This window comes from Limanda limanda, chromosome 9 (assembly GCF_963576545.1).
Source record: "Limanda limanda chromosome 9, fLimLim1.1, whole genome shotgun sequence".
Lineage (NCBI taxonomy): Eukaryota > Metazoa > Chordata > Actinopteri > Pleuronectiformes > Pleuronectidae > Limanda > Limanda limanda.
The window spans coordinates 14,573,450-14,716,767 of NC_083644.1; the positions used below are offsets into that span (position 1 = coordinate 14,573,450).

General features: G+C 42.0%; 8 protein-coding genes across 10 annotated transcripts in view; 4 read left to right on the forward strand and 4 right to left on the reverse strand.

The window, feature by feature from the left end:
• Positions 1-5,972: 5,972 nt before the first annotated feature.
• alkal1 (ALK and LTK ligand 1) lies at positions 5,973-13,937 on the reverse strand. The gene is made up of 5 exons (XM_061077470.1): positions 13,667-13,937; positions 10,836-10,889; positions 9,928-10,011; positions 7,927-8,000; positions 5,973-6,017 (listed from the first exon to the last, which is right to left on the reverse strand). Exons 1-4 carry the CDS (start codon positions 13,935-13,937, stop codon positions 7,936-7,938), a joined length of 474 nt encoding a protein of 157 aa, XP_060933453.1. The 3' UTR covers positions 5,973-6,017; positions 7,927-7,935.
• Positions 13,938-16,355: 2,418 nt separating this feature from the next.
• On the forward strand, positions 16,356-22,981 carry LOC133010947 (dynein regulatory complex protein 11-like). The gene is made up of 19 exons (XM_061078619.1): positions 16,356-16,366; positions 17,400-17,727; positions 17,870-17,989; positions 18,154-18,336; positions 18,438-18,509; positions 18,969-19,174; positions 19,300-19,384; positions 19,470-19,577; positions 19,730-19,805; positions 19,988-20,094; positions 20,251-20,337; positions 20,418-20,467; positions 20,588-20,670; positions 21,331-21,438; positions 21,518-21,717; positions 22,091-22,177; positions 22,264-22,441; positions 22,532-22,770; positions 22,874-22,981. Exons 1-19 carry the CDS (start codon positions 16,356-16,358, stop codon positions 22,979-22,981), a joined length of 2,436 nt encoding a protein of 811 aa, XP_060934602.1.
• Positions 22,982-25,289: 2,308 nt separating this feature from the next.
• On the forward strand, positions 25,290-31,297 carry LOC133010948 (dynein regulatory complex protein 11-like). Its single transcript, XM_061078620.1, has 19 exons — positions 25,290-25,300; positions 26,367-26,694; positions 26,825-26,944; positions 27,111-27,293; positions 27,393-27,464; positions 27,623-27,828; positions 27,951-28,035; positions 28,134-28,229; positions 28,348-28,423; positions 28,611-28,717; positions 28,880-28,966; positions 29,047-29,108; positions 29,239-29,321; positions 29,728-29,835; positions 29,922-30,121; positions 30,402-30,488; positions 30,579-30,756; positions 30,840-31,078; positions 31,181-31,297. The coding sequence occupies exons 1-19, from the start codon at positions 25,290-25,292 to the stop codon at positions 31,295-31,297; spliced, it is 2,445 nt and encodes an 814-aa protein (XP_060934603.1).
• Positions 31,298-34,554: 3,257 nt separating this feature from the next.
• Positions 34,555-75,042, forward strand: obscna (obscurin, cytoskeletal calmodulin and titin-interacting RhoGEF a). Its single transcript, XM_061078882.1, is given in 83 exon segments — positions 34,555-34,594; positions 34,776-35,042; positions 35,616-35,777; positions 35,954-36,058; positions 36,167-36,433; positions 36,703-36,972; positions 37,169-37,435; positions 37,534-37,797; positions 37,891-38,157; positions 38,350-38,619; positions 38,739-39,005; positions 39,155-39,421; positions 39,843-40,115; positions 40,206-40,469; positions 40,574-40,840; positions 41,339-41,605; positions 41,698-41,967; positions 42,063-42,329; positions 42,423-42,698; positions 43,109-43,375; positions 43,468-43,494; positions 44,146-44,412; positions 45,081-45,347; positions 45,429-45,695; positions 45,837-46,103; positions 46,201-46,467; positions 46,748-47,014; positions 47,274-47,543; positions 47,720-47,998; positions 48,126-48,383; positions 48,523-48,789; positions 49,061-49,327; positions 49,512-49,778; positions 50,025-50,291; positions 50,541-50,927; positions 50,930-51,283; positions 51,528-51,794; positions 52,036-52,302; positions 52,542-52,835; positions 52,866-53,153; positions 53,412-53,678; positions 53,874-54,140; positions 54,353-54,619; positions 54,804-56,927; positions 57,036-57,108; positions 57,195-57,289; positions 57,380-57,492; positions 57,615-57,815; positions 57,968-58,050; positions 58,283-58,456; positions 58,567-58,726; positions 58,860-58,961; positions 59,153-59,317; positions 59,428-59,586; positions 59,738-59,915; positions 60,518-60,631; positions 60,712-60,879; positions 61,204-61,306; positions 61,403-61,532; positions 61,777-61,882; positions 63,565-63,676; positions 64,011-64,111; positions 64,198-64,310; positions 64,526-64,694; positions 64,898-64,985; positions 65,603-65,803; positions 65,910-65,970; positions 66,056-66,133; positions 66,218-66,390; positions 66,536-66,562; positions 66,690-66,842; positions 67,197-67,242; positions 67,337-67,414; positions 68,434-70,147; positions 70,353-70,475; positions 70,587-70,709; positions 70,879-71,046; positions 71,208-71,301; positions 71,818-72,057; positions 72,650-72,870; positions 73,218-73,314; positions 73,509-73,646; positions 74,862-75,042. Coding segments are annotated over 83 exon segments (19,773 nt in total).
• A 1,089-nt stretch (positions 75,043-76,131) lies between these two features.
• Positions 76,132-79,725, reverse strand: guk1b (guanylate kinase 1b). Its single transcript, XM_061078734.1, has 7 exons — positions 79,614-79,725; positions 79,396-79,437; positions 77,579-77,675; positions 76,930-77,068; positions 76,710-76,794; positions 76,300-76,385; positions 76,132-76,161 (listed from the first exon to the last, which is right to left on the reverse strand). Exons 1-7 carry the CDS (start codon positions 79,723-79,725, stop codon positions 76,132-76,134), a joined length of 591 nt encoding a protein of 196 aa, XP_060934717.1.
• A 2,761-nt stretch (positions 79,726-82,486) lies between these two features.
• Positions 82,487-112,949, reverse strand: rnf220b (ring finger protein 220b). The gene is made up of 15 exons (XM_061078746.1): positions 112,358-112,949; positions 91,082-91,208; positions 90,148-90,190; positions 89,955-90,047; positions 89,430-89,472; positions 89,056-89,145; positions 86,794-86,837; positions 86,377-86,464; positions 85,929-86,025; positions 85,573-85,632; positions 85,388-85,440; positions 85,146-85,230; positions 83,832-83,940; positions 82,654-82,728; positions 82,487-82,558 (listed from the first exon to the last, which is right to left on the reverse strand). Exons 1-15 carry the CDS (start codon positions 112,947-112,949, stop codon positions 82,487-82,489), a joined length of 1,671 nt encoding a protein of 556 aa, XP_060934729.1.
• Positions 112,950-133,703: 20,754 nt separating this feature from the next.
• dmap1 (DNA methyltransferase 1 associated protein 1) lies at positions 133,704-138,462 on the reverse strand. Its single transcript, XM_061077497.1, has 10 exons — positions 138,054-138,462; positions 137,618-137,709; positions 137,066-137,261; positions 136,779-136,937; positions 136,526-136,693; positions 136,061-136,246; positions 135,740-135,811; positions 135,055-135,127; positions 134,475-134,824; positions 133,704-133,891 (listed from the first exon to the last, which is right to left on the reverse strand). Exons 1-10 carry the CDS (start codon positions 138,147-138,149, stop codon positions 133,832-133,834), a joined length of 1,452 nt encoding a protein of 483 aa, XP_060933480.1. The 5' UTR covers positions 138,150-138,462; the 3' UTR covers positions 133,704-133,831.
• A 1,033-nt stretch (positions 138,463-139,495) lies between these two features.
• hnrnpm (heterogeneous nuclear ribonucleoprotein M) overlaps positions 139,496-143,318 on the forward strand; it is a 7,772-nt gene continuing 3,949 nt past the window's right edge. For 2 of the 3 annotated variants that reach the window (XM_061077498.1, XM_061077499.1), the window contains exons 1-2: positions 140,628-140,739; positions 143,260-143,318. The exon at positions 143,260-143,318 is cut by the window's right edge and continues 35 nt beyond it. In XM_061077498.1, the coding sequence (XP_060933481.1) occupies positions 140,705-140,739; positions 143,260-143,318 (94 nt within the window). In that variant the 5' untranslated portion in view covers positions 140,628-140,704. Of the gene's footprint in view, positions 139,749-140,557; positions 140,740-142,325; positions 142,379-143,111; positions 143,120-143,259 lie in introns of those variants that run through there. The other variant, XM_061077500.1, reaches the window with a different exon arrangement.

Sequence of the window (143,318 nt, forward strand, 5' to 3'; positions counted from 1 at the left end):
TCATAGCAAATAAAATAGCAATACAATTGTTGATAAAAAGTGTAATGATGTGATCAAAATCAATGCAACAGAGATTAAAGGTTTAGGAGAAATGAAAAGAACAGATTAGAATGCAGTAATATATTATATTTAATCCAACTATTTAACTATTTTTACACCATGTCTTAACGTATTTCACCTGCTGATTATAACCTAGTCTGGTTTTGACTTTTGGCACACCATCAAGTATTACATTCTTGAGATTAGGTGATCTGTTATGTTTTCCTTCAGATTTGGTGTAATACGATTACCTACTGACTGACTGGTGTACGTGCCCTGCTTCAGAAAGCAGTTACACAAACTCTGAGACATATTTGGACCAATAAACTCTGAGTGTGTTCACTCCGTGTCAAGAACGAGCCTGGTGAACAAAAAAAGTCCAACATACATGGAGCTCGAAAACTATGATTCACCATGACACCTGGTAGATAAAGATCTGAGATTTCATTGTTATCCAGTGGAGCTGGAAATATTAATGCACATTTATATTTATAAAAAAAACACTACCAGCAGTAAATGTAAAGTAAATGATTATAAATACGTATTAATCAGTTTCGTTAACTTCAATTTACTTCATAATTAATGTTATAGACCTATTACTGTTTTTTAATTTGTAATTAATAATCTGAATGTTATGCCTTGATGATTTTTCGCTTTTGTCTCATCTCATCTGGAACAGATAATAAAATAACTCAGTACCTCTTGATTTGTTGTTATGTCTCTTTCATCTCTCCATCACGGTGGCTTTAAAGACACTGCTACAACAGGTGCATTTGTATTTAATCCTTGAAGTATTTTTACTTGTAAACACAATTAAACAATTTACAAGGATAAATATTGATTAGAATGATTTTCGTATGCTAAATTGTGCCAATTAAGTACACATATAATCATTTTATTTTTTGTTATGACATCTATATTCTGTTATTGGAAAAAAAAATGAAGAAAATAGAGAAAAATCAGATCAATTTGTTTTAGCTTGAAAATTTGCCAGTTCATTAGATACTAAAAAGCAGTTAAATACAACAGTCCCACAAGAAGGGTTTAATGTTCACACTGAATAATGAACACATAAACCCATTGTACAGAGTTACAAAATATGATCATAAAATAACTACTGCAACATGCAGTATAGTTGAAAAATGTATTGTTAAGTTAACATTTATATAATACTATCTTTCAAAATGAAGAAAACCAGGTAGGAGCTAATTGTGAATTAGCTCATTGTGACATTTGAAGGTTAATAAAACAACAACTAAAGAGAATTAGCTGAAAGATGCCTTGCAGTGAATCAGTGGCTTCAGTATCAGCCGTGGCAAACGTCAGAGCGCACACAGTGAGGGGCACAGAGAGTGGGTGGCAGGCAGACCTGTGCCAATACCTCCAGCACATGGGATCAAAGACACTGCAGCTGGCGCTCAGACAAAGCTGCAGTGACTCAATTCCCGTCAAACTGCCGCGTGCAACGTGGCCCAGAGTTCATCTTCTAGCAGGGAAGTGACGAGTGGCCGACGCGGATCCAAACCGACCGCACACAATGAGATGACAGGAGCTTCTGTCTTCAGTAAATCTGTCAAAGTCACTCACATCTGATCTCACTGTACCGGTGGGATGTCATTAATCTTTCTTGTATTTCTCTGAAACGTATGTTATTGGTGACTCATGTAGGGATTTATGCACTCTACGAAATGCATAGGAAGAACCATGAATTAATCATGAGACACGGAATGAATCAATGAGCCCTCTACAGCAATTTTACAGCCATCAAGTCTACTGCGATCACTATAAATAAGGTGGAGAAAGAGAGAGGCCTTTGGGTCTAGGAAATTGGATTAAAGTGTTTACTTTTGCCATAAAAATTCAGATGGCGGGAGTTTGATATACGTCATAAGGACCCATGTTACGGTTTTAGGTTATATGCTAGTTATAATCTGCCTCCAACAGTTGGTGCAGGAGATATTTTAGTAAATCCTGAGGGGAAAACCAAATATAAAATGTGTGTATGATTTCAATGCTAATTAAAGACAAGAAACAGTCCGTTGACTTGGTGAGCTGGTAGGATTTTCTCTCGAGGTCCAAAGTCTGCAGACACACTTACTTTCTTGATTTAGCGTTTATTTATACTGTATTAATTAGTTTTATTTTTCTATTCATTGTTACGGCTTTGTCCCTAATGTGGTCCCTGTCTTTTTAGGCAACAGCTTTGTGTGGTTAACATTTCTTGGGTTTTACTTCTTCTTTACAACATTGTTAAGAAAAGTGCTAATTAAATACAGTTCCATCCATCCATCCATCCATCACACTGATCTTTTGAGGGTCGCAAGGGGAGCTGGAGTCAATCTGGAGAGGAGGGGGACACCCTGGACAGCTCGCCAGCGCATTGCAGGGCTGACGTAGAGAGACAAACAACCATTGACAGTTACATTCAGAGCGAGAAAGTCCACATAGACACAGAGAACCTTCTAACTGTGAGGCTGTCCCTAAATAAAGTTCATTATTAGTACAATTACTAAAGCCTGCAACTTTCAGTCCAAATCATAACTCCCTCTCACAGAATAAAACATCTGTGATTCTGTCTCTCACTCCGTCTGTTCCACAGAACAGTGTCTGTCTTGTAGTTAAAGCATTAAGGTGTTTCTTCTCTCTGCTGCTGAGCTTTAGTGAGGCGCAGCCCGGCTTTGGTCTGTATTTACTATTTATTGCAGCAGCATCTCTCAGAGGTACCAGAGGTGGGATTTAGTGCTTGTGTATAATTGTGTTAGAGCCCTCCCACATGCTGTCCCCCGTGCATCTTCTGTCTCCTCTCCTGATCTGTGCTGTTTGTCTCCAGATAAGTGATATCCACCTCAGATTAGGATCTGGTGTCCCTGCCCTGCCCAGCCGGAGGGAAAGGGATCCCCGGTGCATCCCCATGAGAAGCAGACCATATTTTTAGCAGCCTAATCTTTTTACAGCGCGGTCAGAAAATATCAAGCCCCTCCGTTAATTGTCAGAGTCATCACGATATTTTCCTCCTCAACTCTGTCGTCGAAACTTACATTTAGAAAATCTTAGTTTGGTTTCTGCAGGTTTGATCGTGTCAGAAATTTGATGGAGCTTAAATCTCTAAGATGGGCTGGAGGTTGTGATTTATGGCAGAGAAGGAATTACACAGTTTATGACCCTTGACAGCGACACTGTCTCATATCAAGTCCGGAACACTACATGGACAACGCAGTGATAAGATCCGTACGTCAAGAAAACACATTCTTTCAATCTAATTTCAGCTCTCGATCTCTTGTATTGACGTCTTCTCTTGATCGTTTTTTTTCTAATGATCTGACAACAAACACAACTTGACTGATTAATGAAGGATTCTAATGAAACAAATTTCTCCCGCTGAATCTGTAGAGACGTGCTGGCGTGAGAACTGAGCTGTTGTAATCTTTGGCTTAGTGTATGTTTTCTTCAGAACTTAGAACCCCTATGTGTGTGTGTATTTATTTCACTATGCAAATAAAGACAGCAGACAATCACTGTAACTATTCCCCTGGCACATATTTCAGAACAAGATAATACAACATGACAAGGTCCGGTTGGATCCTGTTTGTTTTGTCAGGACTTTGCAGCACTGTCACTGTGAGGGTATATGTAAATTAAACTCTTTGCAGAAATAGACATTGATGAAGTTAACTGGCAGATCTGACGCCTTGCTGAAAGTCACAGTGAGGACACGATACCCCCTGTTTGTTTCAATACTTTTCATATCCTACGTTTACAAACCCTAATCAAAGGGATTTTAGAATCCAAACTTGTGTATTTTCTTAGTAAACTAGAATTTATCTCCACTAAGTCCAAACAGTCCCCTTATGAAACCACACTTAAATTATTGTTTGGATCATAAACATGCGTCCCCCAAAACATGTCCGATTTTCTTTTTCATCGAGATCCATGAATTATTCTCTGCATGTGAAATAAAGGGAAATGTTGAAAAATGCTCTATCTTGCAATGTGAAAAAAAAGTTTATAAAATTAAATCAATGATTCACCCCACAATAAAAATTACCGCACATAAATTTCAATGGGCTCTTCCCTGACTCATATGACATTCTTCCACCAAGTTTAGCTTTAATCCAATCAGTTGTGTTTGTGTAATGATGCAAACAGAACAAGTTCCTTGATGGAGGCTATACCAGACAGCAACTGTTACTGGTCCCTTCTATAAATTTAATAGACAAATCAGCAGCTTTTAAAAACAAATTTATCATTAAAAGGTTATTCAATTTAAAAAGCTGCAATGTAAAAGCCTCCGAATGAAGTTAAAATGTATTGTTTCCCTGAAAGTTTAATTCAATCATCTAGAATTTATTTAACTTTCAGATTATTACAATGTGAGTCTGTGAAAACTGTTGGGCAAACCCATCTATATCACTGAGGGTAGGTTGAATAACATCTCAAGAAAGTGAAAAAACTAAAACAAAACTGGATCCACTCATTGATCTTGACATGTCCTGTAATTTGATGGTTTCTTCCCTGACCCATACTGCATCCGTCCACCAACTTCTGTGTGATCTGCCCAGTAGTTTTTGTAATCCTGCTAACTAACAGAAAAAACAAATAGAAGCATAACCAAAACATAACCGACTTAGCAGAGGTAAACAAGCAAGAAACAATCCTCTGGGCGAGCACAAACTCAAGTCAGGTTGGGTATTATAACATGTGGTCGCAGGCTCCAGATCTGTGATACCAGGCACACTCTGTTTATTTTATTTGGATGATCTTGAAGAAATTTGTTTATAAGTTCTGCTTCCTCATCTGTACAAGAAACTTCTTCCAACACAAAAATATTGCTTTCAAGCAGTTAATAAAAGGAGGATTATCTGTATACATTACAACTAGACTATTTAGACAATCTCCACAGAAGACTTCAAACATTAGAAATGCTTTGCACATGTGCTTACTTAAGGAGCCCACTAAGTGTTTACTGCTCTTATCCAAAGAATATTTGATTCTGCTGAGCTGCAATTGCTCAAGATCCCTTCAATTCCAAGAGTCCAAGATATTTTTCGGATACGTCTGAGTGGGGGATTGCCAGAGACAAATAATAAACCTGCCAGTAATGCTGCAATGAACTCCAGTTTGAGGTGAGGAAATCAGTTCATGGTAACACTTGGGGAGGGCGTCAGTAGGGTGCTGGAAATATAAAAACAGACGACTAAAAACAGATTGAAAAAATAGATCACTCTGTGGTAAGTTTGTGATGAAACCCAGTTTTGTTTGGTGTTTTTCACAAATGCCAGTGACACTGAGTAGAGGACTTTGTGCGTTTTTCCCCCCCAACGCTGTGGAGATTGGGATAAAGGGGGTGTGTGAAAACCGTTTATTTCAATAGCTCTCTGGGATTTGCAGTCGCAGCCATCACACCGTCTGTCTGCACAGGGCCAATCCAACTCTAAATCCTCTTGACATTTTATCCCCTTCTCCCGCTGTCTCCAATAATACCAAAATATGCTGTGCTTCAATATTCTTTATTGTTCAATACTGCAGTGCATTATCACCACTGATGTCATTCCATATGTTCTCATTGTCAGCGATTACTCAAGTGCCAAATAAAATGTAATGAAGACAATGATGGAGCATGATCACTTTGAGAACATAATAATGGCCTCAGAGGAAAAAGAAATAACTTTTATAAACAAAATAATCTGATTTTGAATGGTTGTGAAAATATTATATACATAACCTTTCAATAAATAGATGTATTTAATATTAAATTAATGTTTCCTTACAAATACTAATGTATATGGTACATACAGATACATAAAAAAAGAGCACACCCATTCAAAAACAACCGAGGTCCATCAGCATTTTTAGTAATGACAACGAGGGAAAAAAACAAAAATAAAAACACTATAAACACAACAATGTTCATGTGACTGCTGTGGATTTGAAGGCACTTCCTTGGCAAAACGTTGATCCTTCTTCCTTTATTTTCCAACCTGAAATGAAATAATAAAAAACTAAATTTGAGTTAAACAAGTGCAGTTTTTGTGTGATTTAAAGTTCTATTTTGTGACACAATTTCTTCCCCTGCAGTATTGGTCACATCATTTAACATCTTAACCCTTCATCACTCCTAAAGTCATGTTGCCAGCTTCTAAAGGCGACCATTACGTGCCTGCCATTACCAGCATTCCACGACATGTCATGTCTGAGGATAATGAATCACTTAATATCTCGTCAAAAGCCTGTCAATTGTGATATACATTTGTTAGATTTCTCAGAACGGTGCGGACAGGATCTTATTATCTGATTCACTTCAGAAACTGAATACCTGGGGATGTGTCAGCCTCCTCAATTTTCTAATCACCAGAAGTCCTATACCACAAAAATACCTCAAACGAACTAAAATGGCCACTTGTGTCAACGAGCTCTTTTGCAGCAGTCACTTACCAACCAGACCTAATTGCGCTCGCTGGGAGTACGTGCTCTTACCCATTTTGGATTAAGGGCTAGACGGCAGTGAACGCATCAGACCTGCTGTCACTGACGATCACCTTAACAAAGGGATGACTATGACTACGTCCAAAATTACTCCACTGACGACAGTCTGAGTTTCTCCTTTGTCTTCAGAATGTCTTTGTTTGGGTTTGGGGTGTTTAAGGGTAGCGTATGGATAAGACTTTACTTACTACGGCCACGAATGGTGCATTACTTATTATCAAATGCGTCCTTTTATATAATGTTTGTAAAAAGCTGTCAGTCATGAGGCAGAAATGATCAAAATACTTCTCATGCCAGTTGACAAAATGATGTAATGGCAAGATAATATTCCTTATGTACTTCAGGGGTAAATGGAAAACTCATTTCCAGTTTAGAAACATCATGTTATGTGTTTACAGTACTCAGGGGGAAATCTGATATTTCCAGAATACATCTTTGTCTTTTTCCTAATTAACTAACTCAAAATCTACTAATTTATTTTCTTCTATCTGGCCCTAATACGCTGTTGTTTTTAAAGAAACTATTTTTTACTTTTTTATATTTTGAAGAAAAGCTTTTGAAAACTTCATCAAAATATTTATCTTTTATATGTAAAATGTATTACCTGTAAAATTAATCGATAGATTCACTCTTCACCTTTGTAATTTGTAGTTGTACCATATATAGTTACCATGGTTGCATAAGCTAATATGGAAAGAGAAGAGTTCAACATCTGTGGACATTATGCAAATTATTTGTCCATAGGCTCTTTGAATAAATAAAGGTTGGAGTGAGGGTACAGATAAAATAGTTTTGAGCCGAACATGTTGTATAAACAATAAACAAATACATAAACAGTGGAGAGAGACATACTAGTAACTTAAATGTTCTTTTCTTCCAAGGAACAGGAATTATTGACCACACCACATGTTCATTCCCAACATTTGTCCGTCTCTTGGTTCTGTCTCTCTCTCTCTCTCTCTCCTACATGTTATGAAACTGATTTGCTTACAACTTCAGCCAAACAGCACTAACCACAAAAAAAGGTTAAATTAAGATTAAACACTTAGGAGGCTCTTTGTGACGGTTTAGTTTTTCAGTATGTCCACCACTTAGAAATACTACATTGTGACAGCGTACACATGCCAGGCAGATGTACTACAGCAACGTTTCTGATTATATGAGTATAAGTTTCCTTCCATTGCACATCAGACAAACATTAAAATAAATCTGCCCATGAAGAGCAACAAAAGAAATTCCTCCATGTCCCACTGAGAATAAAATGTATCAAGTGCATACATACAAAATAAAGATCTCAATTACCCTTTTTACTTTGACATGTGAAAGGGTGCTGTCAGGGACAATAAAAGTGCATGTGCTGCAGCCCAAAACTCTGCCCAAGAAAATAAAAACACTGTTACTTACATGCAATATTTACGATTGCATGCAGAGCGGACTCATTGCTAATCGAGTTAGCAATCTTGCGCATCTTTTGTAATCTGGAAAACAAAAAGACAGTGGGGGAGAAAGGTCATTAACATGTTAATATCATAACACCTTGGAAATCAAAGCACGGATATACTGTATGTCTCTTTTTCAGAACTAGATTCTTATAAGCTGGTAGAGAAACAAACTTTCAGAGTTTAAAATTCTTGATTATATGAGACCATGTCCAGCGTCCTTATTTCTTGATAACATTGTTTCTCTAGATATTTCTCTATACATCCGCTTGAATGTAGATCATTGATGCTACTCTGACTCTGTCTTTTTTAACATGTATCAAGAGAGATAGTTAACAGTGAATGTTTATAATGGCTGTGTAGCCTAAACCTATTATGGAACACCAACTATTGATGTGACATGAACGTCACACCAGAGTTTATATTATGTATTTTGGACTCTTTTTTTCTATCTATATTTATGACGATGTCTGCTATGATATGCATATTCTGTAGTGCTGATATATTACATGATTTATTCAAAATGCATTGTAGGTATTTAAGATGGGATTCTTAAATTCTTTAACAGGAGCTTTAGATGTGCAGATTTTCTCCTTTTCAAGCATTTTGTTGTGATTTGTCGATTCAACATCCATCAAAAGATGTTTACTGGAAATGTGCGTCCTTCCCATTTTAGTGTTTTAAATTCTGCCAGGCCTGGTACTTTGGATGTGTAAAAATAATGCAAATGCACTATAGTGTTTTCAGATTACTCATGTAAATTATATGCTGGACCCATGAAAACTATACAGTGTGTACTAAGTAATTTACAGTGTCAGTCAAAGTGATGGTGGACAAAAGGTCCACACTAGTCTAAGTGGCAGTGTTGACATCAGCGTTGCTGCGATATGCTAATTCCTGACAGGGCATTTAAAGTTGAAAAGTCCATTTAACACACTCAGCATGTGAAGTAAACCATCCGTCATGTTTTCTAATATCATCAGCAGTGACATTAGCTTGAGAGATGAGCCATAAACGTTGCATTTAACAACCATCTACGTCATCCCAGTTAAACAGTCAAATGAATCCTGTCTGTGAACCAGTTGTGGTTCTCCATCGGCTCTCCCTGTCTGGCTCAAACTAAACTACCTACTGAATATTACAACCAGAATGCTGTAAGTCTGTGCTTACTTGACAGAGGCATCAGGGGGAGCCCAACAGAGAGACCCCTGTCACTGATTCCCCCTCCACAGTAAAGGCAAGTCTAACTAAACACACCCGTCTGTAACAAACCCACATAGTCTGCAATCATTCTCCAAATTCTGCTGGATGTCATTCTCCTACTGTAAACATTCCACGGAGAAGGACTTATCCTTTAGCTTGCAAACAGAGGTTACAGCTCCGGGTGTTTCTTTGTTAATGGTTCCCAACATGGGGTACGTGACCCTCAAATGGGTTACAGGAAAATACTGATAGATTGAATACTGAGAAGAGCAAATTAACATATCAACTTTTTAAAATTTAGAAATAAATGTTTTTCCTTGCAAATCACAGAAATACAACCTGCGTCAAGGCCAAATGCTCAGAAAGGGACAAAATGCAAATAGCTTTTCTTAAAACGTTGATATGACCAATCATTTAGGAATAACTGTTCTTTATATAAACTTGTCCTGAATCCATATCCATTTAGAGCGAGCCAATTATGATGATATTGTCCCTGCTGATACGGTCTATCTGACTATATATGATAGATGTGCACCAATAAAAGTTAAAGTTTGGGAAAATCCTTAGTTCTTATTTATCAAGAGTTTAGCATTCAAAAAGTTTAGCACTGAGTCTGTTCTGATCATATGTAAGTGAACAACTAACAACAACTTAAACTGATACAATTATCACTAAATTGTGATTTTAGGGCCTTTAAAGCATCATATTTATGCAGTCAAGTAATTGAGCACATTATGAGAAGAGTGTTAAAAGGCATACGTACATGCTGGTCGCGAGCAGTCCCTTGTGTTGTGATAAAGTCTATGAAAGTGTGTTCTGCACTCCGACGAGAACTTGACTGGTCCTGCTTAATAGAAAAGGTCTCATCAGCCAAAGTGAAAAAAAGACTTGTGATGAACAAGTGAGTGATCATGTCCTCTTTATCCGGTTTGCTGGTATAAACACACCATTAGAACACCACAAGCCCACAGTGAGTTTATAAGAAATGCCCCTGATAAAAAAACTGAATCAAATCAAATCACAGAGTGGGGGGTGAACAGTGCAGGGTTAAAGAGTCAGGGTTCAACTGAAGAATTAAGTATTCAGTCATAATCACCACTAAGAGTTTCTGAACAAACGTTTAAGCTTCCAGATTTTCACACCAATAATGAAGTCTACTCATAGGTCCCGAGACAAATAATCTGCTTAACCTTTCACTGCCTGCAGCTTAATTCTGTCGGCTTCCAGTGGAGGACAGTTACTATTTTATACTTCCACCCAACTACATCTTAGAGCAGAATAATGATACATTATGCTCCACTACATTTATTTGGCAGCATTGGTGACTAGTTTTAAGATGAATGTTTTACCCAATAGAAATGTAAAAGACTTCTTTCTACTGAATATAAGAAAACTGTATAAAACTGGAGGTCTCCAACATTTTTGTCTGACGTCTGACAAACAGCAGTGTGAATGAGGCATGCTGAAGGGTGGCTCACAGAAATGAAAATGATTCTCTTGAATGGGAAACACTTAAAGAAACAACAGCCAAAAGATACATGAGAAAAGTGTTAACTATGCTCTTACAGACGTTTGCCAGTTAAAACAGTTTTGCAATGTTTGCAGCAGGACAGCAGCAGATCCCAAAGCTAAAACGGTGCACAGATGATGTTGGATGGTAAATGTTCTTACCTGTGAAATGCTGAATGAATTTGCCCTTCATGTTTGCATCTCGAGGAACTATTTCTGGAAGAGAGAAACACTGTTAGCTTGTCGGTCGACAACAAGACATTTCACAACAGATGAGCACGTGCCCATGATTGGGACAAGTGAAATGACGGTTAATATCAAAGTCAACCTGTGCTGCATCTGTCATTATAACCACTTTAATGTCAAATATATGGCTCAGCTCAACAAAAGGCTACATGATTATTTTCCATGGTTCATTGTCCTGATCAAAATAATTTCACTGCACTGACTGTAAATAAAATGTCTGAATACAGCACTGTAAATCAACATTATTACCCCAGTTAAATAGGTTATGTTTTCATTATGGTTTGATGGTTTGTTTGCAGGATTACGCAAAAACTACTAAACCGATTTCCATGAAATGTTTCAGAGGGCTGCTGCATGACACAAGGCTGAATTAATGTTTTTACTCTCACTTATTTTAACACACGGGTAACAATTTAATTGATTTCTCAGGGAGTAATTCATGGATTTGGATGAAAAGAAAGCTGATGTATATGAGTGGGTAAAATTTGGTGCAGATCCAATTTAAAATCAGAATCTAGTGAATGTAAACGTAGTTTTCTTAGGGGACTGTCGGGGCTTGGCATAGGTTTGCACTCTAATCTATGCCATTCTTGTTACATTTGAATTTGTTGCATTGGTGATGCTGCATATTTGGTATTTCTATAATGCACCTACACCCTGACATTATTCTCTGTGGAGATCTGGTGTCAGGGCTTCAGGCGAACCCCCTCTTGTGTCCACACAGGAAGCACAAGCGGCTGTCTGATAACCCACTGGCCATGCTAACAGGCTGAAGAGATTATTGTATGGACATTTAATGCTCATCAGAGTAAGTCCATGCAAGTAGTTACTGGGCTAACACTATATTAGCCACCAGCCCCAGGGCGTGTAATGCTGTAACTGCAATGAGAGATGAGAATGTTGTCAATTTGAGAGCCAACAAAGGGAGTCATTTCTAATCCCTTTAAAGTCAAACCTTTCCATGCTTTTTATGAATAAACAGATAAATACACTTATACAGTAGATTTGACAACTCTTAAAATTATTATCGATGTGTAACAGCCAAGTTTGCCATCAAGCCAAAATCAAATTTAGATAGAAAGAAAGAAAGTGGCAGCCAGGATTACACAAAATCACCTACATGAGGACATTGTACTGTATTTCCTGGATAATAATAAATGCAGGTCAACAATATTACAATATAAAAGTCTGAAGCTTACTTATTGTGCTATACATATGACAAGAGAAAGCATAAAAGACAAAACTAGTTATAAAGTGAAGGTTCCCTCTTGTTACGTGTGCCTTGTCGTGGGCATATTGAGTCGACACACATCAAAGAGGGAAATAGGGAAGACTATAGGGTGAACGTACTGTGGGCTCACAGCTGTTTCTCCTTCCTCCTCATTGTGTTCAAAGCATCTATCCTTGCGTGACCATGGATCTTTTGGTTGTGTCACATGCACCAGTTGCTAATATGCTGCTTTTAATAACCTCAAAAGATAAATTCCATCCAGCCAGTGGTCTGAGAAAAGTACTTTTCCAATTGCGTAAGCTGGAGCCGAGACTTTGAGCTCCACGATGCCTGTGCAGAAACCCCACAACATGATCTGATTGATGGTGATGGTCGAGAAAATTCTAAAAACAGCAGTAAACAACACATTATCCTTCACTTGGCACTTAATAAACACCTACTGCACATACAGATCCTGGACGACACGCTGGGTTTGCTTTGTCTTTTTTACAGTTTGACTCGGGCAAACCGTCTGTCTTGGATCACAGATAATTAAAGGGAGATGTACTTTTATGGCCTAATTCCTGTCTGGAAATAATGTTTTATTTGATCCAGTAAGGCAGAGCAACAACTGGCACGTTCTCACTTAGTTTAGGAGAAATGATTAGCGGAAGATTGAAAATAAATTGGAGATTCACTTTTATGGAAAATAATATTGAATGTCATTTTGTTTTAGGCAAGAAGCTCAAATCATCAGCATATTAGACTCTCCTTGACATATAAATGAAACACAGTTTAATGGTCTCCTCATATAGTCTTAGCATTCCATGTGTGTTCAAAAGCAGTAACAGGGAATGATGTAAGTGACATCGATGTGACACAGCACAAGCTCAGTCTCTAATGCCTTGCAGAGATGCCTGTGATTAGAAATGCTCTTTGGGATGTCAAAGTGTGTGTGTGTGTGTGTGTGTGTGTGTGTGTGTGTGTGTTTGTGTGTGTGTGTGTTTGTGTGTGTGTGTGTAGGGGAGAGGGGGGGGGAATTCATATTTGAGATTCCACAATGAATCACACTGAATGAATCATTCACTGGGGTTCGGTGTGACGGTGCTCCTCCCACATGAATTCACAGGACCTATCCACTTCTCCGTCCATCAGTCAATCACAGTCTGAGCGAGGGAGCGATTTGTTCAAACGCGTGGTGAAATAACAGATGCACCAAGTATGATAAATGTGATACAACGTCACAACACAGATGAGGCACACCTGCGTCACATGTGTTTAAGAGAAGCCGAAAAGACTTGACTGCTGTACCCTGTCTTTTGAGTTTACTCTAGCCTAAATCCAATTCATGAACAACAAAACCTGACTTTCTTTTCCCCCATTTCTCAAATGAACCCCATGTTCCATTCAGCCAAACTAAGTAAGGCTCCTATATGAGATGTACTGCACAGACCAGACCAATGACAGCTGTCTCCCACAGTAAAATGGGGATTATGCTTTCATCATCAGGACCTAAAATTAAATCTTATCAGCTTACCTATGAGTCTACTGTTATCCAGCCTTGGAACATAGAAAGGCTTTTCACGGGGGGAGAACTTCATGTCTTGGGCTGAGGTGAGGAGTCCACTGCTGCAGCGCCGGGAGATGGGTTTGTCCCGCTGCTGGCTGTCTCTGATAACCTGCAAGATTAGATCCAACAGGGTCCTTCTCTCTTTCTGCTTGACCTCCTTGCTGTCCATGCACTGGCCCGAGGTGATGAGCAGAAAGAAGATAGTCAACAGTATGTGCCATTTCCTCTCCACCTGCATGACTTCACTGTCTGAAAACATATGAGGAATAAGTTTTGTGACACAGGAGTTGCATGGTTTCAAAACAGTCAAACAATCACCCATGTTTGTTTGGTTCTATCAAAAAAAGATGTGCACTTTACGTCAAAAAGGGTACAAAATAAATGTCCTTTAAAGGGGGATATAAATGGTCTGGAGGAATCCACTTTACGCACGAGTTGCATTTCTTCCACCTGAGGATACAAGGGGAAAACAAATGTAGTTAATCCAACTGCAGACTTACTAGTTCAGGCGTTAAAGATGCGTATGTCCTGGAGAGTGGACACGGTTGTCTTCCGCAAATTCTTCCAGGCGTTGTCTGTATAGTTCCCGAGAGGAAGAGAGAGAGAGAGAGAGAGAGAGATAGAGAGAGAGAGAGAGCACCCAACAGATTGCGCCTCACCACCGTCTTTCTCGAAATAATGCGTCCCTATTTATACGAGGAGCCACCTTCTTGAAGGTAATACAATCGATTTCGAGTGGGTGGCAAAGCAATGTTGACATCTTAGGAGCAATTTCCTCCAGTGGCGTTTGCTCAGTTCAGCGTGCGCCCCTCCTTTACGCACCGAAACACCACTTAGTTGAAGTTTTAAAGCGGCTTTTAAACTCCAGGTAAAAAAGGTCCTTTTCCTGACAAAGTGGTGGGTTGTCGTTTAAGAAAGAGCCGAGCTGTAATCCACACTGGAAAAATAGAAAATAAAACGACACAGACCGGGGGGCGGCAGCGCGCAAGGCAGTGGGTTTTTCCAAATGGAGCAACTTGTTGGACGTCGGATGCGGAGAAGAGAAGAATCTGTGGGCCTGTTAGCTTCTAGCTGACCTGACAGCGTGTCGGTGTTTTTGTGCAGCGATGGTCCAAGTCTTGTGACCGCCTAAGCGTGGCAGGGAATGCGCCTCCAGAAGCAGACACCCGGCTGATTTCCAGCCCTCAGCATAAACCTTTAGGATCACTGTGGCAGAGCTTTTCAGAATTATCACACCCTGCGTTAAATATAAAAATGCACTTGAAAAGGAGTCCAGGAAGTTAGTAGATTAGTGGCCTCAAGCTTTCTGCTTGAGGCCATTCAATAGTGGGACCATTGTGATGTATGTGAGTGGTATTATAAGGACTCTCCAGGTTGGTTGATTACTTTCATCGGGTAATTTACAATGGGAACACAGGCTTGCATGCATTTTCCATTACATATAATTGAGTTTTAGTGTGGTTCTTGCAGCAGAACGCCACATTTGCACAAACACAAATCCCATTACATTACACAGTGTGATAGAAAACAGTGTCTTCACTGACAGGATCATCACCTGGTGTCTCAGTAGATGTGAAAGTGATGGGGTTCCCCTGGAGATAATGGTTCTTTGCTCATGTATGATGTCTTATTTTGTGAAGATTCTTATTCAGTCTTATAATATAGTTGATGTTTTTTCTCCTTATTTAGAATATATATTTTTTAATAAGTTAATAAGATAAAAAGGAAAAAAGTTGGTGTGGGTCAATGAAGATGTAGGTCAAATAATAATAAATAAATGATTATCACTGATTTCTTTAAAAACAGTAGGTTGGGAAAACCTGAAAGTTTATTTATTTTCATTATGATAACATATATTTGTTGTGTAGTGTAGTAATCAAACTGTCCCTGTTGCACTGTGAGTTTTAAATCCACTGATTAAACGGTATATAGCTAATTTCAGTTAACCCTTTGATACATAACATGGGTAAAAAGTGACCCTGTTTTTATTTTCTATATCTTTCCAGTGAATGAATTTCATCATTCAGTAGTTCAGGTATTCCCCAATTAACTTCTTTTTGATGATCACAAATCCTTATTTTCCTTTTTCCTCGTTTGTTTTATAAACAAACGTAAAGTTTGAATTTCTACATCACTTTAACACACATGGGTCAAACATGACCAAAACAGTATGTTCTCACTATTGAACAACTGCCATACATTCACACAGCTGCTTTTGAACATCTGATGCATGTTAGTTTTGTTTACATACCATTACTAGTGAGAAATACAATATGTACAATACTAACTTGCTGTTAGCTAGCTAGCTTCTTTTCTGGCTAGCCAACCATAGCTAGATCAACAAAATAAAGTTTGAAATATAACAGTATATAGACTGATCGATATGCATTTGAAAATATGCTTTTGATTTTCTTTATCCAGAGTGTAAGTATGGCTGGTCCCAGTCATTTCAGACTTTCAGACAGGCTCCTTTGATAATATTTTGATGTCTTTGATGACAAAGAAGAATCCTCTTCAGGTAAGTTTTGACCCATGTTGCTCATTAGAAGGGGTTTGTATTGCTTGTGTATCAAAGGGTTAATATTGAACTGTTTGTAACTCTGTTAATTTAATTGATAAGGGACTCTGGGAACATTTCTCACACTGGAGGAGAGACATGTCACAAAGGTAAAACTTTCAAACGGCCGTAGTTACCATATTTACCGTTGTTACCATACGTTTAAGGCGAGTATAAATGTAACTTTAGCTGGTCAGCTAGCTAGCTGGGTTCATGCAAACAACAACAGTGAAGCTGTTGCACTATTAGGGTTTAACGAAAAGCATCATCCAACAACACGACAGAGAGCAACAACAATGAATAAAATATTTGAAAGTTTGTTTTTCTATACCTCACCCAGGGTGTAGCAGCGAATAACAATATTGAAATTAAAATATATCACTGCAACTGGTTCTGAATCAATCCTGCCCATCCTGGCACAATGCTTGTGAGTGACTGCTGTTTATGGTGCTGTGGTCACATGGTCCGTTGTTTGTGAAAACAAGAGTAAAGTAAAATATCTTTGTCACCTCTCAAGGTTTTCTTTTAAAGAGTTTTCAATATGAACAAGCTTTCTGTCTTACATTGAAAAAGCTGCCAATTTTGACTTTAATATATTTCATTTTGTGTTAAGTGCCTACAGTTAATGTATGTAGTGATTTTAGGCAAAACATATCTAATTGAATTGAGTTAAGTCATTTGGGAGAAAACCTAAAGATGTGATTATGTGAAAACATTTATTACAAAGTTTGTGTGAGGCTTAAGCAGCTGGAGGTAAACAAATTGATATTTTGCCAATTAAAAGTCTTTTACATTTCTCAATTATTTTCTTCTTTTAATACAGTCTCTCCGATGCAGCTGAGCAAGGAAACAATGTGGAAACACAAAGAGATCACTTAGAGAATAACTTTGGAAGATATCAACTTAATTTCATCAAAGCAGACTGCTGAAGCTTTATATAAACATTTTGAGCAAATTGTTGCACTAAAAAATTTGATTTTGTCCCCAAACAGCAGGAGGAATAAGAACAACTAGCAAAATGCTTTACAGTGTTTATTTCGGCACCCAACTGTCATTTTAAGACTGACCGGAAACAGTGTCAACCTATTCTTCATGACCCCTTTCTAAAACAATTTAACAAAAAAACTGCTTCCATTTCTTTAGGGCATACAATGAATTGTGGGCCGTTCTCCAGATACAGTTGGGTCGTCTGCTGGCGGAGGAGCTGCCTGCTGAGCCCCTTCGTCCAGAAAAGGACAGCGTGGCGTTCTTCCAGCGTGTGGCCCTGTTTTATGTGCGCTACCTCCAAATCTTCCGAAAGCTGGAGGAGATCTATCACCAGGTCGTCCACCCTCAGAAGAGACGATTAATTCGGGCAATTCTTGATGGTGTGATAGGGAGGCTGTTGGAGCTGAAGAATGAAATGGTGGAAAAAGAGTTTTCAGAGTACCACTACGTGGACGACATCCTTCAGGACTTAAACCTCATTCCGGTGAGTTTCATTTTTAACAAAATGTTAAACTGAATTGGAATTCTGAGATGTCAACAGTTACACTGACATACACATCAAACATCAGCTTTTTCATCAATGTCTCTTCATAACTCAACTGCTACTTTCTTTGTTGTCACTTTAGAAAGACCTTGAAATCCCAATTCCTCGCTATTTCATCACTGAATGCAGCAAAGAATTACAAGAACGAAAGACAATGGTGACAGATATCCTTAAACTGGTGGAAGTTACCGAAAGCCTAGAAGTGAGATGAAAAGCAGCCACATTTGAGATAATACCTCATTCACGTGAATGAGGTATTATCTCTGATAAAAATTTGAAAAAAAGATACTTCTCATTTGCTGTTTGTGATATTTAAGTAAATATTTGTTAAAGTACATTGGTCTCGTTGTTTTATTGTCCCTGTAGCCTCTAATGGTCAAGGACATGAGTCCAGAGGAGGCCATTAAGATCATTCAAGTTGCGGAGAGGGCACGCCAAGGACGCCTGAGGGCAAAATTGAATGAAGAGAGCAGAAATATGAACAGGATGTACAGGACCAAGGAGCCTGGAGCAGCTGAAATTGAGGCAGCTGCAGTCTGCATTCAGAAGGTCCTCAGTTACTAATGTAGTACTACATGACTCTCTATTTACCCCGTCTCTGCCCTGTGTCATTGTACATAGTAAAAGAGTTTGTTGAATCTGATTTGTAGGTGTGGAGAGGTTACGTACAGAGGAAGAGGACAAAGATTGATCGGGAGGAAGAAATGATTTTTCTTGGAATGGTGAGTAATGTGCCATCCATTTCCCTAAACTGTACTTCAAATACTCCTTAAACTAGGTTAGATAATCCTGGAAAAGCTAGCAAGAGCAGCCTCGGCCGGCTCGCGATCTACAGCGATGGTTATGGGGCCTGTTTTCGAATCTGAAAACTCGCCTAGGGCTCCAACATTGCCAGGGTTGGCCCTGAGTAAAAGCATGGGCAGGGTGTGACAGTACAATCATACATTATTTCTTAAGGTCCATATTAAAATATTCTCTGATGATTATATTTATTGATGTCTATCATAACTTGTAGAGGATTACGATTTTTCGCAAACAACTTACCAACCCTACTTTAACTAAAATGTTGGCCCCTTTTCATCTCACTTCTTTCTGTATCCTCTTCCATAGGTATAACTAAAGATCTATCTATCAATCATAGGTTTTCAACACATACAGTATTTTTGTCACTCCTATCTTAGGCCATGGATCCAAAATATAAGGTGCCAAGTGCTGCAGAAATCGGTGCCAGAGCTACAGAACTTTTCAATTGCACTAGACAGCGGGAGCATGAAGAAGAGTACCAAAAGGCAGTAGTAGTCATTACAAAACAACTACTAGATGTGGAGGGTCATGACATGAGCAACACCATGAAAGACCAAATCCGACAGTGGTTCATTGAATGCCGGTAAATTGACACAGAAGGTGTTGGGGGGTGACTTTTTACTCTCATGGTGTAATATTTCAATATATAATGACATAAAGTAGATGTGTTCTCACGTTTTCCCCTTTGTGTGTGTGTTTTTCAACCAGCGATGCTACCGGCGCATTTCCAGACTTCCCCGATGAAGAGGAAGGAGGCTCAGCTCTCATTTTTGCAGAGAAGAATCCTCAGCAGGTAAAAAATACCATCAGTTTTTATTGCAGTTTCTCTGTAGTTTGCAGAAGGAGAAATGCAGTTCCATGCATATTTATTTTTTCAGTTAAAGGAAGAACTTGCTGCACTGGAAGAGGAGGATTCCAAGAAACAACCCAAAAAGAAAGAAGAAAAGAAGAAACCTGGGAAGGACAAGGGGAAAAAAAACACAGACGTACAGTTATATTAAATAAATGTCTTTTGCAAAATATTACATTGAGTAAATTCTCGTGTTATCAAACTTTTTAAATGGGTGAAGATGTAGAATAAATAGGATTTATTTTATTTAACTCAACATTTGTTGGCTGTTCCACTCCTTAACCACAGGACGAGGAGGAAGGGTTGAAGATGCTACCTTCAGCTTTTCTGTCAGACTTGCAAGTGGGAAACAAAACCTTTGAAGGTATGTTTAAGTTAAAGAAGGTGAAGATATCCTGTGGTCAACAGCAGTTTGAAAGTATTTTATTCATATGGCAACATGCAAGAGAGGAATTAGAATGCAACACACTTACAAGTTATTTTTAAATTTTCTAGCCATTTGAACTCTTTCAGTGTGTAATTACTTTTTATTCTTTTCATCCTCAGATTTTTGGAAAAACCGCAACGAGACCAAAAACTTTGTTCAGCGGCACGAGGTGGAGTTGATCAAGGAAGAGATGAGGAAAGTCGTTGAGGCACAGATTCGATCACAGGTGATGCTGAAAACAGAACTGAAAGCACAAAGCCTAAACTGAAATGCTGCAGACTTATAAATTGTTTGTCAAATTCAGTGCCACAGTCACTAATGTTTAAACCTCATAATAGCCCCACCTTTTGTTGCACTCAGTGGATTGCTCTGCTTTTATTAGGTGGATGTGCAGATGAGAGAGGAACTGGCTGAATGGAAACTGGCTGTGGATAAAGACAAGGGGGGCAAGGCCAAACCAAAGGCTAAGGTACTGAAGTGAAACCCTGTGTTCACAATTTACATTGATTTCCTCAAGCTGTCTCCTTACAATATCATTTTACTTGACAGAAGAAAGGAGGTAAGGGTGGAAAGAAGGAGAAAGATCTGACCCCTGATAGGTGAGTTTACACAGAATGGCGTTTATGATTTTCGATGGAGAAAAGAGTTTTACTAAGTCGATAAATTAGTCTACTCAAATACTGGAGAAAACAACTGCATTTCTTATCCACTTTTTCTAGGACTCTTGAATCTCTGTGTCAGGAGCTTGTGGAACAGGGCTTGTTGAAAAAGCCAAATAATGTGGCGCTGAAGGATTATATAGGTAAGATTTTATACTTTATTTATGTGTTATCTCAGATTTATTTTTATCTTCTCATATTCACAATTGCATGTGAGCTTTTAACAACTGATGTGTTAACTCTCACAGTTCGGGAATTTCTATGTCAGTATCTAGAAATTGTGTAGTGGCGTGCTGCCCTCTTCTGGTTAGTGATTGCTAAAACACCATGATCACAGTGAGCTATTTCAAACTAGAGGGGCACTCAGAGAGAGAATTCCTCCACCAATGCTCAACGGTCCCCTAATGAAACCACATTTAAATTCACTAGGTCTGAATTTGATTTGTTACTGAAACAAATTGCACACACTTGTTAATGTTAATCTCCAAACATCTCCATTTTTTTTCATAAAGATTCAAGATGCAAAACACCTTATCTTGCAATGCTAAAGATAAAATCCAGATCTGACTAAAATTGAATGGGCTCTTTCTTGACTGATATCACGTCCTTTCCCAAAGGTTTGTGGATATCTATACTGTAGATTTTGCGCAAACCTGCTGTCGAAAAACATAACCTCGTTGGTGGAGGTAATGACCACAATAATGTGTAGAGTCAGAAATTGGATTTTGATGCTTCTCTTGCAATTTTCCAAGTGATGCAGATTCACAACTTCTAGTGCAATAGTTGTTCCCTTCTTTTCTCAGGTGACTACAGCTACATTGGGTCAGAAATGAGGAAACTTGGCGTTGAGCCCACACCGTCACTGTCGGATGTACGACAAGTCATAACTTTATATGGAATTTTACCATTAGGTATGAAAGTCTTTCACGTTATATTTAAAATGAATAAAAACGAACAATTGTTTGGAAATAAGATGTGTGTTGTTGGCAGGCTCTCAGGTGGTTCATGAAAAGGCTCCTCTGATAAAGGCCATACTACTAACAGGGCCAACAGGTGTAGGTAAGAAGATGCTGGTCCACGCCATCTGCCGCGAGACAGGGGCCAACCTCTTCGATCTGTCACCTCTGAACACGGCAGGAAAGTACCCAGAAAAGAGTGGCCTCGCCATGATGCTTCACATGGTCTTCAAGGTAAGACGACGCCTTGAAGTCCAAAGAACCCAGTTTCATTTCCATTTTAGAAAGTTGATAATGCTACTCTGAAGTTCTTTGAATAAAGCAAATTAAAATGTACTAAATAAAGTAACTAAACTTTAGCCAACCTATATGCGTAATGCATATATAATGACTAAATAAGCCAAGTGCCCCTTTAAAGTAAACCATTTACTATGATATGTAATATACAGGGCAGTATATTTTCATATAAAAGGTTTAATATATCACAGTGATCAGAGTATGAATTAAAAAATCTATATACGTGTCTCACAGGTATTTATATTCTCAAGTTATGCTCACATTCAGACAGAAAGGCACAATTTTGCTCTTTAAATTCATATTTACTCAGGTTGCAAGACTGCTGCCACCTTCTGTAATATGGATCGGAGATGCAGAGAAAATGTTCTACAAGAAAGTCCCCAAGCAGGAAAAAGAGGTACTACTACTCAGGATAAACACTGTGTGGCGTCATTATGTTGTGTCATCATATTTCAATTATATTTGTTTTATGTGTGTTAACAGCTAGAGCCCAAGCGGTTGAAGAAGGATTTACCCAAGTGCCTTAAGTTAATCAAAGCGGAAGATCGGGTTCTGATAGTTGGAACAACTCGAGACCCTCTAACTGCTGACATTAAGTCACTGTGTAAAACGTATGTCAAAATCCTCCACATCCCAAAACCTGACTACGGCTCCAGATTCAGTGAGAAAAGACCCCAAACAAAACTCTTCATTATGGTTCTCTTTACTCAGTTGCTGTGAAAGTGACGTTTCTGACTCTGTTTGCTTTCAGTCCTGTGGAAACAACTGATCACAAAGCAGGGAGGTGAGGTGACCAAGGCATTGGACCTCAGCTCTCTTTCGCACATTTCGGATGGCTTCACTCCAGGTCACATGGTGCAAGTGGTCCAGAGTGTTGTCACCAAGCGTCGCGTCCTGCAACAGGCAACAAAACCCCTAACCGCTTCAGAGTTTGTTCCCCCTTTGGCCAAGCTCGACCCTGTGTTAAAGGGAGAGGAAGAGGCCCTTAAAGTAAAGTGGATATGCCATTTAAAATGTTATTACATAACTTTTTTTATTGCTGTGTTTAATTGTCAGTTTACTTTAATGTCAACATGCTTGTTTATCCTCCCAGATTTGGTATACAAAGACCCCTCTGGGAAAGAAGAAGATTAAAGCTGCAGCTGAAAAGGAAGAAGAAGAAAACAAAAAGAAAGAGGCAAAGAAGAAAAAAAAGAAATAAGTCTGTTTTCACAGTCATGTGCTTTTTTCGTCTCTCTCTCTCTCTCTCTCTCTCTCTCTCTCTCTCTCTCTCTCTCTCTCTCGCTCACAACTTAAAATGCTTTCAAATATGTTGGATTTTTTCATGAAGATCTATAAATGATTCCCTGGAAAACTATGAAAATGTTTAACACGCTATGTCGCAATGTTAAAGAAAGAGAACAAAAATAATGGAGCTGCCCCCTGATCCAAATCTACACCTAAATTTAATAAGTTCTTCCATGATCCTTCCATCAAGTTTTGTGGAAATCTGTCCACGAGTGAACAGCACCAAATCCACCTGGAGGTGGATCAAATGGCCTGCACTATGGAAACAGTTTGATGATGATGTTGACCAAATTCTGGAGCCAACGGTGAAGGGAGAGGCTTAGCATTTCGGAGAGGAGGAAAAGAAAGGCTCCGCAAAACCTTACACAAGGAACAATAGAGCTGCGAGGATCCACAACATCAGGCGGGAGATATAAGCACTGAAGACCCAGTTCAAGGAAGCAGGAGAGAAAAAATCTACCTCAATGTTATAGTCACAGGCGCTTATATACAAACAACTAAACTACATATGTACAAAGGCTGCCTATCAGCAGCGCATCGTGGTGGTGCACACAGAGCACGGGAGTTCAACACACCGTCACAACACAGATGATGCACACCTGCGGCACATGTGTTTAGGTGAAGCACTTTAAATTGAGCTGGACTGTTTGAGGACAGAGAAGACTTGACTGCTGCACCCTGTCTTTTGAGTTTACACTTGCCTAAATCCAATTTATGAACAACAAAGCCTGACTTTATTTTCCCCCATTTCTTAAATGTTCCATTCAGCTAAACTAAATAAGGCTCCAATAAAAAATGTAAAGCACAGACCAGACCAATGACAGCTGTCTCCCACAGTAAAATGGGGATTATGCTTTCATCATCAGGACCTAAAATTAAATCTTATCAGCTTACCTATGAGTCTACTGTTATCCAGCCTTGGAACATAGAAAGGCTTTTCACGGGGGGAGAGCTTCATGTCTTGGGCTGAGGTGAGGAGTCCACTGCTGCAGCGCCGGGAGATGGGTTTGTCCCGCTGCTGGCTGTCTCTGATAACCTGCAAGATTAGATCCAACAGGGTCCTTCTCTCTTTCTGCTTGACCTCCTTGCTGTCCATGCACTGGCCCGAGGTGATGAGCAGAAAGAAGATAGTCAACAGTATGTGCCATTTCCTCTCCACCTGCATGACTTCACTGTCTGAAAACATATGAGGAATAAGTTTTGTGACACAGGAGTTGCATGGTTTCAAAACAGTCAAACAATCACCCATGTTTGTTTTATTCTATCAAAAAAAGATTTGCACTTTACGTCAATAGTGAAGTATATGAGTGGTATTATAAGGACTCTCCAGGCTGGTTGATATGTTCATCGTGTCATTTACAATAGGAACACAGGCTTGCATGCAGCTTCCATTAAATATAATTGAGTTGTAGTGTGGTTCTTGCAGCAGAACGCCACATTTGCACAACCACGAATCCCATTATATTACACAGTGTGATAGAAAACAGTGTCTTCATTGACAGGATCAGCATCTGGTGTCTCAGTAGATGTGAAAGTGATGGGGTTCCCCTGGAGATAAATCATGGTTCTTTGCTCATTTCTGATTTGTTATTTAGTGAAGATTCTTATTCAATCTTATAATATAGTTTATTATATTTTCAACATATTTAGAATATAATCTTTTTCAGTATTACTCAATTAATCATACATATATATTTTCTTGATTTTATTATTTCTTCTTTTTTATCAGCTCTCTTGTGGTGTGCTGTGCACTGGTTTGCACCTGACCTAATATGTTTAATGTCCAATTAAATAAGATAAAGAGAAAACATGTTCACGTGGATTACGTAAGATGTAGGTCAAATAATAATAAATAAAGGATTCTCGTTTATCACTGATTTCTTTTTCAACAGTAGGTTGGAAAAACCTGACCGTTAGTTATGATTATTATCATATCTTTGTTGTGTAGTGTAGTAATCCAGCTGTAAATGTTGCACTGTGAGTTTCAATTCAACAGATTAAAAGGTAAATTATGCAACTACATGAGCAACTTCCGGAAACACGGTTACCATGGAGACGGTTCCAGCGCCGTGTCAACTTAGAGAAGCTGACATCGCGTTGAGCTAACTTTAGCTACGTTCAGCTAAGTTTAGCTAACTTCAGTTCATGTTGAACTGTTTCTAACTGTGTTAATTTATTTGATAGGAGAAACTGGGATCGTTTCTCACTCTGGAGACGGAGACATGTCGCAAAGGTAAAACCTCCAACCAGCCGTGGTTGCCATAGTTATCGTTGTTACTGTACGTTTAACGCTGGCTTGTCAAATGTAACTTAAGCTGGTTAGCTAATGGGCTAATTTGTTAAATATAATACTCAGTCTTTTCTAAACACTACTGTCGTGACACTTGAATGCACTATTAGGGTTTAACGGAAGTCATCATCCAGCAACAACAGTGAATGTAATATTTGAAAGTGTGTTGTTCCATACCTCACCAAGGGAAGCAGCATATAACAATATTCTATTGGAATATACCACTCACTGCTGTTCATGGTACTGTTGTCACGTGGTCCGTAGTTTGTGAAAACACGGACACGCCAACTGCACTTTGAGAATTGATGCGTGTCTATTCGTGGTCTTACGGTACAGGTATGTTGCTGTTGACGTACAGATAGTCGGGGTCAACATGAATAAGAGTCAAGTGAAATATCTGTGTCACCTCTCAAGGATTTATTTATAATAGTATTTTATATGAGCAAGTTATGATTGCCATAATGAAAAAGTAACCCTGTCTTTCATTTTCTCTAAAGATCTATAGTAAAGAGCCTTTAGTCACAATATATATTGTGACTTTGCGCGATAAATGTAAAACTGTATTGAATGAAGTATTGGGGACTAGTTTTTGTGAGACTTAAGCTGCTGGAGCAAGACAGATGGATTTTTCCCAAATTCTGTATTTCAAAGTCTTTTACCTTTCTCAATTATTTTTATCTTTTTAATACAGTCTCTCCCATTGCAGCTCAGCAAGAAAATAATGTGGAAACACAAAGAGATCATTTTACACTTGAGAGAATAACTTTGGAAGATATCCACCGGATTTGATCAAAGCAGACTGCTGAAGCCTTATGTACAAATACTTTTAAAACACAATTTTGCACATGAAAATTGGATTTTGTCGCGCAACAGCAGGAGGAATATGTACAACAAGCAAAACATTTTACAGTGTTTATTTCGAACTGTCATTTTAAGACTGACCGGAAACAGTGTTCTTTATGACCCCTTTTTTAAAAAAGTGTACAAAATGACTGTTCCATTTCTTTAGGTCATACAATAAATTGTGGGCCGATGTCCAGTTAGAGTTGAGTCGTCTGCTGGCGGAGGAGCTGCCTGCTGAGCCCCTTCGTCCAGAAAAGGACAGGGTGGTGTTCTTCCAGCGTGTGGCCCTCTTTTATGTGCGCTACCTCCAAATCTTCAGAAAGCTGGAGGAGATCTATGACCAGGTCATCCACCCTCAGAAGAGAAGATTAATTCGGACAGTTCTTGATGGTGTGATAGGGAGGCTGTTGGAGCTGAAGAATGAAATGGTGGAGAAAGAGTTTTCAGAGTACCACTACATGGATGACATCCTTCATGACTTAAAGCTCAGTCCTGTGAGTTTCATTTTTCTAAACTGGATTTCTGAGATCTCAACAGTTACACTGACATATACACAACAAACATCAGCTTTTTCATCAATGTCTCTTAATAACTAAACTGCTACTTTCTTTGTTGTCACTTTAGGCAGACCTTGAAATCCCAATTCCTCGCTATTTCATCACTGAATGCAGCAAAGAATTACAAGAACGAAAGACAATGGTGACAGATATCCTTAAACTGGTGGAGGTAACCGAAAGCCTAGAAGTGAGTTGAAAAGCAGCCACATTTGAGAAAATACCTCATTCACATACTACCTTGTGTAGGTGAATTATAGAAATTTGATAAAAAGATATTTCTCATTCCCTGTTTGTGATAAAGAAGTAAATATTTGTTCAAGTACATTGGTCTCGTTGTTTTATTGTCCCTGTAGCCTCTAAAGGTCAAGGAAATTAGTCCAGAGAAGGCCATTAAGATCATTCAAGTTGCGGAGAGGGCACGCCAAGGACGCCTGAGGGCAAAGTTGAATGAAGAGAGCAGAAATATGAACAGGATGTACAGGACCAAGGAGCCTGGAGCAGCTGAAATTGAGGCAGCTGCAGTCTGCATTCAGAAGGTCCTCAGTTACAAATGTAGTACTACATGACTCTCTATTTACCCCATCTCTGTCCTGTCATTTTACATAATAAAAGAGTTTGTTGAATCTGATTTGTAGGTGTGGAGAGGTTACGTACAGAGGAAGTGGACAAAGATTGCTCGGGAGGAAGAAATGATTTTTCTGGGAATGGTGAGTAATGTGCCATCCATTTCCCTAAACTGTCCTTCAAATACTCCTTAAGCTAGGGAAGATAATCCTGGAAAAACTAGAGAAAGCAAGCTACACCTTGAAAATAATGCAATCAAAGGTTTTCAAAACATACAGTTTTTTTATCACTCCTATCTTAGGCCATGAATCCAAAATATAAGGTGCCACGCCCTGCAGAGATCGCTGCCAAAGCTACAGAAGCTTGCAATAGGATTAAACAGCAAGAGCATGAAGAAGACTACCAAAAGTCAATAGTAGTCATTACAAAACAACTACTAGATGTGGAGGGTCATGACATGAGCAACACCATGAAAGAACAAATCCGACAGTGGTTCATTGAATGCCGGTAAGGTGACACAGAGGGTGTTGGTGGGTGACTTTTTACTCTCATGGTGTAATATTTCAATATATAATGACATAAAGTAGATGTGTTCTCACTTTTTCCCCCTTTGTGTTTTTTTCAACCAGCGATGCTACCGGCTCATTTCCAGACTACCCTGATGCAGAGGATGGAGGCTCAGCTCTCCTTTTTGCAGAGAAGAATCCTCAGCAGGTAAAAAAAACAATAAGTGTAAAGTATGTTTCATTGCACATATTTTCTGTAGTTTTCAGAAGGAGAAATGCAGTTCCATGTATATTTATTTTTCTCAGTTAATGGAAGAAATTGCTGCAAAGGAAGAGGACGATTCAAACAACAGACCAAAAGGAAAGGAAGAAAAGAAGAAAAAGGGGAAAATCGACATAGAAGTACAGTTTTATTAAATACATGTCAATTACATAGAATAGAATACATGGGATTGAATTGATTTAACTCAACCTTTGTTGCATTTTCCACTCCTTTGCCAATATAACGTTTTAACCACAGGAAGAGGAGGAAGGGTTGAAGATGCTACCTTCAGCTTTTCTGTCAGACCTGCAAGTGGGAAACAAAACCTTTGAAGGTATGTTTAAGTTAAATAAGGTGAAGATATCCTGTGGTCAACAGCAGTTTGAGAGTATGTTGTTCAGATGGCAAAATGCAAGAGAGGAATTAGAATGCATTTTACATTTTCTAGCCATTTGACATCTTTCAGTGTATAATTACATTCTTATTCATGGTAAAGTCTGAAGTAAATGTTTCATCCTCAGATTTTTGGCAAAACCGCAACGAGTCCAAAAACTTTGTTCAGCGGCACGAGGTGGAGTTGATAAAGGAAGAAAAGAGGAAAGTCATTGAGGCAGATATTCAACTACAGGTGATGCTGAAAACGGAACTGAAAGCACAATGCCCAAACTGAAATGCTGCAGACTGAAAAAAATGCACTGTTTGTCAAATTCAGTGCCATAGTCACTAATGTTTAACCGTCATAATAGCCCCACCTTTTGTTGCACTCAGTGGATTGCTCTGCTTTTATTAGGTGGATGTGCAGATGAGACAGGAGCTGGCTGAATGGAAACTGTCTGTGGATAAAGACAAGGGTGGTAAGACCAAGGGAAACGCCAAGGTACTGAAGGGAAACTCTGTGTTCACAGTTTACATTGATTTCCTCAAGATGTTTCCTTACAATATGTTTTTACTTGATAGAAAAAGAAAGGATCTAAGAGTGGGAAGAAGAAGAAAAAGGAGAAAGATCTGACCGCTGATAGGTGAGTTTACACAGAGCCTAACAGAATGGGGTTTATGATTTTCAGTGGAGAAAAGAGTTTTACTAAGTCGATGAATTAGTCAATTCAAATACTGGAGAAAACAACTGCATTACTTATCCACTTCCTCTAGGACTCTTGAGTCTCTGTGTCAGGAGCTTGTGGAACAGGGCCTGTTGAAAAAGCCAAAAAACGTGGCGCTGCAGGATTATATAGGTAAGATTTGATACATTATTTGTGTAGAGTGATGTGTTATCTTAGATACATTTTTATCTTGTCATGATCACAATTGCATGTGAGCTTTTAACAACTGATGCGTTAACGCTCACAGAAATGTGTGTGTCAGTATCTTTACAGTCTATGGTCAGTATCTGGAAATTGTGTAGTGGCGTGCTGCCCTCTTCTGGTTAGTCCTTGCTAAAACAGCATGATCACAGTAAGCTATTTCAAACTAATAGGGTACTCAGAGAGAGAATTCCTCCACCAATGCCCAACAGTCCCCTAATGAAACCACATTTAAATTCACCATATCTCAATTTGGATCTGAAAAAAATTAGCTTACACCCGTAAATGTCAATCCCCTAAACATGTCTGTTTTTTTTGTGTTCCCTGTTTTTCTCAGGTGACTACAGCTATCTTGGGACAACACTGAGGCAATATGACATTGAGCCCATGCCGTCACTGTCGGATGTACGACAAGTCTTAACTTTATATGGAATTTTACCGTTAGGTATGAAAGTCTTTAACTTTACATCTAAAATGAATATAATCGAAAAATTGTTTGTGGTTTGGACATAAGATGTGTGTTGTTTGCAGGCTCTCAGGTGGTTCATGAAAAGGCTCCTCTGATAAAGGCCATACTACTAACAGGGCCAACAGGTGTAGGTAAGAAGATGCTGGTCCACGCCATCTGCCAGGAGACAGAGGCCAACCTCTTCGATCTGTCAACGCTGAACACGGCAGGAAAGTACCCAGGCAAGAACGGCCTTGCCATGATGCTTCACATGGTCTTCAAGGTAAGAGGACGCCTTGAAGTCCAAAGAACCCAGTTTCATTTCCATTTTAGAAAGTTGATAATGCTACTCTGAAGTTCTTTGAATAAAGCAAATTAAAATGTACTCAGTAAAGTAACAAACTTTAGCCAACCTATATGTGTAATGCCAAATCCATACATTATGACTGAATAAGTCAAGGGCCCCAAATCACAGTGATCACAGTGTACATTTAAAAATCTATGTAAGTTTCTAACAGTTTCTTTATATTTATAGAAAGGTCAAATGTTTTGTATTTCCTCAGGTTGCAAGACTGCTGCAACCTTCTGTAATATGGATCGGAGATGCAGAGAAAATGTTTTACAAGAAAGTCCCCAAGGAAGAAAAAGAGGTACTACTACTCAGGATGAACACTGGGTGGTGTCATTATGTTGTGTAATCATACTAACTTACCTTATATTTGTTTTATGTGTGTGAACAGCTAGAGCCCAAGCGTTTGAAGAAAGATTTGTCCAAGTCCCTTAAGTTGATCAAGGGGGAAGATCGTGTTCTGATAGTCGGAACAACTCGAGACCCTCTAAGTGCTGACATTAAGTCACTGTGTAAAATGTACAGCAAAATCCTCCTCATCCCAAGACCTGACTACGGCTCTAGATATAGTAAGATGTTTTGAAACTCTTCATTATGGTTCTCTTTACTCTGTTGCTGTGAAAATGACCTTTCTGACTCTGTTTGCTTTCAGTCCTGTGGAAACAACTGATCACAAAGCAGGGAGGTGAGGTGACCCAGGCATTGGACCTCAGCTCTCTTTCGAAGATTTCTGATGGCTACACTCCAGGTCACATGGTACGGGTGGTCCAACGTGTTGTGACCAAGCATCGCATCCTTCATCAGGCAAAAAGACCCCTGACCGCTTCAGAGTTTGTTCCCCCTTTGGCCAAGCTCGACCCTGTGTTTCAGGAAGAGGAAGAGGCCCTTAAAGTAAAGAGGATATGCCGTATTCAATTTATTCCATTACTCTTTTTATTGCTGTGTTTAATTGTCAGATTATTTTTATGTCAACATGCTTGTTTATCCTCCCAGAACTGGTATGCAAAGACCCCTCTGGGAAAGAAGAGGATTAAAGCTGCCACTGGAAAGGAAGAAGAAGAAGCTCCGGTCAAAAACAAAGATGCAAAGAAGAAGAAAGGAAAGAAATAAATTGTAAATTTGTTATCATGTTTATGTGATTTTTGTCTGCCATTCTATTTGACTCCTTATCACTAATTAAAATGCTTTCAAATATTTAGGATTTTTTTCATGAAGATCTATAAATTATTCTCTGGAAAACTGTGAAAATTTGTAATAACAAACACAGGGGGGAAAACCTAACTTTTTTGGCAGAGGTATAAATCTGCCCCTATGTTATAGTTGCATGCGCTCATATACAACCAACTAAAATACATACACTTGATGAATATGATCTAAAAGAGAATCAGTGGCCTAGTGGACGGACTCGTATTGCTATAGTTATCAGAGCTTGGGCCATGCTGTAATTAGACGTGCCATGATTGGCCGTTTGATTTCAGTCAAGGGCATCTGTTTTAGTGTATGGTTACAGCTGCCTGGCTCTGACACTTCGTTAAGAGTACTACATTTGGGATGTTGTTGACAGAAATAACACACTATCACAATGGCCTCACACACAACACCTGTATGGAGTGCTTTTTTTGGCATCACAGTCTGGGCTTATTAGTAGAGGACAACCGTAGGTGCATGTTTGACTGTATGTGTTGTAAACATTCCTACATTATTTCATTATGCCTGCTGTCAGATGTTGAGAGTCTGGACCAGAGGAAATGTGACACACAGGACAGGGGGGGGGGCGGGTTTTCCAAACACAGATCCAGAGGCTTAGGTGGACTGTTCAGCTGTTTTGTCGAGTTCTAAATTCACTCAACACATCCTCGCATTGCCTTGGTTCCTTTAACGTATCTCTATTTTTAGGTCATGTGCACCATCAGTAGGATGCTGCACACGTGAAGGCCCACATTTCAAGATGGCAGGCTGAGCTTAGAGTCATCTTCAATCTCCCAGGACATGATTTAAAAACTTTTCCTTAAGCAACACAACACCCCTGTTAAAAACACCACACAGTTTAATCAAATAAAATACCGAATGAATATACAAACAAAAAGTGTGTCCAAACTAGTTGTTTCTTCTATTCCACTCAAATGTCAAAGAAAATGTATATTGTAATGAACAGGCTGCAGGAAAACAACAGGAAAAATCTAAACTGTTTTTCTTCTGTGGGTCACCAAACCCCTCTCGGTGATGACAAGTTGTTTTGTGTGCCGCAGCAGGACTGCACAGAGATAATCCTGTCGGTAGAGTTTCACTGGTCTTAAGGAGTGCACTGTGGCACATGCAGCTGTCTGTCAAAATGAGGGGAGCACAATGCTGGGCAGTGCTGGCTTTGTTCTGCTTGGATGGCTGGGTGAGGGAACCCCACAAACTCAAACCACCCTATAAATTACCAATGTCGTAATTGTAACTGAAGAAGGAAGAGGTAGAGCTGGGTTGATTGGCATAAACCAGCTCCGCAGGTAAATCAGACTTTTGGATTTGCAGTGGAGAGCTGCTGATGTGTTTTTCAGTCTGATATCATTTGAAAACTCTTTTTATGAAGATCTTCATCTACTTTGTTTCTTATTCCATTTTATAGGTATTTGTCTCTTTAATTTGTATGACCTTTCAACTTAAGCAGTGCTTAGTAGATCCACAGACTTTGATCACTTTAACCTGAGGATTAGGACACTAATGAATAGGCTTCTCAGAAGTCTGTGTGATTAAACTGCATCAGTGGTATACTGTGTAGACTTCTCTACTCATGTCTATGGAAAAAAACACATTTTAGATCTTGAGCAACCGAGTATAATCGCCCTGCAGTTATATAATTGGTACAATTTGATGTCTGAAAGACAGATTTGAGATATTATTCTCAAGAGGCCAAAAACATGTTTTGTGAGCCCACCATGACCTGGACCTTTGACCTTTGACCACAAAATCTAATCAGCTCATCATGATGAGCCCAGATGAACATTTGTACCAAATCTGAGGAAATTCCCTCAAGGCGTTTTTGAGATGTTGCATTCACAAGACTAAAAACACACAAGAAAACCATCAAACACACCAAGCCCATTGTCTACATTTGATTGTTTTTGGTGCTTTCATTGATGCTGATCATGAGTCGCTTCACGCCATTACAGCCAAAGCTATCTTTGCCCTCATACTGACAGAAGGCTATTTTGGAGGTTAGTATGTGGGAAGAGATATGTCAGCTGTTCAGCACTACGCTCCATCACAGCAAAAAAAAACAAAAAAAAGAGGAGAGAGAGAGAGAGAGAGAGAGAGAGAGAGAGAGAGAGAGAGAGAGAGAGAGAGAGAGAGAGAGAGAGAGAGAGAGAGAGAGAGAGAGAGAGAGAGAGAGCTGCAGGCAGTCTGCTCTGGGGACTGAGATGCAGTTCACAGACATAGGTATGTTCTCCCTTGGATAAACGATTGTTGTTAATCTTATTATCTTAAAGGCTTTGTGAGAAAAAGTCAAGACCGGGACAGATCTGTTGCCATGGATGTTTTATCCAGCTGTTTTTTTAGGTGAAGGTGTCATCACTGTTGGAACAAGAGGACATGCAAGGATACTTTCTCTCTAGAAAACATTTGTTTGGATGAAGGTGGGTATATTACCTTAAAGCATCTGGTTTGTTCTTATGTTTTAGTTTTTGATGTTATTGTTTTGCTTTGTTTGCATATTTAATAGAACCAAAGTTATGGTATGATTGGAAGTTTTAATTTAGTTTAGTCATTGTTTGGAATATAGATTTCATTAGACGTCATAACGTGATCGCCCAAAAGAAGCAATTAAGATAATTGTTTGCAAATCGAGTGTCACTCTGTGACGCACTAGTAAATGTGATTTTCAGCTGATGGTTAATTTCCAAGAAGGACCCTACACATCCGCCTCTGAAACGTGTTTCATGATCTCAAATATCATATCTATCAGAGCTTGCAGCCTGATGAAGGTGGCATCACAGCTGAGTCTATATTGGTGGTGCTGAGCTCAGTCAAGTGAAGGGACAGAAATTACTCTGCTCGTTATGACAGTGAAGGACTGGTATGCCATCACAGGGCTCAACCATCCAACAGTGTTGCCATGCGTATCCATTTTGAAATGCTAGCGTTAGCGCTTTAGATGTGAAAGTTATGTCATTAGTTATGTTATTGTGTATCTGCAGAGTTTACCCAATGAAGCTGAGTGTCCAAAAGTGTGAATGAGGTGTGAGGAAGACGGTAGCTTCATGGCAGAGAGACATTACCTGATGTGTATTTTTTAAATCATATAGTTTGTGATTTGCCTTGTGTGATTGCTGTGGTAAAAAAATAAAGATTTCATTATCACACAGAGAAGCACAGGAGACATGGGAGACAACATACCAGGAGGAATAGTCGCAGCTGCAAGTAAGTTCACTTCTCATGCTCATTTTTATGTTCTTGCAATGTGAGCCTTTACATCTCTAATGTTGTGTGTTTGTGTGTGTGCTTGTGTGTGTGTTTGTTTGTGTTTGTGTGTGTGTGTGTGTGTGTGTGTGTGTGTGTGTGTGTGTGTGTGTGTGTGTGTGTGTTTGTGTGTGTGTGTTAGAGAACCGGCTGCAGGTGGTGAAGGGTTTGGAGGATGTGGAGGTGTCTGAGTGTGAGAGCTGCTCCTTTGAGGTGACCCTCAACCTGGCCTACATCGAGGGCGTGTGGAGCAGGGATGGGATGCAACTCAAGTCCAAGCCCAACTGTCGCATCAGCAGGCACGGGAAGAAACATTCCCTCATACTGAACAGGGCGGCTCTGGGAGATGCAGGCCTGTTCTTTTTCCAGGCTAATGGCATTCAGACCTCAGGCCAACTCAGTGTCAGAGGTGAGATAACTCAACTCTGTCATCTGAGAGGGTCAAGTACAGGTCAACGCAAAGATGTGCACATGTCTATGACCCAATTGAAATGATGGGAAAGCCTTATTGTATGTCTGATCAGGCAAAGCAGGCAATGGTCTAATACACTTAAAGGGAAAACATAGATTACGTTATCTGATTACTTTGGTGATACTCAGACCTTCTAGCTTCCTCAAGCGCCACCAGCAGGTTGACTTGTTTTAACACTTTGAATAGTATTGGACATTAGAGTCTCATCATCATGAACAAACAAAAGTCATTATTGTCACGTCTAGAAAGACATAAGTGAAACTAATAAAGGCAGGTTAAGTAATCAGAAAAGGTGGAAAAGTAGACGGGAAGTAAGACACACACAAAAAAAGTTTCAAAGTAAAACAGGATATAAATAACCCTAAGTGTAAACAAAGGTATACCACATATCCAAATTCAATCCGTGAATATTTCTGGTATCAAAGAGAGATCTAACAAGCAGATGCACAAAGTCCTGTCTGAGTTGCTTTTAACAGCCTTTTTAGTTATGATTTGGATTTCTTTTGGCAGCTAGGGACATCAACATAGTGAAGGAGCTGGAAGATGTTGACACAACTGAGCGTCAACCCGTGAACTTCATGTGTGAGGTCAATCAGGTGGATGTGGATGGTCGTTGGCACCGAAATGACAGCAGGATCCGATCTGGGCACAACATCAAGATCAGACACCAGGGCAAGTGACCAAGCATTTCACCGCTATAGTGATTCAATGCTCCTAAATACTCCACAGTGCCAAGAAGTTGAGTTTGATTTGCAACTTCTAGGGCCGATCCTAGGTGTAAATATATACATAAAAAATAAATAAAAACTTGGGTAGATAAATAACATTTTGCTTATATCTGTGTGCAGATAAAACTCACACCCTGATCTTTGAGTCAGTCAGGCCAGAGCACGCTGGAGAGATCAGATTCACTGCTGAGCGTGTGTCATCCTATGCAACTCTCACAGTTAGAGGTAAGCTACTGGACTTTTATGTCACCACATAACATGAAATTACAGAGGAAATAGTGTCCAACACGTTTTAGTCACTTTGGGTTTACCGCCTTTTCTTCGCTTCCTCAGAGCTCCCGGTCCAAATAGTGCGCCCTCTGAGGGTGAAGATTGCCATGTATCGCCACCGGGGTCTGCTGGAGTGTCAGGTGTCACGACCCAATGCTCAGGTCAGGTGGTATAAGAACAGGAAGGAGCTCCTGTCCAGTAAGAAGTACCAACTGATCAGCCAAGATGTCTACAGGCAACTGACCATCGACGACATCTGCTCCTCGGATGAGGACACTTACACCTGTGATGCAGGAGATGATACGACCTCGTGTCAGCTTCTGGTGGAGGGTGAGATGCTTGTTGTCACCGTAACCATAGCAGTCACAGCTTTAACTTTATGGCCGGGTTTATGTTTTGCAATCTTGTTGCAACACTTTCACAATGCTTACTGTGTTATAAGTGATACCTATCAGAAAAAAGAAAAACACTTAAAAATAACATGTTTTCATGCGAATGTGTTTCTTATGTGATCTAATATTTTTCTAATTCAGTGTTATTTTTGTAATGTAAGAAATTGCATCAGTAGTGTGTAATGTGTATCATGGCTGTGCATGCAGAGCAGGCTATCCGCATAGTGCGGGGGTTGAGCTCAGTGGAGGTGATTGAGCCGATGCCAGCACTGTTCCAGGCGGAGACCAGCCTGAAGTCGGGGAGGCCTCCACGATGGACCCTGAACGGTGAGGTACTGGAGTCGTGTGCAGCGGTGAACATCGACAGGGACGGCAAACTCCACAGTCTCTGCCTCACCTCCACGGACAGCTCCATGTCTGGTCCCGTGGTCTTTGTAGCAGGCAAGAGTCGCTCCAATGCTCAGCTCACTGTGACGGGTGAGTATCTCAGACTCTCTGAGCATAAAGCTCGAGGGAAACAGTTTATAGGTTGTCATAGAATATTGAATCATTCAATAAATAAGTTAAAAAGTATCTACTCAGTGCTTTAGACCTCCAAGGGACCTTATCACTACCACCTCTTCAGTGTGAGTGAATGGACGTTAAAATGTCTCTTTTCATTTTTCCCTTGTAGAGCGACCTCTTCAGGTTCTTCACCACTTGGACGATGCAAAGGTGAAGGAGAACAGCTCTGTGACTCTGAGCTGTCAGTTCGCTCCTTCTCCCAGGGTGGTGCGGTGGTTTAAAGGTCGCACTGCTCTGAAGACCACAAACAAGTACAGCATGAAGAGAGACGGGAAACGAGCAGAGCTGACCATCCATGGCTTGACTGGAATGGATGGAGGGCAGTATCGCTGCATGGCTGGAGGTTCACAGAGCACAGCACATGTTGCAGTAGAAGGTGTGATGGATGGATGGAGAGAATGGAATATTTTCAGATTGTGATTCTACTGCAACTGTATGTTGTTCTTCATATAATTCGTCGTCTTTGTGATGTAGTGCGAACGCTCAAGTTGGTCAAACACCTTGAGCCAATGGAAATTGAGGAGGAGGGTTTTGCCACTTTCTCATGTGAGCTCAACTACGTGGTCGCCAACGTGGAGTGGCTCGTCAACAATGTCCGGGTCTACTCCAGTGCCATCAACAGGATCCAGCACATGGGCACAATGCATAGCCTCACAATGAAGAAGCTGCAGCCTCAGCAGAGCAGGGTCACCTTCAAAACAGGCCTTCTTTCTATGACTACAATCTTAAAGGTCAAAGGTCAGCTAAGTAAATGATCAGATGTTTTTTATTGTTGATTTCTTAGAAATATAGGAGCCCCATTCACAATGTAATGGTACCCTTTGGCTCCAGCACGTCCAGCAGTGTTCCTGAGGTCTCTGGAGGATGCAGTAGGAGAAGAGCTGGGGGAGGTCTGTCTGCAGTGTGAGATTTCCAAAGAGACAGTGACCCCTGTTTGGAGAAAGGATGGTATGGTACTGACGGCTGATGATAAACATGAACTAGTCCAGCTCGGGAGGTCCATGGTACTGATCATCCATTCACTCAGCAAAGATGATGCTGGACACTATACTTGTGACCTGGGGACCAGCCAGACCAAGGCTAAAGTGACAGTTCATGGTGAGAACCAGGGAAAGGGTTGTTTGAAATTTTCGGAAGCGCTCTTTAACTTAAGAATCAAGTACTCACATTGAGTAGTCTGTTAATTGGTAACCTCAGGTGAAATTGTATAATACTAAGATGTCGATATTGTTGATTTTCAATGGTGTCAAGTGTTTCTCTTTGTAACTGTGTGATAACATGTATTTACAGACTTGCACATCACCATTGTTCATCGTATGAAGACAACCTCTGTCCTGGAGGGTGAAAGCTGCACTTTTGAGTGTCTCCTTTCTCACAATCTCGACGATGAAGCTTCCTGGACAATCAATGGCCAGGTGGTGGTCACCAACAGCCGTATCCAGGTTATCAACAAAGACCACAAGTATGAGATGACCATAAGAGATGCCATGCTCACTGATGCCGGAGACGTGGTCTTTACGATTAAAGACCTCAGCTGTAGAACCATGCTTTTTGTTAAAGGTGAATACCTGGCTGTTTTAGATCAAATCATTAACAGTTTTATATGTTTGTATATGTGAGTATACCTGTCTCTTGTCAGAGAATCCTGCTTGTAAGTGTTTGTATTTACCCTCCTTCAGAAAAGCCAGTGCACATCTTCAGGGAGCTGCTGAATGTGAAGGCGGTGCCAGGCGAGGACGCAGAGCTCAGCTGTGAAATCACCAAACCAGAGGTCCCCATCCGTTGGCTGAAAAATGGTCATCTGATCAGACAGAGCATGAAGTTCGAGATGACTGTGGAGAAGAACTTGGCGCGGCTGGTGATCAGGAACACCACCATCAGAGACTCTGGAGAATACTGCTGTGAGGCTGAGGGCGTTGCCTCCCGTGCTAAGCTGGAGGTTAGAGGTAAGTAAGAGTGTTCAAACTGACAGTAGTGTTTGTTATTTTAGTGTTTGGCAAATCAGTGCTACTATCCAATGTCCCATTCTGAAATGTAGGTTGTTGATCCACAGGAAAGGTTGGATTAATTTTATGAACTTCACTGTGCCTCACAGAACTCCAGCACACGTTTGCGAGGGAGTTGAGGGACGCGCGAGCAGAGGAAAAAGCTAAAGTGACCCTTGAGTGTGAGACCAGGCAGCCAGCCAAGTGTGCCACCTGGTTGAAGGGAATGGTGGAGCTGAGGTCTGGAAGGAAGTACGTCCTCAGGCAGAAAGGCGTGCTGCTGTCTCTGACCATCTCCTGTCTGGACAAATCGGACACAGATATTTACACATGTGACGTCGGTACCATGCAGAGCCGGGCACAGCTGACCGTGCAGGGTGAGAACATGGGAACACATGCATCACTGTGGTTTAGAGATGATCTGGAACCTTTGTTTGTTTATCAGTTCACAAAGTAAATACTAAACAATAAAATGAAGGAATACACATATGGAATTCCACAGGCAGTACAGAGCTGAGAATTTAAGAATCAGAAATATGGTAGAATTTGCAGAAATCAAATTAATAACATAACAATAGACAAATTAATTAGCAACTTACTTACTGTATATTAAATTCTTGAATTCCAGGGCCTCTGTTATTCTATTAATATGTAATATGTACAAAACCCAAATATATTCAATATTGTATGTCAGCAGTTTTATCATTATTTAGTATAGATGTTGATTGAAGCCTCTATCACTACAGTCCATGATGTCTATTAGGATGTTGACTCTTCTTTGTCCTCTGTATAACTCAGGCCAAAAGGTTTTGATTCTGGATGAACTAGAGGACGTTGAGTGTCTCGAAGGTGACACAGTCACATTCAGATGTCGAATCTGTCCCAGCGACTACATTGGTGTTAAATGGTACCTGGATGAGACTCTGCTGTACACCAATGAGCTCAATGAGATCCAGATGGTTCCCGGAGGCTACAACACGCTCACATTTAAACAGCTTGCCCGTAAAGACACTGGCACTATTTCCTTCTCGGCAGGGGACAAAAGATCGTACGCCTCGCTGCTTGTAAGAGGTGAGGCTCAGTGTGAATGGAGTTTTAATATGTGCTTTTATGTGACAGTCCATTTGGTCTTGACTTGGTTTCATCTCTTTGTGCTCCCAGAGAGGCGTCCCACCATCATTAAAGCACTGGAGGACTGTGAGGCTATAGAAGGAGGTGGTTTGATTTTGTTCTGCGTGACCTCAAAGCCGTGTCACATCCTGTGGTACAAAGATGGCTGCCTGATGTGGAGCTCCTCCAGATATTCTGCCAGTCGCTCGGGCTGCGAGGCTCGACTGACATTTCGAGAGGTGTGCAACAATGACGCTGGGGTGTACGAGTGCAGTGCAGGATCTGTTACTACTAGAGCTGTTGTAACTGTCAAAGGTATGAACCGAATTGTAAAAGGACTGTAGATACAAGGCTTTCACTATTAAGAGCCAATTCCAATATAATGAGAAATGGCATCACCTGTCTGTTGTCTGTTGTAGCCATTCCTGCAGAGTTCACCAAGATCCTGAAAACTGTGGAGGCCAACGAAGGAGAGACCGTGACCCTGACCTGTGAGTACTCTCTGCCTGGGGTTCAGGTCATCTGGAGGAAAGGCTTTGAGAGCATCAGGCATGGAGACAAGTACGTGATGAAACAGAGAAGGACGATCAACTCTATAACCATCAAAGCCCTGAAGCCCGAAGACTCGGGAGAATATACCTGTCAGTGCCGAGATCACCGCACAACTGCCAGTGTCAAAGTGCACGGTAAGAACCATGAAACCCCAAATCACAATCTTAATTTTAAGTTATTCATTAGAATAGTCTGTTACAATGCTTTGTCTATATTCAGAAAAGAAGGTTAGTAAACTAAATCAGATATTCAACAAATAACACTTTTACATCTGAGCTCAAGTTGTATTCATGAGTGATGACTCAATACATATTGTGTTTAAAGATTGTTGACATATAAGGCAGAGCTTTGATTGATCACAAACAGAAAATAGACACTCAGTAGAGCACATACCTCCACCAAGGCCCAACAGTCCCCTTAAAACCAAGTTGTATCAAATTTCAGACACTCATGTGCCTGATTGTTTTCATCAAGATCCATTAACTATTCATGGGAAAATGGTGACAATGTTGGGAAATGCCCACACCAAAACTCTAACAATGTTATCCAGATTCACACCAAAATATAAATCCCTAATTCATTCCAAATCCTTCCACCGAACCACGTGAGTCACGTCACTTTTTGCTTTCCAGCTATTCCTATTTCATTCATACAACAACTGAGGAACACGCAGGCAGAGGAGGGCAACAATGTGACATTGCGCTGTGAGCTGTCCAAACCTGTGATAACATTTGAATGGAGGAAAGGAGACGAGCTGTTGAGGAACGGGATCAAGTTCCAGATCAAGAGGTGGGAGACCACACTGGAGCTTCTGATCTGGAAGCCTGTGCATGAGGACAGTGGGGTCTACAGCTGTGTGTGTGCTGATCAGATGACATCTGCCACCGTCAAAATCACTGGTATGACGTCATTTTACAATAGGCCGACAAATAACAGTGTATGTTTATAAATAATCATTTATCTAAATCTATTGTTATTAATGATTCCTCAGCTCTCCCAGTCACATTCAAGCAGAAGCTGAGGAATGTGCTGATCGAGGAGGGCAGCACGGCGACGTTCCGCTGTGAGCTGTCCAAGCCTGGTCATACTGTGGAGTGGAGGAAGAGAGGGGAGGATCTCATCAGGAACGGAGAGAAATATCATATACGGCAGAGAGACATGCTGATTGAACTGAGGATCCTCGATGTGACGCCTGACGACAGCAACATCTACACATGCATCTGTGGAAACATAGAGACGACTGCAACTCTGAATGTAAATGGTAGGTGTCTATTAAATCTATTTTAATAAGAAAATAGCATAATTAAATATACACAGATACATTGTAGTTCAATTATTCACCTCCTTTCCATTTAGCTCTTCCAATCACCTTCAAGCAAAAGCTGAAGAACCTCCAAGTTGAGGAAGGAAACAACTTCACATTGTGTTGTGAGATCTCTAAACCTGGAGTCCCGGCGGAGTGGAGGCTCGGAGGAGACGAGCTAGAGAACGGAGAGAAGTACCAGATGAAGCAGAGGGACAGAGCTCTGGAGTTGACCATAAGAGACGCTGTGCCAGAGGACAGTGGTGTATACACCTGTGTGTGTAGAGATCAGAGGACAAAGGCCACTGTGAAGGTTATCGGTACGCTCACTGTGTGATCTTCTGCATAGTTGTTCATGGACTCGTCTTCATTTGCTTTGTAGGTTTAAACCGTGTCTGTGCTTGGTTCCACAGGTGTTCCTGCCACATTTAAAATCAGCCTGAAGAGCCAGGAGGCAGAAGAGGGGAGCAGTGTGACGTTACGCTGTGAGCTGTCCAAGAAGGGCGTCCTGCTGCAGTGGCAGAGAGACGGTCAGGTTCTTTCTGAGGAGATGTCTCGAGGGAGGTACCAGATGAAAGTAGAAGGAAAGACGGCTATGTTGACCTTTCTCAGTGTCCAGCCAGAGGACGCAGGGAAGTACAGCTGCATCATGGGGGACGAGAAAACCACAGCTGAAGTCAAAGTGAAACGTAAGTTTGAAGCAACACATTTCATCCGTGAGATATCAGTTCCATAAATTTGCCTGAATTATTCCCTGGAAAACACTGTGAAAACATTTTGAAAAACAAAACTGTTGCCATCCTCAACTGGATCCACACCATCCTATTTTGTACATGTAATCCTGCTTACAAACAAACCAACCAACAAACAAACAAATAGACAGGAGTGAAAACACAACCTCATTGGCTAAAGTCAATATACATAAACTTAGTATATACCACATGACATGGGACAAATAATCTGAGGATGTTGTGTCTTCTTAGTAAATTTGGAAGAGGCCTCTGCATAGGATCATTCAATTTAAGTCACAATTCACTACTTTCTTATTCATTGAGCAAAAAAAACATAAGAGTGACTAAAAAAATGACTCCTACTGCAGCACAACCTGTGACATTCAAGCGAGAGATCCAGCGTCTGGTGGCGAAGGAAGGGGACAGCGGTGTTTTCTGCTGTGAGCTCAACAAACCTGGAGCTCCAGTGGAGTGGAGGAAAGGCAGAGTTGTCCTGAAGCCCGGACAGAAGTATGAGATGAAGCAAGAGGGACGTCTCACTAAACTGGTTATCAACAGTATAGAGGAGAGTGATGCTGGGAAATACACCTGCCAGACTAAAGACAGCCAGTCGACTGCTGAGCTCACCGTGCAAGGTGAGACACGTTCTGGTCAGAAAATGCTCCCTGAAACTTTAAAATCCAGACTTTTAAGTATATCCTTTTCTCTTCTTGTACATTGTACACAGAATCCCATGAGCGCAGACGTCAAAGAGGTCAGCTTAATAAAAACAACATAGTTTCATTTAGGCTAGTTTTATAGTCATCCAGTCTGAAGTCTGACAATGGAAAGTGATCTTCCAAGATCACATGACTCAGTGACTCATATCATATCTATATGATATAGACAATAGTTTGTAATTCATCCATTCTCAGCAGTTCTGTAACTAAATACAACTATTATATCATGTAGAATTTTCATTATGTAATTCATCACTGATAATCATAATATTATAGTATCATATATTGTATTATAATACAATACATTATGGTTTATATTACAATCCATAATTTATTGTATTATAAACATTACACTGTTCATCTTGAATGTCATAGTTTATTTATGAGTATTACTTGTTTTGAAAGCATACCTGACTACTGCAATATAATGACAATATGTATTCTGTTAATTCTAGTTCTATATAATTAGACTATTGTTAACAGGATTTTTCTTGGGGAGTCATTTATTTTGACTGGTTCTTCATCCATTCATTTTTTGTCTCTAGATTGTGCGCCTTTGTAAACTGTACCATTAAAAAACTACCATAATATAGTCTGGGTAGTTTATTGACTTAACAATAATTCGATCATCAAATCTACTTGTACATGTATTTAAAGCTCTTTTTCTGGTTCTCGGTTGACGGCAGGTTTATCACCAAGTTTCAAGATGCCACTTGTCAACCAGGAGGTGACGGAGGGAAACAGTGTGGTTCTGCACTGTGAGCTCAACAAACCTGCCCCGTCAGTGGAGTGGACGAGAGGAGGTGAGCCGCTGAAGAACGGAGACAAGTATCAGATGAGGAAGAAGGAGCTCCAGGTGGAGATGAAGATTGTGGACCTCAGTCTGGACGACATGGGAGATTATAGCTGTTGGTGTGGTGACCAGAGCACAACAGCAAGCATCCTGGTGAATGGTGAGTATACAGTGGAGAATACATTTAGTTTATTTTGTGCTTATGGTCTTGTTCTTGACCATACGGTTATTTAAAAAAAGTAAAAACAAGCTGAATGTAAATACAACTGATTTTATAATAGCAGAGTTCAACACTACAGAACTAAATTCAAAATAGACAATTAAGAGTTTTTAACTGAATTTCTGGGATGTAACCTATTTTATGTATTTATACTATACAGTGAATAAGCTGTTGAACTGAATTTTGTCAAATATATCAGTGCTGCATGGTTGTATAGCAAGTTGTTATCGGTTTAGAACAAATTTGCCACAGTGGAGCTAATTATTAAATAATTCTGAGTAAATTTGAATACAAATTTGATACAATTTTTCAATATATATAAAAATTATATTTTATCCCCTGCACTTGGCAGAGCTTTCAACCAGCATGGCTTCTGGCATCTATCTCTGCAGCTTTTACATTTCTGTTGATGCCGTTTGATTGTTTGTGTTTTTTTCATTTACTCCAAAGAAAGGTGGGGTTTAATGCAGGAAATATAAAATAAATACGTTTTTCCTACATTAACTGTGTCATTTACTGTAACTTAGACATATCCACCAGCAACAGTGAGTAAGAAAGATATTTATCAACATGTTTTAATCATTTAGATGTTTTATTTCCCTCTCTAGAGCAGCCCATCAAATTCCTTCAAGAACTGAAAAATATCCAGGTGCAGGAGGGTAACGGGGTGACACTGTGCTGTGAGCTCTCCAAACCGGACACTCCTGTGCAGTGGAAGAAAGGAGACAGTGTGTTGACCAGCGGAGAGAAATACCAGATGAAGCAGAACGGCTCCACGCTGGAGCTGCTCGTCAGGAAAAGCCAGCCTGAGGACAGTGGCACATACAGCTGTGTTTGTGAAAACATGAAAACCACTGCCACCATCATCATCACTGGTTAGAGGCATGACACATTATAACAGGGGATGATTCTTTGATAATTTGCACATCCTTTAATGTGCTTCTCAATTTCCTCAGCGATTCCGGTGACTTTCAAACAGAAGTTGAAGAACCAGGAAGCCGTGGAGGAGGGCAGCGTGATGCTGCGCTGTGAGCTTTCCAAACCAGGAGTCCCAGTGGAGTGGTGGAGGGATGCTCAGCTTCTGAAGGAGGGAGACAAATATCAGATGAAGCAAGAGGGCAGGATGGCTGAGATGCTGATTAGAAATGTAACCCTCGCAGACTCAGGGGAGTACTGCTGCTCTGTTGGCACTGTAGTGACTTCAGCTGACATCAAAGTAAGAGGTAGGCTTCACCCCAACCAAGACTCTTCTGTATCTGAACCACAGTAAGATAGACCTGGTATATCATTGGACATAAGAAATCTGAATTGTTGAATTGAATCTACTTTTGGATTCTGTTTAATTTGCCATTCTACTTTCCCAGCGCTCCCTGTAACATTTACACAAGAGATTGAGAATTTGGAAGTGAAGGAAGGGGACAGTGGAGTTTTCTGCTGTGAGCTCTCCAAACCTGGAGCTCCAGTGGACTGGAGGAAAGGCAGAGTTGTCCTCAAACCTGGATACAAATATGAGATGAAGCAGGAGGGACGTCGCACAGAACTGATCATCAACAACGTGGAGGAGAGCGATGCTGGGAAATACACCTGCAAGACTAAAGACAGCCAATCAGCTGCTGAGCTCGCTGTCAAAGGTAAGACCAAGAATCTTGAAATATGATTCAGTAAAGAACTGCTCTGAAGTAACTTTCAGAGAAATTAACCACTGATGATGGGTCTACTCTCTCCCAGCTCCTCCCATCATGTTCAAGATGAAATTAAGGAGCTTGCAGGTGGAGGAGGAGAGCAGTGTGACACTGAGCTGTGAGTTATCTAAACCTGGCCTCGCTGCGGAGTGGAGGAAAGGAGAGGAGCGTCTGACGAACAATTTCAAGTATCAGATCAAAAGTCGAAACAGCATCATGGAGCTGACCATCAAAAACTCACAGCTGGAGGACAGTGGACTCTACAGCTGTGTCTATGGCGATGCCAAGACTACAGCCAATGTTACCATAACACGTAAGGGAGTGCTGCATGCAAATATGTTTTTATGTTTAATCGCTTTTAGAAATTAAAAAATTCACTATATTTATGTTTTAAAACTATGCATTTAAATTAAAACAGTGCAAAGGCGGGAAACATTATCTTTGAAGGAAAACATCAAAAAAACACCACTAACCAAGCAGCTATATTTTTATGTTTTTTAATTTGATAATTTGTGTCTTCTAGGCGTACAAAATGGTGAAATAATTGAAAATAGATGAGATTGTATAAAAACATTTTTACCATGCACCCACAGCGATTCCCCTCACTTTTAAAATGGGTCTGAAGAACCAGGAGGCCTCTGAAGGAGGCAACGTGTCCCTGCACTGTGAGCTGTCCAGGGCCGGGGTGCCTGTGCAGTGGTGGAAGGCCGAGGATCAGCTCTCTCAAGGCGGGCGGTATCGGATGATGCTGAAAGGAAATGTAGCCGAGATGCACATCAAAAACGTCCAGCCGGAAGATGTGGGACAGTACAGCTGTGTCTTTGGAGAGCAGAAGACGACCGCTGAAGTGAATGTGCGAGGTATTTGAAATGCTCCTATTTTATGTTTCTTACACACTGCCACTGTTAACACCTGACATGTCATTCTGTGGGCTAAATATAAACCCTGGATTCATTCATCAAACCTATTCCACATACTTTTGCTGACTAAATTGCATTCAAGTCCACTGATTTAGTTCAATATAGGTGAGGTCAGTGTTTCTATGATAATTCAGTCAGTGTGGAGTGTTTGGAGTTCAAATCCCACGTCTGGAACATAACACATCCTGTCTATTATCAGCGGCCGCATCCGTTTTCTTTGAGAAGGAGCTGGAGAACAAAGTGGTAATGGAGGGGAAACCTGTGCTGATGTCCTGTGAAGTTTCCAACGCTAATGTCCCCGTCACCTGGAAGAGGGACAACATTGTGGTGGAAGACGGAGGGCGATGCATTCTGAAGAAGAACGGCCCCACGCACTCTCTGGAGATCAGGAAATTGCTTCTGGAGGATGCTGGAGAGTACTGCTGCATCACCAGAGGCAAGAGGACCACCGCCAAGCTGGTCGTGAGGGGTAGGCGATCAATGGAAATTCATCCCTCATTCTCATACATTTGGCTATACTTCATTTACATTGCAAAAAGTGTTGCATGAAAAGAACTAACTGGCTGTTCTCATCTAACTCATGGAAAACATATCAGATTCCGTCTCTAAAAATCCAGCTGCATATAGCTGCTCCTTCCTCCATAGAGCGCGTGCGGATTGTAACCGGGCTGCAGGACGTGACGGTGACAGCAGGGGAGGACGCAGTGTTTGTGTGTGAGCTGAGCCATGCTGATGTGAGTGAAGGTGTCTGGTGGCTCGGATCTAGCCCTCTGCAGAGCAATGAGATGAACCAGATGACGTGCCGGGGTCGCGAGCACCGACTGGTCCTCACCATGACAACACCTGAGGAAACGGGCACTGTGGCGTTTGTGATTGGGGAAGAGAGGACCTCTGCCTGTCTGCTAGTGGTCACTAAGCCCAAAGGTGAGAAGACACATGGGCACAAATAAAGTTTGCATTGATTACTTTGATCTGCAATTTCGCACATATGAAATATACAACCTTACAAACTCAGTGGATCACCTTTATTTCATGTGATTTCACATTGTAGTTTTATTCGAGGAGAAGCCCAAAGACGTTGTGATCATGGAAGGAGAGACAGCCACCTTGTCCTGCACGATCTCTGACTTTACCTCCACTGTTATCTGGAGACGGAACCACATTCCCCTTAGCAACAGTGATAAATATGACATACGTAAACAGGGAAAAGTCAACCTACTGCTTATCCGTGACGTGGAGCCTCTGGATACTGGCATATACTCCTGTGATACGGGAGACATGCAGAACACTGCCAAACTCAGCGTTACAGGTAAAATCTAAATAATTATGCCATTGGAATGCTTATTGTTATAACTGCTTAATTACATTACATCAAATAATACTGTGAATTACTACATCTTATTACTTCAAATGTGTTTAACCCTGTTCTTTTTCTTATATTTTTCCAGAGCTCCCTCCATTCTTCCAGGAGGAACTGCAGAGTGTGGAAGCGATGGAGGGAGGTTCGGCCTCGCTGTTCTGTGAGCTGTCTAAACTGGGAGTGCCGATTCAGTGGAAGAAGAACAGGCTGCCGCTGAGATCCAGCAGGAAGTACGAGATGAAGCAGGACGGCTGCCTACTCCAGCTGCACATCAAGGAGCTCAGACTTGAGGACAGTGGCAGCTACTCATGTGAAGCAGGAAGTGTAGAGACCACTGCGACGGTGACAGTGAAAGGTGAGAGAATCTGGATCTGTGCATCGTATGTACTTTTCAGATGTCTGTGTCATTGTGTTTTAGAAACTTAAATTTTTGCATAAAGGCAGTTTCCACCCTTGTATTCCAAATGCTACTTTATGAATATATTTTAGTCAAGCCCACATACTGGAATCAAGTATGGCAACACTTACATTCCTTAGATAGTCTGAAACTGCTTGGAAAAGGAAATGTTACATGCATCTCACAGATTGTAAAGATGCCAAATCTTTGTCTCATCCCTTTTTCCCAGAGCTGCCGCCATTCTTCAAGAAAGAGCTAAGAAGAGTGGAGGCTGAGGAGGGTCGAGCAGCCTCCTTGTGCTGTGAGCTGTCTAAACCTGGGGTGTCAGTGCAGTGGAAGAAGAGCACCCTACCACTTAGAGCAAGCAGGAAGTACGAGATGGAACAAGATGGCTGCCTTCTTTATCTTCAGATCAAGGAGCTCACACCTGAGGACAGTGGCAGATACACATGTCAAGCAGGAGGTGCAGAGACCACTGCAACTGTGACAGTGAAAGGTACATTTGGAGATTCATATGGCAAACGCCACAGTGTCAGCGATATCTAAATCAATTAAGTTATTCAGTTCTTTCTTGTCCTTATTGAATTGAATTATGATATGATGTGATATTGGGCAAAACACTTCAGACAAATAAGCCACAAAAAACAACAACATAATCCATTACTTCTTATCTGTCTCAGAGCTCCCACCGTTTTTCAAAGAGGAACTGCAAAATGTGAGGGCAGAGGAGGGATGTTCTGCCTCCATGTGCTGTGAGGTGTCTAAACCTGGGCTATCAGTGCAGTGGAAGAAGAACAATCTGCCATTGAGAGCCAGCAGGAAGTATGAGATGAAAGAAGATGGCTGCTTCCTCCAGCTGCACATCAAGGAGCTCAAACCTGAGGACAGTGGCAGCTACACATGTCAAGCAGGAAGTGTAGAGACCACAGCGACTGTGACAGTGAAAGGTGAGGGTGCATTTGGAAATCGAAAAGTTTTATGGTGTCAGAAAGCTCTAAATTGTGAAAGATTAAACACACTAGTAAATTTCAAATAATTGAATGTGCTATCCATTGCACCAATGTTTCCCAGTGGAGAAAAAATCCCTAATTTATCACAAATATTTTCTAAGTCTTATTTAGCCTTAAATTGAGAAAGTCTCAAATGCTTGTTCTCATGCTAAAACTGTCTAAATACTTTTCTGTATTTCCCAGAGATCCAACCATTTTTCAATACAGAATTACATAATGTGGAGGCAGAGGAGGGAGGTACAGCCTCACTGTCCTGTGAGGTGTCCAAGCCTGGTCTGTCAGTGCAATGGAAGAAGAACAAACTTCCACTGAGAGCCAGCAGGAAGTATGAGATAAAGCAAGATGGCTGCTTCCTCCAGCTGAACATAAAGGATCTCAAAGCTGAGGACAGTGGCAGCTACACATGTGAAGCAGGAAGTGTAGAGACCACTGCGACTGTGACAGTGAAAGGTGTGTCCGCATTTGGAAATTGAAAAGTTGTATGGTGTCAGAAATCTCTAAATCGTGAAAGATTAAACAGTAGTAAAATTCAAATCATTGATAATCTGAATTTGCTGAAGCTCAGTATTTCCCAGGGGAGCAAAAATCACTCATTTATTTAATATTTTCTTCATCTTATTTAGACATACATTGATTGTCTCAAATGCTAGTTCTCATATAATGTTCTGAAACTATCTATATACTTTATTGTATTCCCAGAGATCCAACCATTTTTCAATACAGAATTACAGAATGTGGAGGCAGAAGAGGGAGGTACAGCCTCACTGTGCTGTGAGGTGTCCAAACCTGGGCTGTCAGTGCAATGGAAGAAGAACAGACTGCCACTAAGAGCAAACAGAAAGTATGACATGAAACAAGATGGCTGCCTCCTCCAGTTACACATAAAGGATCTCAAACCTGAGGACAGTGGCAACTACACATGTCAAGCAGAAAGTGTAGCATCCACTGCGACTGTGACAGTAAAAGGTGAGTGTGCATTAGGATTCTGACTGTATCAGGACATTCATTTCAACAAGGGTTTCCTACATAGACTGTATTATAAACCCTCCAACTTAATATCTAGAAAGCCTGGAGAAAAAAACGAAGGTTTTCAAAAATGTTGGTTCCACTGAGGTTTGAAGCTTCATCCAATCCACAGATGTTCGATGCAGTTTGTTCTTGCTTTTTGTTTCCAGAACTCCTTCCATTTTTCAAGACAGACTTACAAAGTATGGAGGCTGAGGAGGGAGGTGCAGTCTCCCTGTCCTGTGAGGTATCTAAACCTGGTCTGCTAGTGCAGTGGAAGAAGAACAGACTGCCACTAAGAGCCAGCAGGAAGTACAAGATGAAGCAGGAAGGCTGCCTCATCAAGCTCCACATGGAGGAGGTCAAACCTGAAGACAGTGGCAGCTACACATGTCAAGTAGGAGCTACAGAGACCTCTGCAACCTTGACAGTGAAGGGTGAGTGAATTTGACCAAGAAGAAAATATTCTAACATCGAAACAAAATTATTTTTTTTTTCTTTTCCTCAAGTTTCTAGAAGGTGTGATGATGAGATAACATCAAGTCAGCATTTGTATAACAGCCTAGTTGAAAAACTCCTGATAATGTCTGCATATGCATTTGTTATATCTCAGGCTGTCTATTATCCAATTAAACCTAAGATGCATAAGGGGTATTTTTTCATTCCTTACCCATTTTGCAGAGCTTCCTCTATTCTTCAACAAAGAATTACAAAGTGTTGAAGCTGAGGAGGGAGGTGCAGCGTCGCTGTCCTGTGAGGTGTCTAAACCTGAAGTGTCAGTGCAATGGAAGAAGAACAATCTGCCACTGAGAGCCAACAGGAAGTATGAGATGAAACAAGATGGCTGCCTTCTCCACCTGCACATCAAGGAGCTCAAACCTGAGGACAGTGGCAGCTACACGTGTCAAACAGGAAGTGTGGAGACCACTGCGACTGTGACAGTAAAAGGTGTGGGCTTTTGAGTGTTTTAGTGTAATTAAATCTACAAACTCTCTGTGATATCAGGGCATCAAATTTTCAAAAACTTAAATATTATCGTTTGAATTATCTTAAACTCAATCAAATTTCCACTATAGCAAATTCCCCTAAAATGTAAGCACAAATCGCACCGTGAAAACTAAATGTATGGGGAGTTCTGATTTGGCATTACATGAATAATGTCTTGTTCTTCTCTGTGGTGCATACCTAGAGCTGCTGCCATTCTTCCACAAGAAATTAACAAATGTGGAGGCTGAGGAGGGAGGTGCAGCCTCCTTGTCCTGTGAGTTGTCGAAACCCGAGGTGTCAGTGCAATGGAAGAAGAACAATCTGCCACTGAGAGCCAACAGGAAGTATGAGATGAAACAAGACGGCTGCCTCCTTCACCTGCACATCAAGGATCTCAAACCTGAGGACAGTGGCAGCTACACATGTCAAACAGGAAGTGTAGAGACCACTGCAACTGTTACTGTCAAAGGTGTGTGCAATTTGGCAATGTGCAACAAAATGTTACCATATCAACAATACTCTCAGGCCACAGTGAAGTAATCTTATTGTCATTTAAATTCTGTTTCTGGGAATCATTTTAGTTCAATCAAAGGAATTGCTCCCCGTCCGCCATGTAAAGACATGTAGGGAGACACATCTGGAAATGTCTTCGGCCCAATTTCAATGATGTTAATATTCTGTCCCCCTCTTTCTGACAATGTCTCACAGAGCTTGCACCATTCTTCAAGAAGGACTTACAGAGTATGGAGGTTGAGGAAGGAGGTAAAGGCTCCCTTTCCTGTGAGGTGTCTAAACCTGGTCTGTCAGTGCAGTGGAAGAAGAACAATCTGCCAATCAGAGCAAATAGGAAGTATGAGATGAAAGAAGATGGCTGCCTCCTCCACCTGCACATCAAGGAGCTCAAACCTGACGACAGTGGCAGCTACACATGTCAAGCAGGAAGTGTAGAGACCACTGCAAGTGTTACTGTCAAAGGTGTGACCGCATATAAAATGTTTAACTGTCTTTATCTTACCTGGACTGTTTTATAAGCCCCCAAATGTTTGTCCCCAGAACTCCCTCCATTCTTTAATCGAGAATTACATAATGTGGAGGCAGAGGAGGGAGGTACAGCCTCACTGTCCTGTGAGGTGTCCAAACCTGGTCTGTTGGTGCAATGGAAGAAGAACAAACTTCCACTGAGAGCAAACAGGAAGTATGAGATGAAACAAGATGGTTGCTTCCTCCAGCTGCACATCAAGGATCTCAAACCTGAGGACAGTGGCAGCTACACATGTGAAGTAGGAAGTGTGGAGAACACAGCGACTGTGACAGTGAAAGGTGAGGGTGCATTTGGAAATCAAAAAGTTGTATGGTGTCAGAAAGCTCTATTTCGGGAAAGATTAAACACACTAGTAAATTTGAAATCATTAATCATCTGAATTTACTGAAGCTCAGTATTTTTCCCAGTGGAGCAAAAACCACTAATTTGTCGCAAATATTTGATGCATCTTATTTAGCCTTAACTTGAGAATGTATCAAATGCTATTTCTCATATGATGTTCTGAAACTATCTAAATACTTTATTGTATTTCCCAGAAATCCAACCATTTTTCAATACAGAATTACAGAATGTGGAGGCAGAAGAGGGAGGTACAGCCTCACTGTGCTGTGAGGTGTCCAAACCTGGGCTGTCAGTGCAATGGAAGAAGAACAAGCTGCCACTAAGAGCAAACAGAAAGAATGACATGAAACAAGATGGATGCCTCCTCAAGCTGCACATAAAGGATCTCAAACCTGAGGACAGTGGCTGGTACACATGTGAAGCAGGAAGTGTAGAGACCAGTGCAACTGTGACAGTTAAAGGTGAGTGTGCATTAAGATTGTGACAGTATCAGAACATTCATTTTATTAAGGGTTTCTTACCTAAACTGCATTATAAACCCTCACATTTATAATATAGTAAGGATGGAGAAAAAAAACTTGATTTTCACTGAGGTTTGAAGCTTCTTCCACTTCACAGATGTTTGATGCATCTTTTTACTTGCTTTTTACCCCCAGAGCTCCCTCCATTCTTCAAAAAGGATTTACAAAGTATGGAGTCTGAGGAGGGAGGTGCAGTCTCCCTGTCCTGTGAGGTATCTAAACCTGTGCTGTCAGTGCAATGGAAGAAGAACAGACTGCCGCTAACAGCCTGCAGGAAGTACAAGATGAAGCAAGACGGCTGCCTCCTCGAGCTCCACGTTGAAGCGCTCAAACCTGAGGACAGTGGCAGCTACACATGTCAAGCAGGAAGTGCAGAGACGACGGCAGCTGTGACAGTGAAAGGTGTGTGCTTGTCAGGGTGTATGTACATGAGAAGTTTTATTCCATCTTCTCTCAAACTCTAGCAGATAGGAGTTGTATACCTAGATGTGGTTGTGTGAGACGCCTGGAGCTCACACGATCGTCCACATACAGTGTAAGCTAAATCCAACCATGAAATCCACCTTATCTGGCATTGTCTCAAGTCATATTTTGCTTTCTTCTAACCCATCTAGAGCTGCCTCCATTCTTCAAGAAATACTTACTAAGTGTGGAGGCTGAGGTGGGAGGTGCAGCTTCCTTATCCTGTGAGGTGTCGAAGCCTGGAGTGTCGGTGCAATGGAGGAAGAACAATCTGCCACTGAGAGCAAATAGGAAGTATGAGATGAATGAAGATGGCTGCCTCCTCCACCTGCACATCAAGGAGCTCAAACCCGAGGACAGTGGCAGCTACACATGTCAAGCAGGAAGTGTGGAGACCACTGCAATTGTTACAGTGAAAGGTGAGTGGATCGGGGAACAAATTAATTTGGCATATTTTTTTACCAGCTTACACCACACATACTGTTGTTAAAAAAAATGTTTCATTCTTTTGCAAAGTGCTACAACCTACTCCACCAAAGACAGAGCCTCCCACGATACAACCTCGAGTAAAGGGCTCTGTTTCCAAAACAACTCCTTCTCCAGAGAATGAGAATGCTGGTCTCCCAGAGGCCAAACCTGTTCCTCCAGAGCCCAAAAAGAGAGCTAACAGGAAAGCATCTATTACAAATTCAGAAAAAGATGTTGAGCCATTGATGGATCTGAAAAAGTCTCTGGGGGAGAATAAAGAAGACCAAAAGGGAAACCAACTTGTCAAATCTATGGAGAACGACTTTGATATTGTGCACAATATAACACAACATGAGAAGAATGAGGAGAAAGCTGATAAGTCTGTGAGTTTACTGGAGACGGATATCAGGCCAGTCGAAGAGCGAGAAGGATCTTTGGAATCAGAAACTGAAGTTTTGCTTGAGCAGAAACAACCCAGAAGGATTTCAGAGGACGCAGTTCAAGCTGATCTCAAATTACGTCAGTCAGAGAAGATTCTGGGTGACGCTGTGGTTGAACAGACAAAGCCGGTATTAATGTATCAGGAAAAGGAAGGTGGTGTTGGGCCGAGCTTAAAACAACCAGGAAAGCCTTCAGAGGTAATAAGTGTGGTTGAGAAGAAGGTGATGCCTCCAGGAATAATCCAGTGGAAGGATGGCGAGAAAGAGCCTGTGAAACTGCTAGAAAAGTTAATTGGGAGAGAAACAAAGGAACATGTGAAGTCTACAATGAAGGAAGGTGACGAGACAGAAGAGGAACCTTTAAAACCACCAGTCAGAGCTAAAGCAAAGACAGCAGAGGGAAAACAATCGTCTATGTTTGTTGTGAATAAAACTGAGAAGGTAATTCCCCATGCATTAGAGACAACTGTCAACGATTCACAGAAAGACCAAGAACAAAGAGAGAGTTTAAAACAACAAGAGGCAGGAAGAGAAACAAAGCCACTGGTTCAGGTTCCTGTTAATCCCTTGGACAAAACTTCAGTAGAACAACAGGAAAAACCTTTAGAAAGAGAGGCTGAGGCTCCAAAACCACCTGTGAGGATAAAAAGTAAAGCAAAGGGAGGAACAGACAGACAACTATCAAGGGACACAGAGACAGTTCATGAAGGACAAGAGCTAACAGGAGGTGTGCCGAAAATAAAGGATGATCAGCCAATACAGCAGTCAATAAGACCTGTGGTTAAAGAGGTCAAAGAGAAGCCCAGATTTGAGAGGAAACAATCAATAACAACCGACACAGACACGGACGAGAAAATCAGGCAGCCTGTGAAAGCTTCAGAGAAAAACAAAACGACCAAACAGACGATTAAACAACCGGTGAAACCCATGAGAAAGGAAACTGAAGCTGACAAGGAAAGTAAATTGGTAGTCGAGCCCACGAGAAGGGAGGAAGGGCCACAGACGATGAGGAAGCTAGAGGATGTTCCCCTTCTCTACATTTCTGAGGATGAAACTTTCTTAGAGGCTTTGACCGAGATACCGGCGAACCACAGCATGATCCAGCCCATTGGTTCTGTTACTGAGGGATCAACCCAATCCTCTAGTCCTCCTCCAGTTAATGTCCCCGCGAAGACGCAACCATCCGAGGAGGCTTCACCAGAGTTCGACATCAGCGTCGAAGATGAGCCACAATTGAAAGAGGCTGCAGTCAAGATCCAGGCTGCATTTAAAGGATACAAAGCCCGCAAAGACATGCGACCTGTCTTCAGAGAGGTGTTCAAGAACCAGAGTGCAGATGTTCATAGCACACTCACTCTAGTGTGTGCTGTAGAAGGGAAACCCAGCACAGTGCGCTGGCTGAGAAAAGGCACAGAAATCACTAATGACCACCGCTGCCGTTCTAGAACAACAGCAAATGGCGAGTTCACGCTGGTGATCAAGAACCTGACCACCAGCGACAGTGGAATCTATACATGTGAGGTGGTGAATAAGTTTGGTGTAACCTCCTACAATGGAAACATCACAGTAGTGCATCCTCAGCAGCCTGCTCTTGCAGCCCAGAAGACTGTACACCCACCGCTTGCAGCCATAACTCCTCTGCAACTCGCATCACCGACGGCCCAGAGTCCAGGAACGATTCCAACTGCAGCTACAGATGCTGCAAACTATGTAGAAAGTGTGAGCGTCTCTCTGTGGGAGGCCTACAACCTGACGGAGCAGGAAATACCAACGGGTCTGCAAGAAAGGAGAGGATCATCTCTTATTGCTGCCAGCTCCAGTGAGTAATTCGCCTATACCCTATCTATCGCCTAGATACGTGTATGGTCAATTTGCTGGGCCACCTATTTACACTTCATTACATATGACTTTTCTTTGCTTTCACCAGTGTCGAGTCCGTCTGATTATGACACAGCTCCTGATATAATGGAACCTGTTGAAACTAGTCCTGCCGTTCCAAGGTGAGAGTGTAGAAGAAAAAGTTTTCATCACACATTTTATTGCCAATCATGTCTTTTGTGCTTATAAAAATATAATATTATCACAGGGAAGAACCAATTTCAGAAGACCAAGTATCTCCAAAGGGTGACAAAGAAGAGATAGCTGCTCCACAACCTCCTAAGCAACTACTGAAGGTCATAGGTAAGAAATGTTGATCTGTCATCTTTCCACTTCCACACCAATGGTTTCCAGTCAGGTATACTAGAGCTGACTTTACTATCGTATTTGTAGGGGCTCCTGATGGCAAAATGAGGACACAATCTCCAAAGCACCATCGTGCCCACACACCCTTAGCTAGTACCGTCTCTGGATCAGAATCTGAAGGTGAAGAGGACAGCAGAGAGGTACTTTTGCATGTTTTACTCTATGTTGCATCTATGTACTATATTTATTGACCTATTATGTGTGCTCTGTAAACATTAATGTAACAAATATGATAAAAAACCTGGCTTTTTTCCCCCCTCAGACGTTTGAAATGTATGTGGCTCGAGCGGACTGCAGCCCTAACAGTGGGAATAAGGACAGTTTCATTCTGAAGGAGGGTCAGTTTGTAGAGGTGCTGGACTCTGTTCATCCTGACAGGTGGCTGGTGAGGACCAAGCCCACCAAAACTAGCCCGGCTCGACAAGGATGGGTGTGTCCAGCCTACCTAGAGAAGAAGAGAAGGGTAGGATGTGTAAATCCAGAACTTCAGCCTGTTGCATTCTGAAACATTAACCGTTTAAGTTCAGACTTTTTAGACACAGACATCAACTTTGATATGTGATTACCAATGGAAAGGCTTTCAATAATATTAACCATGACTATCATTTTGAACAGGAGACTTTCCCACAAGTTAGAGCACCTCAAGAGGATCTTGATGGAATAGGGTCTTCAGGAGAAGAGTACAGGAGAGCTCTGAGGTCCGTTTTTCTACAATTGCATGCTGACATTTTAAATTAACTGGTGCCACAGTTTATGAGAAATATATTTTTTGCAATCTAAGGAAAATATTATTAGATTGATCAAAATGTATTGGTGACATGTATTTGGACAAATTGAAACATTTTTATGATTATAGAGAATGTGTTTATTCTAACTGCAAAATCCAATATGAATGATATCCAATCTGAATGAAATGTTGCCTTTCTTCAGTCAATTGGTCCAAGGCCTGGTTGATGGAGAGGAGGAGTTTGTGAAGGAGATGAAGACATTCACCTCTCACCAGCTGAATTATCTGGACACTAGTCGCCACATCCCCATTAACATCCTCACCCAGAAAGAGATCATTTTCAGAAATATCAAGGACATTGTGTTGCTGCATGACAGGTAACGCACAAGAAATATATCAGACTATATTTTATTTAATGCATTCCTATTTTTCTCAGTTACTCAGTGTGTTTTTCTACTGACACCTCCTCTCATTGCTTTCATTCCAGGTCCATCCTGCCTGGCCTAAGAGGCTGTGCCACAGATGATGACGTGGCAATGCATCTGATCCAGCACACTGAAGACTTTGAGAAGTATCTTCACTACATAATGGGTCAAGCACAAGCAGAAGCCTGCGTCGCTGACAAGGCTACCCAGCAGTATTTCAAGGTATTCAAAAAAACCTTAACATAGATATTACTGTGGAAACTACAGCTGCCAAGTACCAGCATCATCAGCATCAACAATTATCTAAGGTTTTTTTTAAATCATTTTTATATCTTGCTCTTGTCCTGTCCTGCAGGAGTTAACAGAGTCTAGTCAGCGTGATGCTCCCTACATGGATGTTCTCACCTTCCTCCAGAGACCAGTGGAGAGGATTCAAACCTACCAGGCTTTACTGAAGGTCAGTTTCACTCTTTTGTTTCTCTACTTTGCAACTCACTGTCAAAACAAGAGTATTTGTAGATTGGATATGTATTTCAACTAAATGTATGTAAATATTTGTGCTTGTTATGCTGTTGCTCACATTTCAGTGTCTTCCTGCAATGTGTCAGCTGAATGCATGAGATGTAAATGAAAACTCTTTATTGGCAGGAGTTGATAAAGAACAAAGCCAAAAGTGGTCAGAGCTGCTGTCTGTTGGAGGATGCCTTCTCCATGGTGTCCTGTCTGCCCTGGAGGTCTGACAACCTGCACCAGGTGTCCCTCATCGAGAACTACCCTGCTCCTCTGACTGCCCTGGGTGAACCTGTGCGACAGGTAACTACAGATGTTTTTATAGTACACTCTAGGTTTGGCTCATGGTCTGATATGAACATATGGACTAACATACTACTCTTTTGTATCCAATTGCCTTGTCTTTCATCCAGGGAGTCTTCACAGTGTGGGAGGATACTCCAGAAATGAAGACGGCCTCTAGAGGGCATCAGAGACAAGTCTTTCTCTTCAAGGACTGCATTGTGCTGTGTAAACTGAAAAGAGACACGCGCATGAACAGTGTCACCTACACTTTCAAGAACAAAATGAAGGTAACATATGTTGCTCTGAACTTGTGTGTCAATCCAAAAAAAGATATTACAAGTTCTGTACAACAGTGTCCTCTTTTTTTCTTTTTCCATCTTGTGCCCTAACACTAAAACTCACTCATCTTTCTCAACGTCTGTTCTGTGATCTACTCAGCTGAATGACGTGGAAATAAAGGAGACTGTGGGCGGGGATGAAAGGTCTTGGGGTTTATGGCACGAGCACAGGGGCTCAGTGCGGCGGTACACGCTGCAGGGCCGCTCCGCACTGGCTAAACTCCCCTGGCTCAAGGACCTGAAGGAGCTCCAGCAACGCTCCAGTCTGCCCACCAACAGTAAGTGAACACCAGATAAAACACGCAAGGCTCTGTGGCTGAATGAGTAGGAAAAACAAAGCCAGTCAATCTGTACCTGCGTAGTCCCAATTACTGAACTGAAACACAACTGAACGGTGGATATTACCCATGATCCTCTGCTTCTTGAACCAGAAGAACTGCTGCTTTAACAAATTCAACAAACTCTGTTAGAATAATTGTTATTTTAGAAGTTTCCTTGCTGAATATGTGAGATAAAAGTTAGTTTTTATGACCTAAGTCCTTTTAACTGATCTATAGTTTTGCACTGCTCTTGAACTTACCGGACCTGGTTCTGGCAATTTTATCTGTGATTATCAGTCAGTTACATTACATAGATCAGAAACAGACCTTCAAAGTGAGGAGAAGGAATGAAAGAGGCTCCATTCTCCCTATTCCAAGTCAGTGAACCATCAAACTTATTTTGACACTGCATTTTAAAGGAAAAAAAAAAAGTTGTATAGTGTTGCAAATCTTTGTATTTTATCAGAGTTGTTGAGGGGCACAGCATTATTTTTCGTAATGCCAAAACATTTTCATCAAAAGCTTCATGTGTAATTTATCTATTTCTGGTTCATCAACAGGTCCACCAGTGTTCGAGTCCCTGTTGTCTGACTGCACAACAAAGATAGGACAGACTATTAAACTGACATGCAAGGTCACGGGATCGCCCAAACCAGTGATCAGCTGGCTCAAAGGTCAGTTTTGAACTTGTACATGAACACACTGTTACCCATGTTGTTTTTCCTCTTCATCTAAATACCTTACTACTCCTCAGATGGCCATCCTCTGGAGGACGACCCCCGTCATATTATTACAGCCGACCGCTCTGGCACCTGCAGTCTCATCCTGGACAGTCTCACTGCAGACGACTCCGGACAGTACACGTGCTACGCTACCAGCTCCATGGGCGCTGCTGGTACTTTGGCTAAGGTTGTGGTGCAGGGTGAGTCTGTGGAGACCCTTGAGATGTTTTTCTTTTCAAAGCGTCAGTTTGTGTGTTTGTGGTTTAATTCTTTACACGCAATATGTGTGCCTTTACTGAGAACAGGACAGATGTGAGCACTTAAGTCACAATTACTTCTACTACTACAAACTTAAATACTACCACTATTTATTCTACTGCTACTATTTGTATATACGTGTGAATGCTTCTAATATTCTTTAACTGCCATTGTTGGTCAATTTGTAGTTATAAGGACACAGGTGCCAATTTAATGTACGTTTTTATCCTTCTTGATTATTATTTATTTAATGTTGTCCTCTGCAGCTCCACCCAGATTTGTGAGTCGGCTGGAGAGTGCGTGTCTGATAGAAGGAGAGGATATCCAGTTCATTTGTTCCACGCTCAGCACTCCTTTACCCAGAATCAGGTGTGTGGGAGATAAACAGAATAGAACACATACTGTGGTTGTGATGTGATTTCTATTTTGGTCACTGTGTCTTTCAAACGCATCCATCTGTCGTAGGTGGTTGAAGGACGGCAGAGAGTTGGCTGACCGGCAAAAATATTTGATTCTGAATGATGTTCGGAGTGGAATATTGTGTCTGACAATCATCAGGGCAACAGAGGCGGATATTGGACAATACGAGTGTGAGGTACAAACCTGATATGCTTTAAACCTACAACCACTTAAGATCCTCCTCAGCTTTTTATGCGCACATTTTTACAAGCATTTTATTGAACATGCTCCTACCAACATTTTGTTTAATTTCTATTTGTTGTCTTTTTCTTGTGCTGCACATGTTTCTATACTTGGCTGGAGTGATCAAGAGACGCAATTTTGCCCCAGGGATCAATAAAGTTATTCGGATTCAGTTTGTACATTTTTTTGTTGTTCAGCTCTGGAACGAGTTTGGCTGCGTCAAGTGTAAAGCTGGCCTGTGCCCGGCTTACGTGCCACCGACTGACGATGAGAACGACCAACCTCAGGACTTACCTCCTAAAGGTAGGACTAGCAGAGCTGCTGAAGGTAAATACCCTCCACATATGATGGAAACCATCATGTGGTCGATCCACACTTCCACACGGGACGAAGCACATGCCATTATCCAGTTTTACTTCCCCCTTTCTGCATCACATCATGTGACTTCCCTTTCCAACAAACTACAACCATTAGCATCAGTTTCCACTTTCAACCACTACCCCTCATCCATTCGATCAAATTGACTTCATTTTGAGATGTAACTTTACGTTTTTTTTACTCTTTCACCATTTCACAAACACTCACATCACAAGTACTTTCAACTACCAAAGTAGCTGTCACAAGATCCTCTTGGGTTATGGCACAGAGTCTGTAGTCGTTTGTCTCTGCACCGAAATGTGAATTTACAACTATTAACTGCATTATATCACAGAATTTCTAAAATACTAAAGGCACAAATTCATTTTAAATTTTTCCATTTTTAAATCATGCTAATGCTTAGTGCTGAATGTAAGTGTCAGTGTTTAACTTCTCTCCCAGACTTCTGAAATGACACCACATTACACCAAACCCATTCCTTAACATAGCCATCTCTAATACAGACACATAACCAATTCTAACCTGAATTCTAAGATTTTTTCTCTGGTCTATGTCTGTGTCACTATTCACCAAATCTTTGCGACTCATTTTCTTTCATATCTAATGATTTCTAACAAAACAAGCTTGTATTTGCCATAAACCATTGGGATCTTGTGGCAACTACTTAACTTAAACACCATTCAGTATTTCACACTATTTCTCTCACCATTAGAATTGGATGCATTTTTTATATGGAATGATTCTGTTTGTTTTTTCATCATGTCTCCACCCTCCACACAAGGCATGGACTGAAACAGAATTGATCATTTTCCTCCATTTGATTCATGTTATCATCCAAAAGTCAGCCCAGCCCCTAAGGTGCCATTTAAATATAGAGCTAGCAAGTACACCACTGTTAGTGTCCTATATTATACAGGGATTTTAAAACTATGTTATTTACATTTACTGTTACTATCACATACATTCATACATTAGAATAATTAAGTAAATGATGGAATTTCCCCAGATATTGGAATTATCAGAAGATGTTGATGAGAACTCTGCCTGAAGTTTGACAAATGATATACTTTATGTGAAATGTAAAGAAGTCTCACTCACATATTTTTTATTCTGGCTTTTGGACATTGGTTCACCATGTTTTCCCTCTCATTGTTCATAAACTACATGTGTTTCCATCTTCCCTCTACTAGCCCTAAAGGAGGAGGTTTCCCACATGGACCGTTCCATGCAAGTCATCATTGTCATGATAACAAATAACCACTCAACATTCCCCTTTTTCCCCAACGCATGTCCAGCTAACTCTTCACTCCAGATGGTCATGTGCTGGGCAGGTGTTCCCTTAACGCCCATGCAGGGGTGGGCATGTTCCCATGTCCTGTTGGTGTGGTGGTTAAATGGGGTTAAACCCTCAAGTCTCGAGGTAAGAAATGCAATAAAACTGCTCATGGTACGTCAGGTAATGTACTCTTCCACCTTCCCTTTTTTCCAATGTTTCACTAAGTTTACATTACAGTCAAAGCCAAGTGACAATTCTTTAAAACTTAGTTGAAGAATATTTAAATCTGTGAGCCACATATTATTGCTGAGTTGCATTCTGCTCCTGATAGATGCAGACTCAGAGGGCTGGTCCACTGCCTTTGTGAAGAAGTGGTTACAGACTGATTTTAGCCCCACTTCTATCGCCAAGATGCTTTTCACTCCAGGAAACCCTGAACAGTAAGTTAAGGATAACCTATAAAATATATGTATTGACCTTCCTTTTCTTTCCATGGATGTAAATCAGCATGATGTCTGTGATTAGTAAATGTTTGAGTTTAATCATTTGTTTCAGTGAAATTAGTACCAAATAGTTAAAATGTACATGGGCTAGATTTAAATGGTGTTTTGATACATTCAAATGTTATTATGAAAAATAAACTGTTAATTTGACTCTAAATTGCCGGTAGTGTGAATTTGAGTGTGGATAGTTGTTTGTCTCTGAATATCGGCCCGGTGATTGACATCCTCTCTTTTCCTCCAGAGCAGAGTGTAGCACTGAAGAGACTGTTCCGGCCACCACACCCATGGATGAGTCGCCTCAGCAGCATCTCTGTTACCTGGAGGAAGTGGAGGAGGAGATTTACATCTCTGAACCCATGCAAGAAATTACAGATGGTATTGTTTACATATCAGTAAAACTATATAAGATTATAACGCCTACTTTATTCATTATGTTCACCAAGTTCTGTTTGCGTGGTCAGCTCCTCCCTCCATCCAGGTGCCCACTGAAGACCTGTGTGTAGATCCTGGTCAATCAGCTACGTTTACTGCCATCATCACAGGGAGGCCCGCCCCTCAGATCCAGTGGTACAAGGTAGGAGCACTTTAGATCAGTGGCTTCAAAATGCCATTGATTTCATCGTATGGTAAAAATCATATTCCTACAATACAGCTCATTGTTTTTTGGACTATTTTTGTTGAGCAATATTTAACCAGAAAAGGTTTAGTGCAATTCTATCTTTCACAATGACGCCCTGAATGAAACACACCTTGTTGATCTGTGATAAAACTCTGCTTTTGTGATTGGAGGATGAAGACGAGCTTGCAGCCAATGAGAATGTGGAGATGGCCCAGCATGGTGCCCGCTGCTCACTGACCGTAGTGTGCTCTGAGGGCGAAGACAGCGGCACATACACCTGCTTCGCCTACAACAGCTCCGGTCATGACTCGTGCCAGGCTCAGCTCACAGTGGAGGAAGGTGGGACACCAGCTCGCACTGTTACACATCACAACTGGTCAATGTATCTTTATCATTGTCAATGTCGGATAAGTGGACTGGTGTAATTTCCTCTTTAGTAGGCCTGTCTATTTTGCAATGTTACGATCTGTGATCCCACTTTAAAAAGAATGTTGCCAGACTGTGTGGTTGATCTTCATTCACAGGCTGTGGTTTGTCTCCAGGTCCACTGGAGTGTCAGGAGAGTGAGGTGGAGCTGGGGAAGAGAAGGAAGTTGTTCTCTGTCTATGATGTCCATGAGGAAATTGGAAGGTGAACTTTTGATCAATTCTTAACTCCATAGATGTTTAAATATTTCCATGGACACCACATTAACCCATTTAAAACAATAGTCTGTATAAGATGCTGCTAAACTGTATTTTTCTGATTACCTTAACTCGTTCTCAAATTATTTCAAGTCGATGTATTCCAGCCTTAGTCTCATTATGTAGACATGTACGTCATATTCGCATTGTAACGTCCTATTTGAGTATTCACAGCATTTTCCAACATTAACAAATGATAGTTACAACCACTTGACTACGCATTCCCTGCGTATGAGTGTTAATAATTAGTGGGACGTAGCAGGAATATGAGAGGAATATTATATTAGCAACTCATGTAATGAAATAAAAATAATAATGTCTTATTCAGAATAGAAAATCAATTGTGTTAATGTTGGTGTCCATATAAACAAATATATTCAAGGGTAATACAAATCGGCATCATTTATTTATTTTCCCAACATACATCACATTCATTCACCTTAATTTCACGGCATTTTTCCAACATGGTCATCATCTCAGTTTAAGAACCGCTTACATTCTCCAAACTGTCACGTGTATCCTGCTAAGTTTTGACATGACCACCATCACCTTTCTTTGATTCAGGGGAGCGTTTGGAGTGGTGAAGCGTGTGGTCCACAGAAGAACAGGTGAAGTCTTTGCTGCCAAGTTCCTGCCCCTGCGGAGCAGCACTCGGACGAGGGCCTTCCAGGAGCGAGACCTGCTCTCTCGTCTGGCTCATCCCAGAGTGGCCTGTCTGCTGGACTTCTTCTGCACCAGACGCACTCTGGTGCTGATCACAGAAATGTATCCTCCCTGTTAACCGTTACAATAGGATCACTGATTTTCAGTCAAGCTTTCTATTTGTTATGTTTAATATGTGCAGTTAAGAGTTCTTTAACACCGCTTCTAGCTGCTGTTCTCATGGACTTCTGGACCATTTATTACTGAGAGGATCAGTCTCAGAGAAAGAGGTAGGAGTATACATTTATTCCCAATCCATATTTCAATATAATCCCCCAAAAAATGATGTCTCTAATATTCTGCATCTTATTTCAGGTTCAGTCATACATCCAGCAAATCTTTGAAGGTGTTGGACACATTCACAGCATGAACATTTTGCATCTGGACATTAAAGTGAGCTTCCCTGTCCACACTACATTATTAACTGTTGTATTATTATGCAGATCCTACCTCATTTTTTATTTCGTCTTCCTTCAGCCTGATAATATCCTCATGGTATATCCACCCAGAGACGAGATTAAGATTTGTGACTTTGGCTTTTGCCAAGAAATGGACACATCCAGACACCAGTACAGCATGTTTGGAACACCTGAGTTCATTGCACCTGAGATCGTTCACCAAGAGCCCGTCACTGGGGCCACTGATATTTGGTGAGTCATCTGTCTAATTGAGACTGATTGAAATCAGTTTTTATACTGTGTTATTGTATTATATACATTTCTCTGATGAATTTCCAGTTGTTGTAGACTGCTTCCACTCTAGTAATTTAATGGCAATTACAATTATCTCTTACAGGGCTGTGGGGGTCATGGCTTATCTATGGTATGTATCACTGCATTTTGGATAGTATTCTAAAAATCATAAATATGCAGTATATTCAAAAGGCGGGGACACGACCCATGCGTTTCTGTTGAGTGTTGACATCAGACTTTATCTTTATTTTTGACAGTCTGGTGTGTCGCTGCCCGTTTTCGGGTGAGACAGACCGTGCGACACTGCTGAGAGTGGGGGAGGGGACCCTGAACTGGGACGCGCCTGATGTCACCAGCAGGAGCCCAGAGGCCCAAAGCTTTCTCCACCTGCTCCTTCAACCAGATCCAGAGTAGGAGATATTTTATTAGTGAGACCATACCAAACAAAATGTTCTGCCTTTTTGAAAAAGCATGTAGGCAACTTGGAAACCTCACTGATTAAAGTGAGATGTTGTAGGGCTCAAGCAAAAAAGGGTAAAATAAACTGACTCAAAGTGTCTGAAAGCTGCATAATCCTCTTTCACATTACAGACATAAGATTCAATGCTGATATCATTGAAATACATTTTTTTTGCTGGGCTCCGGTAATAAGCTGTCACATACAGCTGCATGGATGTAGTGGTATCCTCAGTTTACCACTGGTAGTTATGGTTCAAGGGACAAATAAACAGATGTCTGAGCACTTCTAATTTTCCTTTACTTAGGAGGCGACCGTCTGCCTTTGAATGCTTGAGCCATGAATGGTTTCAGGTGAGAAGGATCAACACATCATGTGTGTGTAAAAATATTTATTGTATTCAAAAACATATATAAGTAATCAAAAAATGTTGGGATCTCTGTTCAGGATGAAAATGCTGGAGAGGACACTGAGGAAATTAACACAAAGAGTTTGAGAGTATTTATCTCAAAAACAAAATGGCAGGTAAGTTGACGCCCTGGTGTCTTTAATTGCAACTAGGGTTGCAAAGGGGCGAAAAGTTTCCGGTAAATTTCCGGAAACTTTTTGGAAACTTTCCATGGGAAGTTAAGCTCTGGAATTTTGGGAATTATAGAAAAAATAAAAAAAATACGCAAATTAAACGCCGAGCAATAAAAACACCATTCAAAACTCTATTTGAAAGATGTATGGAATGCAGCATACGCTGAATTTCAACCCTCCACTGTGCATTCTTCCATCAGATGCACAGATAATTCCCAGCATCCTGCACACTACAGCAGGGCTGTTGAGGCCTGCTGAAGTGTGCAGGACTAGTCAGGTAAGTTTCGATGATATAACTGGGGAAAATATATTAGCATGCTGATTGAGGATTGTTCATCTGTTTATCTAGCCTATTTCCATTCATTTATCCATCAATTGTAAAATATGTTTACAGACGATTCCAATAGTTTGGCTAACTGTTTATATCTCTGGCATTGCATTAGTGTTTTTTTACAAACTTTTTTCTCATCTTATTCTACAGAACAATGCCACGTGCACTATCTCATGTGTGGAGACATTTCACCCCATCCAATGTAGAAGGAAAGGCTGTATACATTTGAAAATACTGTGCAAAGACCTATGTTAAGAATGACAAAGATGCAGAAGCATATAGTCAAGTGCTCAAAGTTTCCTCAGGGCTCAAATCAGCCTATGACAAAACAAAATGTTTATATTTATGTCTGTATATGACAAGGTAAATACAGTTAGTATAAATTACCCACAACATTTCCAGTTTATTCCCGTTAATTCCCGTTAATTCCCGTATATTCCCGTATATTCCCATATATTCCTGTTAATTCCCGTTAATTCCCATGGGAAGTTTCCAACTTTGAATATTCCCGGAATTTTGCAACCCCAATTGCAACTAATGATTATGACGTTAAATGCGATTGCATGAGTTGTATATTCACACCAAGTCATGAAATGTATCTAAGAGAAAACTCTCCTCTTCATCTTCCCAGCGGTCTTTGACTTGCATCGGGTCAGTGCTCACGATGAGGCCCGTCCCCGAGCTGCTGGACGCTCCTCTCAGAGAGACGGCGGTGACGGTGCCTCGCGAGCTGCAGGAACACAGCAGCACCTCGGTGAGCAGCGGCTCGTCCTCTGAATACGATGAAGCAGACTCCTGGGACTTTTTCCAGCACTACAGCCCGACTGAGGAGGAGGAAGAGGAGGAGACAGAGGAGGATTACGATCCTTTAATGGAGAGAGCACAGATCCCAGAGCCTTTCCCCAAACTCCAAGTAGGTGCGGAGGAAGAGGATGAGATGACATTAGGGGAGGAAGAAGATGGAGAGATACTAGGAAGGAGGAGTGTATTAGAGAGGAGTGTGAGCAGGCTGTCGGTGGCGTCATCGGATGCATCTTGCCAACAGACACCTCAGAGGGAGCGCAGGTTCAGCAAGGACAGCAGTCCATCTCTCCACCTATCGGACTGGGATGAGGGCTCGGGAAGTGATGGAGGTCGTATCCCTCGGGGCAGCGTGATCCGAAGTACTTTCTACAGCAGCTCTCAACAGCTTTCACCCTTGTCTGCTAGACACATGTCATTACGGGACAAATTCAAGGCCAGAAAACAGGAGAGGGGCCGCAAACCACTCAGGAGGAGTTTCTCAGGACGCCTCAATGAGCCCCTAATTGAATATGTGGAGGATGAGACAGAAACTAACCGTGGTCAGAGACGGGGATCCATCCAAGCCTCGATACAGAAATCCTGCTCTTTTGACAGCGGAGTTGGTCTCGCCCACGGCAACGTGCCCCCTCACAGGAGGAGCAGGTCCCTGGATGAGTATTCACGTCGCTCCCCGAGTTCCCCCCCGCGCACAAAGCCGGGTGACGAAGAAGGTTCTCAAAGTCTGAAGGAAGATTTCACAGATGATGAAGTGGCAGGGAGGAAGTTGTTGGCCATTCCGAGTCCACGGCGACCCACAAGAAGAAGAGGCTCCATCGCTCCTGTACATGGAGCTCACACACTGGGTGCAACATCTGCTCCTTCAAACTTCCTTGCTGGAAACAGAACGGGCAACAGGCAGGATAGGGAGCAGACAGAGGGAGGAAACACCCTTGCTGGCTCCCTGGGTTCTTTGGCTGAATCATATATTTTGGAGCCCGGTGGTTCAGAGTCTTCGAGCAGACTCGGCTCTTATGAGGAGCTGAGTCAGGGCCATCTCAGAGGAAGATACAGATCAGGAGACAGTGAAGAGTATGATGATCACCAGGAGCCCCTGCTTTCGTCATCCTCCTGCTCATTCCAAGAAGTCAAACCCAGAGGCCCATTTCCACAGGCACCGCCGCGTAACCGCACCCGCTCCAACCCCAGCTTATCGCCGAGCCCCAGTCCCAGCCTCTCCTCCCTCCAGGCTCCGGAGAGGCCTCCCAGGACCAGAGACAAGAAGGAAGCTCAAGGCCTCCAGAGGCATGCGTCAGCTCCAGCCCTGGAACTCCTACCGCCCACAGGAAAGTCACCAAGGCTGGGACTACTGAAGATCTTCCGCAGGCAGTCGTGGACTGGTCACTCTTACTCTCAACTGGACGACCCGGAGTTAGGACCCACGTTAGGAGAGATCATGAAGCCTGATACACCCACCATGTCTCTGAGGAAGAAAATGAGAGCTTCAGCCTCCAGCCTGACCAAGCTGTTCTCCAGATCCTCCAGTAAAGAGGATGTGAGTAAAGGTGAGTAATTTAAAATCACAATCATTTTATTTCATAATAATACTGGATATGGTTCCAAGTTGAGAAAAAAAACACATGTTGACAATGGGATAAGAAGATTATTTATTTATTTCTGTTAACTCCATTCTTAGCTTTTGTGGTATATTCCTATATTCTTATCATCCTAATGTCTCTTTTCTTTTTCTGTGTTTTTCCATTATAACAGGGCCAATAGTAAAAGGATCAGCTGCCATCCCAGGCGAAAGGGAAGGGGGTCTAGAGAGTACAAAGAAGAGGACATCCAAAATCCTGCCTTCTTTCAAAATACCCAGATTCAAAAAGACTAAAGGTAGTGAACAAGCTTCCCCATGGGGATCATGTATTTCCTTTCTGAAATAACCTGAAATCGTACTATATCATCTTTGCTTTAAGCCTGTTTGTGTACGTTTGCTCTGCTCAGATCTGCTGGTCCGTCCCAACAAAGTTGACGTGCTTCAGTTAGATGGAGGCGGAGTCCTGCTGGTTTGGAAACCTGTCAAGTCGAATGACCCCATCACCTACTGTGTGCAGTACTGTACAGATGGTGTGTTTACAGAGATGATGCAGCAGCACTGAAATTAAATTGCTAGAAATTCTTCAGTGGCCATTGTAGTCGTATTATATGTTTTCAATAGTACAGTGTGAACAATAATAACAGTAAAATTTGCAGTAAGCATGGATTTCACACTAAATGTCATGTGCCGTGTGTGTAGGTGGGGATTGGATGCTCCTGTCAGAGGAGGTGACGGACAGCAGCTATGTGGCGAAGGATTTACCGAGAGGAGCATCGTACGTGTTCAGGGTCGGTTGCATCACCACGACCAGAGCTGGACCTTTCAGTGACGCCTCAGCCCCTGTCGTTATGGCGACTCACCCAGAAGGCAAGAGGAATACAGTCAAGCATGACCGTGCATATGTAAAATATAATGTAACTAATTTTTCATATGTTGTTCATAATGTTTCTGATCTGATTGACACCAGCGATGAGATATTATATATTCATCTTTATAACATTTTCACCTCTGTTTAATTTGTTGTATAGAGACTCAAATCTCTCTCATTCAGACTGAGACCCTGGGGTCAAAGGTCACTGGATCAGCACAAAAGAACTTCAGCTTCCTTGCTGAGATCAACAGGTGGGATTTTTGAATTTCGAAAAGGGAGGAGCTCTAATACCTCGTTTTCCTCATAATGACCAATATGTAATGTGACAAAATACTTAAGATTCACTCTAGTATTTGTTTCAGTTTGATGGAAGATGATAACATTTTACTTTCTTCAGATTTCATTTTGAAACTTAAGTTCAGATTTCTCAAGTTTCACACATAACGTTATAATTATCGTTTACCATCATACTTCATCATGCAGTAGGTAGAGAGCTATCTTGTCTTGTCATTATCTCCCAATCACCAGTTTATTATTTTACTAATGTTCAGGATGTCAAACTGAAATTCCCTTCATATGTTTGGTGTGTTTATTGCTTTATGACTTGGTTTTCCTCTTATGTTATTTTTACGTGTGTTTTTTTTGTGTGTTTCTTATTCCTGAAGGTCTATGTAACTTGAATTTGAAAAGTGCTTAAAAAATAGATGGATATTATTATAGTATTATATTTATTGCATCTCTCCATCTTCTGCTGTTTTCTCTCTCAGGGGTCGGTTCAGCGTACTGAACCTCTGCAGGGATGTTGAGACCAGCCAAGTGTTTGCTGCAAAGATCACCCCCTACCAGGCAGAGAAGAGGCAGCTGGTGCTGAGAGAGTACCAGCTGCTGAAGAGGCTTCACCACCCACATCTGGTGCAGCTGCACGCCGCCTACATCACCTCCTGCTACCTGGTGTTAGTGGAGGAGCTTTGTCCTGGCAAGGAGCTGCTATACAGTCTGGCTGAGAGGTAACAGACTGAGATTATTCTATATACAGATAGCATGATATCCGTATGACTGTGGTGAGCCTCAGTTCTCTGGTCTTGTGAAAATATCAGGTCAAATTTTCACTATTTCATCAAAATACCTTGTCATAGTGTAAATCCTTGTTTTGTCCTGTTGGAGAAAAAAATCCTGGCACATGTGATACCTACATGATTTCAAAATGAAAGTACATTTAAATTAGCAAGACTGTAATATGTCTCTAAAACTCATGTCCATGCTGACTGGGCTATTAAGATGTGATTTAAACACCTTTTATGAGGGATTTTGAGATTATCTGCACAATTTCAGCATCATGTCTGGACCACAAATTAATAGATTCATTCGGAGAGAGTTCATTCAGGGATGGATGATGCACCTCCTGTATCATTTCAGAGGAAACAGGCTTAGCTCCCTTATCCAAACCCAAACTTAACTGAATAGTGACAACCTGGGACAGAGATAAACAAAACAAAAAACCTAACTACTCAATGTCAAATCTTTTCCAGACTTACGTCTCAAAGATTTGTGGCAGCACATCTCATAGTTGATCTTAACAAACGTGTCCTGTCCTTTCAGAGACCTGTATGCAGAGTCTCACGTTGCGGAGCTGCTGGTTCAGATTCTCGGTGCCGTCGACTACCTTCACAGCCGTCGAATCATCCACTTGGACCTGAAGTCGGACAACATGCTGGTGGATGACAACCGCTTGAAGATTGTTGACTTTGGCTCAGCTCAGTCCTTCACACCCGGACAGCCCCTCAACGTTGAGCACATCGAAGGCCTGTCGGGGAGCAAAGGTACCGTTCTTCTTCAAGTTTCATTCCAAGAGGCAAAGACATTCAAGCTTACACTGCTGTTGATTCTTCTAATGTACTAAACCTCTGACTGTCGTTGCCTTCAACAGGCTGCCGCAGCAAAGGTACACATTCTTAAAGGAAGGATGGATTGATGGATGGAAATAACAAATCAGCTGATCCTAGCTCCTAAAACCTAACAAACCCAAGTCCCCTTCATTTTCTTTTCTTTATCCAATTCTGTCACATTTGACTAATTAAAACAGAAAATGAAGCATGTGAGTGAATGTGGCATTGCCAGTAACACCACAAGTCTTTAAGATCAATGTCCGTTGTGTCTGTTTTTTCAGTTTATATTGTCCTTCCTAAAGCTCCGGAAATCCTGGAGGGTCAGGGCGTCGGGCCTGAAACAGATATCTGGGCTATTGGGGTTCTGTCATTCATCATGTAAGTAGAAACATGATTGTGAAACTGTTGAAACTGAGTCTTCCTTCTGTTGATAATATTCACATTCTATAATATTGCTAGAATGGTTACAGTCTTATTCATTCAAGACTTATGAGTCGCTTAAGGTCTGTGATTATGAAATATTACATTTATTTAGTAAAACATGCTTCATGTGTTTTTACTCTCTTCCCTAGGTTGAGTGCCGACAGTCCGTTCCAGGAAGAGCAAGACAGAAACATCAAGAAGGGGAAGATCCAGTTTGGATGCTGTTACCCTGGTCTGTCAGAGGGAGCCTTAACCTTCATGAAGAGCAGCCTGAATAACAAATCATGGTACGTTCGGTTGGTTTTGGCTAATATCTAACAGCTATCAGCATATTAATTAAAAAATTCATTTCAGTCAATGTTTTCTATGGCTCAAGCTCTTTAAACTTACCTGTTGAAAACCAAAGTCTGCTCAAATGTAATTGGACTAGAAACAGAAACCTGAAGACTTCCGAAGCCAAAATGTGGTCCATCGTCCACAAATTCTACACATGCAGAATCTGTTTATATAGATTAGTTCAATGTGTATATTAAAAACTGCTGAGGAGGTCCTTTGTCCCCAGGGCCATTCAGCTATATAACACCATGCTGAAGAGGAGGAGGGGGGGAGTGATCTTCCCTCAGTCTGCCCTCCCCTTCTCTACTCTCTACTCTTCTCCTCTCCTCTCATTATTATATACCAACCCACTGTCCATCCCTTTACTGGCTTTACCCCATGCACGGACTGTACCACTACATATTCTTTTATATTTATATATGTATATATTTTTGTTGTTTTATATATAGATATATATATTTTTATTGAACTTTCCACTCCAGCAGCACAAGAACACTTCCCTACTGGACACTGACACAATCACATCATTGCATCCCATGCCTGTATCTGTATATATATTCTCCGTATGTGATTTATGTATGTATATCAGTGAGGTGTTTTTGTGTTAACTGTATAAGCTACTGGATGTTCTAAATTTCCCTCAGGATTAATAAAGTATCCATCTATCTATCTATCTATCTATCTATCTATCTATCTATCTATCTATCTATCTATCTATCTATCTATCTATCTATCTATCTATCTATCTATCTATCTATCTATCTATCTATCTATCTATCTATCTATCTATCTATCTATCTATCTATCTATCTATCTATCTATCTATCTATCTATCTATCTATCTATCTATCTATCTATCTATCTATCTATCTATCTATCTATCTATCTATCTATCTATCTATCTATCTATCTATCTATCTATCTATCTATCTATCTATCTATCTATCTATCTATCTATCTATCTATCTATCTATCTATCTATCTATCTATCTATCTATCTATCTATCTATCTATCTATCTATCTATCTATCTATCTATCTATCTATCTATCTATCTATCTATCTATCTATCTATCTATCTATCTATCTATCTATCTATCTATCTATCTATCTATCTACCTATCTATCTATCTATCTATCTATCTATCTATCTATGTGATTCTGTAGGGGAAGACCCACTGCAGCCGAGTGTCTCCAGAACCCGTGGCTCCGTGCTTATCGTGCTCCTCACAAAGTGCGACACTCCAAGGTGTGTTTCTCCACCGACAAGCTCAAAGCGTACCTCACGCAGAAGGAGGAGAAGCGAGAGCTGGTCCGCACCAAGCTGCAGGGTCCCTTCTTCCAGTAAGACAATAAAGCCCCCCTCCCCCCCGAAAACAACAAAAAAAAGTGGGATTTTCTTTCACCAGCAGATTTTCCTAAACATTATGCAGCCAATTTAATTTCGGTTGTATTTTTAAAAATCGTTTTGAATATCATCTGATTTTGAAAATGTGATGCGTCTTAATGAGTTTTCAAAATGTTCTTATGTGTTAGGTTTGATATGAGAGTGCGGTGCATTTAGTTTGGCTTTTGTTCATGTTGCAACAGATCAGGGATAAAGTTAAGTCAATGCAGCAAGTGTGAAGCTTGATTTGTGACATGAGAATCAGTTGTTTTGCTCTTCAGTATCAAACAGCTGCACATGTTCGGACTGACAGTAAAACATGTTTTCTGTGTTATTCTGCTCCACATAATCCAATATACTTCGGACTATTTAATTTGAATCTTTGCAGGTTAAGCTTACAATGTGTAAAAGGGAACTCGATAAGCTGTATGGGTTTTATTGGAAGCTTCTAAGTTTCATGTTGATAATATGTTTAGTCAGCAATCTACCTGAATGACGTAGTGAATGACAGATTCATTAAACAACACAAAAGTGATCAATCATTGTCCTCACACTTTATTCAGCCTCACACACAAACAAACACAGTCATGAATGAATGCTAAATCAGCATCATTTAGATTTTACATTTAAATATGAGTTTCCACTATACTAGAATTCAACAGAACACAACTATTTTCTGAACTTTTTTTTTGCAGTGTGTGTGCAGTTGGTACTGTCCAGTGATAGTGACGCGTAGAACACCCTCCTGTATAGTCCAGTGTCAAACTGGGTCCGATAAAGTCCAAACATTGCACTGGATTTGGCGGTTGCCTCAATCCTTTTTTTTTTTTGACAGGTCCAGATTTTCATACCTTGATATAAATATTAACCATTAATTGCCCTAAATCTAACACAAAAAAACTATAATCAATTCAGAGTCCCTCTTTTCCATCTGAGCATCTCTTACAATATGACGCAGAAGGTAAATGAAAGACAAACTTTTCTTCAGGTGTTTCAGTGAAGATGGGGTCACTCAGGCCAGATTAACAAGTGCTGGATAAGGTTTCCTTCTTATTTGGCCTCCTGAACTTTTTGGATTTCCTGGAGAAAGATAGATGAGGAGTAGTTTTAATATTTTGAACAATAAACTTGGTCTTGTCCATGAATATAGAAGAGTCTGTACTGCAGCTGCCAGACTAGACCAGTATAAGACTATAACAGACCAGTTCTTGCTCTTACCTCATTGAGGGTATCTTTCAGCTCCTTGTAGGCCCTCTCTAAGTCATCATTGATAATAACAACATCGAACACTCCTGGCTCCTTACCTAGAAGAAAGAAGTTAAGCGAATTAGCCTCAATAGATACGTCCAATAAGGAGGTTATGTTTTCATCAGTGTTTGTTTGCAGCATTACAAAAAAACTACTTTACATATTAGCACCAAATTTAGTGGAGAGATGCACTATAAGTCAGAAGAACCTTTCAAATGTTTGTGCGGATTCATCTTTAACATTGTGAGATTTTCAAAGACTTTTCAACAAATAATACAGAAATCGTTATTTTAAAAACATGTTTATAGTGCAAATGTTTGAAATAAGGTATGTGCCCTTCAAGTTGTCGTAAGTTCAGAATCGAGTTTTGACAAACTTACTGAGCTCCATGTCGATGCGAGCAGCTTCCAGACGTTTCTGTAAACTCTCCTCGGTTTCTGTCTGCCGGTCCCTCAGACGTTCTTCCTGACAGAAACAGGAGAACAAAACATTATTTTCAGCACGAGAGCTGAATAACAAAACAGCAGTTACATAATAATATCATGACTGCCACTTTAGAAAAAAAAAATTCATAATATATATAAAAAGTTTGATATTTACTAGGATCTCCATGGAAGGCGGCTGGATGGAGATGTAGATGGGGTTCAGGTCAGTCTGTTTAATCCTATTCACTCCCTGGATGTCCACATCAAGGATGCAGATTAGGTTCCTGGCCAGCACGTCTTCTACAGCTGCTGTACTACAGGAACAGTGTTACAGCATGAAATGACACCAAACGCAAACCCATTGAAATAACCAGGACTAGAGAAATGAGCAGCTGTGGGTTTTTTACGAACATGTACTGGAAGTGTAATCATGTAATACTGTGCTCTTCACATGTAGTGACTGACTTAAGAGGATCGCTGCATTGATCCAGGCTCCTAAAGCTGCAGCCAGCGTGTGTGTGTGTGTGTTTTGTCTTCAGAATAAGAGGAAGAGATTAAATGTGACACACAAGGTGCTGAGCCGCAGCGTCGCTCTTTTTGACCTGATGGCGGTTAAAGCTCCATCTGTCACCAGACTATTATATATCCTCTTGAACCCTGTGGCCCAGTCAGAGGGCGTTCTCTTATATACATTAGCAGACTACATTTCTGTTGAATCTAAATTGACATAAATCTGTGACACTGCTATTACATTAACTCTATAATATACTATCTATATACTTTCTGTCAGAGTTTTGTCTTCTCAAAAAAATGCAAATATTTACCTTGTTCCGTACATGTTGCCGGAAAACTGTGCATTCTCAATGAAGTCGCCATTGCTGATTCCCTCCTCCATGGCCTCTCTCGTTGTGAAGTGGTAATCTGTAAGATTCAGCATGTGTACAACATAGAATATTTAATCTAGATCTGCCAGTTCGATTTGCACAATTGAGAAAATGCAGTTTAGTGATTGATGACGCCAAGTTTATCACAACTGTGGACATAAGCTGAAATGAAAGAGGATATGATAATGTGTATGATAATAATGTGTTTAGGTTAGGGCTTGGTGAACATGAACAAGATATAAAGTTTCACATCAGTCGATATCAATTATTAACACGATAAATATTAAACGTCTTTATTCGAAGACGGTAAAACATCTGAAATGTGAGGAGGATCATTTAAGTGTTATACCTCCTCACTGTTTTTGAACATGCAGTAGCAATTTATTGATATAGATACAATATATTTTGTTATTTTGGTATTGATGAAAGTTATACTGAGGTAATAATAATATTGTTTCATATTGCCCAGCTTTAGTTAAAGTGCATGATGCTCTTCTCAAGGCTAAATTTCTAATTGTGTTAAATCTGCAAAAAACACTCTCAAAAGGAAAAGCATGCTAAGATGAGAAATGTATTTTTTCAACAGATAACGTTAGTTGAGCACTTGAGCAGATCACATGCAGATACATATTGTGTCCATACCAGATCCATTTCCTAAATCTTGACAACATCAAAACCTCTGGAGATCTAAAATAGAAGAACACGTTACTACAGCTATCAACAGCCACTGTGAAAGCACACAATCATTAGCATAGCAAGTCTGAAGGAGTCTGCTCGGACTGAAGTAAAACAGAAAATCAGTGTGCAAACACAGTTTAGATTTCAAACAGTACTCAGGAAAACTGCAGTACAAAGTCAGGAAAATCCACTGTGAAGATGAAATTGTGGGAAATAACATTTTGAAAGAATCAAACCATTTGAAGTGTATGTATATTTATGTGTATATATGAGATAAAAGTTGTTGAGTCATTGTCCTGTGATGCTAATGCTTGGTTACAATTCACCAGTGCTCTTTTAGCCACAGTGGGAAATGGGACGGTTGCACTTCACTGGACGGGGGGAATGGGAATCACTACTGAGGCATCACAGGGGGCTATTTTCAAGAGCTTTTTACTCCAAAGTGTAAACTGTCACATCCTGATCTCAGAGATCGTTTTATTGTTTTAGCTTTTTGTTTATCACACAACTTTCTCGTAATGAATTCAATGAGAAGCGTGCCAGGATGATGAAAGTAACCCCCTTCCCTTTGCCTTATTTAAAAAATTAAAGAAAAACAGGAGTCACACTGACGTCACCTGTCTCTGTGGTATCTGATTCGTTTGGACTCAAACATGAGGTTGACACTTCTAAGTCTTCGGAGGAAAAGATGTCTGCTACGGGCAGTAACATAGCCCCCAGAAGCATGGGGAGCTTGTTCAGCCCTATGGAGAGAGCAAAACAGGCACACACAGAGGTTTATCCCCTCAAGTCAGGGGAGCTGGGCAGGGGGGGGCAGAGCCATGTGTGCAGTTCACTTGGGAGTAAGAAGTGTTGTGGACAATGGAAGTGAAGGGAGGCTGGCAAATGGGGTATAGAGAGATAAAGGAAAACGGTGTATAGATATGTTTTATCACAGCTTTACTGATTTGAAACCCAAGCCTACAGGACTGCAGATGGTGGATCACAGAGCACAGTGGTCCTGCTGCGGTTTAAAGTCGCTAAAACCTCAACCACCTACTTGTGCTGAAACTAAAGTGTCTCCGATTAATCTGCTGTACCTTTGCCATCTTCCTCTCCTGGTCGTGGGTTTCTTGTCGTGTCTGTGAAGGAGAGGATCAACATTGAACAGATATTAAAGAGGAGTAATAGGATCCTGCAGAAACGTCAGTCTCCACATTACAAGATTTACTCATGTAGCACACTTCTACGCGTCAGAACAGCATCAGACGCCGTGTCCTACTTCCTCCTCAGACAGGAGGTTGGCACAGGAACGTACGTGACACGCTGAATCCAAACACGCCTTCGTGATCCTTCATCAGCCTCTTCATCAGAGTGCTCTTCCCTGCGCCGGAGGGGCCGCTCAGCACCACGGGCCTTGGACCTGACATTGTTCTGAGACAGATGTACAGACAGGGACATGTACGGACAGGGACATGGACAGACAGACAGGAGCAGAGTTATCTCAGGTTTGTGCCAGAAGCAGATTAAAAGCAGATCTTTTGTACTGGAAGAAATCCAGCATTAAAGGCATGGCAGCCATTTACTATATAGAGTAAGATTGATGGTTGTATTCACACCATAGAAAGTTAAGATCGTCAAGTATTTTCCATTCATGAACTGTCTAACTTCCAATGCTGCCGAAGCTCAATATGTTTCCTGTTAACTGGTCTAAGTTGCTGTCAGACTAAACCTTAGCACCAGACCTTTTTTGCTCTTTGCTTTACATTATAGTTCTGGATTTAATCTCCACTTGAATGAATCTCCACTTTGAAATATCCCAACGTCCTATTGCCGTAATTAAATATTACAACGTGTCCACTCTCTAATTGCTGCCTGGTTATACAGCCACAGGCCCCGGGGTTAATGTTGAGGATTCTTGTTAATGAAGTGCAGGCAGGTCAGTCAGCTGGATTAATTGGATCATGGGCCAGGCAGCACAAAGAGTCCAGGACAGGACAGGTGGCCCAGTTCCTGCTGCGCTCAGAGAGGACCACGCATCAGGAACGTTGTGGAGCCACTTTATTTAGAATCTATAGACACGGTTACCTAATAACAGGAGTTTGTACCAAACACATCTTTATACTGCTACTTCACCACGTCTCACATAGAATCCTTCAATGTTAAAAAGCTGCATCAGTAAATGTATTAGTTAAAATAATATACTGATCTCAAACAAATAACAAACGTGTGAAATGTTAAGTATAATTGATGATTTTACTGTTAATCAAAATGCATTCTGCTGGTAATTCCTACGTATGTTTACTTTTAACTTTTTTAAGGAGGTGAAAAGTATCCAGCCCTGACCTGTCATCCAAAAAAATAATCTCTGCTTGAAGAGAATATATAAGGGAATATATTTTAATGTCCCTCTTACTAAGAACTGAAATGCGTCAAACAATTATTTATTGTGGATAAAACTGTCAAATGTGCAGTTTACATTTTTCTTTTGTGCAACATAATGTATTACAACTTCAACTAAGCTTTCTCGTTTCTGCATAAACTAACTTGAATGTGTCTTAATCACTGTGTAAAAAAATTGTTGTTTTGTTAACTATTAATGAAAACATACTTTTGCAGGATCAGGTTTTAATTAGTAAAAAGACCACCTTACCTTTTCCTCACAGAGCCTGTTTCCGTCTGTCTAGTAGAGCTGCTCAATCCCAGATGATTCTTCTGCAAGGCTTAATGGACTGTATGTGTGTGTGTGTGTGTGTGTATGGGTGGGTGTGTGTGTGTACGTGTGTGTGGGTGTGTCACACTGAAGCAGCTCACTGTCGCTCTGAATTACCTCCACCTCCCTTCAGGGACCAATCACGTGCATGCTGGCTTGTTGTCATTCACAGACACAGGACGAAGAGATGTTTATAAACAAGTGATTGTGTCATTTTATAAATATAGTTTCATGAACTGCAGCAGATTCAGTGTAAAAATTGAGGATGTATTTCTCAAAAGACTCCAAAGATCTCTCGCTGTAGAGCCCAAAGGGGAATGTTGGCTTTGAAAAGAAGTCAGGTCAGGGACGTAAATAAAAAAGTAAATAAATTCATTTGAAAAAATGTTACAAAAACGTATACGTACCTAAATTTAGTTTGAAAGAAGCAAAGTTTTATTTATCCAGGGTTGTTAGTTTACATATTGTCATACCTGAGAGCTGACCAATAGTTGGGGGTTAAAACCTTGCTCAAGGGCACAAACGTGGTAGCAGAGTTTCATTTTGACATTTTAAAAAACACACACAGTTTGAAATTGCTGATAACTTTCTCCTGATGGACCCTTAATTCTAGTATCATGGTCCTGGGGTGTTTTCGGGCGTCAGCGTGGCGTGACTGAACCGTGCGGCGCTCCAGTGGTCGAGTGAAAGCTCAGAATAGCAGGGTTTAGTGTCCCTCCTCTCCAGTTGAGTTGTGATGGGCTCTGCCGGGTTAATCCCGCACTGACCCACTTTTTTAAAGGGCGAATACACAAACCAACACAAGATGTCCGTCTTCGAAAAGCTCGCGTTCAACAGGTGAATACCCTCCCCCCCTCCCTCAGCTCAAAGACGTAATGCGTCGGCAGCGTTTAAGACACACATTTTTATTGAAGCAACATTGATCAAATTAGATTTAATGATCCTGTACAAAGAAACACGTCAATGACAGAAGACAAAACAAGTGTTATGAGATTACTGTTAGTGAACCTACAGGAGCTAAACAAATAATAAATGATCTACTCGAAGACTATGTACAGTAAATACAGTCAGGTTGTTCTGCTTGTCAACATCGTATACACACACACACCAATCCAAACCTACACAAAAATATGTACATGTGCTTTGCATGTGGTTCTTGTTTTCCCTCATAAAACAGACTTAGAAAAAGATAAATATCGTCCGAAAGCATTTTATCTATGTTTTTGTTTTTTTAGTGCCTGAGCTCTCAGTTGGTTTTAAATGTTTCTTCAGATCTGGTTGATGTCGCAGCACGAACATGGATTTTATACAGGGGCGTAAAGGACGGTCAAAGGTCATGGCTGCGTGGAATTTAGGAGAACACTGACATAAAGAAGGGGTCAGGAAGAGGAGGAGGAGGAGGAGGGTGGCAGTCTGACAGGCCAGCTGCCCACAAGTCCACCCCTGATTGGCTAAAAACAGAGGAAGCCCCTCCCTGGTCACAGGAAGACCCGTCTCAGGTCTCCAGGTGAGGTGATGGTGTTGCACTGAGGACACAACTTCTTCGCTCCCTGGGAAAAAAAAGAATAATTCAGATGTTTATCAAACATTTTGAGGAAAACGTCTTCATTTTGACATTGATATGATTCAAGCTGAAAATGTTTACCAGCGTACGAAGCCAACACTCCTCACAGTGAACGTGCCAGCACTGGATGGAGGTGAGCGGCGTCGTGTACGTGTCCTGTAGAGACAGAGATGATGCTGGTGAGGGTGTGGTACAAAAAGCTTCCACTAGATGTCCACGTGAAACTACATTAAGAGCTACAGGAGGAGAGGCTCCTTATTAATGAACCTTTATTTAAGCATCAGTGATACATGAAAAGTTCCAGCCGACGTGTTTACTCATTCATTTCAATGTGTTATGTTAGTTTCTATAGAAGATAAAATGCAAACAGTTTTCCGTCATATAATTTGGAATCTTCTGTGTGGAGTAAGCAACATTAGTGTGTTCAGATTTCATAAGTGTGCATGTGTTTGGTTTGTTGTTATGTTATACGTTACTTTGTTTTCATCTCATGTTATCGTTTCTTAATTTATTTAAAAGAATCTCATCAAAGTTCCATCTGGATTCACAAAGAACTAAGAATTCAATTTAGTTGGGTGAAGTTTCTAAAGCTTTTGCAATTTTTCTGTAATTACAGGTCTGTTAACAAACATTTTAATAATTTAACAAGATCATGTATAAAGTAAGGCTGCAACTTTTAGTTAATTTAATTAATTATCTTTTCTGATTTTATTATTTACACATCAAAGTTGATTGTGTTCATCATACATTTCTTTTTTTATTTTGGGGAAATGTCTTTGAGATGTGTGCTTAGTTTGAAGAGCAGAACAAGGAGAAATAAAAAAAGGAATAACACGTAAGATTTAATTTGGTTGGTTTAATTAAAAACTTGCTTCTTTGTTAGATTTAAAGAAATCCTGGAAACAAGATGAAGCGAGCAAATTTCCACGAAATGTCTGAGCCAGGTTTCAGTTCAAAAATGATGTAGGCGATATATAAATGTATTGCATATTAACATAATTCAGATTTGACAATTTACGGTGAATACTACACAATATGTTACACATCGCGATTTAATGTCAACCTCTCACTCTGAGAGGGTGAAATTGTTGCTCTTATTCGAATAACATTTTAATATTATCAGGACTACTAATATTGACTTATTGCCAGTTAAAAAAACAACTGTGTCCCCACAGGATTTTCATCAGTTTCTGCTTTACTGAGCTGCTGTCTCCATTTCGCTTGTCTGCTCTGTCGCTTTAATTTGCCTCCGTACTCACCATGCAGATGAGGCATTTAAATCTGTCTCCTTTAGACAACTGTTTCTCCAAATCCCGTATCCGAGCTTTAAGTGCATCCAGGGTTGTCAGTGTGGAGTCTTCCGAGAGCCTACACACACACACACACACACACACGGTTGGATGGACAGTAACAGGAGTGGAGAGGGGAGGGCAGGCAGACACAGGAGAGTCATTTATAAATCGAAGACAGATTAAATTATTCGCTGGCCAACATGGACACTGAGCATGAAATTTAGCAGCAATCACATTGCCTGCATTCGCTGTCTCATTTATCATAAGCGTGTGAGAGTGTAGGGGGCTGGTGGTGAGGTGGGGGTGGATGTCAGGGTCCACATGGAGATAAGGCGTGCGCACACAAACACACACTCGCACAATTACGGGAGAGGCTCCACGTGAAGACCCACTGTACGTGGAGGCAGACGGGCTGTAGTGCATTAAGTGTGATGAAATGTGTGTACATGCGTGAGTCGCCTGCTGTGACCTTGATTGATGATATCATCATATTGATATAGTATTGTGTATCACGTTGGTCAGAGCAGGGGCAGGTGGTGATGATGCTACAGAGAGAGAGAGAGAGAAAGAGAAAGAGAGAGATGCTGTCGCCAAAATAAACACAGCAAAGAGAGGGATGGTTACACGTCCTCAACTGGGAGTCATGCGTGTCCCAGCATGTAGGATACGCTATGACCAACACCCCCGACTTCCCCTGTGACCCTGAGCCAGGAGAGGCTGGTATGAAAAGTGACACGAGTGGCTAATTTGTTTGGATTAAAATGTTCAACTCTGTGGCCCAAACCATGATGGTAAAGAAACTCCCTTTTCGTAAAGAAATCATTTGCAGATGTGAGGACAGATGTGGATGTAACATATGTTCAAACTAAGAAGAATTTTACTTCATGTGTTTAGGACAAGCAATCCTGAGCTCAGAAAAACTTAGCATTTTATGTTCTGAATGATGCTGAAACTTGTCATTATTACCTGTTTATTACCTCATTACTTGTTGGTTTGTTGTCAAACTACAGGACGGATTATCATGCAACTTGGTGGGAGGACGTGTTATCGGTCAGGGAAGAATCCATTACATTTTGGTGCAGAATCAGATCAGGTTTCAGATCCGGTAATGTTTTCTAAATTTGCTGAATATTGAGAGATCGGGTGTTCTCCAACCTTTTTGTCTTATTTCTCAGAGAATAATTCATTATATTTACGAGCGTGTATACATTGATGTAGATCCAAATAAAAATCTGGATCGAGTGAATTTAAATCATTTTATTTTTTACCATACAAACTTACATTTCTATGTCAGTGTTTTTGCAGGTTTTGGGCAGAACTGCGAGGCTGCTGTCCCCTTTCTCTCCACTGCTGGTAGATGGACTCCCTGAGTGAACAAAGAACCACATAACAACAAATAATGAAATCAATTTAGTTTATAAAACATTTATCTGCAAAACCTGTTAGAATGCAATTCTCAAAAGTCATTCCTTCAGTTTGTCTTTTTTAAATCAATTTATTCATTCAGACTTTGCTTAACTTACCATCATTTAACCATTTGGAATAGCCAAGGTTTACTCTGGAATCAGGTAGTATGCTGCAAACAAAACAAAACAGACATTTAAGAGCCAACAAACTGAGAAGATCACAAGACAACCTATATGTATCATTATTTCATGTCTAATGGAATATGTGGAGTGAATGAGAGGCTGTCAGGTGGGAAACATACTTCACTGTCGTCTCTTTGGAGCTTTCTCCTGAGCAGGGGATGACGTCTGCCTCTGTGTATCTTATAACAAACTCAGGAAAAACCACAAAGTGGGAGATAATAAAATGTGCATCTAACTTTTAATATGCTGAGAAATATTGTCTCACTTTTTATCATTTGAATCACTCTCCTGTGAGCTGGGGAAAGTTTTTTACATGTTTGTTATTTTCTCAGGAAATAATCCATTGATCTGGATGTAAAATTCAGACACATAATTGGAGTTGAAATCTATTTTAAAGTTTATTCTCCTTGTAAGTGAATTTTCTCAACTCATTATACACCTAGATACACAGTTACATTCTGCGTGTAAAGGATACTGTGCTCTGCCGTACTCCAGAGTATCGTCTCCATCCACGTCCAGGTCTGCGTCACTGTCTCGACACTCCTTGGAAGTAGTGCTCACCAGCATCGCACCTAACGAGACAAAATACAATTTTCAGGATTGTATGAATGATATTTTCAAACGCAGAGAAAGGATTGGTCTTTATTTCTAAGTTTCATTTAGAGGCACACGATGTGACTCCAGCTGTCAGTCAGGGTGCAACAAGTTTGCAGGTCACAGAATCTTCTCAGGTAAAGCAAAGTGCTACTTTTAAGTGAACCCTCGAGGCGCTCTGCTCCGCTGTAATGTGGTCTGAAAAGTTCAGTGATTTTTCAACTGCCACTCAGTCACATTTTTCACCCTCCACTGAACAACATCACACACATGGGTACCTCGATGGCGCGCACACACAGACACACACGCACGCAGAGATGTATCCTTACCTTTAAACCCTCCAACCATAGACGACATCGGTATCCTTCTCCTCTCGTTCCACTCATTCTCCAATGGCGCCAGGTCCAGTGAACCCTCCTAGAACACACACATGTGCACATGAAGAACACATGTCTCTGTCTGCATGAATATGTCCGTATGCCTCCTGTAGCCCCGAGCTGCATATCTGCTTCTGTGTTTTCGTAGCTGTGAACCAACGCCTGCAGTGTTTTCACATGGATACACACTGAGCTGACAGTGAGCCTGATGCTACGTGAACAAAAGGCAGTCAACAGCGTCAGAGGGTCCAGATCACATGACAACCCCCCCAACCTCGACATTTTATATACATATTCATCTCTTACTGTAGTATTTAACAAACATAGATTTTCATGTTTCTTTGGTTCATAGAAAAATAAATTACATACATGTCCGTCCTCTGGTTTCCTCCTCTTCAGCTTTCCAATCCTGACTGGGGACAGACAGAAGAAAAACAAGACGGTGGAACGGTTACTTTAGAGGAAGGACTTAATTTGGTCTCCAATGTTTTATTTAATCATATCACTTTTTTTGTATTTGTCCTTGATTTTTTAATTCTCACATTTGAGACTTTCCTCTTTCTTTACACTCAGCGGTAATTACTGAGAAGTCCAATTTAAGTTTTTGGGTCCTTGTCTTTCCTGATGAGAAACACTGATGAGGTCAGAAAGTGGAAGCAGGTTTCAAGGGAAGTCGCACAGAGGAAAATAAGGGTATGTATGTAAATAATTAGGGGGAAGACGGGGGGAGAAAAAGGGGGGGGTCTGTAACTTTTCATTTGGAAAGGTGATTTGATTATTTGGGGGGGAAGGACTTTTAATATATTTTCTGGAATCTCAATTTTATTCCAATCTGTTTTCATAATGGTTAATTCAATTATTGAAGTTAAAGTAAATTATTTATACAGTTGCATTCTTTTTCATGGTTCACACACTTAACCAAATGCAGAGGACCACTGTTTTGTCTCTGTAAAATGGTCTTATTGATGTCTACATCAGTGGCATTCAGATCATTTAAAACCACATTTTATTACATCATTTAACACGTTGCACCAGACTTTTATAAGAAAATTCTTTCTATCCTACCGAAAAATTCATTTTATGTGGTGATCATGAAAATGATGGAATGACATACTCCTCATTATTTTGTCCCAGTTTGAGTTCACATAAAGTACATGTTTCTGTTACTTTTCACATTTACACATGAGACAGTATGAATCAGGATCCAAACCAGAAACCAAACCAAATAAACTTTTAGAGAGTCTATATTTGAGCTATAACACAATCCATTCAGATGTTAAAACTTGATTTTGAGGTCAGTGTAAAAGCACACACATGGAACAGGGTGTGTGTCGGTGGGGAGATGGGCAGAAAAACCACTGATGTGCAACATTCACATGTAAAAACTTTTTTTCTGCTGCTTCAGCTCATTTCACAAAGTCTCCAGCTTACGTGAGAACAAACCTGTCACACAGTCACAGTGACACACACAGAGCCAGAAGTACCACACTTACAGTGAAGAGTGAGGAGACTCAATGTGCAGGGCTTCGCACACACAACAGACGACAACACTGGAGGCAAAACACTCTTCCCATCCCCTGTCATCTCACCCTCCTCCTCCTCCTCTTCCCTCCATCCTCCTCTGATATAAAAGTTAACATGGCAGAACATCAACCGCACCTCCTCTCCCACTCTGACCTGACTGACTGCAGATTGCACGAGGGGACATTAAGTTTTAGGGCCCTCTAATTCCCGCTGGGTGACAGTACCCCCCCGAGGAGGGTGGGGGGGGCACCCAGATAGCTGGTGGCCGTGACCCCGAGTGCCGCCATCGCAGCAAACATAATGAGGGTTAAAGAGACGGTCATAGATGAGGAAGAGCTCATCAAACAGAGAGAGAGAGCGAGGGAGAGAGAGAGAGGTTGATTAATCAACAGAGGACCCCCCCACTCCTCCTCCTCCTCCTCCTCCATCTCCTCTTCCCCCTTTCTTCTTCTTCCTCCCTGACGTGTATTTAGAAGCTCATTATGCTGTCCTGTTATAAGGCCCCAATAAAGGCTAACAGAGCTCGACAGCGCTGGCAGTTTGAGGAGTCCGCTAAGAGCCGGAGAATCACAGCGCTAATAATAACAGTAGTAAGATGTCGGCTGTGTCAGCTGCGGCTTCAGGGAAGTAGATCTATACGAGTATATTAGTGCAGAGACAGATACACTGTCTTTATACAGTGTAACCGCAGTGAATATACAGGTTACAGTTGAGTTATGGTATCAAATCCAAATAGGGTGGTTTAAAGTAGTCAGTCATGCAGACAACCCTTATATCAGTGTAAGCATGAAGGTAAATTCAATATGGATGTATAACAATATCTGACGCCACAAAAAATCACACACTGAATGATTAAAGTCATTAAGCTCATAGTGACTTTAAAAAAAACAAATATTTATGAATCACTTTCCCCTTCTCAAACGAATAAATCTACTACTCTACGGCAGGAATTAGCTAAAGTCAAAGTTTTGCTTAATGAACGACTCAAACAAGATACCCTATAATGTATTTTAGTTAAAGTGAAGTTGTCTTTAGTTTGATTCCAGGCCTCGGCTGCTGAAACAAGTGAGTGTGGCGATGCAGAAAGAGCTTCTGGGTGAGTCTTACCAGCTTGTATGCAGTCTAGGTGGGCTCCTGCGCTGTGAGGGCGTAATGGGGCAGATTTGACGTAGCACCTGCACCAGCAGAGGTCATCGACTGTTAACATATCAAGAGGTCAAAGTTGAGAGGTTAATAGCTCCTCTGCTCGTGTGGGCGCTAGGCCAGTGGAGATGGTGTGGGAAAAAAAGGGGGTGATATCTGAGCGCCTGGGGAGGGAGGGGAGGGGTTGGACCAAACACAACTGGGCGCATCAGCGTGAACAAAGGAAACTTGAATGTTGTTTCATTTCTCAAACTAAAGACCTGTCTGACTCGGCTGTGCTGAACTCTCGGTGAGCAGCAACACAACACAACAAGTTCACTCTGCATGCGTCAACGTACCATTCAGTCTTGTGTGTCTGTTGGCCCGCACACGGAGAAACGTCTGCAACAACCAGAAGACCAACATCAGAATATTTCACATTTCTATCACGATGAATTTAGACTTTCAATTTCTTTAATTGGCATTACTACTTAAAATAATATCTAGAGGTGTGAAACTATTATAATCTATGCTAAGGAATAAATAAAACGATTTCTTAAGAAAAAAAATATCCAGCATATAAAGTGTCTTAACATATTTTAAATAATATTGCATTTCCATATTTAAATATCATAATCAGCTCCACTTTTATTACTGTGTTTAGTCTGTATATCCATCATTTCTATGTCTGTCATGGAGGAGGAGTCCCTGCTCTGTTGCTCCATTCTAAGTTCTTTGGTGACTCTTTTGCTTTTCTTAATTGTGGTTGTGTGAAAGTATAATTAAATGTTGTATTTATGTTTTTTTAATTTGTTATATCCAAATCTAGACTCCATTGTACACGTTTGAAATCTGAAATCTAAATCTGACACCGATTTCCTCACCTGGTATCGGTCAGAGTGAGCGTCCTCGGCCGGTCGAGGGGGAGACGTGGGAGAACATCCTTCACGCTTTATGTGCAGAGAGAGAGAGAGAGACTGGACAGAAGAAAACACGAAAGAAGAGAAAGGAAAAGAGTTAAAGGCGAATGATGGTGGATGTGACTTCTGACTGAAAGATATCACAGGTGGGTTTTACCTTTGGGGCTCGTACCAGGAGGCTGTGCTGCACGGGAGCGGCACTGTGGAGAAAAGAGGCAAATTATACAGATGTTAAACAAGCTTGGTGATAGAAAGGTGCACACACAGTCACAACTCACAATCTTCTTAAACAATACACATACACAATGTTATCTTATCTCGAAAAATAACCTCTGCTTTTGTCTTATCTAAATTTGTATCAGAGATTGTGTGTCACCTCATTTCAGTCTTTCTCGCTATACAATTCCGCAGTTACAGCTTTAGTTACACACACACACGCACACACACACACACACACACACACACACACACACACACACACACACACACAAACACACACACACACACACACACACACACAGTGTCCCCGTGGGCCAAGTTCAATTTGAAACCATTACTGTCCACGGAGCGGTCGTTAAGCAGATTTGGAGTGTAATGTCTTTATTGGAGGAATCATTCTTCTGGTCTAAGCAGCAGGTAATGTGTGTGTGCGTGCATGTATGTGTGTGTGTGTGTGAGTGCTGGTGCGTGTGTCTGTGTGTGTGTGTGTGTAGGGCTCAAAGCAGCCATTAGTGGGACATTATCCGCCCGCTGTATGATTTGCTGCCTTGAGGCCGGAGGCTGTAATATGAAATATGTAGGGAACAACGAGGCAGCTTGTAAACACGGCACACAGGTGACAGGGAAGACGGGAGATACCACCAGGGGGAAATTGAAAGGGGGGAGGGGTCCCTCTAGCTAAATAAAACTAAAAACTGTCAAGATTAATTATCTGAAAGCTGAAGAGAATAAAAAGTCTGCGCTGTAAATAGAAGGGGAAATAAATAAATAAGTGAATTTTATTTGAGGATAAAAAGGGAAAAAGGGAATGGACATAAAGATTTAGAGGATTATAGAGTGATCTGGAGGAAATGACAGAGTGCGTGTGATACCTGATTTGTTGCTGGGCCAGTTTGGTTAACTCCTGCTCCATGTGTTCCTGCAGCTCGCAAGGTCGGAGAACAGCTTGGCACACGGGACACATTGGGGCCTGAGCGTCGTACAGACCCTTCACCTTATCTGGAGAGAGGAGGAGAGAGAACGTGTCTGTTAGAAAACCTGAGCCATTCTTTTCATATTGTCTGTGCTTGTCAGGCTATATGAGAACATGCATTTAAGAAAAGTGTGACAAAGAAAACAAGAGGACAGAAGATAGAATGTGGTTTTCGACACATACACACACACAGATTTTACTTCACACGTGAATCCAAAATATAGAATGTCTGTCTTTATACAATTAGTACACAAACTCCAAGTAAACAAGTAAAAATAAATCTATTTAATAATAATGATAACAATAAATGAACTAATATAACACTATTACTCTGGGGTGGAACAAGTTTTCAAATACTTGAGTAAAAGTTGCAGAACACCAAATGTAAAACTACTTAATTACAAGTAAAAGTCTTGCTTTCATTATCCGAAAGTTAAAGCAAAGAAGTATCGAAGAAGTAACTTATTTACTAAAGCTAAATCTAATGAACATATAAACAGCAAAGGAGTTAATTATGCAGTATGGTGACTGCTGTGAAAGCCGCATTGTGTTTCATATCTTATTTTTGGATTATTTTGAAGCATGAAGGTGGAAACTGCATTTCACTGTAATAAGGGTTGTTTAAATAATTATACAGACTCCAGACTTCAGACTTTATTGTCCCTTTGGGGGGAATTTGTTCTCAAAGCCATTCCAGTACAATCAACACAGACAGACACATTTCAACAGAGGCGATTCACAGACAGGACTTCAAATGAAACATAAACCAAAAAATCCTCCTGTACAAACAAGCAACATTCACCGAGGCAGTTAGTTCGGTGCTGCAGTGGCAGACGGGACGAAGCTCCGGCTGAACCAGGCCTCTCTCCATTTGAGAGTTAGTTCCTCTGTCTGGATGGCAGTGATGTGATGTGCTGATTTGAGGGGGGGAGGTGGTCACTGTCATTTCAAATGGTGAGTTCTACACGTGTAGTTCAAGTTTGAGATATTGGGTGTGCGGAGGCTGATGATACAGAATAAAATTATATAGTTATTATATAGTAGATGGACCTTGGCGGAGGTGTGAGATCTACTCTCGTTATTTACACTGCATCACTGCTGGGTCGCTTCATATTTAACAATCTGGCATTTAAATTTCTTTAAACATTAATCAGTAAAGTAACATGTAACAGTTTGTCAGATGGAATCAAAAGTATTGTAGTTGCCTCTAAAATGTGTAGCAAGTTTAAAATAGCACTACATAGAAATATTAAAGTAAAGTAGATACAAGTGAAAGTTGTACTTAATCAAAATTACTTTCATCCACTGTTAACATATGATGCTCTGCAGTTGTGTACCTACAGTATGTGTGTGTTCTGTAGACTAACTATTGACAGACGGTGGGAGTGGGAGTAAAATAAGGTTTTACACACACACACACACACACTGCGATGGGCCCCTGTTGTCACTGTGTTGACATCATAGCCTTTCAATAGGAACATTACCCAGGAGGGCCACTCGGCCCATTGGGTCCCACTGATGGATTACTGCCATAAGCAGCCAGCTGGGAGCTCTACTATATCAAGATTTTACCTAGTAGATGAGGTGATTTACTCCTGAAAGCCATCAATCACATGGGCAGAGCTAGTAGGCAAGATGCACCTAATTTCCCATCAGAGGGGGAAACAGATGACAGGCCTGGAAATCACAATTCAACACTTCTCAATGTAGAACATAAACAGGTTGGTGTGTGTGAGACAGTGTTGACCCCTCACTGTGGAGCACGGTGGACTGAACTTCCATGAGGACATTGGACGAAGACTTTGGACCAGCTCTGCTGCGGATGACCAGTGACATGACACACCTCTCTCTACGCCCTGACATCAGTTGAGCTCTGAGACCCCGTAATGAGGAAGCAAATGGGACAAAATGGCCTCTAAATAAAACATGCGGTAGAAAATAGAAAGTGGAGTCAGGTGTCCTTGGGAGAGTGACAGCTCTACTGGTTTCAAACCCCCCCCGCCCCTCCTCCTCTAGTCTCTCGCCCTTTTTTGCATCCCCTCGCCGAAGCCTAAATGACTTTTTCCCGACACGCATCGAGCGTTCCCGGGCTTTCTGCTGCTCTGCCGCCTGGAACATGCAGGCATCAGTAAACAATGAAATCTCTGGGCTGAAATTGAATTTATAACCACATTACCTGCACAGATAGCGTCTCTGAATGGCGCCGCGATAAGAGCAATGGGATTTGATTTTCAGGTGTCTTATTGGTCCACTTTTTGGGATAAGCACCCCCCCTCCCCCCCCTGCTCCTCTGACTACAGCCACGCCGCCACCGTTCACCTTCGCCTCGCGCACACACACATAAGATTTAATGGCGTGGTCGTTTGGTTGTGTGTTCGGATCTACAGATGAGCATGTGAGTGTTTTTTTGCCGGGGCCTGATCTCACTGGGCTTATGTGCTGCGCTGTCGTAAGTGACAGTTGTTGGTACATGACCACCTTTTTTTTTTTTTTTTTTACACGTCTCCATCCCCCCACTGCCCCCCACCCCCACCCACATAAACCCTGTCTGTATCAGTCAGCCTCAGCCCCTTTTCACCCTGGGGGGTCTCAAACACACAACAGGGGGCTGTAAAACCTGCCTGTAGGCTTGTTAACTGTTCTCTCACTACAGCAACTGGCTCGGATGGATTGGCCCTTCTCTCACCAGGCTATGCTCAGTCTGACTGGCCCATCGCTTAATGGATTCACTGTGTCTCTGTCTCCGATTGTTTCCTTTTTCTGTCTTTGTGTCTCGCCAGTTCAGGACCTCCTCTCCTGCCTGTCTAGCCTTTGGCCAGCTGCCATTTGCTCTCTTCTCACTTGGGACGATGTGTGTATGACTATATTTACACCTATCTCCCGTAAAGACGCACTGCATGGAATAGAATCTCACAGTTTTTTGACTGAACTATTTTTCATAATTAGTTTACGATTGAATTTTTATGTGCAAGTGGAAAACCTTTACACCTTTTGAACAGGAAGGACACTAAATCCACTTTTACACAGCTGTTATCAGAACAGAATAGCACAGACGAGCACAAACATGTATGAATATAGTGTTTAGTTTATCTCCCCATGGATTTGAGGACAACACACCCCTGGGGCGAGTAACCCATCAAAACACTTTGATCCGTCTGTCCCATCCCCACTATCAAGCACATCTTGCGTTTGTAAAGTGTTATCTCTTGAAACAATAAAAGATCACCATCCTCCTTCTTCCCTTGTACGACTGATTGTCAAATCCAGTTTCTGTTGCTCTGCATCAAGACGTGGACAGTAAGTGTCCTGATTTCAGTCCTCGCCAAAGAAACAGAGAGATCAGAATCCCGCTGACAAATCCTCAAAGCATGGTGTCCCCCGAGGGCCTGGGTAATGGCCGATGCCAGCGCCCATATGACGGCTGCCAGTTCTGCTGATGCAGATGCAGCAGAGACGCCTAACGTGACCTTTGGTGAATGCCACATCACATCAGGCCTGGATGTCACCCGCTGACATTATGCTGGGGCATGAAAAGGCTGTTCTGCAGGGGAGACATTGTGACGAACGTCCCCCCGGTGACAAACCTGTGGACGTGGTTATAATTCTGATTGACGTGAGGAGGATTGGACTGGTTTGAATGGCAAGGGGCGAACAAGCAAGCATCCAGGGGAGGACGTGGAGCTTGTGTTGCATCGGCTGCTCCTTTTTTTTTCTTCTTTCGTTGGCCATAAAGTGCTGAGACAACTCACTCCAACTGGCATCATTATCCCAATCATCAAACAATTCTCCAAGCACATCAGAAATCCCTCTATAAAGCCATAACAAGCACAGACTCTATATAACCAGTAGGCATGTAGAGATTGGCGGGAGGAGTGAAGTTAACGCTTGGCAGCTAATGCTGAAGTGGTGGGTTATGGAGGCAGGTCCTTGGCACAATTTCAGAGGAGATTGAGGGCTATAAAAGCCATTGGCTCCTGCCACACCTGTACCCCTCCCTACCCCGCGGCCTGCTTCCTATTTAAAAGCATCACATGCAGGATATTAGTCAGGCTTTTTTGCGTCTGTGAGGTAGAGCTAACCTCTGAAGCAGAGGGGGGAGCGGGGAAAGTATGCAGGCCGCCGTTTGTTTTTTATTGGGGAAATAATGGCCTATTGAGAGGTTGGGTATTTAATGAGCAACATAATAGGCCCTGTAGTAACACATCTGCTATGAGCAGAGTCATTTCCTCAGCTTTCAAAGGCTGCTGCTCCAGCCTTTGAAACAGCAAGTCCAGTTGCCTTTAACTAATTTCTTTGAGATATCTGCTTTTTATTAATTGCAGAATTGCTACACCGGTAATATATACAAGACCAATGTGCAGCGAGGTTCCACGTTCAATTCTAGGCACATTCACCAGCCGATGGAGGAACACCTCCTCTCCTGGCTTGACCTCAAATCTCTCCCTGTCCAATCTAATTCCAGCATCCTTCAAAAATATCCTTCCCTACTCTGCAATCAATTGTGTTTAATGTATTAAAGACACTCACCACAACCACCGCAACCTTTGGCCCTTGCACAAATCAATGCCTCGTTAGACCCCTAATGATCATTCATTGACTAATAAGATCTGTATCAACCTCTTGGAGAACATTGATTGGCCTTTGGCCTCTGCAGTGCTCTGTGCATTACGTGGACAGCGGGAGACGGCAGCTGTGAGTCCTGGGGAGTCTGATGATGAAAAAGCTCCTGGTGGGAATGGACAGGAATCCTAAACCCCAAATAGACTCATTCTGAAGCACCTCAGGCCAAATGCCCTTTCTTCTGCCCTGCAGATCAATGGACATAACCTCTCTGACCACAAGTCAATCAGTCCACAAACCCCCAATTCCTCTCCCTCTCCCACTTGCTCTTTCTGTCTCTCATCTTCTCCATTAGTCCCTGCAATTGTTCCATCAGGTGCAGGCGTGGCTCAGCATGTATGTGTGCAATCATCTTGCTGATGGAGAGTGGACTGAATAGCTGTGCGACAGTGTCCCCGTGACCATATTTCCCTTCTCAGGACCCGGGGGCAAAGATCGAACCCTGCCTCCACTCCGCTGCTACCAATCAATCTGACCCTCATTGAGATGCATGGCTCAATGATCTTTGATAGTGACTTAGAGATTAGAGAGAGGGAGTGGAAGTCATGGGGAGAGTTAGGACTGTCCTTGGCTATTTCTGCTGATATGAGGCTACTTACAACCAACCTCACATGAAAACATCTTTGATTCATCCTACTGTGATTGGGTTGGGTTGGTTTTCACATACAGCAAGTTTTGGGTCTGTGTCAATATACTGTAAATATACTTCCTGAGCGGATTCAAGCAAACTCACCATCGGTTCTTATCTTATGGTGCAAACACAGGAAATATTGTCTATTTTGGTTGAGAAGAATATGTTCTTTGCTAACATGAGAAAGATGAATAGAAATGTAAAACGAAAACCACACCTTGTTTACGCAAAGAGTTTACAAAGATGTCAAAAGATGCTGTGATTTGCTAAATGCTATTCAAATAGCCAATCAATAATGGGAATTTGCTTCAAAGCATCCTTTGAGATTTTAAACATTTAAAACTGGATATAGTCAAAGATGAGTAGAAGAGTAAAAAAGCATCAAAGGTCACTGGGACCCAGTGGCTCAATCACTGTTGAAGCACAGGCCTTCTGTGCAAGTTGGTCATGTTTGCTGTAAATCCTCAAACTCAGTTGAAGCTCACTGATCCAAGAGGATTTAGGCTATTTTCCAAAAATGCAGGATGATTGTATGTGGGTGTTAAGAAATGACACTGACAGCCGAGGACTCTGTTATCACAGGTGAAGGTTGTCCTCAAAGACAACAAGATCAATCTGGATGCTGCAGCTTTAACTTTTATGCTTTATAAATAAAGTTAATATTATTATTATTATTAACTCTGCTTTGCTGTGGGGTTTAGTTTGAGCAGAGAACAGAACTTCCCACGACATCTGGGAATCAAACCCCAGCCCTGCGTAACAGGCGGAGACAATGCCTACTGAAGTCGTCCCTTTCAAAAGGTGGCGCTGTTGTGACCGTCGCTGCATTGTATTCTTTCTGTTGGGGGATGATGACAAATAAAATGTAGAAAAAAGCCAAACCTTGTTTATGCAAATACTTGACGAAGATGACAAAATGTTCTCTATAATTTTGGGTGGGATTGGATCCACTTGAGTCTTTATGGACCAGTTCTACAATCTGCTCTTAGCAGACTGGTCCTGACTGACTCTTCTTTCCATTTGGTAAATTTTCCACATGCTTGCTTTTAATCAGGCCCATTGTGGCTCGATGAAGACATTTACTTTGTTCATGTAAAAATAATACACTTAACACCTATTTGGTCCTCTTCCAGCTGCTTGTGTCATGTGACTTTTCAGGTCCAAAAAAGGATTGAGTGCTCACGCTGTAGTTTGATTAACCTAAGATGGTGTGAATCCTCACACGCCTTCCCCAGACTGTTGTTACATGTCTTTCCACTCATTTCTTGTCCTACGTCTTCTGCCAGGCAGCAGTGAAACGCAACGTTCATGATCCTCAATCCAGAACTTGAGATATCATCGTGCTCATGCTCGGAGCAGCAAAATGCCAAATCCAGCGTCTGACATCCGTTTGCAGACGGTTGTCTGTCAAACTCTGAGCAGTCGCATTGGAACAGGAAGACAGGGGACAGTGATACAGAGCTGTTCACCGGTGGCCTGTCACTCATCCTGCACTCACGAGACCGACGGATGAAATGTTCACAGATCAACTCTGTCACGGTGTATCACACAGTCAGGACTTCAACATGCCTCAGCAAACTCAGACAGGTAATCAATTCCTGTTCGTGGGGTAAGGTCAACTTAAGTACATTTTCACCAAGAATGACATGAAGAATGTGAGATTTTAAGGATGCAGTCTTGGAGGGATTTAATCTAACACGCTTGGGCTTTTTTTTAAACTAAAAAGTATAAAGCAAAAGCAATGAAGCAATAAAACGTCATGTTAGTGAGTAACTCAGGAAAACAAATAGACCTGCTCCTAGTTATTCATATTTGTGAGGACCAGTTTGAGCCTACAACCTACGGAGTGAGGACATTTTGGGAAAGTGAGGACCTTTAAGCTGGTCTTCACTTTGTGCCCCCCCCCCCTTTGATGGACTGTTTGGGGGTTTTATACTACATTTTAGGGTTAGATTTCGGTTTAGGTTAGGTTAAGGGTTAGGGTTATGCAATAAGTTTGAATGGTTAGGGATAGGGTGAGAGGGGGCTAGGGAATGCATTATGCCAATGAGTGTCCTCACTAAGATAGAAGTACAAATGTGTGTGTGTGGGTGAAAAAGAGAGAGAGGGAGAGAGACATCAAGAGACTAATAGATCACAATCTCTCATTAGAGAGTAATTAGATTGGCTCCAAAAATACAGATCACTATTACCTGGACCACTGGTTAATAGACATTAATACTCTCTCTAACTCTCTCTCTCTCTCTCTCTCTCTCTCTCTCTCTCTCTCTCTCTCTCTCTCTCTCTCTCTCTCTCTCTCTCTCTCTCTCTCTCTCTCCCTCTCTCCCTCTCTCTCTCTCTCTCTCTCTCTCTCTCTCTCTCTCTCTCTCTGTGTCTCTCTTTCTCGCTTATTATTCCATCGTCTCCTCATCACTTCTCGTTTTCTTCTCCCCCTCGCTCTCGCTCTCAATTAGTGCTTAATAAGGAGAAAATGAGAGGATCGCTCCGTTGCTTGCGTCAACTTTTTCTAAACAGTTTAATTACGCCACGACTCAACAACAACCACAGAGCCGACGGAAGCAAGTTCCTTCTACATCCCCGAGCAGTCGACTCCAAGTGTCAGGAACACTCTGTGCTGGTGTATTGGTCAAGATTCTTTGCATCCTACTTCCCAACATACTTTGTAAATGAAAAGCACCAGAGAGAACAGCCTGAAACACTTGCAGTGACACATGTGCCAACGCTGCGTCTAATGTTCCCAAATAACACATCACACCACAGTTTTGGCAATTTTGAAAAAAGCCGAACTCAATTGGAGCAAAGTGAGTGAACACATCTACCAGCAGACAATACAACATTCGTGTTCTGGCTGCAGCTATCAGGTGCATGAGCCGCATTGTGAAAATCTAGATGAGGTTCCCAGATGGTGGTGAGAGGTTTAGGGCACAGTTATTAGCACAGTTCCAGCATCTAACAAAAAATATATGACTACATGTGATCGAGATTTGATTTGATTAGGTCAAACAATGCTTGACCTGTTAAAGCAAAAAAATATGAAATCAAGTTCATGTACCTCAAAGGGGAAGAGATGAACAGTTCATGATTCATTTTGAGTGAATTTACATTACTGCTGTTGTATTTAACATCATGGAAAGTAACACCACGGTGCCTGGCTGGGTGTAGAAGTTACTGCACACCATGTTGCGAAAGTATGTCTCAGGTCTAATAAAAGAAATGCTACTTGAAATTTTGGCAGACGTAAACAAGGAAACCACAATTGGAAACACAAAGTCGCTGAGATGTATGGAATCAATGGAAAGTATTTAACTGCACGTGATTAAAAAAAACTACAGAGCAATGATGCTTTTCTGCCAACGAGGTGCAAACCTGCCACCTACGATTTACTAACAAAAATCTTACCGAATATGGAAACACCCAGAGAGAGAGAAAGAAAGAAAGAAGAGCAGGTAAAAATCCACAAGAAGCTTTTAAAAACAACGATTTTCAGGTATTCGATTCCGCAGATCAAAAGGGATCCCACGTTTGATGCACATTTCCTGACATCTCTCTGAGAGAAAGTCATAAAATAATGATTTATGATGCACAAAACTTACAGATACATCACTTTAGAATAGCTGAAATCTAGCTGAAGCAACCCAGCGACATATTCTATACAAACAAGACAAATTAACAAAGAAACTTTTGCTGGGTTGATTCTTACAGATTAACAATATAATCTGCATTTTATTATGATTTTTTTTCTATCAGCGCTTGCCAATGTCTGGCTAGGAATAAAAAAGAATAAGAAAAACACAGCACCACAAGGAAAATGCCAGAAATGTTCGACTGCTGTTTTAGAGTAATTACATTCAAATTTAACATTTAAAATAATTAAAATAGGTTTTCCATATCAGGTGGTGATTTCACGCAGCTCACACACACACACACACACACACACACACACATTGCCGTGCTCTACCAAGGAAAACCCACCCCCTTGCTTTCCCCTCACACACCTGTCCCACATACAATTAGTGCAGTGCAGGTGAGCAGTGGGAACCTCAGCCATTAGGGAGCAGCCCTGGGATTCAATGTGGGCGTGTGAAGCCCCTTGAGGCCTCCAGCCAGAACTTGTTGAGACTCTCAGACAGCATCCCTCCTTTCAGCCTCATCAGCGGGCATTATCACAGATAAGCCAGATCTCTTCACACCTCTCCTGCAGATAACATCTGATACTGTCACAAACCCAGCGATTGACTGCTGCTGGTACGAGCACAAGCACCTGGCGCTGTGTGATGCACCTGTGTTTGGGTTAGTCACACTTCCGAAAGGATGTTATTGTGTCTGCCTGGATGAGGAAACAATTATGCCAGATGATCTTCAAATATTGGAAAGATAGAGACGATTGAGCAGCTTATCTCCATTAACCAAGAAAGGGAAGAGATCATCTGGATGTCGGAGGATTACTTTATTCTTTTAAAGGTGAAGACTTCTTAAAATCTAGAAAATCGTTTATTTGAATATAAATAACGACTTATGCCAAAGGAGATCATGTTTTCCCCCCCGCCCCTTTGTAAACAAGATTATATAGAAAAAAAACTACTGGATGGATTACTGTGAAACTTGGTTGAAAGATGTAACAATTGGGGAGTTTTTCAACATTTTTGTGGATTTCTACGAGTAATTCATTGATCCTGATGGAATCTGGCATTTTAGGGGACTGGTATTTATGAGTGAGAGTAATTTGCTGTCATTCTACTTTTTTTCCATTTTCTAAGAGCACCATTACAATACAGGATTACTGAACATCGAAATGCTCCTGACGCCAGCTGTGCCAACAGTGTATGAATGGTGTGTGATACAAATAGTGCTGCGTAGAGAAGCCCTGTATGTAAGTGCTGTGACTGGAGTTTGGTTGCATTGGATTCTTGTGCATGTGATGAAATTCAACCTAATAAATCTGATTTGTGATTGTGTTGTCCGACTGTTGGAATCTGCTTTGGTTTTAGCATTAAAGTGCAGAGAAATGTCAGCAGTAAATAACGATTGTTATAGTTGTTGTTTTCTTCTGAGGATAAATCCCTGCATGTTGTGTCTGGTATCCCAGCACCACACTATCTTCTCTCTCCTCAGCCCGGTGCCTTGTTGAGAAAAAGACGTATTGAGCTTTAATATAACACTCTGAGTGGAGTGGTGACCTTCCACATCACACTGTAAATTTACTTTTGGTGATAGATTCATTGTGTGTGTGTGTGTGTGTGTGTGTGTGTGTGTGTGTGTGTGTGTGTGTGTGTGTGTGTGTGTGTGTGTGTGTGTGTGTGTGTGTGTGTGTGTGTGTGTGTGTGTGTGTGTGTGTGTGTGTGTGTGTGTGTGTGTGTGTGTGTGTGTGTGTGTGTGTGTGTGTGTGTGTGTGTGTGTGTGTGTCTGAAACTGGACTGTGATTATGCACACATTGTAATGGTCTGTTCGTTAGAAAGAGGGTGGGAGAGTGTACAAATGTGTGTGTGCTCATGTATCTATCATTTACACACACACACACCTCCGTGTAGCCCTGGTGAGCGCAGCACAGTGTGATCCCCATCGATACGCCCCTCCGATCCACCCCCCCCCCCCGTCAGCAAACACAGGAGAACAAAGAGGCCTGTGGCAGCGCCAGCGGGCATAGATCTTCTCCCCTGTGTTCTGGCTCAGTGGGGTCACACAGGCGCCGCTCACAGTTCAATCTCCTCCACTTGACTGATTGGGAGCTTTGAGCTGCTGCTAATGAGACTGGACTCACTCCAGTCTGCAGGACCCCGAAACCAGCCCACCCCAGAGCAGAGGATCCAGAATTCAGATACAAGCAGCTGTCTCATACTAATAAACTAATAAAGGCAATAACTTTTAATTATATACGATTGGTGAGTTACAGAATACAGACACTGCTAGCACATTATTATATAAAAATGATGCTGAACACATTTTAAACAGTCTGACTCGACCTGAAGGGGTGTAACGTTAAATGTATCCTCATGGATATTCAGTTTATTAGGGCCCGAGCACTGACAGGCACTGACAGATGTGAGGCCCTATTGAAATTGTGAGGATTCTTATTATTATTATTCGGGCAATAGAATGGGCTTTTTGACGGCTTCAAAATGCCCCAAAATCTTCTAAAGTTTGCAGTAAATTAGAAAGTGGTGTAAATTGTAAAGGAGTGTGGTTGGCGCAAAATAATTTTTGAATTGATCCCTTTAGAATATCTCACCAACATCATACATCACAGCATAGATCAGTTCTACAGAGTGTGGCGCCCATTTTTGGATTCATCATCTCTTGTATCATGCCATATGTTTATCCTTTATGTAAGAGCTGTCATGTATATTTTGTGCTTGTTTTGTTTTGTGTCTAGTTTTGTAGACACTGTTTGTTTGTTGAATAGAAAAAAAAACTGCAATAAAAACAATGAAAAAAAAAAAAAATTGTAAAGGAGGAGGCTGTCAATGGCTCTGCTGATAAAGCAGTGGAGGAAAGTGAGGAGATCTTCACTGAGCTGATCCCACTGCTGGAGAAAAGAAGCTCGGATGTGGAGCAGCAGATCAGATCCCAGCAGGAAACTGAAGTGAGTCGAGTCAGAGAGCTTCAGGAGATACTGGGCTGAAGAGGAAAGACCATGAACTGAAGCAGCTCTTAGACACAGAGGATCACAACCAGCTTCTACACAACTACTACCCCTCACTGTCACCACTCAGTGGATCTACACACTCATCCAGCTTCAGGATCTGTCCTCTGAGCTACTTTGAGGACGTTACAGCAGCTGTGTCACAGGTCAGAGGTCGACTTCAGGACATTCTGAGTGAGACAGAGACAAAGATTTTAAAGATTGTGTCTCAAGTGGATGTTTAACTGCGTCAACCAGACTCCATAGCTGACTTCTTAAAATATTCACAGGAAATCACACTGGATCCAAACACAGCAAACATACAGCTGTTATTAACCGAGGGAAACAGAAAAGTAACATATATGAGAACAGGACAGTCTTATTCTAATCACCCAGACAGATTCACTGGTTGGGGTCAGGTCCTGAGTAGAGAGAGTCTGACTGGACGTTGTTACTGGGAGGTGGAGGTTGGGGGGGGGAGGAGTTTGTGTAGCAGTCGCATACAAGAAAAAAAGCAGTGATTTAGAATCTGTGTGTCAATCTTCAACTTCTTTTGTCTCAATGTTTGTTAATCAAAGTTCGTCGTGTTGAAGTTTCTGCTCCGCACAGAGATCAGCTGTCAATCAAACACCGACCTTCCTTTATCACACATATCTAGTTCTCACTTTGTAAAGACAGAAATCTATGATTACACTGACATGAATGTGTTTGAAAGAACCCGAGCACCGAAGTATGTTTTTTATCAGAGCAGAAATTCAAAGGTTTCAAAGTTTCCTTTAATACCAAGATTATAATTGAAATGAAAAGAAGTAAAATAATCAGTATTCAAATGAAACCATATAAACACAGGAGGTTTAAGCAGTTTTGATTCAACCTGGAGGGAGTTTACGATATTATCGTGGATACTCATTAGATAGATTTGAAGCTTTGTATTCCGAAAGTATGTTTGTTGTCAGAATGTAAATTCTAAGGAATTAAAGTTTCAAATAAAACCCAGATTTTAATACAAAATAAAAATTATGCATAGTCCAGAATTTTACAGGAAAGGTATGTGACATTATCAGACACAATGTAAAAACTATGTTCGTATTAAGCTATTTTGTCTGTTACAGGCTAAAGAACTGACCCACGGTGATTCTGTAATTACACCTGTTCCCAATACAAAGCAGATGTCCATCTTGTATCAGGTGTGATTAGTACTGCAAACTCATTGATCGATCCCACTGGACAAACCTTTACCTTGAGCTGAATTATTATCTTGAGCCCTCTACAGTGTAATATGACATAAAGCTGCTGATTAAACTTTTTTCCGATGTGAAACTCAGATACAGTAACAACGCCACTCTATGTGCCATAATAGAGTAATTTGCATTGAAACAATCCACAGCATGCATCCCATAATCATTCAGTGATTGATTTGTAATTGCACTAATAGGGTCACTACCGAGACAATAGGATGTGTGAAGCAGAGTCACTGCTCTTACTCAGCCTCACAGACTCACAGTGGGCCTGCCGAGCTCTGCCTGTGTGGTCTATGGGGACAATTAGCACAATCTCCATACTAATGGAAGCCTGTAATGGACACTGCTGAGCCTGCCAGCCTCCGTGTGCATGCATGCATGCATGTGTGTGTGTGTGTGTGTGTGTGTGTGTGTGTGTGTGTGTGTGTGTGTGTGTGTGTGTGTGTGTGTGTGTTTGCCTGCGTGTTTGCCTGCGTGTTTGCATATGCATGTGTGTGAGGGAATGTTTGCATACGCGCATATCTTTTGGGTGTGAGTGTCCTCCTGTGTGAGAGTCTGCCTGCCCTCTGTGTGTGAGTGTGTGTGTGTGCACACTGACTTCCTGTCTTTATGTATGTATGAATGTGTGTGTCCACCACTGTGAGTGTGCAAGGAGGCAGTAGCCTAGATTTTTTACTAAGGTTAACCCCCTCACCCTCTCTCCACATTGCGTGCGGCTCGAACCCTGATCCACGGCCACTCATTAGCACCATAATAAAGAGTCGAGACGACACGTAAAAGGTTATATACTGCTGGACTGCTGTTTTCCTACCAATTATCAGGCCTGTGATTTATGGCGCGGACCCGGTGCTATTCTCCGAGGAGAATTGGGGGAGTGTTTACACCCCTACACAGCGGGGTGAGAGGTCAGTCCGGACAAACTTTGACCTTTGAGGCATAAGGTGCACTGGCGCTGATGGGAGTTTGGCGAACAGCTAAGCAGCACTGAATGTGGCAAAATCAATCAGGGGGTCTTTAGGCTGCATGTGTAAGTACTCTGGGTTTGACCTGTCACATGCACATGATTGTGTAAGCCGACAAATATTAACTTTCTTTCTAAAGATGTGTCCCAGCCTGTAGTGCACTATGCTTGAAATTAATGCACTATATAATGCACTAGAATATTCCCACGGTAGAATGATAAATAATTATCTGTGCCTGTGTGGAGTCTACTGTCTGTTCTCCATCAGTCAGTGATAATACAAAATTTAATTCGGAATCAGAAATAACATTTTATCGCCCGCTATAAATTGTTGAGTGTGAGTGTTGAGCCCTAAAAAACAAACCTTTCAACAGGGGAAAAAACTGTCGAAACCTCAGAGAGATTAGACAAGGAAAATATATATGTACACAAACACATTTGCACATCTTCTATAATGGCTAACAATCCTGTGTATAAAGCTGCTGAGTGATGTCGGGCCGTCATGTATTTGGGAGCGGAGGCGATCACGCTTGGCATTCCTTTGACGTGTTGGCTTTTGCAACGCTCCTCCACAGCTGGGAGACTTGCAACAAGCACAAGTGACATGCTGTAATGAGGTCTGTGTGTGACACCCGGCAAACATGCATATACTGTATATTATATATATACATGTATGTGTGTGTGTGTGTTCCACACTTGCAAGATTGGTGTGGTCTTGCTGTCTGTCTCCTCTGCTCCTCAGCAGCATGTGTTTAACCTCAGCGTTTGGCCTCTGCGCCCTCTCTATCTGCCTGACTGATTTGTTAGGCTCCGGGGACACGACGGAGGATGTGAGTTTGTGCATGCTTGCTTGCGTGTGTGTGTGTGTGTGAGCCGGTGTCAGTGCATGTGTGTGTGTGTGCCAATTCTTACGCATATGCGATTCAATCTTCAGAAACAGCCCCTCTACCTTTACCTCGAGCCTTTCTAGCACAGACACACACACACACACACACACACACACACACAAATAAGCGCACACACACACACCAGGTCTTTGATGTGAGATCAGAGGCAGCTGTGATGCAGGTCGATCAGGTGCACAGAGCAGTGAAGAGATGTGAGAGAAGGAGGGAAAATGGAGCGAGGGGAAGAAGAAGAGATGGCCTCCGTTCAAATAAAACAAGGCTGTTGTGTTAACGACCCTGGGCCCTGTCGTTATTCTCCCCTGTTCTCTCTCTCTCTCTCTCTCTCTCTCTCTCTCTCTCTCTCTCTCTCTCTCTCTCTCTCTCTCTCTCTCTCTCTCTCTCTGTCACTTTCCTCTTCTCTCTGTCTTTCTTTCATCGTGTCTTTCTGTGTACTTGAGCCTCACGACACAGAAGCAGCGCTGTTCCTGTGGGCCGACGGAGGCAGATACGATATGTGCCATGACTCATGTTTCAGCTGAACATTCTGTTGACCGTCTAACAGGTGCTGATGGGCACTGCAAAACACACACACACACACACACACACACACACACACACACACACACACACACACACACACACACACACACACACACACACACACACACACACACACACACACACACACACACACACACTTCCCCCTGCTACTGTAAAAGCCTAGTGCCAGACTTATAGAAATCCTGTCTGTCTCCGACATGCCGTGTGGTCCACAGCCTGAGAGTTTTTGACTATGCCTGCACAGAAGCTGTAACACATAAACAGTTACACACGCTGCACTCCTGATGTATTCACATATGCATGAGCACTACAGCAGACCACACAGACAATCAACATCGAAATGCATGAGGAAAATCCCCCCCCTCGCCAGTCCTTGTAGGATGCAGGGAGGGAGGCAAGAAGCAGAGAAGTTTCCCCTCCTGCCAGGATGAAAGCTTCTTTTACTTGGGAGAACATTAGGAGAACAAACTACCATCACAACAGGGGGGGGAACTGTCAACCGCGGCGTGCTCTGACATCAAACACAGCCGCCATTAATATTGTAATGCTTCCTCCCTGCATGTTTGAAATCAAGACACCCAGTGTGGTCAGTCAGAGCGCGGGCTGCAGATGTCACTTTTATTTTTGGGATGATGCGGCTTTGAAACAACACCGTGCTCCACTGGAAACATATTTTTGTGTACTTTTCTTTCTAGTCTGTATTTAGATGACCCACCACCTTGTATAATTGTTTAGATCTTTTTATTCTTCACAGTTTTACTCCTGGTTTGCCATAAGCCTATGTGAGCGTGACGCTTGATGTATAGAGGGCACATGCGAGTCCACCTAAGAGGGAGCATTCACCCAGGGAATAATAGTGGACAGCGGATACTATATGTGTATGCATGAGCATCGAGTGGCTGCTTATTGATCTCCTGTGGTCTGCCGCTGGGATGTAAACACTGTGTCTTTCAGCGGGAGGCTCCACTCGATACGAGCAGCCGTCAACGACTGCTTCACAGAAAACACGGACGCCCTCGCTTATGCCTAATCAGCACGCACGGTGAGAGTGTGCGTGTGGTAGAGGTTCTGCATGTGTGTGTGTGTGTGCGTGTGTGTGAGATAATGTTATGCATGAAAATAAATTATGGAAAATATGCACAGACATGTTTTGGTTTAAAAAAAATCAGAGGAAGTATTTTGATAATTTCCATGATGTGATGACTGATCACCCAAACTTCTCTGTGGGTTCATCCTGTAATATATAATTTGGCCTAAACAACGAGCAAATAGAATTTATTTTCCATCCTTCTGTGACCAGCTGAGATCTGGTTTTACGCTGCACACGATGTGAGGATGCACACAGCAGAGAGGAGCTGAGCCGACCTGCAGCTCTTCACCTAACAGCTTCTTCCTTTACATTTTTTTTTTAATTTCAAAGTGCATTTTTGATAAATAGCAGTAAGTGTTAAGCTCACTGACAAATACATTGCATTTCCTTTGACAACTTAATTATAAAAGTCAAATTGTGTTTGCTAGTTCAATGCTTTTAATTTGAAACGGCAACAGTGGGATATATTTGGATTGCATTAGTCAAAATTGGAATGTCACCACAGCCACTGATTTCGTAATACTGCAAATGTATAAATATTGCAATTTTTTATCAGCAGGCTATAGTATAAATTCTCCAACCTCACTTTGTGATAGATAGCGACTTAACAGACTTATGAAATTAAAAATCTTGGAGATTGCCACTTTATATTCCTGAAAACGTGACACTTTGGAGGTATGTCTTTTTCACCTGACAGCAGTAATAAAGAAAAAATTAAAGCCATATCCGTCTAAACATGTAGATGCAGAATCACACCCACCTTCAGACACACACACACACACACACACACACACACACACACATACACATGCAACACGCACGAAGCATGTAAGCCGCGCCTGGAACAAGCTCAAACCCATCAAACGTCACAGCACAGATAATCCATGTGCCAAATCTAAGATGAATCTATGTAATATTGATTCTGTCCGGGCGCTGCACTAGTCCGCTAACAACCCATGAATAACCGACCGTGGAGAACACTTGCACACTGAGCGTGTCTGCTGGAGAACCATAAGTGTGTGTTATGCTTAAATGTTTGCCCTCTATTAACTGGCAGGATTTATTTTCACTCAGGTGAGGATGTGATGAGTCTCTCAGTGTCTTGTCGTCCCAGTGGAGAGGAGTCTGTGTGTGACTCACAGGCCTGACGCTCGGGTTTTTATTGTGCTTAGGAGTTTGTTCCATGTTTAACACCTGATGATTCTATAGTGTGAGTCTCCCCTTATTAAAGTAGACAGACTCACAGGCGTTACACCTAATGACAGTGATCACATTCATTGTTCCTGTACAGCTTCTTGTGCAGTTGATGATGTTTGGAAAAGCAAAGTTTTGAAATATGACCAATATGAATTAAAAAAAAGTCCTTAAGAAAACAAGCATGTTTCATTTGCATCAAATAAAAGTTGCATCAAATTTCGCAACATGAGAAAATGAATTTTCCCACCAAGTCAGTGTTTCACCAATCAAAGCCATTATTGTACGAGCAGATAGAGAGGTGTGTGAGTGACTAGTGAGCAACAAACATTCGTTTAACGCAAGACTCTGAAATTGTTATTGTCGAAGAGGCTCCGGGACAGACGTGTCACTGGAGTGAGGATAAAGAAAGGAAGAGGAGATAAATCGGTGAACACATTATTCTGTCTGGTGGACAACAGTCGAGTGTCTTTTATTGGCCTCCGTGTTTCTCTTTGTCCACTGTGCAGAATATAGGATTCTCAGTTTGCTGACAGCCACATCCAGGAGCTCGACGTGTTACAAGAATCACAACACAGGGGCTCTCAAACATCTGGCTCCAGTTATCACAGCTCTCAGCTCTGCCACCTCAGTAAGACACACACACACACACACACACACACACACACACACTGTCAGCGTCTGGCCGAGGTGTGTTTTTTCGCCACTCCACGCCTCCGCTTTTCCAACTTGTGTTTCTGGTAAAGGGCCATTTTAGTTGGAGCTCAGGCCTGCGGCGGAAAGCATCTCCCCGAGGAAAATAAGCATGACTCGCTCCAGTGAAGACATCTGCCCTTTGAAAGCCAGCATGGCTGTTTGAACAGCTGTCAGAGCACGCCGTGCGTCTCAGACCTTCCCTGATAAAACAAGACGCGAGTCCTGGAGGGAAATATTGTCAGAGGACAGACGCTAAATGGACAGAAGGAGACATCCACTGGTAATGATGGGAAGAGGCGCCCTATACCCGCTCATTGTGTTGATTTACAAGAAGGTAAAAGAGGATCGAGAGCCCTTTGTCATTGGTGCTCAGAAGTGATGCTATATGATATATGATATATGATATATGATATAGATTACTGTTCGTTTTGGGCAACCTGTGAAAATAATGACGATAACACACTCTTGATGTAACAACGCATGTCACTATCGATAAATCCCTATAGATCCTGAAGTGATTTGTCAACTCTAGAGAAGTATGCAAACTCCTTCACAGAAAAGAACTTAGTTAGCCCATAGAACTGAAGAGAATTAACGTTACCTCAATGTGTTTTCTCCATAAAATTTCGGAAAAGACCCATCAGATCACTCTTTATGCAAAAATACCTCCACAAAGTGTAAGATTCAGCAGCATTCGACCGTAGCGGTGTAGTGTCCCGGGTGATGTCAAGAAGTATCACTAATTCCTAATGTGGACATGTTTGAGGGGAGACCATGGCCCTCACTGCCCAGCCACACAGACAGTCCCTATAATGAAGATAACTTAGAAAGTATGAAAGTAGGATTTTATGGTCTAGTTTGTGATTCAGTGAGAATTTGCATTGCCATTGCTGCAGCAGCGTGCGAGCAGCAGACGCTCTCACACCCCGAGAAGATTCCAAGCTTAACACTTAAGACTTTTGGTCCTGAAGTGACTGTCTGTTACCCAGTCAAGAGGAACAAGTGTATGTCAGACTTAGAAAAGTGCCGGGAGCTCAATTGCATTAAAGCTCTTAGTTTGCCTGAGCTCCAATCTAATTGGATAAAGCTGGAAAAGCAGCTTCCAATGTGCTCAAATCCATTTTTTCACCCACTTTTTTCTGGACGGGGGGAGGTGTGTGTGTGTGGGGGGGTGATCCCCATGTTCTGTTCCACTCCGTCTTTTGTCCTTGTCAACATTCCCCAAATGAGATTCCCAAAAATCAGGAGGTGAGGGGTGCACACAACGCACGAGTGCACAGAGCAAACATTGTCAGACAGACACACCTCTCACGCCAGCGCCGCCTGGCATCTCCTCCTTTCCTCGTCCTTATTAAAATTCCATATTGAGATTCCTTCCTGCCACTCCGCCTCCCCGGCCCTGTCACTCAGCCCCCCCCCAACCCGCAACAAAATCAGCAAGTTTCAACAAAGACGCACATATATGCATAGAGACACACACGCGGCAACACAATCTAAAACTTTTCTTAAGACAACTCGTCCCTGCTCCCGCCCTTTATGTGTGGGATGAAAGTTTCCTTTAGGTGATGTGTACGAGAGCGTGCATCAGCGTCTCCCCCCCTACTGCCTTCTCCCCTCCGTGCACCCCCCCACCCACCCTCTCCTGCTAGCATTGTCATTATTTTCGATGGTGTCCCCCTCTGATCTGCCGAGCCTTTGGGTGCTCTCTCTCTCTCTCTCTCTCTGTCTTTGTCTGGTCCCTTTCATCTGTCAGGCGCTCCCCTTGGCGACCGCCACTGAGGGGGTTTGATTTCCCATCATGCCTAGCATTGCCTTCCTGACTCCGGCTCCCTCTCTCTCTCGCTCCCTCCCTCCCTCCCTCCCTCCCCTCCCTTCTCCCTCTACGGCGAGTGTTGTGCCCTCGCGTCTTCGGGCAATTATCCCCGGGAGTAATGAGGAGCGTCTCTTCCTCCACAGCGCGCTGACTGACACCTCTCCCACTCATTTGTCAACAAATCAGACGACTGGTGTGGGCGGCCATATTGAGCCGAGGGTTGTCGTCGGGATGCTCGGTCTGCGGCGCGTCGTCACGTCTCTCTCTCTCTCTCTCCCTCTCTCTTTTTCTCTATCCTCCTCCATCCCTTCCTCTCTATCTCTGCCACCTCGTTATCTCTGACAGGGTGTCATTCGTTCCAACTCTCACTCCGCCTATGTCAAGCCTCCGTACGCTCCGATGTATTTGTGTTGCTCGGCTGCCAAGAAAAAGTCTGACTTCCAAAAGGCCTAATGGTCATATGGGGCTAATGATCACTAAGCTGAAGAAGTGACACTATTCAATTTACTTGTGTCAAAGTCAGTCACAGCCGGGCCTCTGTAAACCCTTTGCCCTGCGAGACGATGAAGACCAGAGTGCAAGAAGGGGAAAATATTGTCGGATACATCTTTGCTCATAAAGGCTCCTTTCAGTTTGTCACCTTTAGTCGACGCGGCTGCAGAGGATATGTAAATCTCTGCTGCTGTGTCGGGGGGGGGAGCAAGGTCTTGATGTGCTCAATTAAACTCTGCCGATTGTACAGCTTTAGAAGATGTGAGACGTGACTTTGTGTGAGTTTCCCATGTGAGCCGGGGAAGCGGTGCATGTGTACAGACAGGAACATGGATCACTTGTGTGCTTTCTGTGAGTGGAGGATACTCACTGTGCTCTTTGCGCTCCTCCGGGCTCGATGAGGCCTCTCCATCAGACAGCAGGCCCGACATGGAGAACAGCTTCCTCCCTGAGTCCTCCCCGGCTTTGAGGCAGCCGCCCAACGAGCCAAAGTCAAACTCCTTCCCCTCCACGTCTGGGAAGCAGCTCTTCAGCCTCTTGGCCGGGGTGAAAGCGGACTGGTAAACGCCGCACTCCCTCTCCTCTTGCGGGGAGGAGAAAGGTCGGAAGGCGCCCACGCCGCTGTGGTTGAGCATGCCGAGCGTGGAGCAGTCCAGGTTTGGTGGGGTGAACTGAGGGTGCAGGTGGATTAGGGAGGCCGGGAAGTCTCGGGTGGAGAAGGTGCCTGACATGGGAACCTGGCGCTGGTACATGGAGGTGAATGTGTAGGAGGCTGAGGGGAAGGGGAGGTGGAGATCCTTCTCCATGGAAGCAGGGATGCCGAAGGGCCTGGGCGCCTGGCAGGGGACGGAGGCATCCCGGCTGGCCTCGGCGGTGGAGGCGAGGACCATGAGGGCAGGGGAGGCCAGTGGAGCTGGCAGGTAGGAGGGGCTGTCCATCTTGAAGGGGCGGTGAAGGTCCATTCACCTCCCTGTTAGTGGTCCTGAGGAGAGAGAGAGAGGATAGTGTGAACTAAACGTGAGAGGAAAATACTAATCATCTCAAAATTATTCAGTTTAAACAAAAAGTGAATATTTTCCTTCCCACATCACTGATTTGTAATAATTCAGTTGAGCTTTGTTAAAAGTAAATATGTTAAATATTAGCAAAGATTTATATTTTCTTATTATTTAGGAAAGTTCTAAATCTTAATCTCTGCTTTTGATGAAACACATTTGCAGCTCTGGATAATTTTTTTAATAATAGTTTGGGGCTAATTTCATTTTATTAAAAAGGGCTGGAGGAGGCCTAGTATACTGTGGCTGTAAACAAATAATTACGATGGAATTAATTGCTAATAAAAAACACAGATCGAGGAAACCTGAAAAGGATAAATTCGATGGTGTGGTGTAAACAATTAGATTTGGGAAAATCCAATAAATTTGGAAAAGGAAAGACTTTCTTGTTTTTTCTCTGTGAATAATGAACTAATCATCAGATTGTATATAATTATCTCAGTAAATCAATGAATTGTAAATCACGTTGATTGTGTCTAATTAAATAAAATCGTTCCCAGGTCATTTTACATATTGAATATATATTAAACATGTTTTTTCTAATATGGGGGAAAAAATTTCACAAAAAGCTCAGGATAATAACGACAATAATGAAATGTGGTTTCTTCACAACAACAAGCTACAAGTTGGACTATGACACATTTCAATCAAAAAACGGCGTCATCTAATTTTCACTATTTCAAATAGAAATTTAACAAATAGAAAAACATGGACATTTGTGAAAAAACGGCTTAAATGTGAAATTGTTCGCCTATGATGAACTTAAAAACACTCAAAACTGTATCAATCAATTTTTTTTACTTTTGTGAATCAAAAAAAATCAGTTTTCGAAATTATCCAGAATGAGAATGAAGTTTGCGCACGTGTTTAATCGACTTTCTCTTCTTAACAAATAAAAACAATATCACTTTTCTTAAAGATTCAGCGACGACACAGAGACTTTTCAAACACATGTTCAGGAATTTCAACATTTTAACATATTCATGCGTTAACAAAAAACACCCTTTTCTCAAAAGTCTTCAAGCGCGCGTCCGGAGGTGTCCCAACAGTTTCCAAGTCTCCAACCCCGCGCACCGCACATGGTCCCCAAATAACCAAGTGCACCAACAACAACAACAACAACAACAACAACAACAACAACAAATGAAACAGTGTTTCTTTCGTGTGGTCCTGCCGACTCTCACCGTGATGAAGAACAGGAAGAGAGAGGTTTACTCCTCCACTCTCTCACTCTCTCCCTCTCTCCTCCAACTTCTGCTCTCTGCGGGGACGCGGCACTTTCTCCGGGACGCGCAGGGGACAGGAGAGGAAAGTACTCGCGGTGCAGCTGTGGCCAGATGTTCCTCCGGCTGTTCTCCTCCTCCTGCAGATGTTGGTGTCACGGAGTTGTGTTAGTGTGCGAGGTGCGTTGAGAGTTGAAGGAGGTGTGTAGTCGCTGTGTGGATGTGAGTGGACTGTAGCTGCGGGTCGGTCCGCCTCTCCTTCATGCGCTCCGTGCGACACCCCCCTCTACCTCCTCCTCCTCCCCCTCTCTCCCTCCCCTCTTCCTCAGTAGCCTCTTCCTCCTCTCTTGCCGGCAACCCCCCCGAGACGCTCTGCCTGCGATGGACACATTCAATTTCTTGCCCCTCGGTAAAGAGTGAAATTGAGTCAAAAGAAAAAAGACCAGCGTTCGGTTTGGCCACAGGACAAACCCAAGAAAACCTTCTGGCACATGTCAGACCGCAGACATCATAGAGATAACAGGAAATATAGAAAACAATGTAAAACACTGTTCCCTATCTATCACAGCCATTAGTGTTTTATAATTACACCTGTAAGCACCTGCGAATTGGGAGGAGACCACTTCTGACAAGTGAAGGAACATTCAGACTCTATATCAATACATCTGAGTGTAGAAAAGTCTGAATTCAGTGGGCTAGTTGTACAGGTTAACACACTCAGATCATCACTTTCTGAGAGTTGGTGTCACTGCTTTGTTAGCGTGTGAATGGCAGCTGATGGAGTTCTCCTCTCCCGCATGCCTCGCTGAGCCCGAAGTGTGACTGACACTTGGAAACATTCCCCTTTGATGAGACACAATGCAAACCAACGGTATTATTTGTCACAGATAATCTGCTTTCAACTTCCACACATTACACACAGCGACCTAATATCTAGATTATTCATATCTGATCTCCAGAACATTGTCAGAAAGCACAGCTCAGAGCGCCACAAATCAGCCCAAATCACTCTTAATTTGTTTTTATCGGTATTGGTATTGCTTAAAGACTTTTTGAAATAATGTAATTGAAATAATTCCTTATTCCCCGGAGCCAATCCAGAGGCTTTACATTGCTAATCTAATGTGACACGCAATTTCCGTCTCTCAGACGATTGCTTCCCCTCAGGTCCCTGTCTTTAATGAACAGCCATTTGGCTGTGAGCCTGCGTGCGTGCATGTGTGTGAGCAAGTGTGTGTGTGTGTGTATGTGTGTGTGTGTGTAATCAGAGAGCGAGAGAGACAGTCCTGAGATAGAAAATGAGTGGATTGGGAATATCACAGCCAAGAAGAAGACACTAGGAGGAGACAGAGCTGAGATCAGTGGGTGCTAAGTCAGGCTGAAAACACCAGATAATTGGAATATAGAAATAAATATTCTCAGGTCGCATGACTACATTATCTAAAGTCTGAAGAGAACCATTCAGTAGCCTGAACGCTGTCTCTCAAATCCTTAGAGCGTTCTCTGAAACAGAAGCTTCCTCGTGGGCCTCTCCCTCTCACTCCTGAAGACACCTGGTTGGTGAAGAGGAAGAGGGACAGACAGCAGATGAAGACCTTTAATAGACACGTAAACCAGAGTCCAGACTGAATCTCTAACAGTCTCACCATCGACCAATATGGAAGCGTGGAACACATGTCTTCCTTGTGACAAGGCAAGGTCATTACTCCACTTATGGAGCACCCGCTCCCTCACACATTGTTTTGGGGTTAGACAACTGCATGCCACCTCACAAACCGACACGCTCACAGGTCAGGACTGCACTGAGAATCCAGAACCACATGTTCTCAGGGGAGGAATAACCTTTGTTTCATTACACATCAATAATTAAAGGTAATCTATAGGTTGACAGCAGGAAACGGCTTTTTTTCTCCATTATTTCACCAGGACCTGCCAAAAATATCCTCATTTGCCAGCTGATCAGTGAACACAACACCACAAGTGGCTCCATTGACATTATGATTATTATTTCTACCCAGTTCCTCCAATTTGCCCCGTGTGCTAGTGGCTGTGGGTGGTGTGTAGAGTGGCTGATGGGTGTGTGTCCTGCAGCCCAGTGAAGTGTTAATGATGTCCCCGCTGCCTCGGCCAGGTTATGGCACAGGGGCCGTTAGCCGCCCAGGGTAAACTGCGTGGCTCCCAGAATAAATTGCCACCCGGAGCCACGTAGGCTGGTCAGCCAGCCAATTACAGGCGTACGCGCTCAGCTGAGGATGATGGGATGTGATGTTAATTGTATGTGTTCATTTTCTGGCAGGAGGTGAGTCACTATAGGCTGTCTACTTGACGGCCATACACGAGCATTGACACACAAGAGCCGAGCGTCTTTAATGCATGTGGTTTACGCTTTGATTTGGTCTTTGTGTCATTAACATGTCTCGTCTTTAAGATATCAGCTTCTTTTTTCTTTTTCTTTTTTTTTTACATTAAATAGAGTTTTGAATTATATTGAAGCTATTTTAATAACATCTGAAATCTACAGCTTAGTTTCTGCCACGTGTAATGTAAGAAATAAGTTGCGGCAAATGAAATCAACATGATGAGAGTCCTGCACTTCCTTTATTACGATGCCAGAGGTCATCAGCAGAGTCTTTTAACCTTCTCAATGTGTAATTAGAGTTCTGAACAGTAAATACTCCGTGCCTGTTTTTTCCCTACTCTGCTCGTCCTTATTCGCTGGTCTTATTTTGGGGACTCGGAGTAAACTAAGTTACTGCTATGATAATTTCCACAAACCAATTAGTGATAATTGCCTTTTGCTGTGAGACTCCCACTCTCCAGTTGCTGCAGATTCATACAGTTCTCCCTAATCAAAACAAAAAGATAATGAAAATGGGCTGAGACGAAATTTGTGTTTGGAAAAGAGAGATGAGCCAGAACGTAAAGTTTCAGCGTGTGGGTCCTCACAGCGACAGTAACAGTGGTGGAGATGAAGAGTGCTCAGTTCTCTGGAGTCAGTTGGGTAGTAGTCGGGCGGTGGAGTGCTGCACTCGGCCCACTATATCAACGTAGAGACTGTGTGGTAGCTGCAATGGAGAGAGAGGCTAGCTACTATATTAACATAGCGAGAGACAGCGCCAGAGCCGAGCTGTCTGCCAAAGACTGAGCAGTGGAAGTGAGACAGAGAGAGAGGCCATCGACCAGACAGCTACAAGATGGAGTGGAAGGGAACGTGTGAGAGATGAGCTGTCGAACATGTGACAATGTGTGTGTGTGTGTGTGTGTGTGTGTGTGTGTGTGTGTGTGTGTGTGTGTGTGTGTGTGTGTGTTTGTGTGTGTGACAGCTCCCCAAAGCATCGAGTGAGCGTGAATGTGAGGAGGAATACAGAGAGGTGCATTATGGTCTCAATCATTGATCGCTTCCTCCCGAAGGGGCTGGTGACTGCCCCCCACCACAGACACACACACACACACACACACACACACACACGCGTCTGCATCCTGTATGTTTTCAAATTCACAGCACAGAGTTTGCATTCACTCGACTTTGTTTCAACACAGCTGAAATGAAGTCCCCTGAACTGAGAGTGTGACTTCAGGTAACTTACTGTCAAACTATAAGTTCAAGAATAGATTTTAGTAGCAAACCAAACCAACAATATATTAGTTTCTTTCTAAATACATTTTGATTCCTGTCTGTGGCACCAAACTCCAAGATTCTCGATTGGACATCCTAGTTAAATCAAATTTAATAAAATACAAACAAATAACATGGTAACAAGTGGGTCACAAATGTCTAGTTTCAGCAGGGTGCTGAGGATGATGATGTGAGGAAGATTTATTAATGAAGCCCCCTGCTTGACTTTCTGTGGGATGCAAGCAACCACTGCAGGAAACAAGTTCCCTCTTAAATGCCTCAGATGTCTCATACAAAAAAAAACTATATTTGGTAAAGTGCAAACTACTTTCTTATTTGCAAGTGTAAGTGAAGTGACAAAGTGACACAGCTACACAGCTTCACACCCATCCATCCATCCATCCATCCATCCATCCATCCATCCATCCATCCATCCATCCATCCATCCATCCATCCATCCATCCATCCATCCATCCATCCATCCATCCATCCATCCATCCATCATACTGGGTAACCACAGAGGGTTGCAGGGGGGGCTGGAGCTGGAGAGGCATGGTTCACCCTGCAGGTCGCCAGTGTATCACAACGACAAAATTCAGAGACAACAACGATTGCTGCACAAACGGGTGTAAAAAATAGTTTTTTTGCTGCATATTAATAAGAACTTGATGCACTAAGGGGAATATATACAGTGGCAAAACATGAAGGGCCATGTTCATTTAAACCCATGGAAAATGTTCCTCTGTTCACTGATTTGAACAGTGGACGTCTGTCGTCTATGACATGTACTTATTATCATACCACAAGAGTTACACTATTGTTGGTCTTGGTCTTTTCATGCTGAATATCTCCAGCCTTGTCCTTAAAGACAGACACAGATGTAAAAACAGGGAAAGAAAACTGTGCACCAATTCTTTTCCTTCTGCTCACTTCCATCCTCAATCTTAAGTCTCATGTTGCCACGAGGCAAACGGTAAAGAGTAGTGACAGTCTGTGTCCTCAGCCCACCACAACCTCTTCAATCTACACACATGTACACACATAAGCACAACACTGCCCAACACCAAACATCACACCCTGTCCCCTCCCCTCCCCTCGCTGCCTGCCTGCCTCACCCATCCAGCCAGCCAGCCAGCCGGGGCACCGTCCTCTCTCCTCTCTCACCGCCATGAGGCTGACACTAATGTGACACTCTGGAAAATAATTACCAACAAACGCACTGCTGACTGCAAACAGCTCGCTCCCCTCAGTGGACTGTCACTAGTCATTAGTCTGAACCCTGGGAGAGGACAGGACCACAGAGTGTGGTGTGTGTGTGGGGGGGGGCGGCGGTGAGCAGGGCTATACCATGTGTAGCAGCGGGAAATTAAAGGTGGAGGGAGGGAGACCTGACAGGTGAGACACAAATAATCCGCTTAGCAGTTGTAAAACATGTAAAACAGTGTCGTGAGCTTGCATCTTGTTTGTTGGGTTGGATTCTTTTTTCAGGCCCAAACCTCATCATTGGCCCCCTCTGGTGGTTTACATTATATTGGTACGGAAGCAACACCTGGCCCACTTTGTCCAGGAACCAATATACTGAGCACTAACACAGTCAATATATTGGTTCCCAGTGTGTCCCCCTGGTTTCTCTCAAATGCTCAGGTGCTTGGAGTGAGCCTGAAGAGAATCTGAAGTCCAAGAATTACAAGTGATAGCACTGAGATCCAGCTAAGCAAGGGAGTTAAAAAAAAAAAGAAAAAGAGAAGGGGCGCTAGGCCTGAAAACTGTTCAAGGTGCCTGCAATTCCAACACAATTATCCAAATGCCACAGGGTACATCAATTCTTTGAACACCAACCCCCCTCCTGAAGACCGTTATTTGAGTCGCCTTGGGGGGCAGCCGTGGCGATGAGAGATTAAAAAATGTTAGAGCTTCCACAATGGCCAATATTAAAATGTCTGAATACATCTGCATGGCTATTTTGATTGGTAACTTAACCCCTGACTCCTGAGCAGAAAAAGGCCCGTTCTCTGAGCTATTGTCGGCAGGCTGCAGTCTAATTCTTATGATTCAGGCTAATGAGCTGGTAATAGGTCTGTGTGTGTGTGTGTGTGTGTGTGTGTGTGTGTGTGTGTGTGTGTGTGTGTGTGTGTGTGTGTGTGTGTGTGTGTGTGTGTGTGTGTGTGTGTGTGTGTGTGTCTGGATGAGGAGGAAATTACTGTGTAATGGCCAGAAGAGAAGCAGGGGGTACGGGTGGAGAGGGGGGGGGTGGAGGTTTTTCATTGTTTAATAATCGGAGGGTGCAAGGTGTAATCTGTGCGCAAGAAACTCTTCCCCTGGTTTAAACACACAGCAGGCGTTTCATTGAGAGTCAGTTTCCCGCATAAAAAGGCCGACTTGATTGAAATAAATGTCCACGATTCTCATTCTCAAGTCAAGACAGTAGCAGAGGGCGCGAGACAGGGAGTTAGAGGGAAAGGGAATGTGTGTCTGTCTGTGTGTCATCCAGCCAATGGCTTTATCCAGCCTTATCCTGAACCATGAAACCATAGTGCATGACACCCTTCTATGCTCTGCACAGATATGGCTATTCACTGTTAGCACAGAGATTTGACAAGCCAGACTGCTCTCACTCAACAGCCTGGGTCAAATGGATGACTGTCACAATCTTTTTTTTATCTTTCCCTCTCTGCCTCTCTCCCCCTCGCTATTCTGCTCCGCGCTCCCTCCTTTTACTCCACTTGCTGCCAATCTCCCAACTTTGCCTGTTCAAATTGACAAATTCAGCCAGCGACAAAAGAATAAATGAAAGCGAGAGAAGAGACCTCTGAAGGGGATAATCTTTGCAGAGGGAAGGATGTGGTTGACTGGGAGGGGAACAGGTGAACACATTCATCTGCTATTCACAGTTTTCTGCCAATTCCCCAAATGCTCAGATGTTTTTCTAAAGCATGAAAAATTGAATTAAAGTTAAAACCTATATCACAGAGCAATTATTGAACTTACATGTTCTTCCTATATCTGGTAGGTGGATATTTTTAATCAGAACAACACATTGTATTTGAGAAACATTTACATTCCAACGCAATCTGTCACTCTCACCAGGGAACAGTGTATTTGTCCCTCGCACTGACTGAGAAAATTAAACTTCTGTCTTCTGTCAAATTTGGATAATGTCTTTTAACACTTTCTTATTTCTGCTTTAATCAAATTATGAGCTAAGCTTTTCCTAAAAAAAAATCTTTAGTTTGTTTATAATAAAAGTAAGCTAGAATACATGCACCGTACTGCACTGTACGGTATTTAAGTATTTATGAATACATATTATGTACAGTTCAACATTGTGAAAATACTCAATTGCAAGTAAAAGTCCATGTAAAATCCAAAATAAAGGTAAAATGTAAAAAATGTACCTTAAATATCAAAAGAAATACCTTGCATCTAGAAAAATTAGATTGACATATTACTATTCGTGATATCATTAGAATGTGCTTAGTAGATTAACATGGGTCGATGTGGCTACTTTAAACACTATACAAACTGCTAAGTAGATTCATCTATAACAGTCATTATATTATATGTTGTTGTTATGCTATGTTGTTATGTTTGAAAGAAAAATCTAAAAAATTAAATATATATTTATAAAATACAAAAAAATTATAGAATAAGTTCCCTAAAAATATACGGAAATACAGCACTTGAGTAAATGTGCTTTAGGTTTAAAATGACCTACTCCATATGTTTACTTGTTTTTATTTTTGTATGCAATAGAGCCCTTCTAAACCTATTTGGGATACAGGCACCCGTAGGTGTGTGACACTTTCATTCATTCATCGCACCACCTGGCAAACTCTGTTTCCTTTGTCTTCACCACCTCTGCTGTGGTGTGTCACCTCTGTGAACGTCCATCTACCTCTAAGCCCCATGAGGCCCTTTCATGCAGCCTGTGGTTTTGTGTGTCAAAATCCTAATCACCACACAGTCCTCAGCACACACACACATGCACGCACACACACACACACACACACTTGCGTATACACAGTCTATCGGTGTTCAGTCATGTAAAGGTCCCTCAGTCGTGCTCTGTGAGTGGCCTCTGCTCAAACAGATCAATAGACACTGGCACGTCCCTCCACCAACCAAGAGAAAACAATTAAAAGCCATCGATCCTGTGCCAGGCTCCTCCATGAATATGCATGTGTCCTTGACCTTCCCTTGGAGAAGAGAAGAGAGCAGCAGATAGACTGACAGACAAGTGTGAGAGCACTCTCTCTTTTTTCCTATCAGTAGAAATGTGAACTGGTGAGCTTTTGTGCAGCCTTGTGTTGCTCTTTTCTCTGTGACTCCACTTGCATCAAATCTCAAACATGCCTCTCGACCTCATATGGGGCAAATCATCGCATTAAGGCCTGTGAAACCAGTTGCTCTTTTATGAGGCCGTTTTAGGCACAGATTGCTCTTTTCCAGGCTGTGTGGCGAACAGAGATCAAGTGGTCCCACAACAACTGTCCCCTCCAGCTCTGCCGCTGCCTGCCTCCTTTCTAATTACAGATGTGTGACATGCACATGGGGACGTCTCCATGTTAGCACATCACTGTGCCTGTCCTGACACATCCTGTGGTCACAACAGCAGTGGCTGCAGGGGACAGCCATGCCCTGTCCCCCGTCACTGGGGATTAGCATTAGCATGCTAACAGGACCCCCCGGGGGAGCGCCGTGCTAAGGGTCACGTTGACAACTGTCAACAGCCGGCTTTAATTAGCTGTGCCTGGTCATCAAGCAGCTACTGTCTGCTGGGGATGACTCCACATTCAAAATGTTTATTAAGAACATATTGTGCACAATTTGACGCTATAATATAACTTTGTTTAATTGGTGGTAACTGAAATGATTCAACCGTGACAGGACTTCCAGCTGTGTGTAAAAATATGACTGTTACAGCTGCATCTGCTCTAATGCATCATTCATCATCACTGCACATTCCCATTGACCCAGCCTGCTTTGTTTTTGGTTTAATACTGTACATCACCTGCGTGAGCGCTGACATGTCACACTCGCTGCCTACTATCCTGACAGTATCAAGATGGCGTTGTCATAGGCCCAGAGATGAGGTGAGAAGCGCAGTGTGTGAGAGGTGGAGTGTATCGTCAGTCAGACAAGTGCATTATCCAGCTGTTCTGTGGCTGTCTACCTTTTTCTGTGGCGGGGTAATGGGAGTGTCACACACTGGCAGACAGTTGGAGTCTCACTGTTCAGCTGAGAGGCCACATCCATATACACTGGTTGCTAACTGACTGCCAACGCTGCCGAGGCTGTCCTGTCTGCCCCACAATGACTGTCAGCGGCTGGCTGGCGTGACTGTCAGCGGCTGGTCACAAAGCATTTACCTGCTGACAGAATTGCAATTAGTCGAGGGAATGTTGTTACTGGGGGAAAGAAAAAGAGAGTCAGAGGGGAACCAGAGAGGGAGGAGGCAGGATGGACAGGTATAGGAAGAAAAGGAGGGATGAGGTGGATAGGTGGAGTGTCAGAGGAGATAAAAGTGGAGAAAAAGTGTTTTTGGGAAAGTGTGGGTGGAATGAGACGTGGAGACAAGCAGCAATGGAGAGTGAGAGGTGAGTAGAGGAGGGTGAAAAATAAACCCAGACAGGTTTGAACTCTGAAGTGTGTAGTAGATTGGCTTGTAGTGCCATATCAGGGTAATTTGGCGGAAGGAAGGAAGGAAGAATGAAGGGAAGGAAGGAAGGAAGGAAGGAAGGAAGAAAGAAAGAAAGGAAGAAAGAAAGAAAGAAAGAAAGAAAGAAAGAAAGAAAGAAAGAAAGAAAGAAAGAAAGAAAGAAAGAAAGAAAGAAAGAAAGAAAGAAAGAAAGAAAGAAAGAAAGAAAGAAAGAAAGAAAGAAAGGAAGAAAGACAGGAAGAAAGAAAGAACGCTTGCTTTTAATGTGCATCCTCTTTTCAGCACCATGGACAGCTCTGGACTTCAACACATCACAGATGGGCACTGAAGGAATCCGTGGTGGTCAGTCCTCTGCAGTCACATGGCTACACAACACAGTGTGAACTTGTACAAAGCTGATACCGTTCAGCTTTCTCTCAAACTCTGGAACTCATCACCATCCACTAATGACCTCTCTCCCTTTTCTCTGCAATCCAGTAAAGCTTCTCTCCCGCACTTCACTCCCCAACTCTCTCTCCATCCCGCACACTCTTGGTGTGTGTGCTCTCTGCCTGATAAGAGAGTGGCAGGGGCGCCTCCTTCGCCCCTGAGGGAGAGACGGAGCGTGACCGAAACCGTAGTCCCAAACCAAACACAAGTGGAAATTGGTCTATGGGATAGGATCAATAGTGAATTAGCCAGTGCGCTGGTTCTATGGAGGCTTGCTCGGCTCTGATCTGATGATCCATAGTAAAAGGCCGGGAGTGGACACTTGAGACAAGTGCAGAGGCAAAGAGGACTTATGGGGTCGTAACGGTGGTATCCACTATCCAGTAGTGACCTACTCATACTGAAGTATCTCCTCAAGAAACTTTGGATATGGAGCATCATGACTGACTGAAAAATGAAACTAACTCAGTCGTTCCAGCAAATCCCACAACAGAGTCAACAGCTGCAGAAATATGAACTATTGTCCAATGCAAATGTGGATGCAGTCTTAGCCCAAAGTAGTTGAGGTTACCAGAAAATCACATGTTAACCCATTACCGCAAACTAAAACAGGTTAATGTGAATTAACATAGAACCTTAACTGGGTTTAGTATAGACATATTTAACATTTTATAATTCATCTTCAAAAACATGGTTTACAGCTACTTCAACTTGATTCTATTCTTCTAATTTATTTATATATTACTTAACTTGTCATTTTAAAATGTATTGAATATGCTACTAAAATGCCTAGTATGGAAGACATGAGAGAATTGTTGTTTTATTTCAACAAGGAAATTGTGTAGAAATGGAAAAAATTTAAATTGCTCATGAAAACCATGGTGAAAACAACCATTAATAATGGCTTGGTGGTGTTCTTATAAAATATCAAGATGTTTGAGGTGCAGTGCACCGAGGTTCTCTGAGGCCATGGTTGCAGATGTGCTCTCTGTGGTGCAGCTGTAAGTGCTCCACTAAACTAACCTCAGTGTTTATCACTGCCTGCCCCGATCCCAAAGGTGTGTTTGTGTGTGTGTGTGTGTGTGTGTGTGTGTGTGTGTGTGCATGTGTGTCTGTCTGGTGATTAATGAGCGGCAAGACCTGATGGATTGTCCTGATCACAGAAGGGACACCACCACGTTGAGGAGACACACACACACACACATTTTGAGGATATAGGCTGCTGTCCGACACAAACACACACACACACACACACACACACACACAGGTTTGCACAGCTATTTTCATTAGGACTTCGTGTTGACTTCTATTCATTGTGGACAATCTAACCAAAGCCCTATCCCAAATCTTAACCATGACCAATTCATTTTAAACACTAACCTTTACCTACCTACAATTCATATGATACCACTCACCTTAACCAGGACATCAGAAATTAATCTGGCCTCATCAGGACCAGGGTTTGGTCCCCATGAGGTCTACTGGTCCTGACAAGGTCTGTCTGTAAACTTGAAAAGGTCCTAAAGAGGTAATAAAAATGAATAAACACAAACAAGCATAAATTCACAGTCATGCACGCACATACACGGCACATGCATCCAAACACATCGTCAACTCACTCTGCTTCACACACAGTTGACCTCTATCAGTCCATTACATCAGGAAGAGTCATCTCAAGCACATCTCTCCATCATTCGCCTCCTGTGTGCACCCAGCCACACACACACACACACACAAACAGACATACACACAAATACACACACATCCTGCACCTGGTCCAGCCGACAGAGCGCAGACGGTGAATATGTGACCTGAGTGACCAGACACTATCATCCCCTCATTTTTGATGTGAACACAAGATGAGACATTGTTCAAACAGTTGTTTGTGAAACACAGGACATAAAAAAACTCAAATAATCAAGGTGGTAGCTTCCCATGAGTCTCGGCAGCAAACATGTAACTATGCGCCTCATGTTGCCTCCCTGTCGGGCTGTTTCTCTGCCTGACCAAGTGGGTTATTGTGATCTGAATCCACTTTGCGATGCTTCCCGTCTGACTGAGTTCTTAAGGTGATTTACATTGTGAGAGCCGGGCTTTCTGGGGTCCGATGAATCGCATTTGGTGTTTCCCATTTTGCAACACAAACACATGCAAAGGTGCGGACACACGCACACATATACACGTTGTCCCCCCCAAGCAGTCTGATAAGGTTGTCTTATCAGAAAAGAAAGGGGAGGGAGGTGGAGGGGGGTTGCTCTGTGATAATGGCTTTCACCAAATCCCTCCTCTGTCACAGATTAAAATGCCTGCTTGGAGAGCATTAGCAATCTTTCTTTTCATCTGTCTCCTCTTTTTTCCCCCCCTCTGTCGGATAGTGCCATCGGATTTCTGGGCCAATCTATTGTCACAGGCCTGCCACACATACAAGGAGAAGTCAACCTCAATCTGATAGGCCATTGTCTTATTCTCCCCATCGCTGATTCCTGCTCATGGTATTGATCGCAAAGCTGTCCCCCTCACATCTCATCACATCGCTCCGTGTGTGGGGGAGAGGTTTTGTGTATGTGTGTGTGTGCCTGCGACGGTCCGTCTGATGGAAGATGTGGTCAGTGTCCCATTGAGAGAATCTTCCCATTGGGACGAAATGCCCAAATTAGAGTTCTTTTCAGTAATGACACAGATCTATAGGTGGCGGTGTGGCACGGTGGAGCCGTGTGGAGATCACAGGAGTGGAGAGAAGAAGCCACTTGAAACTGTCAGCCACCAACCTAGAAACACCCCCCTCACACACATATGCCACCACCTTCACCTCCTCCTCCTCCTCACTCTTGCGCCTCCTCCACCATGCCTCACAGGCCCGTCTGTCACCCCTCTATAATTATGAGGAGTGAGAGTAATGTGTTGCAGTATGAATAGGATTGTCGGCCTGATTGTGATGTATAGGCTTTCATTACCATGTCCAGGCCTGTGCCCTTCGCCATGTAGGAAATCCTATTTAGGCCCTAATTTGGGAGCCTCCTCGACCGTCCCGCCTGATAGCAATCACACACAGTAATTGTGTGCTGGGGCAACTGACAAGGGTGGAGGCTCAGACATGGAGAGAGGGAAAGAAAGAAGGATAGGAGGAGGAGGAGGGAGACGGGAGGAGGTGCTGACAATGATATATCTGCATAGTTTGGTACATTATTCCGGCTATCCTCTGCAGAATACGTACGTTTTTGTGTGTAAGTCTACTTATTTTACGGTGTTTTGTTAGCATAACAATTATTTAGAGGCAGCTAGAGTAAAAGTGGAGGAATTCTGGTGCAGGATTTGATGTTATTTCATAATGAGCATTGCAGTTTGCGGGGGCTTCCCTCTTTTCCCTCTCACACTCCTCTTCAACAATGCTACATGGCTAATTGGGAGGAGAGATCATGCTAACTCAATAATTTTGATTTATGAGATAATCTCCGGCCGATATCGCACATTCCCATGAAATGACGACAACGTGGAACCAGCCCTCCAGCCATAGATATTTGTACATTTTCCGTGTCAAAGTTGCTAACTTTTTTAATATTTCATTAGCTCTCTTTTAGAATGGAGTGATTCGTTTTATGCAGATCTGACTCCACTTATAGGCCCGTAGATAATGAATGTCTAATTGACTCATTTAAATACTGTTTGCCTGCAGGAGAGCCTTTGCATTAAATGTTTGATTGCCCTCATATTAACTGTCATTAATCCCCTCTGCTCTTAATAAGGACTTTATGAGGCTTTCTTAAAACTTCTCGGCTACCTCACTCTTCCCTCTGCATAATTAAGTAGAATATTCAAAAATATGGAAATGAAGGAGCTCTCCGAATTTGACTAATGGTCTTTGTGCCACATAATTATAATTATAGGCAAACCTTTGCATTTTCCGTTCTGCATCGAGTCACGGCATTAGCTTAGGTCAGTGAGGGTCGATACAGTTAACTCTCCTGTTTAATGTCCAGCGTGAGACCACTGTTCACAGCAGACGCAGCATTCGATCAAACTGATTCCTCTACCTGTAGCGTGTGTCGTTACATGAGCACATTCAGTCTCCGCAGTGTCCCTTAAAGGAAGATGTACAGCACAGAACAAACTTTTGACAGCCATTACAAACTGTCACTGCACCAGAGTGGGTGAGAGACACAAACTTGTCTGTGTTTATAGCTTAACTGATCCTCTTATTCCTTGCTACTCCTCCAGTCTCTCTGCTCTGCCCTAATCTCTCCGGGGGTCTTACTGGCCCAGGATGACAAATGGGAAGGAGAGGCCAGTCAAGCGTGGGCTCTGTGGAGAGGCTCAGGTCGGGGGCCTTGCTAAGCCCCCTCAGCTCTGCCCTGGATCAGCTATGACATGGCCTGCACTAACCCCAAGGATGAAGAGGCCACACACACCACACACAAACCCAGGTACAATATGTATACAAGACACAAACCCACATATAGCTCCTCGGATGTGAGCTTACACACAAAGAAACACACAAGGAGATATGGATCTGATCAGAGATTGATTTGTCTCATGGACCCCGTGGCTACCTCATATCAAAGCACACACACAGACACACACACACACAGATACACACCTACAACATTTCTTGTGTCTGAGTCGCTCCAACCATCCAGGGCAGGTGTGCGGGTGTCAGCTCAGAACTGTTGACACCAGATAAAACCCAGCCGGCTCTATTTCAGTACACACAGTCCAGCTCAATAAGAGCATGTACTAAATGACTGCAATGTAATGAGTGGCTGTGCGGCTGTGCTGTGACACTGACAGCGCATGAGAATGTAACGCGTTGAAGCCTCCTTCTCTCCCCCCTTCTCTCACTCGCTCTATGCTCCTCTGCGCCCCACTGCCTCTCAGCCACGGGATCAGCTGCAGGCGCTAATGAAACGTCAGTCAGGTAATTGAGGCTGTGGCAGTGGCAGGCCAGCCAGGCAAGCAGTCAGCCTGTGTGGGTGATGACACCGGGACGCTTGCAGCTACCGGATCCCCAGCAACCCCCTATGGAGCATCACAGGAACTGCTCCAGCACCCAGCGGGGTGGAAAAGATTGCATTTAGGCCGACATTTCCTCATGTCTTCCTGTTTGTGTTACGGAAAAGATGTGAGTGATGAGCAAGCGAGGTGTGTGCTGCTGAGTTGAGTCGTCAACTCATCCAGAGATTATTAACTAGCCGGTGAAAGCCGCTGTTGTCGAGAGCGATCGGCCGGCAGCACAAGTGAGGGAGTCAGAGGTTAAAATCCTTTGTTATTGGACCCCAGAGTGATGTTACCATCCCTGCCATCCGCTGACCTGCTCAGCACCCCCAGTGAGTTATGGGTAATGTTTAATTCCCCTGCTGTGACAGCTGTGGATCCGCATGGTAAATTGGATTTCTTCCCTCTTTGTTAGAATTGTGCTTGGCCAGGTAAAGAGTGGAGGGGGGTAGAAGGGGGGGGTCATTGGCTTTACTGGTTTGGCGAGGTAACTCTGTCACATATTGTACACAGGGTTCTCTATCTCTCACTGACCAATCAAATCAAACTGGTTTGTTTCTGAGGGCTGACGGCAGGACGGAGCGAGGCTGCTCTGCCTGAAATGCTCTTGTCGACATGCAATCACTGCACTGACCTAAACAGGCCACGCCCCAACCATGTGTCCCTTTGTGCATCAGGAACACCACGATAAACAGAGATATGGTAAAAGTCTAGGATGAAGATTCAAAAGTGTGTACATGTGCATACTGAAGAATTAAAAGATAAGTGCTGTTATATCATCTTGGTCCGTTGCCCACCACCTCATCATGATGACTTTTTATGCTTTCATTGAGTTTTGATAGATTTGTTTTCAATTATACAAGTCTTGCATAAGGTTTTCAAAATTATTTCAGTCTCAAAAGAAGTCGAAATTTAACAACTGGAATTATTTTTTTAATTTTACATGGTTAGGGAAGGGGGCGGGGGGTTAGGGTCACACAGTCTCATATATCAGTTCCCTCAATATGTTTCCACCAGGACCCATCAAGATATGAATTATTCATTATAGCCTAATAATTTCAACGTTAAAGAATGTGAGAAAACATATTTTCCAGATCGCCACAAAAAAAAACAACAAACAGACAGGAGTGGAACTACAACCCTGGTAAATAAAATAAATAAATAAATTTAAATTTGGTTTGCAACAATATGGGCTTTATCTAAATCAATTCAATTAAAAATAGATCAAATGATCTACATGCAATCCCCCCTTTTGTAAAAATCTTTATGATCTTTACTACATGACAACGCAACGGAAGTTTTACTCCTCAATTTACTTTTCTATTCTGCCGCCACCAGCCTGTTTCCTTCCCTTCAAGGTAGGACACCTTGAAAGACAACACCTGACCGCAGATGTTCCTAAGAGCAACAGTCTCAGGGAATAGGAAGTCCAGATTTAGTCCCACTCTCTCTGCTGCTCTACTCCACTCCACTCCGCTCTGCCTCCCCGGGGCTTTAATGTGGAGAGTGGACAGTGGGGTTAATGCCTAGCTGTAAGCACTGCTTAGCACCAGTGATTGGGTTTGTGTGGTAGCAGGCCTTCCCCCACCAGCAAAAAAAATCCAGTGGAAATGACTTCCACTGTCCGGCCCTGTGGGCATTTGTGATTTTCCAACCTTCGGTTTCGACTCCCCTCCCCTTTGTTGCAGCTCGGTGTCCCAGAGGGCGCAGGTGAATTTGATGTGGAACAATGATTAAAAGTTTTCTCCCTCAAGGTGACCTAAATACTGGAGGAGGTGAAAGTCAAAGTGAGAGACGTGGAGATGAGAGGGCCATGGAGGTGAATCTCTGCTTTGGACATTTGTTGTGGTTCATATAGAAAGCACTCCATCCTGAGCCCAGGAAGGAAATGATCCAAACCCCGTCTTTACTCTGCTGTGGCACCATCGCTGCCTCTTCCCCTTGTAGTAATCAGTGATTGTATGTGACATGATGGGTATAAAGCGCTGTGCCACAGAACGGAGGCATCGACAATCTAATCATTGTCACATCAGCGATTACCTCAAGGTGTGATGTATTTGAAGAGGCTTTATCACATCTGCTATTACCTGCCTCTTCCTCCCTTATGTCCCTCAGTACACATCTCTTTCTTAACTGTGTGTTCAATCACCAACAGCAGCTTCGCCTGCCGGTGTGGCCGAGCGGCCCCTCGACAGTGACGTATGCCAGCGATTAGCCTGGATACAGTTCAATTATGATAAACAGCCAGTACACCTCTTAGGCTGTGATTAAAGCCTGGGCCTGGCCTTGATAAAGAGATCCCATCTCGATGCCATCACAACCACATTATAAGACACTCCGCTGTGGTGTTCTGCTTCATGCTTTTCACATCAGTGTTGCAGAACGTACACTGTAGCCCGGATGGAGCTCATGGCAGACGGACCTCGATGGTGGCTGCTGGGGAGGGTCTTCATCATCCACACTTGGCTGCTGATGCATCCCTGCCAACCTCTTTTCAATTTAGACTACTATTTATTAATAACCTCCACCTTCTTGAAACCTATCTTACCAAGATACCTGCCATATAACTTAAGACTGGCTTGGATATTGAGAGAGGGAGAGAGAAGCCCCAGTTTTGATAAATGGATGAGCAGTGATGAAAAGGAGATATCAGAGGAGAGAGAGAGAGAGGGGAAGAGAGCAGAGCATTAATCCAACCGCAGGCTGCTAGAGAGCGAAGGAGAATAAGAGACAGAGAAAAGGGGGGAGAGAGAGGGGAGGAGGAGGAAGCAAAAGAAAGATAGCCTCTCGGCTGTGTTCTGTCAAGGGAGAAATTACACATTTACGGAGGTTTTTTCAAGCAACGACGGGTTCCATAGATCAAACCACTGGATTTATGAGCCAATTTTCAACATGAAATATAGACACAGAGAATCCATTTTACCCATGTTTACTTGCCTCCTCCCTCTCTGGCTCTCTCTTTCTCAATCAAACAGCCTGGAGTGGGTGGACAAGCTCACTCCCAACATCAGCAGCGCTAATTAGAGCTGCTAATACAATGCTTTTATTGTGATGATGCAGCTTCCAGTGGCTATTTGAGTGTTTTAACCTGGGAAGTAAGAAAGGTGTGTGGATCAAGGTTGAGATATGTTTTGGTACGGTCTTGCTCTCTCATCTCCTCACAGGATCTCTGGAGCTTAGCAACACCAGGTTCTTATTTCTGAAGCTCTACCCCCCCCCCCCCCCCCCCCCAATTGCTCAGTTTGGCTTGGCTTTCGGAATAGTTTGGGATTTTACAAAATGATGGAGCTCACGGTTGTCTTGGGAATTTTCAATACAGTATAATTTTCTGTAGCATTCCCAAGATCTGTACATTGACAGCCATGTCTCTGAGCTCTGCAGGCAGCTCCGTCAACCTCAGGGCTTTTATGTCGCTCGGAAACAAATTGTCACCTACGTTTGTACAGGTGTCTGTATTACCATATCATGTCCAGTCAAATGAATTTACCATAGGTGGACTCCAGTTGAGGCATGAAAACGATGATCAAGAAGGCACCATTTTGTCACCATTTGTCATGTAAAAAGGTCGGAATACTTATTGGAATATTTGAAATATACTTAAGGGATATTTAAGTTTTTCACTTTGACTTCAGTATTGAGTTTAGATTTATGAGAGGATTATGTTCCTTTTTATTTATCTTAGAATTCGGCTGAACCAAAATGTTGTGTGGGGGCCTGAATACTTTCAGGATGCAATGTATATAAAACATGTTAAAAGATCCAACAATGGTCAGACTGCAATGGGTTTGCAATACTTGAAATCTATGCGTTATTGCAAACTCCACACATAAATACACACATTATGCCAAGATCACTGTGCTCCCCTCTTTGCGCCAAACATATTCAAAATTTGCATAGAAATTAATGCCTAAGTAGGCTAAACTACATAATTGACATGCAATTAGCAATATTATGGGAAGGCCACCTAATGAAGTTTCCTTGGATGTGCCAACCGAAGAATGATCACTGCTTAATTATCATATTAATGAAGTCATTAGTTGTCACTTGACTTAAATGACAGGTAAAGTAAGAATGTCATGATCCTACAATTTCCTCAGTAAATGTGTATTCAGCACTAATTACCTCCATCTGAGAGAGAGAAAAGGAATCACTGCGACACAAACATGCATGAAACACAGCTAGGAAAAAACACAATGAGGTTTATTGAATAATTGACTAAAGCATCTCCAAGGTCACCTGAGGACAAACAACACAAATCAGCCTCACAAGTCCAACATAGAACTCAGCAGCAGATGGATGCGGCATCTCTTTCGTAGGTGAAGGGGGAGTCGGTACTACAGGCTACAACAAAAACACATTTCCAGTAAACACTATGGTGTGATTAGGCCACAAAAAACCCTCCGATGGGTCAAATGAGAACTGCGGCTGGAGGTCCTCCCACTCACATAGTCTCTTCTTTCATTCCAATTCATTTCAATTACCCAGTCACTCCCACCATCTTCCCAATGTCCCGATTAGCTCAGTCTGGCAATTTACAGTTGATCTTGCCTCATCTAAAGCCGAGCAATGGTGGAGGCTGGGAGACGAGCAGTAATGGAATGAAATGTCACTCAGTTGTTGCCTTTGTCACAAAGATGCTGGGCAGGTCAGATGGGGAGGGGCTGGAGAGGTCTGGTTAGAAGGTGAGAAGTTGTGTGTGTGTGTGTGTGTGTGTGTGTGTGTGTGTGTGTGTGTGTGTGTGTGTGTGTGTGTGTGTGTGTGTGTGTGTGAGTAGTCAGTGGTGCTTTTACATGGATGGACAACCATAAATCCTGTGCATCTCCACTTGGACCAGAGTAACTCCACTGTGCACCAACTGGCGCTCTCATCCTCATCAAGGCTTCTTCACCTTTTTCACCGAAGACGAGCTGGAAGCCGATTCTCTCCGTTTGCGCTGCAATGTAATGCACAAAATCACACAAGTGTACTGGAGCCGTAATTTCCCTCTTGTTCTATTCTCTGCAGGAGTTTCCTACCAATGCAATTGAAGTGACCTGCTGGTATTTTTTTTCTATGAGCACATATTGCTATTATTAAGATGTCCCTCTGAAAAGAGGTTCATACCACATATTCTGATGCAGACATGAAGGCAAACCAAGTCAGTCTATGGTGCAGCTATAAGGACTGGATCCCAAACAGACATTACCCAGTGTTTCTTCTCCGTTTTAAATCACAAAAGTCAGCTTCAGATATGGTGTAAATCATCAAACTCTAAAAATTGCATCCTCCATCACCTAAGGATGGTTAAAATAATACTGGCAATAAAGTGCATAAAATAAGTGACCTGCAGAAAATGAGTTATCTGGGTTGTATTTATGTGTAGCCTTGTTTTTCTCATTATCAATTAATACCATGGTTGGTCATTGTCAGACTGAATTCGGAGATCAGACTGTCATCTGTGAATAACTGTTGCGACTGCCTGTACTTATCCCAGATCAGTTGTGAAATGCATGTGCGTCAGAGCTGTGCACACTCACCGAGTTGGGGGTGAGTGGTGCTCCAACAACATCAATGATCTGCTCCTTGGCTTCAACCTTGATGTCGTCAATACTTGGCCACGACGGGATATCCCCTCCTGGTGTGGACGCCGCAGTGCTGTTGGAGGCATTGAGGTCCCCACCCTGTGCCACAGTGAGTAGTCCTAACCCTAGAGTCCCACACCCGCCTCCACCGCCAGCTTTCAGTAGAGCCTCATAGCGGTGACGCAGCATCTGCTGTTCGTATTCACAGTTGCTGTGGGCCTGCTTCAGCTCGTACAGCAGCACCAGGTCACTACGCAGCTCATTGAACATCTGTACAATTTCTTCAGTGGGCATGGGGTTAAGATCTGAATCCACATAAAGAAAGAAATAAAGATACAGATGATTAAAAAGGAGATAGGTTTGCCAGGCATTGCCTGTCAGTTAATGCCAGCAGATGTACAATGGGTAGTATCCTTGTTATGGTAAATGCAAAACAGAGGCAATATCTCTTTGACACTCTTATGTCATCAGATTTCGACATGAGTTTGAAATGTAAAACTTTAAAATGTAAGATGATGCCAATATTCAGACTCACCCACTCCTTGCTCTACGAGGATCTGCTCAATGGCCTTGATCTTCTTCTGGCCAACTGAGCTTGGTAGTTTCATCTACATCACACACACAGAAACACAGTGAGACATGTAGACACACACACACCCACACAAGGGCATGATTTAAGGTGCTGGAGATATTAGGATAAACAGCTCCACCTCGGGGCTTTTAATTCCTATGAAATGCACTTCAGCGGGCCAGATCAAAATGTCTTTATCCACTGAACTCTGTCTGACTGATTAGCTAGAGGGGCACTCCACTTCTTTAGCCGTGCTAATGCATTTTCCATAGAGAGCGGCAGGTCCTCATCAGTCTTGAAGATGAATAAGAGTTCTCTGGCTAGATCTTACAGATATTAGGTCATCACTAACAGAATTAATCATTGCTGTGCTAATGAGAGATAGCAAGCTGAAGTCAGACTCTCCGGTTTCTCACATACATCAACTGAAGGTTCAAGCTTCGCTAAAATTCTTCTGATATTTATGGTGGTTAACACACTCAGCTGGTCTTCAAAAAAAAAAAGTAAAAAATTTAAGATTTTTAAATTATTTTGCATCCATTCCACATCACAGTGCAGAAAACTACTATTTCCTGACACAGAGCTATGGGAATATATATTTATTTGTAGTTTTAACATTAATGCCTCAGTTTGATTTAGACACACTCACCCTTTGACTGCGCAGTGTGACTCCCGCTGATTTGAAGTCAGGGAACTTGATGCCTGCCGTCTCTGGAACAGCCTGGAGAAAAAATAACAGATAAAGTGTAAAGACCTTCATCAATTTTTCTGAGACACAGCTGCTCCATTCAAAATGATTTAAAATATCACTGTATATAAAAACAACATGTGGTTCACGGCAGTTTTTTCTCAGTAATAAAACTATTTATTTTTTCCTCTTTGAGAATACTCTACTGCAGATAAACAAATCCCTGGTATGAATGCTTGGCTCTTGCTTTACTTGGCTCCTTTTGTGTAAAGCATATCATACCGGTTTTTCTGTTTCTCTTTTCTGAGGGAGCTTCTTCTTGGAAACCCTCTTTTCAGCTCGTCTCAACTCTGTGGTTGTGTCAGCCGCTTTAATGAGTTTCTGTAGATCCTGAGCCTTCTTCTCTCGCTCTTTCTTCCTTGACTCAATCTTCCTCAGCTCCTGAATAAGATATTCCTCTTCTGCCACCTGCAGGAAAAACAAGAGAAGTGCAAGTGAAATATTTAAGAGGCTGAGAAACATCATACAAGTTGGAAAAACGTATATATAATGTAGTATTTATTAATAACAGTTTGAATATTTTGTACACAAAACGGATTAGAGCTTTACCAATTTCTGTAAAGCTATCATTTTAATTGGCTTGTGCTTTGCATACCGCATCTCAATCTGGCTGAGTAACATTTATGTTATGAAAACTTAGCAAATGCATAAGTATCCAAATGCAATTCAAGTGACAGAGTTACGAACCTGTTCAGGCGTGCGATTGAAGAGTTTCTCCAGTTGCTCCTTGCGACGTCTTTCATGACCTGCATCAAAGATGTAGATCTTGGGCTCGGTCCCTGTAGCTGCTCTGACCTTTGTCAGCTTACCACAAATATTGTAATAACGCTCTTTCAAGTCCTCCACAGAGCGTTTCTGAAAAACACAAGGATGACTGTGATAATAAATAGACGCAACTAAAGAGAATTTAAGAACTGTGGGTTAGAAACTAGGTAATTACTCTGTATTGTTGGTGGTCGTAACGATCATGGACAACTACGAAGCGCAGGTCAAAGCGCTTGCATAGGTCGAACAGATGGTCGGTCTCCGCTTTAGTCCAGCCATCGTCATGGAGATGCAGCTGATACTCCTGCTCTGAATACACTGGCACCTGCACAGTCTATGAAAACAGACAGAAGAAGCATTGAATCAGCACGAGTAACTCAAAATAGTAAATAAGTCAGCATGCCTGAAATAGAGGAGATGAGAGATGAAAGGTAGCTGCAAATATCTTGTAGGCATCCATACCTTGTTGAAACGGGCAAACGGGTAGTCCTTCCCCTCCTCTGCCACACGTCTCCAGTGATGGAATATGGCGCCATCCCTGCGAGCAGGATTACTGAAGGGCATCCACTTCCAGGGACGCACCTTTTTACATCCTAGCTTGGCTTTCACTGTCCTGTAGCCCTGAGTAGTATCACTAGGAAGCAAAGGGGGTGCATCTCTGGGAAATGAAAGGGAAAACAGAATTTGTTAAGCAAGGGTAATAAATATGAGAGAAATCTGCTTATTGTGTGTGAATTCTTTCAGGATCAAAGACAGAAAAACATGAACAAGCAAACACCTTTGCAATGTGTCAGATCATACAGCCAAAGGGCAAGCTTACACCATATATGGCTTGGTATCAAATAATACACTAAATTCCCTGTCTTTCCTCCTCATTTTTATCATGAACAATAATTATTTATGGAAGTGTGAAAATAAACAATTCTTCCTCTCCTTATCCTTTCGCCTGCAAACTGTAAGAATAAAAGCATCAGCTTCAAGACAAACATGTGATTTTAAACTAGCAGCCCATACTTCTTGTCTGAGTAGAGCAGAGCGTAGACCTCTCTGTGCATTCCCTCTGGTCTCTTAAAGGTCAGAGTTTCTGTCGTCTTCTTGGATTTTTTCTGAAACGATGGAGATATTGTTTATTGTAAAGAAACATTTTGGGAAATACTTTGAAGCGCAAAAGACAAACATCAATATTTCCAACAGTATGATTTTTTTTTCATCCCTCATACAAAGTGTAACTGTGAAGGCTGGGTGTTTCAGAAAAGACGTCCCGTTGTTATGATATGCTTTAGGTCAAAGAATAACTTTAAGGTAATTTGCTTTACAGTCCCATCAACACATCATGGGCTTCTTTACAACTCACCTACACAGTTAATGAAGTTTTGAGGGTAAGACGAATGGGTAAACGTGCGGACACCGTGTCAGGCATCATTAAGCGTATTTTCTGATTGTTTCTCACCTTGTCTGAGTTGATGATGTCTTTCTTGCTGATGGGGCCGTCATTGTCTCCCCCGGTCAGCTCCAGAATGTCCCTCACATCAGCACCGGTCCCCATGGCTGGATCTGTGGTTAGTTACCGCTTCTCGCAGCCGGTCAAGTTTTAATAGTTCTCATTCACAGTTACACGGTGCAGTCCATCAAATTCGCTCCTAGCTTAAGGCTAACGCTAGCATGATCATTTCTAAACAATGCTCACGTTACACAAAGCCCCAACACGGCGAGTGGCGACTTTGTATTATTATTTTCGTGATTTAACACTGAAAGTTTCTATGATATAAAAAAGCTAAAGAGATCCCTAATAAAGAATATTCAAAAGCTGTTGTTAAGGCTAAATGAGAAGCTAGCGGCCGGAGGAAAGCTACTTCCGGCTCCGCTGTAGCCTTTGTGACACTACTGATCTACATGGATAAAATGTCGCCCCCGTGTGGTCAGGCGGTACACTGCTAAAATTATTTATTTTAATTTCTAATAACTAAGGTGGTTCTACTAGTTTCTTTGTTTGGCGAACGACCACCTTTATCGGGACATCTATCATCCTTTAAAATAATGGTTGAAATCAGTCAAATGTATCTCTCAACATCTGTTTCACTTTGAACTCAGTGTCTTTATTTCTTTCTTAGTTTAAATCAAATAATCCACAAATAATAAGTAAACTGTTGAAAAATCTGTTGTTTTTACAAAAAAAAGTAGAGATGTTTGTTTTAAATTATATAGTCAGAGATTAAGATTAAGATTTGAGAGAATGAGAGAGTCATGTGCAAATTCACAATGACAAAATGACAAAATACATGTAGGAGAGTCCTGCATACTATGAGTTGTTTGGCAGTTAACATGTGGGATAAGGACAAGTTGATAAAGGAATATTTAGTTAAAAAGAATTATGCAGCAGAAGATTATGGCTTTGAAGATTGTCATTGGATCATTTGATTGTACAGCCATAAAAGGATGAAAGGTTGAACAGAATCATGGCTCAGGCATTAGCGTTGGGGGCAGTCAAGTCAACATTAAAGGAAATGACACAGTTGGATCCCTGGTCACATAGATTAAAGGCAAATAAAGCAGAGCTGCAAATGCCAATATGTAAACCAGAAACACAATTGTTTATTTGAAATCAGCAGAGGAAGAGGTAGAGGATTTGCATATTACTTTATTCATTCTTCACCAGAGATGTAACAGAAATAATTTGTATTCCTAACCCTTCTATTGTATTTATACTGATATCATTGTTTGTCATTCAAGATAATTGACTGATTGGAAGAATATAAGAAATCACTACTGCGACTCTGATGTAGATGGCGGTAGAGCTCGGCTAAGACAACTCAACCGAAGAAGAAGAAGAATCCGGTCGCAGCTTTGAAATTTCCCGTCGTCCGTTGCGGCCATATAGGTCCGTTAGCCGCCATTTTCGCTAGCTGATGTCGCAGGAGCGGTCGGTGCGGTCACTCAGTCAGCTCGCTCTTCTCTAGGCTACCAATTCACGTTTGAAAACTCCAGACTTGTTCCTATCGACAGAGTCCGTCTGAGATCGTGTACTTGTAATCTGTGTGTGAGTCGCTGAACAGAGGAAGAAGATGTCGAACGAGCAACAGGCCGAGAACACGACGGAGAAAGCGGGTCCTCCTGCGCAGGCCCCGCAGCAGCAGCAGCAGGGGGGGTGAGTCCATTCATCAGAGCTCCTTTGTTAGCTCCTCTTAGGTCCTTCCGACTCTGCTCCACAGATATCCCACACTTTTACCTCGATACATCGAAAATCGTACCTTTAGATTGAGTCCTAAAGAAGCTTTAATGCAAAGTCGACCCACATGTTGATATTTTGACGTTGTAAACATTAAAGCCCGCGAGTGTGCGAGGCCCGTGTTTCCTTACAAAGAGGATCGGCCCATTTTACGTAACTAAACATAGTAACCTAGGGAACCTATTTATACATTGTTAGCCTGGTTATTCCCATGTTTTTGTTCATAGTTACGTGATAATAAGAATGTAGCGCTATGCAATATTAGCTTAAAATGTAAAAAGGCCTACTTAACGCGAAGAGCGGCCTTGCCATGCGACTTAAGCCTCTGCAAGTAGCACGATCGTACAGAGTGGCCTTTGTCTGAATAAAGAGATTTAATCGGCGTTTGTAAGTGATATCGATAACTTTCTATGTCTATCTCGTAGATCTGCACATTTGAAAACGTCTAACATTATTAAATAACAAAGGAAACCGCCATTTTTGGATTGCATAACAATGGTTTCATTTTGGCCTTGGTAAAGGATCTAAAACCAAAAATAAGAACCTACTGGAGTTTATTTTAAATTAATGGATATAACCTGTTTTAAGTGGTCCCTGTTTACTGACCCCTCTTTTTTTGCACTTTTCTTGCTTCTACCAAATGATTAAAGAAAAACCTGTGTTCGCACAGATAAGTGTTTTTTATATCCTCATTATTTCCCCTATGTGTTTGTGATCTCTTCACACAGAGAAGTGAATGGGAAAGCCAAGCATGAGGCCAATGCAAGCAGGAAGGAGAGGCCCCAGAAGAGAGGTGGAGGTGGGCGCTACGAACCCTATGGAAACGTGAACAAGAGATACCGGGTCTTTGTCAGCAACATCCCATATGATGTCAAATGGCAAGCCCTCAAAGACCTGATGAAAGAAAAAGGTAAGGCGTCCGGCAGATGGATTGACTCACTAAGCGTTGGACATTATTAAAAAGCAAGGGTCACTTTGTGTGACCATTGCAGCCTTTGAATGGCTTTTGGGGAAATTGTGCAGAAAGCTAAAAGTTGTACAATGTTGCTGGAGATTTTGTGGGGGGGGTTATTTAGAGAAAAAGGGGTTTTGATTGAGGTCCCTCTTATTTGTCTGTGAACTTTGGAGTTGCTGCAGACTTGCAAAAGTGCTCTGAACCTGGATGTTAGACCGAATATTTCTTCTCCACATGTTTTTTGGAAGTGAAAGTTGTCAATCTGGTGCTTTAATGTGAAACTCCAGTGGTTTGGAATAAAGGACACAATAAGATGATTTTCCACAAAAAATATGCAGCACTTTGCTGTAGTGCTATGAATTCCTCCCAGCAACACGTTGCTCTGAGTTGCAACATACCACAAATGGTAAATTGGGGCTCATGATTAATAAACTGCTCAGAATGGAAGCGGGTCAAACTAAAAATTTTAATGCAGCAACCTTGAATTTCAATTTCAAAGGTTTTAGCTTCAAGTTTTCTCTTAAAGGTATATGGATTTCAGTGTGTTACTCATGTGAAAGTTGTTTTGTTATGGGTTATTGGAAAGCTTTAGATGAATCAACAAGTAATGCACAAAAATTGGCATTAACTTACAGTAAAAGCATGTGTTAAGACAGGTACAACTCTCTTTCAGAGGGCGTGCCGGGTATTTGTTTTATGATCACTGACTGGAGTTAAATTGCATTTTCTTTTTTAGGTGTGACCTTTACAAGCATATGTTTTCTCAGCAGATCTCCATGTTGTGCCAAACACAGCTACGCGTTGGGGAATTTGGGGTACAGGTCTACAAAATGAAGCAACTTCTTACGCACTGTCCTTGTCTGTAGAGGTTTTGTCACTGATCTATTCTTTGGAACAGAAACGTGATCTGAATCGAAAGCGTGGCTGTGGTCGACGCTGAATCAAAATTCTGATATTGTTTATCCAGAAACTGTCTTCTTTCCCAACATGTTTGTGAGAAGTTTCTGTCACCTAAGAGCTTGTCACCATTAACATTATGGTTGGCGTTCTACCTGTAGGCTTCCTCTCAGATTCAGCTGATGGGCAAATGTATCGATGCATTAGTCTGATGCTTAAAATAGCGACACTTGACAAAATAGGCGCAGGTTTGCAATGACGTGGGCTGAGGCATTGAACTGGTATGGACAATATGAAAATCATTGGTTAATTATCTTCATACAGTAGGTTGTGTGCACTGCATTATATTCTAATATGAAGGCTGATGGCCATTTCAATAGTTGTTGTCCTCCGTCTACTGCTTGTGGTGTTTCGGGAGAATTCCAACAAGGACAGGCTAAGAAGTCTTTATTTTTTTCTAAAAAGACCAAAGCTTGCTTTTTGTAGACCTGTACCATATTGTGCTGCTGCGGTGCTGCGGGAATGCTCAGGACTGGCAGTCCGAGCTGTCACCGGCCGCCCTACTTGTGTTTCTGCTCTAAACCCCCATTGTTCTCTCGGCTTCTCTCCCTTGGTGTGTGTCGTCTCTGGAATCTGATTTGTAGTGGGTGAGGTAACGTACGTGGAACACTTAATGGACGCAGAAGGCAAATCGAGGGTAAGTGCAAATACATACAAAATAAAAAATATGACTAATGAAAGACAAACCTGTGTTTGTCAGCTTTGGTTTCTTTATTTTCATTGTTGGGAATTGTTCAGATTCAGAAAGCTGGTGGAGTGTGTTTGAGATGGTGAAATCTCGGAGATGTGTTTTATGTGGTGTCGTCTGTGGCACTGTCTTGAGGCCAACCGGAGTTTGATGTTATTACAACAGGTCTTCAGCTTTCTTTGAAGGCAATCCTGTGGGATTGCAGTAGCTGACAATGTCCCTTTGGTTGCTGGATTTGTTTCTTATGAACTAAAGGGGTCAAGAGGTTGTTACAAGGTGGTTAGATGGTTGTTAATGTAACTCATTTTGTAGAACTGTTCTACTGGAAAATACTCCTCCAATATCTTAGTAGTTGGGAATCCTATTTCACTGTGGATTTTCTTCCCTTTGGATGTTGGAAAAAGACCTTTTTATATTTGCCAGACTTTGCTGCATTGTCTTAAATGAACTGGTGGAAATGTGTGACTTTAATGTAATTTTATTTGGAATCACAGAGTTCTGACCAAGGCTGTAGGTATTTGTGATGGTGAACTTTTGTGCATGAAACTCTCTCTACTTTTGCTTAGTTTGTTTTACAATTTAATCTCTCAATCTGTTCATTACCTCCTTCTAACTTTTACTAATTGTAATTGTTCTTTACATCTTTTGGTGCGGCCTGTTCTTAATTCTTCAATCAACAAAGGGTTGTGCGTAAGTAGTCATAAATTATTTATCATCATTCACAATTTGCTCTGTCAGTACCTTAATTTTTTTTATTGAGTTGACAATGTAGAGACACATTTACCAGTCTCTGTTTAGGACAGTTAATTGAATGTTCTCTGTTTTTTCAGTGTTGTTGAGTTTAGGACTGAGGAGCTAATGAAAAAAGCAGTGGAGAAAGTAAACAAGC

Coding starts and splice junctions, on each gene's coding strand:
- LOC133010948 (XM_061078620.1), top strand. Junction 28,230..28,347: donor AGGGGAAAATCGACATAGAA/GTACAGTTTTAT, acceptor TTTTAACCACAG/GAAGAGGAGGAAGGGTTGAA. Junction 30,122..30,401: donor TGCTTCACATGGTCTTCAAG/GTAAGAGGACGC, acceptor GTATTTCCTCAG/GTTGCAAGACTGCTGCAACC.
- alkal1 (XM_061077470.1), bottom strand. CDS start 13,937: ATGCAGGTGGAGAGGAAATGGCACATACTGTTGACTATCTTCTTTCTG. Junction 10,012..10,835: donor ATTCATTCAGCATTTCACAG/GTAAGAACATTT, acceptor TTTTCTATTAAG/CAGGACCAGTCAAGTTCTCG. Junction 8,001..9,927: donor GGACTGCTCGCGACCAGCAT/GTACGTATGCCT, acceptor TTTGTTTTCCAG/ATTACAAAAGATGCGCAAGA.
- LOC133010947 (XM_061078619.1), top strand. Junction 19,385..19,469: donor CAGAGAAGAATCCTCAGCAG/GTAAAAAATACC, acceptor TTATTTTTTCAG/TTAAAGGAAGAACTTGCTGC. Junction 21,439..21,517: donor ATATGGAATTTTACCATTAG/GTATGAAAGTCT, acceptor TGTTGTTGGCAG/GCTCTCAGGTGGTTCATGAA.
- guk1b (XM_061078734.1), bottom strand. CDS start 79,725: ATGTCAGGTCCAAGGCCCGTGGTGCTGAGCGGCCCCTCCGGCGCAGGG. Junction 79,438..79,613: donor GTTTGGATTCAGCGTGTCAC/GTACGTTCCTGT, acceptor TCTCCTTCACAG/ACACGACAAGAAACCCACGA. Junction 77,676..79,395: donor AGGAGAGGAAGATGGCAAAG/GTACAGCAGATT, acceptor TGAATCTTACAG/ATTACCACTTCACAACGAGA.
- rnf220b (XM_061078746.1), bottom strand. CDS start 112,949: ATGGACCTTCACCGCCCCTTCAAGATGGACAGCCCCTCCTACCTGCCA. Junction 89,473..89,954: donor CTCACTCTGACCGATACCAG/GTGAGGAAATCG, acceptor TGGTTGTTGCAG/ACGTTTCTCCGTGTGCGGGC. Junction 86,838..89,055: donor CCTAGACTGCATACAAGCTG/GTAAGACTCACC, acceptor GTCTGTCCCCAG/TCAGGATTGGAAAGCTGAAG.
- dmap1 (XM_061077497.1), bottom strand. CDS start 138,149: ATGGGGACCGGTGCTGATGTGAGGGACATTCTGGAGCTGACCGGGGGA. Junction 136,938..137,065: donor CGTTTGCCCGTTTCAACAAG/GTATGGATGCCT, acceptor CTGTTTTCATAG/ACTGTGCAGGTGCCAGTGTA. Junction 133,892..134,474: donor CACCACTCACCCCCAACTCG/GTGAGTGTGCAC, acceptor ATTACATTGCAG/CGCAAACGGAGAGAATCGGC.